This window comes from Hydractinia symbiolongicarpus, chromosome 5 (assembly GCF_029227915.1).
Source record: "Hydractinia symbiolongicarpus strain clone_291-10 chromosome 5, HSymV2.1, whole genome shotgun sequence".
Classification (NCBI taxonomy): domain Eukaryota; kingdom Metazoa; phylum Cnidaria; class Hydrozoa; order Anthoathecata; family Hydractiniidae; genus Hydractinia; species Hydractinia symbiolongicarpus.
The window spans coordinates 21,782,889-21,927,067 of NC_079879.1; the positions used below are offsets into that span (position 1 = coordinate 21,782,889).

The 144,179-nt window shown below is 35.6% G+C and overlaps 9 protein-coding genes across 15 annotated transcripts; 5 read left to right on the top strand and 4 right to left on the bottom strand.

The window, feature by feature from the left end:
* The first annotated feature begins 449 nt into the window (after window positions 1–449).
* LOC130645353 (cilia- and flagella-associated protein 58-like) lies at window positions 450–17,809 on the top strand. Its single transcript, XM_057451322.1, has 19 exons — window positions 450–588; window positions 7,744–7,818; window positions 7,906–8,121; window positions 8,318–8,466; window positions 9,055–9,127; window positions 9,200–9,283; window positions 9,760–9,954; window positions 10,304–10,441; window positions 11,623–11,782; window positions 12,349–12,431; window positions 12,655–12,747; window positions 13,068–13,265; window positions 13,772–13,981; window positions 14,254–14,500; window positions 15,030–15,259; window positions 15,601–15,678; window positions 16,103–16,249; window positions 17,003–17,136; window positions 17,640–17,809. The coding sequence occupies exons 1-19, from the start codon at window positions 583–585 to the stop codon at window positions 17,758–17,760; spliced, it is 2,637 nt and encodes an 878-aa protein (XP_057307305.1). The 5' UTR covers window positions 450–582; the 3' UTR covers window positions 17,761–17,809.
* A 532-nt stretch (window positions 17,810–18,341) lies between these two features.
* Window positions 18,342–50,084, bottom strand: LOC130645350 (uncharacterized). 3 transcript variants are annotated; one of them, XM_057451320.1, is made up of 13 exons: window positions 49,298–50,084; window positions 47,438–47,588; window positions 36,160–36,350; window positions 34,331–34,465; window positions 33,110–33,197; window positions 32,647–32,738; window positions 31,211–31,432; window positions 30,982–31,135; window positions 30,572–30,663; window positions 30,092–30,268; window positions 29,817–30,010; window positions 26,583–26,950; window positions 18,342–26,156 (listed from the first exon to the last, which is right to left on the bottom strand). In XM_057451320.1, exons 2-13 carry the CDS (start codon window positions 47,585–47,587, stop codon window positions 19,296–19,298), a joined length of 8,724 nt encoding a protein of 2,907 aa, XP_057307303.1. In that variant the 5' UTR covers window position 47,588; window positions 49,298–50,084; the 3' UTR covers window positions 18,342–19,295. The 3 variants fall into 3 exon arrangements, with proteins under 3 accessions (XP_057307303.1, XP_057307301.1, XP_057307302.1); XM_057451318.1 differs by having other exon boundaries at window positions 26,583–27,724; XM_057451319.1 differs by lacking the exon at window positions 47,438–47,588 and having other exon boundaries at window positions 26,583–27,724.
* A 66-nt stretch (window positions 50,085–50,150) lies between these two features.
* Window positions 50,151–58,904, bottom strand: LOC130645354 (O-phosphoseryl-tRNA(Sec) selenium transferase-like). The gene is made up of 11 exons (XM_057451323.1): window positions 58,748–58,904; window positions 57,611–57,698; window positions 57,024–57,209; window positions 56,551–56,709; window positions 55,280–55,433; window positions 54,505–54,607; window positions 54,216–54,345; window positions 53,384–53,475; window positions 52,689–52,782; window positions 52,483–52,582; window positions 50,151–51,472 (listed from the first exon to the last, which is right to left on the bottom strand). Exons 1-11 carry the CDS (start codon window positions 58,859–58,861, stop codon window positions 50,872–50,874), a joined length of 1,821 nt encoding a protein of 606 aa, XP_057307306.1. The 5' UTR covers window positions 58,862–58,904; the 3' UTR covers window positions 50,151–50,871.
* Window positions 58,905–59,297: 393 nt separating this feature from the next.
* LOC130645356 (ankyrin repeat and EF-hand domain-containing protein 1-like) lies at window positions 59,298–73,643 on the bottom strand. 4 transcript variants are annotated; one of them, XR_008982697.1, is made up of 8 exons: window positions 73,549–73,642; window positions 67,982–73,331; window positions 67,631–67,770; window positions 66,570–66,899; window positions 66,207–66,342; window positions 65,883–66,090; window positions 63,787–65,746; window positions 62,242–63,667 (listed from the first exon to the last, which is right to left on the bottom strand). XR_008982697.1 is itself a non-coding variant. In XM_057451326.1 (2 exons), the coding sequence occupies exon 2, from the start codon at window positions 61,309–61,311 to the stop codon at window positions 60,304–60,306; it is 1,008 nt and encodes a 335-aa protein (XP_057307309.1). In that variant the 5' UTR covers window positions 61,312–61,322; window positions 73,549–73,635; the 3' UTR covers window positions 59,298–60,303. The 4 variants fall into 4 exon arrangements, 1 of the variants encoding a protein (XP_057307309.1); XR_008982698.1 differs by having other exon boundaries at window positions 62,241–63,667; window positions 66,570–66,895; window positions 67,631–73,331; window positions 73,549–73,643; XR_008982696.1 differs by having other exon boundaries at window positions 67,631–73,331; window positions 73,549–73,643.
* Window positions 73,644–73,812: 169 nt separating this feature from the next.
* Window positions 73,813–85,497, top strand: LOC130645351 (uncharacterized). Its single transcript, XM_057451321.1, has 2 exons — window positions 73,813–74,054; window positions 81,108–85,497. The coding sequence occupies exons 1-2, from the start codon at window positions 73,912–73,914 to the stop codon at window positions 84,580–84,582; spliced, it is 3,618 nt and encodes a 1,205-aa protein (XP_057307304.1). The 5' UTR covers window positions 73,813–73,911; the 3' UTR covers window positions 84,583–85,497.
* Window positions 85,498–86,308: 811 nt separating this feature from the next.
* LOC130645355 (uncharacterized) lies at window positions 86,309–89,771 on the top strand. Its single transcript, XM_057451324.1, has one exon. The coding sequence runs from the start codon at window positions 86,941–86,943 to the stop codon at window positions 88,705–88,707; it is 1,767 nt and encodes a 588-aa protein (XP_057307307.1). The 5' UTR covers window positions 86,309–86,940; the 3' UTR covers window positions 88,708–89,771.
* Window positions 89,772–93,018: 3,247 nt separating this feature from the next.
* Window positions 93,019–97,614, top strand: LOC130645358 (protein FAM151B-like). 2 transcript variants are annotated; one of them, XM_057451328.1, is made up of 4 exons: window positions 93,034–93,172; window positions 93,566–93,681; window positions 94,390–94,472; window positions 95,764–97,614. In XM_057451328.1, the coding sequence occupies exons 2-4, from the start codon at window positions 93,629–93,631 to the stop codon at window positions 96,594–96,596; spliced, it is 969 nt and encodes a 322-aa protein (XP_057307311.1). In that variant the 5' UTR covers window positions 93,034–93,172; window positions 93,566–93,628; the 3' UTR covers window positions 96,597–97,614. The 2 variants fall into 2 exon arrangements, with proteins under 2 accessions (XP_057307312.1, XP_057307311.1); XM_057451329.1 differs by lacking the exon at window positions 93,566–93,681 and having other exon boundaries at window positions 93,019–93,172.
* Window positions 97,615–99,062: 1,448 nt separating this feature from the next.
* On the bottom strand, window positions 99,063–109,624 carry LOC130645359 (lambda-crystallin-like). Its single transcript, XM_057451330.1, has 8 exons — window positions 109,545–109,624; window positions 102,955–102,982; window positions 101,503–101,712; window positions 100,797–100,958; window positions 100,557–100,616; window positions 100,034–100,168; window positions 99,555–99,663; window positions 99,063–99,441 (listed from the first exon to the last, which is right to left on the bottom strand). Exons 1-8 carry the CDS (start codon window positions 109,577–109,579, stop codon window positions 99,230–99,232), a joined length of 951 nt encoding a protein of 316 aa, XP_057307313.1. The 5' UTR covers window positions 109,580–109,624; the 3' UTR covers window positions 99,063–99,229.
* Window positions 109,625–127,746: 18,122 nt separating this feature from the next.
* On the top strand, window positions 127,747–134,085 carry LOC130645360 (tumor necrosis factor alpha-induced protein 3-like). The gene is made up of 4 exons (XM_057451331.1): window positions 127,747–128,224; window positions 128,431–130,535; window positions 131,502–131,814; window positions 131,991–134,085. Exons 1-4 carry the CDS (start codon window positions 127,834–127,836, stop codon window positions 132,209–132,211), a joined length of 3,030 nt encoding a protein of 1,009 aa, XP_057307314.1. The 5' UTR covers window positions 127,747–127,833; the 3' UTR covers window positions 132,212–134,085.
* The last annotated feature ends 10,094 nt before the right edge of the window (window positions 134,086–144,179 follow it).

Consider the following 144,179-nt stretch of genomic DNA (forward strand, 5'->3'; position numbering starts at 1 on the left):
TGACCCCTCTTAGCTGAAAATCTTTTATTTTAGAAAAACGGAAAAAAAGTATCTTAGCATGGCATGGTAAAGCCAAATACCAAAAAAAATAAGAAGCTCTGGTGGTTAAGGGGAAAAGGTTATTTCTTAACTTCGTTGTATTGTAGAGGGAATGCTAAATCTCTTTCTGACAATCTCGTCGTCCGAGATTGTAGTATAAGAAAAAGAGTCCCTTAATAGGCCTTAGTTTAAAGAATGCCACCAATTTGGTAGACACTATTCACGAACGAGCTTCAGGTGCATTTCCACTTAAACACGAAATAGAACGTACGGAATGGGGACAGAAGGGTCAATTGTGATTTTCCGGATCGTTCCTTCGCGAACCACAAGCAGCTTTTCTGTTGCGTTGCCGCACGGAGCTGTTATTTAGTATCTGCAATGGAGAGTTTTTGAATAGAGACCCTCAATCGCACAGTTTGTTTACATTTATGAGGTCGTCATAGGGAATAAAATCAATATGGTGGCCGTCAGCTTCACGATTTAGAATGGTTTTAACTGCTGTTTGATTCAGTATTGGTATTTTAAGGATTTTTTTTATAGAAAATGGAGGTAAGCCACGTGAAGCTATGTTTAGAACATAAAATTAAAAGTTAATAAAACAACTTTAGCATTTTATAAACAGATTTGTTAATAGCTATAGGTGGCTAGCTAAATGTTACTGTTATTTTTTATTTCTTCTAGCTAGTAGATATTTTACCTTTCTGATGCTAATTTCTCTTTAAGAGTTTAGCTCTCTCTATATATAAAATGTAGATTGATTACTTCTGATTTATTTATATCCGTTTAAATCTGATTTATTTATATCCGTTAAAATGATCTTTCCTTGAAAAAATGGTAAAATTAACATCACAATGTCTGTGTGTCTTCACCTTTTTCTCTGCCACCAGAGCAGATATAATACCAGAGTCGAAAGAGCTACCACTGAAAATGTAAACAACAAAATCCATCACAATAGCTAGCTATAGTTATTTTAATTCTTAAAGAAATTTGACACAGGAAACACACTGCAACAAATATTTAAACTATAATAATATAATATAATAATAATATAGTATAAAATAATAAACACCTATTAAAAATCTTAATGATTTTTCTGTGATAAGAAATCTACAGGAACCTCTTTTCGGCAAACTGTAGCATCTTTTTTCTTGCCATGTAGATACGAAAGCTAAAACAGCTTACTGTTTACAGGCTACAAAGTTTTTTTGTTTGAGGAGAACTGTTCCCTTTACCTTATGGTAACTGTGAATGAGTTTTTATCACCACCATCTCTTAAACAGGGTAAGGGTTACTGAAGATATTGGCAATGAAAGTGAAAAACTTATTTTATTCCTTTATGACTGCAAATACATATATATCCTAACAATTTCCCAATTTCTATTACACAAATGACCATTGACTTCTTGTTAAACTTCTGTTCTACTGTAATAGTCCACCATTTTTACATTTGTAAAAGTTTGGCAAAGTGCCTAGCATGCAGTATTTTTCAATAATAAAACCCTGAGCATGAAACAAGTTTAAAGGTCTTGAGGGAAGGGTATCGATAGATATTTTATTTATCAATAGCAGTTATATATATACAATTAAAATTAAAAGAAAATAAATATAAAGAAAAAGAAAATAAATATCATAATTAGTCAGGGTAACAAAATTAAAATATATAATGCTATTGAAGGGAGACCATACCTAATAGCATAAAGCTAAGGCAAAGGGTATGGCCACCCTTGGACAATTACAGTAAACGATACGAGACGCACAAAACAACACACACATAAAAGTGGGTCAAATGATAAACAACCATGCGGGAAACAAATGGCCAAGTCTGACAATTCAGGAAGGATTAGTAAGAGGAAACAAAGTACTTTTTCAGATCACTTCTAAGATTAAAATAATCAAGGGAGACAAATTTTCTAGTCATTAAAGACTGCAATTTATTCCAGGAATTAATGGCATTAAATCTAATTGAGTTTTTACCAAAAGAAATAGTATTAAAGGTAGGGAGATTGATCAAACCAATTTTCTCTGCCCGAGTGCCTTGAGCATGGGTGAAGTCAACCGCAAATGTATTAAGGATAGAAGCAGGCAATTTTTCATGAAATAGTTTATGTAAAAATAGAATATTGTGACATTTGACAATATCAGAGAATTTGAGGAGCTCAAGATTACCATACAGGTGACTGGATGATGCTCTTCGAGATTCAAAAGACATGAGTCTAATAGCAAAATTTTGCAAAACAGTAATACGATTAACATCAAGACTGTTTGGCTGACCCCAAATTTGATTACAATATTGCAAGTGTGAATGAAAAATGGCATAGTAAACTAGAATAAGAACATTTAAAGGCACAAAGTGACGAAGTTTAGCTAAAGCTCCATTGGCCCTCTTGAGCTTGGCAACAGTATCATTGATCTGAGACTTCCAGCTTAAATCAGAATCTAATAGAACACCAAGATATTTAATACAATTACTAGGTATAAGCCTTTTACCATTGATAAAAAGCCTAAAATCGTAATTAAGAGGTTTCCGTGTATGTTTAAAAACAATGTACTCAGTCTTACTAGCATTAAGAGAAATTTTATTGGCATTGAGCCAATGGCAAAGAAGCTTGAGGTCAAAATTCATTTGTTTGGCCAGTTGTTTCAAAGATTTACTGAAGTTTAAGAGATTGGTGTCATCAGCAAAGTGATGCACCAAGGAAAAATTAATTGAACAATGCAGGTCGTTAATATAAATTAAAAATAAAAGAGGTCCTAAAACAGAGCCCTGAGGGACACCATGCCTGATAAGATTACTAGTTGATATATTTCCATTGATGGATACAAACTGTTGACGTCCTGTTAAGTAAGACTTAAATAGTGAGAGTGGGGTACCACGAATTCCATAGTGAAAAAGCTTTTTAAGCAAAATTTCATGATCAACCGTATCAAAAGCCTTTTGAAGATCAATGAACACTCCACATGCATAATTTCCTTTATCAAGAGCATCCATGATTTTTTGAGAGATGTTCAGAAGTGTTTGAGAAGTCGAGTAATTTTTCCTAAAGCCAAATTGATGCTTGTAGAGGGCGTTGTTTGCTTCGAGAAAACCATACACTCGTTTGTATATGATTTTTTCATATATTTTATCAATATTTGAGAGTAAGGATATAGGTCGGTAATTTGTTAATTCTAATTTGGACCCTTTTTTATAAATAGGGATGGTCTTGGCAGTTTTTAGGTTTGTAGGAAAAATACCAGTTGTGAAAGACAAATTAATAAGTTTTGAAAGTGGTATAGATAATTCAGATTTAACAAGAGTTAAAATATGGGCAGGAATACTGAATGGCCCAGAAGATTTACCAGGGTCAAGGGAAGAAATGCAATGCAGAACTTCTAAATCATCAGTTGGTGAAAGAAACATCGAATTAGAAGTAGAATTTTTTAGAAAAGAGGAGAAATGTTTTCGAGTGAACGGGATATTCATTCTGATGTTATCTGCAATTGAAGCAAAGTAATCATTAAAAGAATTAGCAATTGTCACTGGATCAGTTACAACAGAGTTATTAATGTTCATACAGGTGGGAGAAGCAGAAACAGAAGAACGAACAGAAATAATATTTTTAACCCCTTTCCAAATATTGCCAATATTTTTTTGGTTATTGCTAAAATATTTATTGAGGAAATTACTCTTACTCATTCTACATAGAGATACAATTTTGTTGCGGTACTTTTTAAAACTCTCTAGCAAGGAAGACTTTAAAAGTGGATCTTTCTCTCTTAAAAAGCATTTATGCAGATGGTCTCTTTTGATTATTGAGGTAAGGATACCATTAGTAATCCAAGGATTGGATTTTTTTTTTCTTTTTTTGTTGCATGTTTTTTTTAGAGGAGCATGATTGACCAATAGACTGTTGATACAATTGTAAAAATTGTTAAACGATAAGTTGGGATCATCTACATTCAATTGTAGGATATCATCCCAATTTTTATTGTGAAGTTCGGTGAGAAAGTCATTGTGATGAAATTTCTTCCAATCATGAACAAATATATCATCAGAGGTGTGCAAAGGATTGATTGCAGACAAGTTTTTTAAGACTAAGAACTGAGGGAAATGGTCAGATATTGAACTTATAATATTACCAGACACAGTGTCCCACTTGGCTGAACTAAAATAAATATTATCAATAATCGTGCTAGAAACTTCAGTAACTCTTGTGGGAAGAATTATATGCGGGAGTAAGTTAAATTGCGAAGTAATATCGATGTAATCGGACACTTCTTTGACTGTTTCAGACTTTAGAAGGTCAATATTAAAGTCTCCAAGGAGGAAGATAGACTTGTTATCTGAAGACGCTTTCTCAAGAAGAGGCAATAAAAAATGATTGTTGAACTCATCAACAGACATCGAGGGATGTCTGTAGATGCATCCAACAATCATGTTTCTATCTTTGGCCCGTATAATTTCAATGAATTTAGATTCAAGCTCCTTGCTTTTATATGCAAGAGTATCCAGGTCGGGACGTTCAATAAATTGCAAGTGATTAGGGATGTACAAAAGAGCACCACCCTTTTCACCTTCAGTAGGTGTGTGCGTGAAGGAATAACCCGATAGATCGCAGTTAATAGGTGGGATTTTAGTCTGGAATTTGGTCTCAGTGATACCAATAACACTGAAGTCATGCCCAAGTTGACCTAACAGAATCTTTAGTTCATCAATATGTTTAGACAGAGAGGCGATATTCATATGAAAAAGGGAGAATTTATCAGAATTAACTTGAAGGGCAGAGAATTCAATTGGATCGTAATATTTGCAGTTGACACCACCCATGGTTTCAGGATGGGGGACCTCGTTGATTTCAATAGAGTTGAGCTGGGAGAGAAACCTTTTCATTTCCATAGAGGAAAGACTCTTGTCATAAACTAAGGGGGGAGTTGTTGAGCCAAAGGGGAGAATTTTGTTGATACATTTACAACAGAACCAAAGTTCATCAGAGTTTTGGAGAGATATATAATCATCAGCATTGAGACCATTGCATTTAATATGAATCCAGAATTTACAAATATCACACTGAATAGCCTTATGATTTGAATTAACAGACTTTCCACAGACACCACACGGAAAATTTATCATTTTTAAGTGAACACACAGAACATAAAAATATCACACAAAACGCCTTTTTTTGGCGCGAAAAAGACACGTTTAAAAATTTACCTTATTCCAAGGAAACATCGTCATAATAATAATCTAAGTCGCTTACGTGAAAAATTTTAAAAGGTTCATCTGTTATATTTGGTTTAATAAAAACATTACCCTTCCAAGACCAAGATGATGCAATTCTACCTTCGTGATATAATTGACTGCTCATTCCCAACAGGGCTTTATAAGCTGGGCAAAGATTATCTGAAATAACAACTTTACGATGATTTACACTGTCTTTCAACTTTTTACGGTTTTCGAGCGCTTTTTCAGCCTTTTTCCTGTTGACGAACCTAACTATAGTGCGCTTTGGAAATTTCGAGTCTCTTTCCCTCTTTGACTTTGGTAGGCGATGACAAGCCTCAATTTCGTTACAATCACAGTTAACACCGATTTCCTGAAGAATGCTTATTACTTTTGCTTCGAGATTTCGATCAGCGATATCATCTGATATGCCAATGATTTCCAGATTATTTCTTCTGGAGTATTGGTCCTGGGCGTTAATCTTCATTTCAAGGTTAATTTGAGATTCGTAAATTTCGTCGTTTTCCTTTTCAAGTAATCTAATTCTTTTTTTCATATTTTTGTTGTCGTCGAGAATTCGTTTAAGAACATTATTTTTGATTTCATCTACGCTGTCTTTTATTTCTTTCAGCCCAACCTTTTCTTTCACTTCATCCTGAACTTTTATCAAAAATTGAACCAAATCTGGCTTTGTGAATTTATCAATTTGTGATTTAGATTTTCCCACAATGTCACTTAAGTTGGCAAGTGTAAAAGACGAAGCCATTATATCTTTATTTGAAATTAACTATTTATTTATTTAAGTTTATTATTCTAATCACTCCCCGTTGTAGATAGAGAAGTTTTACATCCGCTTATAGCTTATGAACACGTCCGTTCGCTACGATGTCTTGCTATCAACCGAAAGGTAACCGCTACGATGTCTTGAAACCGCTACGATGTCTTGCTATCAACCGAAAGGTTGTAGATAGATAGATGTGCATATTTTACATGGCTAGCCTCACAAATATCGAGGAATATACCCTGTCTATTATTTCCAGGAGGGGCCATGGCGTAGATGGAGAGTCCTAGAGTATTTAATGCTCATTTTGAGCTACGCAGACCCAATTAGAGCCCGCGCTCTACTAGACAACTCCCGGCAACATCCAACGGCCCACACAGTGTGCCATCTTCCCAATTTCCCTCACATGGCTTGGGTTAACCCGGGGCTATGGTAACATTCACTCACCCATGTTGAATCGCCGTCAAGAGGAATCGAACCTCGGTCTCCCGCACAGAGTACGAGAGCTATAACCACTAATCTATGGCGCCATAACGGTGTCATGTCCCTTATCACACTATTGATGTTGGTCATGTAAAATTATCTCAATTACTATTAATAACAAACAGGGCATTGACCTTGCCATAAAATTGAAAAAAAATTACAAATAAATTGTAAAATATATTTGTGACATATTATTACTCTCAGCTAATGAAAAAAATTATTCATGTTATTTTAAGATTAGGGTAATAAAGGGTAATGGAACAATTGTTACCCCCAATTTTGTGACCTGTTTAAAAATGGCATCATGCAGTGATTTATCTATATTCTTCTTCATCCAACATTTTTAGCTGAGACATGTTTCCTTATAAATAAATATGGTGGTCTTTAGCTTTGTATCACGTTTTTGTCCTCTTTATTTTTTTGCATAAATGGATTTTTATTTTAGATTTTAAGTCTAAACTTTTGGGAAAACCTGTAAATAATCAGGAACTGGTTAAGTTAGAGTCATTTACAAATCTCACATCAATTTATATTGAAAAAAAATAGAAATCAAAATTGTATAAGGTTTTTACCCATCTCAGATTTTCTTGAAATTTTCACAAATTTATATCAATCGAAATTTTGAATTATTTAACTTTCTAGTCCCAGCGATTACTAGCATAAAATTACTGTAGGTCTAGGACTCCTTTAATTTCTCATTGTGGTGGATTCTCAAAAAAAGACTAAGTTATGTTTTCAACATGCCATAGCTTGTCTAAAAACTAGCTTGAAAAAAGCACTGAAAATTTATACTTGTAATCTTCACAGTGTAAACAATCACTGACAGGAATAAAATCTTGGGTGTTTTTTAAAAAAAAAGAAAAGGCATGCAGTCTTCTCATATCTTTTATGCCTTGATTACCCATTATGTTATGAGAAAACCTTGTTTATAGGATACTGATAAAATAACCCTGAAAATTTCAGCTTTATTTTAAGATATCATTGTTTAAACTTAGCCCACAAGCAATAAATTCTGAACTTAGGGAAATTAAAAATAAAAAGGATGTTTTATCTTGAAACTTTACTCTTTTTTTAAAAAAAGCTTAAAATTTGCAAAGTAAAAGTACTTCATTGACCGTAAATACCATAATATATAAGTTAATCGTTCTCTCTGGTTTATTAATTTCTTTCAAAGGTAATACGCTGGATTATTTTTGGATTGAGTGAACTTATTATGGTGTGTTACTTCTTGTTTCCATAGGCTGCAAAGGAAAAAGATGGCAAACCTGCCATAGAAGAAAATGCTTTTGAAGCTTTGGAAAGAGATTTTCAAGAGGTTTGTCTTTGATGTTTGTTTTCCTTTTATTATGTTTTCCAAAATGAATGAGCTAAAGCCTTAAAATTAGTGGGGAATATTTTTTAGGTCCTCAATGAGCTGACGGGGGACAAGAGTTTGGAAAAGTTTAGAGTTGAATATGAGAAGCTACATAGAGCTCTAAAAAAGTCTCACGAAAGTGAGAAACGTTTGATGGGAAAATGCCGGGAACTAAATGCAGAGATTGTCGCCAATGCAGCCAAAGTTTCCACAGCTTTGAAATTGTCACAAGAAGATCAAACAACAATATCATCCTTAAAAAAGGTAAAGTATTACTCCCAGTTACAGACACAGATATCGAAGTTTTAAAAAAAGCTAGATAACAGGTTAGGTTCTAAGGGGCAATAAAATTGTTATTTTTTTTGTTGTCGTGCTCTGCTGTACATGAACTGTTGACAATTATGCTGATTAACATGGCTTTTATTTACTTGTTATCTTATCTTTGCTGTGTCTTTTTTAGGAAATTGAAAAAGCTTGGAAAATGGTTGATGCTGCACATGAAAAGGAAACAAGAGCTCGAGAAACTATACAAGCACTCAAACACGAAATAACAAACTTAACAAAATTAGTTGAGCAGGGGGCAGGGCTTAATATGGGACAAGATAACAGGTATCCTCCATATATAGCTTGTACATCAAGTTCCTTCAACTCTATGTAAAATGTGTAAAATTTTCCACGGCCTAATAACTATATATTATAGAGCTTAAAAAGTTCTTAAAAGTGTATACATTTTTTTTGAAAATCTCATTTCGGTTTGCAATCTAATTTTGTGAGTAAACATATAGGACTTATACAAGCTAACCCAGAATATTTCTGAAACAGGTAAGCAATTGTCATTTTAGCAAAAAAAATTATGTTAATCAATTCCCCTTTATAATATCTATGGATTAATAAAGTTTGAATGCACATCCCTTAATGGGTCAAAATTTGCTATTCCTTAAATGCGACTTCATAATTTATGCAGCATAAATAAATTCTGAAATTCTTTAATTGTGCATATCTTAAAAACTAAAAGAGCTTTTTGAAAAATTTAAAAAAGACTTGTTAACCAACTTTTTAAGCTTTATAATAAGTCCAACATCATGTTATACCTCGGGTTCCCTTTAACATGTGTAAGTACATGTTGACAGCATCTATTGTAGTTTAAACCTAAAACTTCAGTCCACTTTAATGCATTTATTTTTAAAATTATCTTAGCGTTCAAGAACTTTTGAGGGCTAAAGAAGAATTAACAAAAGAAAGGGACCAGAAGTTGACGGAAATTGTTAAGGTATAAAAAGTTGTTGTTGTAATATATGAATTTAAAGTAATATTCTTTATCATCTTGTCATATTGATTTCAGTTGCGGAAAGAATTAACAGACGCATCAGAGAGTTTAACAGCTGCTGAAAATGAAAAGACAGAAGCCTTGCTTAAAATATCAGAGGTAAGATTTCACTTCTAGTGTAGTATACATCTTTACTAATTATATTGCTGCTCACAAATTTACCAGTCCCTTGAAGGTTCCTAAAGGTTCTTCTATTGTTTTGGATGGTCAGAGTTTGTCCGGTTACAATTGCCCATATTTAGCAATCGCATTATGTAGGTGGCGACAACTAAAAGCATAAACTACAGAATAAGTTGATCAGTGAGACTTGAGAAAAAAGAAGTGGAATATCCCACAGCCATCTCACAATCAATCCACACACAAACCAGTGCAATATATTTCCAATCTCAAAAGTTATTGCATTTGAGTCTCACTTAAGTAAAGTTTTTTGTTTGATAGTGCTGAAAAATGGGTACTGCTAAGCGAAAGTTTCACTTATCCGCAATTAAACGAAATATTTCTGGTTTAATTCGGTAAGAAAATTCAAGGGAAAGGTTTAAGAACTACCATATATGTATATCTCATGCTAATTTCAGCTGAAAGAAGATATTCAAGTTAAAAATAACGAAGCGCAAAGAGAGATGCGGAAAAAGGAAAAAATGGAGCGAGAATTTAAAGAAAGCAAATCAGAAGCTGAGACAAAATCATTAGAATTGAAATCGAAACAAATACAGCTGCAACGTGCACAGGAAGAAACTTTACGAATCGAACAACAGTTGAAGGAACAAAGGGTACGTGTTTGGTTTTTTATGGTTATACGTTGAAACATCGCGATAACTTATGCATTCAGAAAAATACCATCTTTGTCATGCCGTAAACATTTTTTCGTAATTTTTGCAGCATAATTAAATCTTAAACTTTTAAACTGCGGATTAATTAAATGATATATTTTAGCATGATTTCCCCACCTAGAATCTCTTTAACAAACATTTTACCACATTGAAAACCTGCAAGACCGTTGTGACCTTGAAATTGATGATACAAAAATTACAAAACGGATAAAGCGCTTTTTTACGTTTACAAATTACTATAACGAATGCTCATTTATCTTGCCTATTTTAATGGATATGTTCTATTTAGATATTGAATGAGCGAGCAGTAAAGGACACAGAGCTATTAAACAACAGATTAATTAAGTTGCAACAAGACTTTGATACTCAGTTATCTGCAGCAGAACAACTTGCGCAAGAAAATAACGCAAAGACAATAGAACTGCGGGTATGTTGCTCTTTTACATCTTCCGGTATGTTTATATAGAAAACATCGTCTCGCCTAAGCCAAGATCCTGCTCAGCTTAAACGGGATCCTGCTTAGCCAGGACGGGTCGAAATTGCGCCTTGACAAAAAACGTCCATATAAACACAGGGAAATTTTTAATATAATTTAGTATAATTTTTTAGTATAATTACAAGCTCGTGAGCTTGTATTAAAACGCAAATGTGTCCTACAAGAATGGAAATTTTTGCCTCTCTGAGCACCGACACGGGAGTAGTCGTGTGTTCGAATCTCATCTTGGTAACTATTTTTACTTTTTTTTTCTTTTTACTATCTCGCCCGCGAGGACGTGTTTACAGACTGACCTAACGAAAATTGAAATTTCGAGAAATTTTCTATCAATATTATTGCCTATCCGAATAGCAAAATATGTCGTGTCTAACTTCAGCTTTTTATACACTTTTTTGGCGAGGTTGTTTGCGTATATCATACGTCTTGTTATTAATTAAAACAGGATCCTAGGAAACGTCAGGTACTGCCAACCGTTATCCCCACCTCTTTTGTAAAAAGCCCCTTAAAAAGTTAAAATGTTTGAAATATATTATGATAGTTGTACTGCTTTCAGTGAAAGGTTGGTCCACTTAGAATATCAATTAAATATTAACTCTGTTGAAATACTTAAAACTTTCATCAAAGTGATAGTGACGCTTCTGAAGGAGCAGAAAACCGTTTGCCTTTAAGTTACAACACAAGATCTGTGTAATAAGCGAAAAAGCTTTGATTAAATAATTTGTCACATAATTAGGTCTTTGTCAGGAATTTTTCACTGGAAAAGTCTTGTTTCAAGCAGGTAGAAAAATAAAACTAGTCGATAAGGCCCGTAAAAAAATCCATTTAGGCAGAAGGACAATGGAAAAATAGGTTGTTTTAGATGTTTTGCTGACGTCAGTAGTGCATATCCAAATAGAAATATGGCGAAATTTAGTTTGAGGTTGAAACGCTGATCAAAATAATGTAAACGACCAAATGAATTTGACGAACGTCTAAGAAGATTAGACATACCTTTTTTGTCGACATTAAGGGAAAATGAAGATATTCACTTTGCCTGTTACAGACAGACGGACACAGTCTTTGTATTTTTATAGAGATGTAATGATACCAATACATTTCTTGCCATCTTGTAGGGAAAAGAAGATGAAGTAAACAGCTTGAAGCAAGACAGTGTTCGGTTGACTCGACAACGTGAAGCTATACAAAGAAAACTTCGCACTATTGAAGAACAAAAAGTGGAAACAGAACATCAAAAAGAGACGCTGAAGAATCAGATAAATGCTTTAGAGAAAGGTCGGTTTTTCTTACTCATGCAATTTTTGCGCGAATCAAAACTAAGTTTTTGTAACTAACTTTTAATGACATTTTGTTAATAATTTTGCAACGGATTTTAACTTTAAAAATTGTTTGCGTAACTTAAAAGCGTAACAAGTACACGGAGCTCAACAACAATTCCCGCAAAAGTTTTCATTAGGCGCTTTTTTTATAACAATATCATGTTGGGATTTAAGGTTAAGAACAATAGGTCTATTGTTAAAAACAATAGGGAGATAAGTATAATGACGAGGCTGGTTAGACAGCCACAGCTTTTTACATTGGTCGTCTGCGTGAAATATGCTCGAATTTTATGATACTAAAGATGGCAGCGTTTTCGAAATTGCAAGACCTTTAATACAGGCGCTGCGGCTATGAAATATTTTATGTCAGCTAGTCAGATCGGTGGTGTCAAGAACGCTTTCATGAAAACAGACTTTATGATATTTTACCTTTTCTCAAATAATAACCCTTTAAAAAGATTGACATTGAAATGCTGCGCAAATTAATTTCGTCCTTTGCTAAAGCTTAACATGATTGTTTAGAGGTGGAAGCAACTAAAAAACAACAAGAAGTTGACAAAAAAGCAATTGATGATTTGGTTCGAGAACGAGATATTTTAAACAAGGTAATATATTTATATTCTGAATTTTTTTATTTAATCGCAAAATTAAAATTCGATCGATATTTTTCGCTTATGTTCAAATCTTTTAGAAAGAAAGTCGATTGCACAGCTCAGCAAAAAAATATTTTTATAATTACTTTTGCAGGTTTTGAAATAAAGTTTTTAGGTTTTTGGAAGATTTTCAGAATGAGGATGCCATCACCTTCTCATGATGTTTATATTGTAGAACCTTCTAAAATCGGCTGATGCCACGCAAAAACAACTGGGTCTGGTAAGACTTCATGAACAGGCGAAGAAGAATTTAGAACAGGAAATACAGGTATGATGAAATCAAAATATAAACAAAAAAAAAAAGGTGAACTAAGAAATACTTCTTGCAATTAAATGGATTAAGCAATAGTTGCTAATGGTAATTGGTGGGGTTAAGTTGCCAATCTGTCAAGTTTGCTGCGTCTTCCTCAATTGTGAACGTAAGCTGTTCAGAAACCTTCAAAAGGTTGACTGGCGAACTGGAAATTTTATTAAGGCTGGGAAAACTAAAAATCTTGTGTAGTGGTACTTGGGTGGACTCTTCGGAATCCTTAGACTTTTTGTAATGTTTTGTATGTTTTCTATCTCAGCAGTTCTTTTTTATTTTAGAACTATAAAGATGAGGCACAGAAGCAGCGTAAGATCATCTACCAACTTGAGAAAGAAAGAGACAGATACATCAATGAAGCGAGCGACCTAACGCAAAAAGTGTTACAACACATGGAAGATGTAAAAGTGAGGGAGATGCAGATCTTTGATTATAAAAAGAAAATCGCAGAAGCTGAAACCAAACTCAAGCAGCAACAGGTTTGGCTTTTTTTTTCCTAATTTTTCTCCTTTTTTTTTCTACCCATGTTTAAACTGGTTCGTAGACATTGATAAACCGAAAATCGAAGCCCAGCGTTACTACTGTTAACTTACATTTTTAGTCTGACAATATCGACCTTTTTAAATCAAACGTTTTTCACGTCAGCAAAAAAATGTCGAGTTGGCATGTTATTCTCCTGTCCTCTTTTTTAACACGTTGGTATTCACGTGGAAAATTGCCGTGTGCCAACGTGAATTAAAAAAAGCTAAATGTCGATTTGCTCAAGAAGTTTTTATCAATTTTAGCTTGGCTTAGCCTTTTCCTTGTCCAAGTTGATGTGCTTTCTGAGAAATAAAAAAACAAAAACAATAGTAGATATTTTAATTTAATTCACGAACTATTTTGTTGTCTTCCTCCTCATTCTCGTTACTATTTTTGTAAATGATAGCAAAGCGTGTAGAAGGTGGATGTATTGTGACTTTTTTTCGTCGAAAAAAACTTTTAGAATCTATACGAAGCTGTGCGAAGCGACCGAAATTTATACAGTAAGAACTTGATTGAATGTCAAGATGAGATCACAGAAATGAAGAGAAAGTTGAAAATTATGAATCACCAGATTGATCAACTTAAAGAAGAAATCACCTCCAAAGAAGCTGCTTTAGTGAAAGAACATCTGGAACATCAAAGAGTGGAGAAGGAGAAAGATGCCCTCAAGGTAAAGTGATGTAACTGCATGGGACAATTTTGAATGAATTACTTACTGAGTTAAATTGGTTTCTGGTTATCGGTCCTTGCCTAAATCTTTTGGTTTAGATAACTCGATGTATTTTAAGTCGTAACTGTGTTTCTGTTATGTGCTGTAAATAACTGATGCGTAAAACCTCTTTTACATTTGATAATATTTTGTTTAATTAAAATTATCCTTTAAAAACCATAAAACTATGAGGAATCCTTACTGATGGTAACTCATTCTTTTTTTTTGTATAGGCTGAACTCCAGTTGCTGAAGAAGGAGGCATCAGAAGCAAAAGCTTATATCGATCAACAGCAAACAGAAGAACGGAAATTATTGAAGATAATACAAGAAGCTGACGCTGAGCGTTTGCGGCAGAAGAAGGAGTTAGATCAAGTGATAAGTGAGCGAGACATACTTGGAACTCAGTTAGTCAGACGCAATGATGAACTGGCTCTTTTATATGAGAAGATCAAAATACAGAAAAGCACGCTAGATAAAGGTATGTATCTTTTGTTTATTTTTGTCTGTGTTTAAAAACGATTCAAAAATTATTTTGTTGATATTAAGTTGTTTGTGAAAAGTGCGTGAAAAGTGCGTGAATTCGTGGCAATGCAATACAAGGTACGCAAATCAGAGAGGAAATATTGTTCAATTTAGTGATGAAAAACGCATCTACCTAAATGTTATTTTTTTAACTATTTCATTGGTCAATATTTTAAAGTTCATGCGAAATGCAATGGCAATTATAAAAATGCTAAAACACATATCGAAAAATTATTCCGCTTGAACATTTGAAAATTTATGCGTAAAGTGCCTCTAAAAACGGTACTAGACGAATAATTCAGATTTGCTTGCTTTGTGATCGTTTGGAAAAACTGCTCAAAAATAATTTCTAAATGACAGGCAGTAGAAGTAAAAGTTTTTACTGGAGGTAGATAACTGAATGAAAATGAAAGAAGAAGTTTTGAATATAAATTTGTTTCTGTCACCATGCTGTTACCCACCAAACTAAAATTTGTGTAATTCAGGTGAAATTCAGTATCGACAAAGAGTGGAAGACATTCGCCTGCTTAAACTTGAGATAAAGAAACTGCGTCGCGAGAAACATATTCTCACGAAAAGCGTCGCCAACGTGGAGGAGTTGCGAAAAGAAGTATACAACATGCAGAGAGAATTGTTGCGCGAACGCACTCGATGTAAAGCGCTAGAAGAGGAATTAGAAAATCCGATGAATATACACCGATGGAGAAAATTAGAGGTACTTACTTGGCTATACCTTACGTAAATTATTTTCGCGAGAACTAATTTTTAAAAATGTAGTTTAATTAGAGCTAATTTTCCTGAAATTGACATGTCCTAATATTTAGCGAGAATTGATTTTCGCGAATTCTCTAATAAATTTCTCAGGAGCTAATTATCTGAACAGCGTAAATAAACTCTCACTGCCTGTATTGACGTAAGAGTGTAAAAATAAGCGTCTGTTTAGCACTCGTCTAAGAAAGTGTAAAAGTTCAATGAGTAAGAAGATCGCCCTCGTACTTACAGCATAATGTAAAACCCTCATCTTTCTGATCTAATTTAAAAAACTTTTTATTTTAGGGAAGCGATCCAAGTACATTTGAAATGATTCAAAAGATACAAACATTACAGAAAAGATTGATCCAAAAAACAGAAGAGGTATGTAGTTTTGAGTTGAAAAACGTGTGGAGGGTTTTATGATGTCCTTGACAGAGTCAAGAGTAAATTGAGTTCTTGTTAAAATCCGTAGCCTAGTTAACTAAACTTTCTCAAAGGATATCAAAATTTAGTTTCTTTCATACGAAAGCATAGACTTAAACAAATGTATCAAATTAAATCAACCAATAAGCACAAACCCAGCGTGGTTACATCTTACCCTGTTAAATAGTACGGGAATTAATTTTAGATGTTTGGGTGGGTGAGGCTATTCGCGTTCAAAACAAAGGGTTTCCTGGTGGTTAAAAAAATTATGCATTCTAATTTCCCGGTGTTAAAACTAATTATGCTGAGTCTACTGGCTGTTAAATCCCATGTTTTACATATAAAGAATGTGTGATTACAATTTTTTTTTAAATACTTGTAGGTCGTTGAGCGGGAACTGCTCATTAAAGAAAAAGAAAAATTGTATATAGAACTGAAGCAAATACTTGCACGACAACCTGGGCCCGAAGTTGCTGAACAGTTAAGCGTATATCAACAAAATTTGAAAGAAAAAACAAAACAGATGAAGGTAATGTTGATGTCAGCCATGTTTAAAAAATAAACAAAAAATTCTTCAGTTTGCTCTGCACTGATTCTTTGACTGCACGGTTTTTGGGGAAGTCGTCGGAAAGTAAAAAAAAGGTTGGCAACTATCTTCTAAGAAAATGCTGTTAATCCCTAATTTATACCTATCCTGTTTATTATTATTATTAATGCTATCATATACCCAGGATAGCCTCTGCAGTCCCTATTGGTGCTGTTGCCATTAAGGGTCCTGTGAAAGGGGTCCTAGCGGATTTAAATGGTCCCGTTTTGACGGAAGGTGTCTAAGCACAACAGCCGCACAACTAGACAGACAACCGCCTAAGATATCAATCATATTTCCATGCTGAACGCCAAGCAGAAATGATCGACTCACTCTTTTATAGTCTCTGGCATGGCTCGACCAGGGTTTGAATCCAAGACCTTCTGCACTGGAGGCGAACGCTCTACCACAAGGCCACCAGTGTGTAATAGCTAGCAAAAAAGTATTTAACCTACCACCATTATTAATGGACCTTTGCAAGCTGTACCAACATAATGCAGTTTAAGTTCGACTGTCGCCATAGCTTCTCCTTTTACTTTCTAGATTTAAAATTGTTTTAAAAGAATGCAGAATATTTCACACCCAGGCTAAAAATTTACCTGAATTAATTGTGTCCGCCATGTGATATAAGCCTAAAACAATAGGCCCTGAGGACGAGGATGAATTAAGACAGCTTGGTCACTTTTCTCTTTGCAGGCTATGGCTTCAGAACTGAATATGTACGAAGCTCAAGTGCAAGATTACAAATACGACATCGAAAGATTATCGCGTGAACTTCAAGACGTAAAGAAAAAATATTTCATGCATAAAAGAAGAGAACAACAACAAAGGTGTGAAAATTTTGTGGAATGAAGCAGTTTTGATTTCGCAATCTGTGACAGCCTTTACATGTTTTTCGGTCTGTAGTCTAGTCTTCACAAATGAAATTTCATTTAGTGCACGAAGTATTTATTTAAACTGGATTAATTAAACTCAATTAACGACAAAAGAAAAAATATTGGACGTTCGCAAAGCTATTGATCATGTGTACAGGGTTTGACAAATCGCAAAAAATAATATGTCAACGTGTGTCCAAAGCCATGTGCAGTTTGAACAACCTCGACGTAAAAAATTCCATGCGAGAACAATAAAATTTCTTTGCTGTTTAAAATCTCAAAAATCTATATAAAGGCCTGCCACCTGTCTTAATTAGATTAAATGTCTAAATTAACTTACTTTTGAGGGACGCTAGCAGAACTAAGAAATATGCAATATAATTTTGCTAATACACGACGTTTTCGCTATAAAACTTTTCAATGTATTCCTCTGTTATTTGTACTCTTCTCTTTTGCAGAGATCGTGATAGAACTTTAGCTCAAGCAACGTTACCGCCATTTCAACCTCAACGTACAGATGGACCGAAATTTACCGGCGGGGGATTTAATTTAAAACAGCCTGCCAAAATACCTGTATGATATGACCTGTATATTTGTACAAAATAACCGTAATATATTTTATTTTTAATACTCGTGATTTTTAATTTTGAAGCATTTTATTTTTCTGGAAAAAAGAGCGTGCTCAGTAAAACCATCAGCGGCCCCAATGTCTATTAAGCACAGCACAATCTAAGGTAAAATTAATTTTCGCAAAATTTTAAATCTTCGCGAAACTGTTCTGTTTTTTCTTCTCTAGTTTTTCTCAGTACATTTTATTGTTCAGACGATAAAAATTATTGCCAGCCTCCAAAGGCTCTAAATTTGGCCTAATATAGATTAAAATTGCGAAAAAGTACTGGATTCGTTAATTTTTCGCAAAAAGTCTTAAACGAAAAAGAGAAGCTATCTCGACATGGCTAATTCGCGAAAAACGCCTTTCCTTCAAGGTTACTCCATAGAATTTCAAGTTTTTAAGGTCACTGTTTCATTCCCTAGTTTGACTCATTCCGATAATTGTTAAAAAAAGGCAAAATACGAGCTCTTTTGATGTTGTAGATATATGGCGAACCGATATAGTTTATCTCCCTGAGAACCACGGGACTATTTTGTAAAATTAAAACTGAAAAGAATTAAAACCACAGTTTCAAACTAACACCTACAGATGTAAAAACACAAATATTTACAAAAATTAAGAAATAGAGGATAAAATAAATCGTAATATAAATCTCATCTAACAGATAAATAATCTACAAAGGTGAATTGAACCGATTGCTTTATTAAAAAATTATTGACAAAAAAAGGTAGGCAAAAAGTGACCAAATTTTGGTCCAGTAAATATTTTGTACCGTACGTAAAGAGCACAAACCCCTTTAAAACTCATTACAAACTTGAATGTTTCCAGTTTAGCTTTTTCAGGTGAATTTGTCATAAATTGCTTTGTATATACTTTATATTCTTTAAACTCAACGAGTATTTTCTGAATTAATCGGTTACAAGTTACTAATTTTTGTGCTGTTGAATGACAACTGTTTCAAATTTTTAATGACTCTTTTTTTAAGGTACGGTATATGTGTAAAGATATGGAACAAAATAAAATCGACAATTTTGCTACATTCTTTTAATAACACTTTTTAAAGTATAAAAATTGATATACACGGTAGTTGTTAACTGGAAAGAATCATATCGAATCATATCAAGTATCACAGCTGACAAACATTGCGAAGCAAAACTTTGTCAATGACAACAACAACAACAGCAGCAATAAAAAAGCAACGTCGTTATATAAAAAAGTAAAAGGTTAAAAGAATAATCAAACAAAAGAAGAACCAGATAGAAAAAAGGTTTACGTGAAAATATCTCAAAATGTAATATAAAAAAGGTAAGCTAAAAATATCTTTTCTTGGCAAGAAAAAAAACAAACAAGATCCCTAAACTAACACTTTCGGCTCGACAAAAAAAACAACTGGTTAGTAATACCTATCATTCTGACGGTTATTATAAAGCATGAAATCAGGTTGAAAACGCTTAAACACACCAGCTGGGGGACTGTCATTCTAAATAAATCTGATAACCAATTAGAAATCTTCGTATCTATTGTGTGCATGCCTTCCAGGCGACCCCCTGCCTTCCGGCATGACGCCTCTTTTTGGCTCGCGTGGATAAAAACCAGGATATGGACGATGATGATGTTCCACGTGGTATCGATCAGGAGAAGAGTCGTAATAATAATTTTCATCGTACGAATTATACGAGTCTCTTGGACGGCCACCGTAACGCTCGACATACCGACGTTCGTGATGATCGCTATGGTGGCTACCGTGTTGGTCGTCGTAACAATCGTAGTGATAACGGCTATGAGAATGACGATCTTTGTATCCCCGATCACCTGGATAGCGTCGGCGTTCAGATGTGTTGTAATCATTTTGAGAATAACTTTCTTCTGATAGGCCTCGCTGTTTTGATCTCTCTGTTGAAGTTGTAGAACCACTACCTGGACGCTGCAACATTCGATCATTGATGGGACTGTTGGCATCTCTCTTACCATTGGTATGGTCGGTACCATTCAATTGACTGGCACTATCGTTACTAGAGGACCGAGACCTATCTCCTGGTTTAGCGCTGTCATACAGCATCCTTCCTCTCCCCTTACCTCTCGTTGAAGTTTTAGAATAGGAAGGACTTCTCGAAGAGCTCCGTCGTTCACTCATTCTAGGTTTCAAGTCAGACTCTTCCGGTCGTCCATTAAATCTTTTGTCACAAAATTGTGACCTTCTATCGACAGGATACGATCTGTTATAATACGAATCTTCATAGCAATTTTGGCGATATTCGTGGTCTGGCATCCGGTGGTTAAAGCGTTTGACATAATAGTCATGAGGCATATCTTCATAATCATTGAAGTAGTTTCTTCGATCCATGTGAGGAGGTACCCTTTCTCTCTGCAATCCTCTGGGGTGTCCTCTAAAAACACCTTTAGACCCACCGCCACGAGCATCCCGCAAGAAATCTGTTCCACGAAAAGGTGTAGGCCACTCCCTTGGTTGACTTGCATTAACCGACTCTCTCGACTTGTGTTTGTTAAATATAAACTCAGCCAGCCCTTCGTCCACCAGCTTTTCTGAGATGTCCATTCCTGATTGTGTGTCGTGCATAACCACGCGATTTATAACATCGTGAATTTTGACGAGTTTAAAATTCATAAGCTTTCCTTCCACCATCGACTTGAATCTTTTTATCGCCTCAGTGGAATAGTTCGGAGATGTTCCACTTGGAGTGATGTACTGAAGTTGCATTGTTACTGCTTGAGCAGGTAACGCCTTCATGTCATCCGGTAACGGTCGCAAACATTTGCGGTCAACACGACTTTTAATGCCGTAATCGATGAGCCAAATAACCATTTTTTCATCAACGCGGCATTCCATTAAAAACGCTCTGTACCAAAGGTTATCGTGATACTTGACAACACAAAGTTGTCCGGGCGTAAACACATTATCACATTCTGAAGTTTCTTCATACAGATCTTTCAACTTATCACTTAACGCGTCGACTTCAATGATACGCTCTTCATTGTACAATTGTACGTAGAACAAGCGTGGGCTCACTGCGCAAGTGACAATGGCTTGGAAGGGGCCATCTGTAGGAGCGGGTTGAATAGAAATAACCTTTAAAACTGCACCAAAAGGTACGCCCCTTAAAACTTGTTTCGGTTTAGCGCTTTCCGTGATCTCTTTCGGTATAATCGGTTGAAATACCGTAGCGTATTCTTCAAACAGCTGGTCAACACTTTCGCCAGTTGCTGCCATTTTCATCTTTACATTCATAACAACACCTTCTTTAAATTTCGGCAGCACCTTGATAGTTTCTCCGTCAATAATTCCTTTAAAATAATCAATCGCCTCCTCTGACCATGCACCGGTGCCATCTTTTGGTTTAACTGTCATAAGTTTTAATGGTATTGCTTGGGCGGGAAGTTTCGTAAATTTTCGATTTAGGGGTTTCAATTCTGCCTGAGGAATATTCGAAGTGAAACCATGATCAATGGCGAAGACTGTGCAATTTGTTTCTTCCACGCTTGTAACAATGGCACGGCGCCATTTTAAGTGTTCGTCTTTCACAGAACACAACGAACCAGCTCTGACGACATCCAAATCGCACTCGTTCTCCTCAACAATTTGCTCAGATATTTTCTCGACTTCTTCCAAGCTCTGCGCATCGGCGATAACAGCATATACGAGATGGGGCGACACGACGTGAGTCACGTACAATTGCACGGGTTGAGAGGACAAGTGCGCTACGCCCATTTTCATGCTGACAGAATCTAAAGCGTGTGCACTCACAGGGAGACTGGAAATAACAAAGCGACTTGTCTCAGCATTCGTGCTTTCCTCAGATGTATCGTTAAAAATCTTTGGTAAATCATCTTTAGTCTTGCTATCGACTACTGTACTTTTAACGATTTTGGTAATAGGTTCATATTTCGCTTCAGGAAGAAGCGCAATTTCGTCTTCTACGTCTCCATAACCGTTTATATCGGCTATTTCTTCTTTCTCATTAACGAAAGGTGGATCAACTGATTCGCTCTGAATAGTCACTAGTTTTGTTACAAGGCTTGCGCTTTTGAAATCTTCTTGGGTGAGCAAGAGTTCGTTAGTTTTCACTTCAACTACTTTTTTTTCTTTAGATACTTGTTCCAGTTTATTAACCACGGGCGATTTCTCTTCATTCGTTTGTTTTGTTTCCTGACGTTGATACACGGTTAATTGTGGCTGAGATTGAGCTGCAAACGACTCTGAACTCTCATCCGATTTGTTTGGTTGTTCCGTACTCTGTTGTTCTTCTTGCCGTGATTTCGTTTGAATCTCTTTTTTGTAGGTGTATTCGATGCATTTCGCAATATCCTCGCCACTTTCATCGTCACAAAGTTGTACCTCGTAAGAACTAGAATGCTTGGCGATCAATTTCATCGAAAGCAATTTATTTTCCGTTTTCTCTCGGAAACATTTTATGGCAGTTCCAGTAATCGGGACTGAGTTTGGATTATGTAAAGACAAACAAACTGCTAGTGATGGCATAGTAAGAAAATCTTTCGACACTGGGCGCAACTCGTCGAACTTTAATTCACGGTCGTTTCCGTAATCTATAAAAACAACGACGGCCGACGACTCATCTACTTGTTTGACGAACGCTCGATACCAACAATCTGCATCTAAAGCGCAACACAGCTCGTTTATCGACGGTTTGTACGACTTTAACTCGTGCTCCTCGCAATAAGTGCACATCTGTAAAGTAAGTTCGTATATTTTGGTAGCCATGTCTTGTACGCACAATTGAGCAAAGAAACGATTTACACTTTCTGTATGTGATATTACAATCTTGCATTCGCCTGGAACATTTTGTGCCGGTAGTTTTGTATAACAATCCAACTCCGCCGCAAATGAATCAGAAATATCTATTTCAGACACACCCACAGGCGGCTTTTCATTATGAATCTCGGGCTGAGGACCAACAGCATAACCGCGAGTGATAAATTCCTGATTGACGTCGGAAACAACGTCAGTCGAGAGCGTCACAAAAAAATGATCGGCGGTCCTTTCCTTTACGGTGCAATAACATACCTTGTTTAAGAATGTCTCAGTAAAATACTTCACACATTCACCCGACCATGCGTCATCTGGTGAAGAGCTTGCTATGTTGTATAGACTCATATGCAATGCTTGCTGTTCTAACTTTGCGTACTTCTCCGGAAGACGTCGTATATCCGTCAAGCTAATTACCTCTTCGTTGCCATAATCAATTGAAATGACGTGTATCGTATCACCGTCGATCCGATTAACTTTAACGCGGAAAAACTGATCAAATGAAACAAAAAAACCTGCACAAATTTCCCCGACCACCGGTTCGTATTTCTCTTCTGGGTTGTCATGTTCAAATTCTAATGTGAGTTGATTACAAATATCGTCCAACTGTTGAATGTTTTCCACCTGAGCCAATTGACATTGAAAATTGCTGGGCGAACAAATATTGACAACAAACAAGCTTGTTCTTTCGGATGGTAGATTCAATTTCGGAATATGCTCGTCCATTATGCGTGCAGGTAACACTGGCACGACTACAGCACTTGTTGGTGGCTTCTGAGTGAACGATTGCGGTGTTGAACAACTGGCAAATTTGCTCGAAATAAGAATGTCTCCAACATCTTGTCCGCTCACAGCAGCAGTAATCTCGATAACATCACCACTAGTTGACACCTCGTGGACAGAGATTTTTTGCAAGAGTGTTAGTTCGCTAAACTTTGCGGACGCTTCCGAAGTCCAAACATCTTCATTATTTGGGGCGACGCCATGAAGGCAAAAAGCAACTGCCTGTGTAGGAATGTCTGCTGCAACAGATGGTAGTGGCTGCATGTGGGAGAGAGGCATCTCCATTGACTCACCATAATCAAGCAGAAACACATCTGCAACAGCACTCGATAAAGACACAACAGCAACACGATACCATTCACTATAAAGCTCAGCAAAGCCTGCACATACCTCGTTTAGTTCCGGTGTGTATTCTGCTTTTGACGAATAATCACCCAACTCTGCCAAAGATACGGAAATGGTAGACACAGCAGTGATGTTCTCTTCTTTTACAACCTGTCCGTAAAACAACCACGGGTCTTTAACATAAGTAACTAGAATGTCAAAATCGCTGTCGCTTGGTTTGAAATAAGGTAGATCGGTTACATAATATTTTCTTTGCGTCTCCACCAAAGAACTTGGTTGTGGCTTTTGAATGATAGACTGGGGTGAAGAGCTTCTCGCAAAATTGTTGGAAAGTAGAGAATCGGCAATATTTTCTCCGTTAACAGCAACCTTTATCTTAATAACATCATCATTTGTTGACACTTTGTGAATAGATATCTTTTGTAGCAAAATTTGTTCGCCGAATTTGGTACACGTTGTCGCATCCCACATAACCCCGTTGCTAGGGGCGACGCCATGCAAGCAAAAGGAGACTGCTTGTGTAGGGATATCTGCTACAGCAAGAGGTAGTGGCTGCAGGTGGGAGAGGGGTATCTCCATCGACTCACCATAATCCAATAAAAAAACATCTGCAACAGCACTCGATAAAGACACAACAGCAACACGATACCATTCATTATAAAGCTCAGCAAAGCCTGCACATACCTCGTTTAGTTCCGGTGTGTATTCTGCTTTTGACGAATAATTACCCAACTCTGCCAAAGATACGGAAATGGTAGACACAGCAGTGATGTTCTCTTCTTTTACAACCTGTCCGTAAAACAACCACGGGTCTTTAACATAAGTAACTAGAATGTCAAAATCGCTGTCCCTTGGTTTGAAATAAGGTAGATCGGTTACATAATATTTTCTTTGCGTCTCCACCAAAGAACTTGGTTGTGGCTTTTGAATGATAGACTGGGGTGAGGAGCTTCTCGCAAAATTGTTGGAAAGTAGAGAATCGGCAATATCTTCTCCGTTAACAGCAACCTTTACCTTAATAACATCATCATTTGTTGACACTTTGTGAATAGATATCTTTTGTAGCAAAATTTGTTCGCTGAATTTGGTACACGTTGTCGCATCCCACATAACCCCGTTGCTAGGGGCGACGCCATGCAAGCAAAAGGAGACTGCTTGTGTAGGGATATCTGCTACAGCAAGAGGTAGTGGCTGCAGGTGGGAGAGGGGTATCTCCATCGACTCACCATAATCCAATAAAAAAACATCTGCAACAGCACTCGATAAAGACACAACAGCAACACGATACCATTCATTATAAAGCTCAGCAAAGCCTGCACATACCTCGTTTAGTTCCGGTGTGTATGCTGCTTTTGACGAATAATCACCCAACTCTGCCAAAGATACGGAAATGGTAGACACAGCAGTGATGTTCTCTTCTTTTACAACCTGTCCGTAAAACAACCACGGGTCTTTAACATAAGTAACTAGAATGTCAAGATCGCTGTCCCTTGGCTTGAAATAAGGTAGATCGGTTACATAAAATCTCCTTGTTTGTATTGAATGTACAGCGTCATTTAACTCAAGTAGGCTACCAAACTGGGATGTTAACTGGTCAGCCACATCGTCACCGTCGGTAGTTAGCCATCGTACTGAAAACAAGTCCTTGTTATCATCACCTATGATGCAACAGCCTCGTTGCAATTCAACTTTGTTTTTTAACATGTTTATTGCATCTTTGTTCCAGGAACCGCTTGCACTTTTTAATCCATACAATGACAAAGGTGTCGAGCGAGCAGGTAGTTTAAAACAATCACCAACCGGCAGAGAACATACACAATGCAATTTCACTTCTAGTCTGTTTCCATAATCGATCAGTTGCACGGTAGCAGAAGAAGATTTAATACACAAGACAACTGCGCGATACCATTCCTGATAGTCTTCATGAAAGACGGCACATACCTCATCAACAAGTGGTGAATAGGAAGACGTTGTGTCGGTTTTTTCAGTTAGTTCAAGCGTTATGGCTTGAACCTGTTCAGTTATGGATTTTAAGTCACCAACCCAGGCATGGAAATCATTTGGACTGTTTACGTTGGTCGCAATAGCGTCGTATTGTTTGCCTTCCTCCAAAGGATCTTGCTTCGGTAAATCTGTCAGCATAACACGCTCAACCGTGCTAACCATCATACTCTGAAGCGACTCGACCAGGGACGCACTTCCATGATCTAAAAGCACGTCGCAAACCATTTCATCGTCCTTGACTTTTTTACAGCGAATCGTGGACAGTTTATTCAATAGGGAAGATTTTAAGAAATCAATAACGTTATCCGGCCATGCGTTGTTATTGGATGGTTGGAGGTTAAGACTAAACTTGATAGCATATCTCGGGAAGTTTAACAGTGCTTCGTTGATGCAGCGAAGATTGCTTGTCTCGACTTCGGCCTTGTTGCCATAATCAACGAAGGATACCTGAAACAACCGCAGGATTGACAGGTAAGATGTAATAGAAAAAGCAAGTCGAACATAACTTCGCAGGATTTTTTGCAGTACCTTAATTCATTAATTTTCGCGCATTCAATTTCTGCGCACTCGTTACTGGTTATAAATATAAAAAAAGCTTCATTAGCACATTGATACGTTTCACTTTATAAAAAATTAGGGTTAATAAAAGAGAAAATATTGCTATAATTATGATCTTCTTATTCACTTTTTTTTAATTTCGTGCGATTTACTTTTCGCGTACCTTCTAATTAAAATATTCCGCACCCATTTTTGCGCAGCCAAATGCGCGAAAACTTCTTGAATTAAGATACATTTAAAACTAAATTACTAACACAATAAATAATTAAAATTTTTTGATTACCAACAGTAGTACAAACAAAAAATCCTACTCACTCTAGCAGTGCTCATGTCGGTGTCGTACTGCACAATACTTGCTCTGTACCAACATCCGTCCTCGCTGAACTTTGCGACACAAATCTCGTTGATCTTCGGGGTAAAGGGAGGTGCAGCATCCACATTCACAAAAGTCTCATACAACAGTTCAGTTACTTGCTGTAGTCCTTGCAGCGCTGCATCATGCATCAACTGACCATAAAACAGGTGTGGAGAGACTACTTCTGTAACGCAAAGTTGGAATTCATTCACATCAGGAAATGGTTGAACAGGCAGATCTGGTAACATCATGCCACGGATTGCGTCAGAACAAGAAGGCCGCCGTTTAATTGTACTTAGAGCAGAATGCCCGTTCATTTTGATTGTTTCTATAAAATTAGTTATAATATACTCATTAAGGTTTTCTCCATCGCATTTGAGGATTACAGCAGACGACTCTCCTTCAAAAACTACAGTCAAAGCTTTCCCTTCAACGTAGTCGTTTAAAGTCGCACACACACTATTGTGATATGACAAATCGGCTACACTTTCCAAACCACTTAAGACAAAACAACCTTCTTGTTTCGGTAAAGACAAACAATCTGAAGCTAGATAGGTTAAGTTTTTTATTTGCTCTTGCTTGTCCAGTCCATTGTCAATGAAATGTATATCAACAACAGAGTCGTAACTGAGTTCAGAACTTAGCGGCGTCGACTTAACAACAGCTCGACCCCAATCTTGGTCAGTAAACATTGCTACTATAAGAAGACCAACATTCACATCGTTTAGATCAACATTCCTTCTCATTTCATTACATTGTCTAAACGACGTTTCCATAGCAACTAAAGATTCTGCATAATGCCGTTGGCTCTTACACACTGCTATGCCACTAACAGTCAAGTCAGTGCGAAAGACAGCAAAGAGCAGTTTTACGTCACCGTTGAGGTTTTCTCTTGGTGGAATATCGCAGACGTATGATGCTCTGGTAACTTTCACAGGCGGCATCAACGAACTACTAATCGGCGACATAGTAGCCGTGGAGTCGCAAATTACTTTGTGTGTTGGCCAGTCATTCGATTGACATTCTCGATTACAATAAGGCGAGTGACAGCGAGCACATTTTTTACTCGCTCCTGGAGAGAAACAGTACACGCAAACATCACCTAAACAGAAAAATACTCTCTACTTCATATGTTGAAGGCTGATGAAATCACACACGCTACAACATACACAGCTGTGGTTGCACAAGTAAAACAAAAAAAACTACAACTCAAAACAGCAAAAAACAACAATACAATAAAACCAAAAATCTAATCTTAAAGATTTTCCGTCCTAGTTCAAGGAGGGTTATAGAGGTCGAAATTGGTATCTGACATTAACCCTAACAACAAAGTATCACAAAATAAACAGAGGTAAAGGTGACAAACCTGTCCACATAGCAAAAGAACAGTCAAAAAAATACAGATATATCAAAATAGAACTGTAGTAAGTTAGACTTAAATGGTGATTTTGATTAAAAGATTACAATGAAAAAGTTGACTGGTGGATTTGTCGTAAAGCATTCACCTCCAGTCATGCCAGATAATAAAAAAAGTGTTAATCGATCGTTTCTGCTTAACGTTCAGCACGAGAATAGCATTGGTATCTTAGACGATTGTCTGGTTGAGCGGCTGCTTTAAATGCACTTTGCCTTTTATATCTGAATGGCCAAACGTTAGGTATCAAACTTGAGATATACAATGAAATTTTTAGACAACCATGAAAACCTTATTTACGGTTAATTTGGGGTAGTAGCATAATTTTTCTCAAACATGAAATTAACTGAAATTTGTAAATCATTTGTTCTCAGGTTAAATAGTTTGTCTATAAAAAAGAAACAAATATATTTTAATGTAAAGGAAAAGTGAGAAACCATATTTTTAGCTAATTTTGGGCCGCTTTGCAGTTAGTCGTCTGGCAACAAGATTGTCTCTGGACCATATAAAAATATAAATTGCTTACATTTTAAACCATTTGTAAAAAAAATAATACTCTACAAAAACAATCTATTTATTTATTTCTGGGTCAATTGTTACTTTTTAGCATTCATTAGTAATTAATTTTCTGCAAAAAATCAGAAACGCTAAGAAACGGATCCCAAGCAAGGCTGTGACTAACGTAAGAAAAGAACAAACATACGGACGGACCCTGATTCATACCTCACTTCCTTAACGCGCATGACCAAAAGAACTTGATAAAGTGAACCAGTTTGGCAAATTGATTGACCAAATCCTTTTTTATAGAAAAGGAAAAAGGTATTTCAAAATTAGTTTAAAAAATTTGAAGTTCATTGCATTTTAACAACATCTGCCGCTATCAATATTATAAAGCCCGTGGAAAAATCCAGAGGCAGAATAAAAATGAAAAAGAAGCGTCACTCGAATTTTGATGACGTCAGCAACCCATCACCAAAAAATGAATTAGAACCTTGTTTTCACGTTGTCTCTATTATGTAGAGCTTAAAACGCTTATCAAGAAAATGTATCATGTACTTTTGACAAAGGGTTGCAGAGATATTAGGGTTTAAAGGTTTTTTTGATGACGTCATCAACTCGTCCATTCCAAAACGGATTTGGGGAGCAGGGTTTGGGAAAATACCCAAATTGGTCCTTGGTGGTCACTAGTTACCCACACGGTGAAAAATCATTGACGTCACCACCTCGTTTCCAAGTTATTTGGCCTCAAAGTTTTGAGTGCACTGTAATGGCTTCACTAATCTTAATTAACTATCATTTGACGTCAATACTATTTTACCATTAAAGTTTGATAAATTACAGAACCCTTTTTTGGGCGATGTTATACAGACTTTATCAAAGAAAGTAGTGAAGATAATAATCCACTTTGTAAAAGTCACAGACAGACAGACAGACAGACAGACAGACAGACGGAACTGGCGTATTATTCTAGAGATTATTATTATCAATATTATTATTATGCCATTATGTTATTACCACCACAACTTTCATGCAAAAATATGCCGGGCAGTCCGCACACATCATACAACTTATGTTCATTTAATGAAAGCAATAACTTTATTGACCTTCTATATTCATGTTATCACTACACTGTTCATATTGTTTTTATTTTTATTACTAAATTAGCTAAAATAAAAACCGAAATACTTTAATATATTTACCTTCTATTTTTCACCCTGCTTTTTGTATCTTAACTATTTTTAGTTAACACGATTGAAATCTTGAAATAAAAACTACGTACCGTTTTTAGGTGACAATTCTTTTGATAATGTTACTACATTATTATGTGAGATGTCCTCTGTAGAACCGGCATGTTCATTAACTGCAGTTTTAGTGACTGTAGGTGATTTTTCTGGTGAAATAGTTGGTTTTTCCTGGTGCAGGTTGTAATTTGACAAATCATTATGTCCTTGTGAAAAATGCTTTTGAAACGGACTACAAAAAAATGTTAAAATAAACGTTTACTAAACGATAAATATTTATCACACACACATCTGCATGTTGCTGAACACTTACTTTTCGTTGTACAACTGCTCATAGAATAAATCATCTTCTGTCATTCTAATCTTCCGTCCGTATTCTGCAGCAGATTGGTTGGAATAAGTTACAGAAAGCTGATTTTCCTTGTAAATGTAGTCGTGAAAATAATCCACAGCCTTATCGGCTTCTTTGATTGTCTCATATGAAACAAACCTTACAGTAGAAAATAGAGAAAAATAAAAAAAAAACTTTCAATACAGAGGGGGTTTGTACGAAGAGTCAGGGCTCATTAACTTATTTTTAATTTTTATTTCTAATTTGTATGAAAGCATGTGCTGCCCTTTGTTTTTGCACAATTCTTAAATAATATAAAAACAGTGCCAGTGAACATTCCCTCTAACTTTTGTAATTTTTGTAATGCACAAAAGGCATAAAATCTCACAGCACAGCATGTTTAGCAATGGAAATCAGATCCATACAACCATGACACCAAATTAACAAAATTCTTTTGTTTACCCAAAAGTTGTAGCTTGGTTGTTACTCTTTGCGGGAGTGACTATGCAGTTAAAAGTTGGACCAAATTTGTCAAACAGCCTCTTTAGTTCAATCTAAAGATAAAAATCGTTATATAAAAGACATCTCAAATAATTTTGCCTTTCTTCAAAGTTGTCTGTACAGGGTTCGAATTAGAAATATAAAGTCAGTTCGCAAAAAATTGATAACGGTGGAGAAAAAAACCTTTTCAGCTGTGTTCTACAACAGTAATAGAAATAAGTCATACAAACGATTGATAGAACAATAGGATTCCCATTTTAAATTTTTTTCGTAAAATGATTCGTAAAGACGCCATTTGAAATCTGCTGTATCAAAAAAAAAAAATAATAATAAAAGAAAAAGTAAAATAATAAATAAAAAGTCATATATACATCTGATGTTCCCACTTTTAAACCTTGGACATACAATCTTGGCCTCTTCTTAGGTTCACTAATGACCACACTGTCAAGATGAGATCCTTCTGCTATCTTTTCAACTTTTTTGTCTACATCATTTTTTATATCTGCTACAACTGGCTGATGAGAGCTAAATACATTTTAAATAACAATAAAATATGATTCATACAGTTGAACTTGACTTGTAGTAAAACTTAAATGATACCTTGTTATTGAAATTGATTCATCTGGAATGTCACTGAGATCACTTCTACTGCCATGACCATTGCTACCCCATATCACTTTCTCCTGTTGTACATCGTCAGGAACTTCACTGTTTTTCTGAAAAGCCAGCCGTACCTGCAATTTTTGTTTGCCACCAAATACAAAGCCATTGTATTTTCGAATAGCAGTCTCAGCATCGCGTACACTTTTGTAGGTCACAAAGCTAGAAAAGTGTTAAATGTTTAATTATTACCCAAGCTTTTTTGTTTTTGTTTGGAACATGTTTTTCTTTCACATCTTACTGTAAGATATGTTCAAAGGCACTGCTAAGAGTTTCTTTATTATTTACACATTACTTATTTCACCTAGGCTAATTCAGTCACACTTAGTTACCTTACCATTTCATAGTTGTAATGATTTGCAGACACCCCAAACGTAAGATACCTTTTTAATTAATAGGGATGTGACCATAAAAAGACAGGTAATCAAGACACAAACAGGAAATTCCTTAAAGAAAACAACATGCATGCTACAAATTGCACACATGAATCCATATTAGAGAATTTGCGTGTGTAATTCTCATTGATTTTTTAATTCACTTTATAGGGCCCCTAATGGCGTAAAAGTGTTAAATATATTAACAAGACAGATTACTTTGTCGTAGGAAGTAACATAAATTATATACTGCACGATTACATTAAAACACTAAATGAAGAGAGAGGCTGTGTTGTACCATGTTTTATTTACTGCTATAGTCTACCGTTCTGCTTGAGGTATTGCCCTGCCCCTCAACTTGGCCCCAGACTATCTTTTCACCAGGGGTTGTCTTTTCTCCATAACAATTGTAAAACAAGGGGTCATTTATTTCCTTTTGCAGTCAAAGCCACTTTTCGCACATGTTTTTAAAGTTCCTGATAGTAACCTGTTCGCTAAAGTATTCTACAAAGTTACTAAAAATAGAATAGTTTACAGAACAATTATTAAAACAAGAAAAAATACTTTACTTTAGCTACGAATAAAATCAAAGTGATTTGATTTTATTCCGAATAGTTTAACAAAGTTTGAAAAATGCCGACAACACACCTGCTTTGCACAAATAAAACCTCAGCAAACAAGGCAAAATGTTTTTGCAAATAAGTGTATTTGTAAAGTTGAAAAAAATGATGCCTAATCCAGAAGGTATTTTGGAAAGAATTATTTCGTCCCAAAAATAGGCGATAAACTGAAAGATTCAAGTTTTTGTAATAATAAACTCTGCATCGTAAATACATGTATTATTTAGAGTAATATGTATGTCCAATTTTGATAAAGGGGTATTCCAAAACTCTACTACTTGCTCTATACAACATAAATTTTGTCACAACATAAAGATAAATTATTATGGCACTGCTGGAGAGTCAATGCACACTTGTAATGTTAACATTTCGGTTAACTAACCCGAAAGTGGTGTTACTGGATGTATCTCTAGGTCGGCATCGCTTCACATTTGAGCAGCTTCCAACTGAACCAAATAAATTTTTCATTCCATCCTGAAAAGATTAAGAGGTACACAAGACAGCAAACCGTTGTGACAGTTGCTTACAAAATACAAATACATAAGAGATCATTAACTTTTAAATGACACAATAATATTCCACGTAAAATCGAACCTACAAAAAAGTGTGTTTTAAAAGTTATGTCCAATTCTCATGCTAAAAGTGGCATGTCATTTTAAAAATCAAAATATGAAAAAATTGAAAGATGAAAGAATTTCCTTGTAACTACATATTGTGATTACTGATCAAGATTCAGTTGGAATTTTATTTGACAACTGAAAAAAATTCTAGCTGTCAGAGCTTCTTGCATTAAAGTGTAGAATATTTAGACATCTTATTCATATTTATTAGAAGAAAAGACTCACCTCTGTTAATGACAGTGGTATGTTCGAAATGTACAATCGGACTTCTTCAGATCCAACTTTAGTGGGAGATATCTTATAACCGTCGGGTCTAGAAAATTCACAAGTACAAGTTCCTTTACAAAAATTTTGCAAACTTTATTTTTAAGAGGCAAATGGGATGGAAAAAGTAAGAATTTTAGCAAAAATATATAATACACAAAACACAATTAAAAGCATAGGTAATCAACAAGGGCTTCAACAAATGTGGTTGAAGAAATATTTTCTGATAAATACAGAGAAAACAAGCATGTTCTGCAATGAAGAAACAAATATTTTCAATGCTAAAAAAGGAAAACATTTATACAAAAAAATTTAGTGTACATGTAAACTGAATATTTTTAAATGATTAATTTTAAATCCAAATGATACTGTGAAAAAAGTAAATGCTATACCTTGCATTTAAAAAAAAATCATAAGGCCTAAAAAGTCAGGTTAGGGGTAAGGCTGCGAAAACTTTTGCATTATGCGCAAAAAAAAAAGATTATAAAAAAATTGCTATTTTTCCATTACAACTAAACGTAAAAAAACGACGCTTTGCACCTGCTGTGAATTGGTATAACTCAGACAAAGGAACTTTCGTCACTGAAAGTGCTTTGTTTTAAATTAAAATTTCAAACAAAGTAAATTTTTTAAAAAAAACAATAACAGACTTAAAGAAAGTAGAAGAGATATTGATACGAACTGTAAAAAAAGTAAGTACAATTTTATTTGATGTATATATACGAACTTCTGAAACAAAGTTAATCACAAGCAATTTTAAATTCAAACATTGGTTTTTTATGAAATAGTAAAAGTAAACTAAAAACTAATAGTTCGGAGGGATTTTAAAACAAAATATAGCGTTGTTAAAACTTCATACAATTGCATTGTGATGGCTTTAGAATAAAATATGGTATTGTTTAAGCTCTAAACGATTGCAAGGTGATTGCTTGAGGAATTACAGTGTTGTTCAAGCCAACTTTGTTATTATTATTTATTATATAATATCACAATATAAAAGTGAACTTTGTTAACAAAAAGAATTTTTGATATTATTTTTTTTAATAAAGATATGTGCACTAATAGTGCAATTAATATCACAAAATTTGCTGATGATAAAAATTTGCTAAATTCACAGATTTTTTGATGCAGTCTGAAATTTTCTGTGGATTACCAATATGCTTGTTATTAGAAATTATATACCTTGGCACCGCAACATGTTTTTCCACAAAATTGTCATTATATTTCTGTTGTTGATATGTGTTAAAGTTCTTTTGTTCGAATGATGTTTTCATTGGATCCCAATCCGAGAGTGTGTCGTCTTCTACATCATCCATGCTATAGAAACAAGCCAGAGATACAATTTTTAGCAGCGTGCTGGCATACTGCAGTACACTTGAATTTCATAAACATGATAATTCACAATTACATATTACATTATTACAGAACTAGTTGCCAACCCGTGAAAAAATCCACATGGTCGCCAGCCCTTTATATATTGAATTTCGTGTTTCTGTTAGAGACAAACAGACAGAAGATAGCTATTATTAAATCCAAAAAACCACCACAGACTTAAAGGGGAAGTTTGGTCAAAAATTATTTTTTTATTATCAGGCATAAAAGAAAAAAAATGGATACCATAATTTTTTTCAAGTGAAACCCTCTTTTTTCTGAAATAACCTGTGTTAAAGATAAATTAGGTAGCTATATCATCATTTTAGAGCTTGAATTGCTGCGAATTGGATCCATTGCTTACAAATTGACACTGTATTTTCAAAAAAGTAATTTGTTACAGATTTGAAAGAAAATATAGCTAGAAAAAAGTAGGTTCAAAAAACATGCAGAATGCAGTGGAGCGGATACATAGATAAATTATTTACCTTTATTTATTTTCCATGTTGCGAATAATTTAAATTTCGATTCAACAATGGAATAGATCTGGTTGGAAACCGTGATTTTTCAAATTTGACTTGTTAATAAATTTTCTGCTCTGATCAATTTTGATCCAAAGTGAAAGTTGAAATCATTTCAAATTTTCGGGTGGAAGGAAAAAAAATATAAAGGTAAAAGAATAAATTTAGCTGAACAGTGAACAAATAAAAAGATTATTCTTGTTTTGAGTGAAAATTAACCTCAAGATGGCAGTAACCCTTAAAATACTCATGGTTATTCAGGGACTATATCTATAACACTCCATATTTTTCTGTTAAAACACTTTTGTAGCTATCATACTATTATCTTTTACCAAAAGTATTCACCTTCCACAATTTCTTTTTAAACTAAAATGCTGTGTATAATTAATTATTTTCGCTGAATATAGCTCCATAGTCCTTTTAAATCTATGCAGAAAGATGGTGTATCATAGAACTTTACAACAATCTTTATAATATATATTGCACTGAGTGAATTATAACTGCTGATATCATTTTTGTTTTGAATTTTTAAACATGTTTAGTAAATAAAACACCTTGGTAGGGTGTGTGGAAATGTTTTTACTCTGGATATTTTTAGAGCACAAATCTTTCAAAATATACAAAAGAGTAATGAAAAGTCATAAATTTTCTAAATAGTAAATCTTTCTTGTTTATACATTTTAACGAGAATTTTCTACTGATTCAGCAATTTAAATAATAAGTTAAATCAGATGATTAAGTTCCATAACTTCAAGAAATACCAAAGATAATATGTATACATAAACACCAAGTAAAAAATGCAGTGGAAAACCTTTTTTAGCTGCTCAAACAACAGCTAAAAAAGGGTTTCCACCTAAGTATTTGTTTTCATTACAACTTTTTGTATGTTCGCTGATCTAGAACTTATTTCACAGCTTTTTAAAATTAACGTGTTTAGCCTTCTAGTTTTTCCCCCATCGTGGTAAATATTTTTTTTTGACAATGTGTGCATACAACCGTCAATATATAAATTGTACCTGTAGTATGAGAACATGATTAAATTAAATTAAATATTAGGAGTTATTAATGTCAGATTTTGGAGAAATATTGTTACAATAACCAAAATAAAAATACAGTTACTTTGCAGAAATTGCTTGCAATGTTTCGTCAACTACACTTTCCAAGTCAATGTGGTATGAGGTAGTTTCTTCTTGCTCGTTTTCTGTTGTAACAGGAATAATTTGTTCAGCACCAGTTTCTTCATCAAATTCAAGACCAATTTGTTTGAGTTGCTTTAAAACTTTGTTTGTATACTTAGGTCGATCTTTAGTCTAAATATGCAATGTTTGGTCATTTTGCAAAGTCTAGGCAATACAGTGTAATACACTAGTGTAATACACTGTACGCCACAGTGTATACACTGCACGCCACAGTGTATTACACACTTAAATAATGCTGCTTGTGCAATTTTAAAAATTATATTTTAGAGGTAAAAATAGTAACAAAATTTTTTTGCCCTGTATACTGCACAGAATTGTTATTTTGCTGTTGGAACAAACTTTGTGCGAGTTCCATCAATGTGCACAACCAGGAATTATAACCCATACAAGTCATGAGGGATAAATTATTCAAACGTTACCACTACTCAACATTAAGGTTATTGAAATATTTTTTCCCATTTTAAATGTATTTGGGATAAGAATTTTACAGATTTTGTTCTCCCTTTTATATTAATATTAGTTTTTTGTGTGGCAGATGACCATATTGCGTATTCTTTCAGTCCTGCTTAATTATGACTGACTTTTTTAGCCACAACAGATACCTTTTTGCTGCAAAAGGAAACAAAAGTTCTAGGAATGATTATTTTTTTACAGAAATTTAAATAATTCTGCATGAAGTTCTTTACGAAAGATTTTTAAAGAATTAAAAAATTCTGCAATGTTCTCACATAGCTAAGCAACGAAACAAACAATTAAAGATGCACGATTCTTATTTTAAAAGAATTATATTGGGAGGCAAATAAAAGTTAGCCCTTAGCATTTACATAATAATTTCATAGTAAATGACCAACATATTTTCAAAACATATACCTTAGAGTCAGCAATTATTTGCAGTGGTAAAATCATACATGAGAAGTCCCTAGACATATGCAAAAAAAAAGCTAATGATATAAAAACAACGAAAGCTATTGTTTTATCAGAGCATAGTTCAGTTCTCTGCGGCAATGCACAAAAATTAACAGGAACCTGAGGTATAAAATGATGTTAGACTTATATTATAGAGCTTAAAAAGTTAGCTAACAAGTCTTTTTAAATTTTTTAAAAAGGTCTTTTCGTTCTCAAGATATTCATTCAGATTTAATTATGTTGCAAAAATGTATTTGTTGTCATATAGAACAAAGAGTAAGACAATATCACTGACCCAGTAAATATAGCTAAGAAGGTGCTGGGTTATACAAAAAAAGATTGCATATGAGTATTGCATGAAAGTATTATTGAGCAAGGAAGAATATCAGAAAGCAATAGAAGCTGTTGGATTCCATCAGAAAGATTATAGACTATCAGAACAAAAGATTACTGAGGAAGAAGAATATTAGAAAGTCCTAAAGAAGAAAAAAGGTTAGTAGTTTTAATAATTATCAATCATGTCATATTTAGGGAACAGGAAATTTTGACATTTCTTGTCATCAGTAATTTTAGACCTGTTAAAGGAAACCCAAGGTATAAAATGATCCTGGACTTATATTGTAGAGCTTAAAAATTTAGCTAACAGGTCTTTTTAAAAACTTTTAAAAAGCTCCTTTCGCTCTCAAGATATTCACATTTTAAGAATTCCAGATTTAATTATGCTGCATGAATTATGTTGTCATATTTAATTAATAGCAAATTTGGACATTTTCTTTTATCAGTAATTTTAGGGGGTGTGCATTCTTTAACTTTATTAATGCTTATTATTGATAATAAAAGAGCACATCTAGACGCATTTCATGAACATATCAATAGTTTGCACCCAAAGATTTAATTTACAAATGAACATGAGAACGGTACGCTTCCTTTCTTAGACACACTAGTGTCTCGCAACAGTGGTAAGTTATCAGTATCAGTATACCGCAAACCAACTCATACTGATCAATATCTTAACTACACATCTAATCACCAAATGTCCTGCAAAGAAAGAAAGAGAAAGAAAGTGTAGTGTCATATTACTGGACAGAGCAGTCAAAGAGCCGTACGTAACGCAGATACAGACAAAATGAGATTGCAGACCATAGCTGGAAGAATGATCATGTTATAAACTGGGACAGCCCTCGTAAAAACGGTCGGATATTGGACATTGTCCCACCTAGACGCAAATATGTCCGACAAAAATCAGTTCTGGCCTGTCATTTTGTCCTGCACGTTTTTTTTTAGCTACATTTTCCCTATTATAACTTTAAAAAATAAAAATTAAAACATGGAAAAATAACGAGATAATTTAAATATAATCTGTCTCTTTTAATCAATCTTTGTTCTGCATCACTTTCTGCGTTTTCATCTGCCATGTGCCATTATGGAAGTTTCTTAATCATAATCACACATACCACAAATAATAAATGTGGTTAGGGGCCGTTAAAAAACAAAGTAAGGCTGGCTGCGCATTTTAATAAGCCAATCAAATCGCAAAAAATGCTGTCGCTAAAGAATACTTAAGTTTGTATTTTTATAATTATTTGTAAAGTCATCACTAGCGAATAGGAAAAAATATGCTTAAGTTTATCCACATGGCTTAAATAAAAGTTTAGCTACATTTTAACAAAATTTATACAAAAAAAATACCGCACGTGGGTTTCGTTTTTAAAATTGTTTGAATAGAAATAACACTCGCAGCAAAGAAAAAATCAATTATTTGGGACCTGCTATGGTTTCGAATTGTTTTGTCAAACAAAGAAAACATTTTTCCTTTACCTTCAACACTCCATCGTCTTAAAAAATTATTTAATTCACTTTAATATAAAACATCTCTGAGTGAGATCATTTAAACTGGTAAAAAACGCCTGTCACTTGCGCTTTTATAAGAAATGAAAATGTGTTCATTCTACATTTATCGCATGTAACCTTCAAGTATGAGTGAAATTATTGATTTTCCTTGTTGTTTTTGCGAAAGAAGCACGAGGTATTAGTGCATATCGTGTCAAAAAACATCTTGTAACATATGTTATACTAACAGTACAGTCAATGGGTACAGCGAAGAGGAAAAACGTGTTGGTAGACGTCCTGATTGTTCTGTTGTTATTAATAAGCCGCCGAAAAAAAACCAAAGAAGCATATTTTCAGCCTTTGGAAAAAACCCACCAACATTAGCGAAGCAATCAGCAACAAATATAGTAATTCGTCACTCTGTTATATTTATTATTTTAATTTTCACAATATCTTTTGTGTCTCTTTAATTTTTTTTAATTGTTTATTTGCAGAATACACCGCAGACCAAAGGCAAAACAAATCCGGAACAACACAAGCAAATAACATCAACAAGAACAGTAACACCTGCTACTATTGAGAAGTGGAAAGCTGAGCTGGCACAACACAGCGTTGCTGAATTGCTGCTTTATGATATAAAAGATGGCAAGGTTAAGAACATGCAATGTAAATTTTGTACAACGTATCAGTCCCAGATCAAAACATTGCCAAATTACAGTAACATCTTAGTTGTTGGAACCCAAAACTACAAAAAAAAGTGCAGTAGAAGACCATGCAACAAAGAGTAGACATCACTTAAAAGCCCATAGCCTGTATTTGAAAGCAACAGGAGTTTCTCTGGATGAACGAGCTACAACTTTGTCTGCGACCGATTCTTCCAACGTTTGTCGCTGGTTTGGCCAAGATGGATGAAAAATATATGCAACGAACGAAAAAGAAATTTGAAGTGGCATATTTTTTTGCTAAAAATCGCCCCCTGTTGACAACATATCCGGAGTTGCTGAAGTTACAGAGAAAACATGAAGTTGACATTGGTATAGCGTATAACACTGATTGCGCTTGTGGAACATTTATTGATTATATGGGTAAAGATATGAAGCAGCAACTCAATGATGATCTTGCGAAAGCCAAGTTTTTTAGCGTACTTTGTGATGGTTCTACAGACAACGCAGTTGTTGAAAATGAGGTAATATGTGACAATTCCAGGGATTTTGATTACAACCTATAATTATCGATCACTATTTTGCGATAATTCATGAAAAAAACAACAGAATTATCGATAAATAAAATGGATTAGCGATCAGATCATTAGCGATCAACAATGCTGAGCTATAATTATTGATAATAGTGCAATATGGCCGACGCATAAATTTGTTAGCTTATTAAGCGAAAAGCAAGCTAGACAACATTCTTTTCATGTTTGTCGATTTAATAACTTGCAAAACAGCAAAAATGGTTTACTTGATGTTTTCATAAAGTGTATTAATATTCTTTTTAGAATCATAAATATAATTTGTTTGATCGCTGTAAAGAATAAAAAAATAATTTAGTTAGTCTTTTTTAATTTTTTTTGTTCTGCAAAATATCACACACTGTAAACATGCGGCGCTGTCCAGACCCCCTTTTATTTTTGATTCTTCTTTTGGACGCAATGGCTGCGCTGGAACAAAACATTAAATTAACTTACTACTTTATAATAACAAGTAAGAAACAAGTTTCTTTTTGTATGAAAGTCTACGCCAATAAATTTACAGCTTTTTTAAAACTAAGTCTGAGTTACGGGAGCTAGGTAGCCTCTAACAGTTGCATTGGAATAATTTTAGTTGTGATCGTTTAATTTGCCAAACTTTTAGTCTGAAAAATTATATTATATCTGCAAATAAAATAAGAAAATCTGCTTAAATGCAAATTGATACAGCCAAATTAGGGGGTGTTTTTGTTTGTGCCACTTAAAGCCCTGTTTACACAAACCACGCAACATACAAAACACTACTGGAAAGTCCTGTTTTTAACCATGTTAGATTTTTTTTCACTGCTTGCATCCCAGGAGATTTCTTTATATTACACAAAATTGTAGTACCAAAAATATCATTTTTAGACACTGACACAATAAACCTAGTGTGTGGTCAATCTGTAACTAATTTTTCCCACACACGGTGGAGAAGAGTTCTGTGTGCTTCAGAAATCTTGATGGTTCATATATATAACTCAGAAGTGGACCATGGGGTCCACTTCTGAGTTATATATTTATAGTAATGTATCTTAACCAAAAAATAAATTTAGCCTCTTATTTTTGGTCACGCGATAGTGAAATCAGGGTCTGTTCATACGTCAAAGCTTTTCTCTAGGTCCACTCACCACGATTTTCTGATTTTTTACACAGTTATTTATAAATAAATACTAGGAGGTAACATTTTTGATTATTATTACTTTTTTCTATAAATGGTTTAAAATATTATTGCAGATCATTATCTAGTCCCACATGCGGCCTCTGGTTTCAAATTATTTTCACATTTTCTTGAAATTGATAAAATATAGAGAACAAGATTATTTACCAATTTTTAGTTGATTTAATGCTACCACCCAAAATTAACCGCAAATAAGGTTTTCATGTTTGTCTAAAAATTTCATTATTTATTCTCATCTTTGATAATCGCGTGTGAGCATTAAGATGTAAAGTTGTTTCACTATACAGAAATAATTTTGATATGGTTTACATTATTAGTAAGTAGCACAATTAAATTATAATATATCATGAGGAAAGTATTTACATCCGTAGTTTTTGCATTTTACGTTACAAAATAATATGAAATGGAAATGTTTATGTTTTCATTTTAGTTTTACCTTGTGTTACCAAATTATTTCCTCATGAGGGTGGAATAATTTCTAAAGGAAGAAACTGTTTGCAGGAGAAACTATGCAGCCATCAGGAAAGATCAAATAATTTCAAAAATAAATTTTAGTACTAAAAATGTCAGTGTGTACTTAACTTTTATCTTCAATAAGGAGGAAAGCATTTCTTTTTACCATTAGAAAGTTAAAAGTGTCAGTATTGTGTTCTTTATAAACGTGTTTCTTAAATTAGAAAGACAACTCCCCGTGTCCTTCTTGATATGGTCTTCCATTCTTGAAGATACGCAGAAAAATTCCCTGGCTAAAAACACACTAAGATTTCCATTTGAAATGCTTCTCATGTAAATTGAGAACAAAACCACTTGTATGTATAATCCTCTATTTTTCCCCAAAACACAACGAAATCAATAAAAATACAAAGACCCTCTTTCCCCCAAAATTTGGACGTCCTTTTAAGGATGACTCTATGCATTATGAAAGAAAAATAGCCAATGACCTTTTCCCCAGCCTTGTTACAACATTGGTCTGGGATAGAAAGTGATACATTTTATTTATTTGTAACAAAGAGTACATGAAACACGTTTCCTTGGTTTACTGATTTTGTTACAAACTTTTTTTGAAAGGAAAAAGTGATGCAGTTTCCTAGAGCAAAAACTACATAAAAACGCAATGTTGAAATAAACAAAACACATAACTATCCACATGTTCGTCGGCTATCCTCTTGCTTTATTCTCTAGATTATGATCCTATAAAAATAAAATTTATCCTGACTAAAAATCAAGGTAACTAGCTAAACTTTCTTGGTCAATTTTGAATCTTCTGATTGCTTATCTAGAAAATAATTATCTAAAAAGAAGAAAATAACACAGATCAAACAAAAATAATAATAAAGAATTATTTAGCTTTCAGACACAGTGTTTTTCCCTGCAGCAAGGGATCAAAACTCGGGTTCCTTTAGCTCGCTAGCATTTATCAAGTACCGGTGTCATTATTATTTATTTTAATTTATGCTAATTTAGCCCTAGCAAAAGTAGCGATAAATAAGAAAAGAAAATCCCTTAGCGATATTTTTTGATAATTTTATATTTTTAATCTAAATTATCGATAAAACTTTTTGCTTAGCGATCAGGCGCTATAAGTGATCGATAATGAAAAATTATCACTAAATAGCTTGTTATCAAATTCCCTGGAATCGTCACATATATGCAATACATTTTGACCCCACTCCAGTTAAACTCAAATTGTGTAGAAGTTAAGGTGTCTTTTTTTAGCATGACTCATTTTAAGCATCAATATGCTGTTGGTGTGGCAGCTGCTCTCGCTGAAAGCTACGATGACATGGACACAATAAAAAGTCCCATTGAAAGTGAGTTTAAGTCTATCGGCATAATGCCAGCTAAAAAACTGATGGATTTACTTCTGACGGAGCAAGTGTAAATCGAGGGTATAAAAACAGTGTAAAAATGGTGTTACGAGAGGAATGGGAGTGGCTTGTATTTATTTGGTGCATCGCACATTGGTTGGAATTGGCCTTATCTGATGCGTTGAAAGGTACCGACTTTGATATTGTAGATGAGATACTACTAAGGACATATCAGAAAGCACCAAAGAAACTTTGGGAGTTACGTCAGATGCATGATCTTTACGCTCCTGCGATGGATTACATAGAGGAAGGGGTTAAACCCAAAAAAGCAAACGGCACTCGTTGGATCTCACACAAACTGGCAGCTATGAAAATTTGTTTGGATAAATATGGTCTTTTCGTAAAGCATTTAGAACATCTTAGTCAAGATAAAGCGGTGGAAGGAGAAGATTGTACAAAAATGAGAGGTTATCTAAACAAGTGGAAGCAGTCTAAAGTACCAATAATGCTGGCAATGTTTATAGATTTGCTCAAAATACCATCAGCGCTCTCGCAAGACTTCCAACGTGAACAAATTGACACAGTTTCAGCGATGAGATCACTATCACTTACCAAAGATCGCGTAGCAATGTTTGAGCGCAAAAGTTTTGAAAAATTGCCACACGTGCAAGACCTGCTAAGTAGAATAGAAGACAAAGATGGCATTAAGTACTACCAAAATGTGAAAATGACAAATTTTGTAGCAGCAAAGGAGCATGTCAAGGCAACGAAAAGGAATTTTGCAAAATGTCATTATTGAGAATGTTACATGACGACTTGAAGAAGATGACAGTAGAGATATCCTCAGATACGTTAATCAAACATTCCATTGAAACATGCCGGCTTCAGTGCTTCAACAGCAGATCTGTTAAATCAATTTCACGATCTCCTACGATACTCACACAAATACCTTTCTGTTTCGGCGACACCTTACAGGGTCTGTTGGAGAAGAATTTTTTCATCATCCAGAAATCAATTGTGGAAAGATTTATTAATTCTCGTCGAATTGTTATTTTCGATCCCTGTAAGCAATGCCAAGTTTGAGCGCATGTTTTCCAAACACAAAACTGTCAAAACTATCAATACGGGTTCATTGTCACAAATCCGACTGGAGTCCCTTTTGAGGATTGTCAAAGACGGGCCGTCTATTAAGCAGTATGACCCATCAAATGCTGTAAGAATGTGGATGGAGGAAAAGGGCAGACGACTAAATCAAAGAAAACGGTGTGGATATAAACCACGTACGGGTTCTAAAGGAAACTTTCGTCACTGAGTGATGGCAGCTCAAGTGAAAAGAACCAAGATGTGGATGACAATGTACTTTTAATCGATTTATTTGGCGATGACAACAAATACATAGGTTTTTAAATACTTGTATTTTTCTCTATAGTTTTTCTTTGTCTTCCCAATTTTGTTTTCTTTTGTATTTTCTAAACATTAGCAAGCTTAGCAAACAATAAGTCTCCTTAAAAAATATGGCAGCGATAAAAATTCAAGTGCAAAAACGATGGTGAAAATAAATTAACATGAAAGATCTTTCATCACTAAAATTTACATACCTGAAAGAAATGACTTTTAAAACAGAAAAGGCTTTTTCAAAATATAAAAAGAAAAGAACACAAAATTATCTACAACTAAATCCATGATATAACGTCTGTTCCGCCTGTAAGTGCAGTTTTGCAGATTTGCTTCATCCGTGCTCTGTCAGCGTTTGTGGATTTCTTGTGTAAGACCTGGTTACCAACGACGAAGGGGCCAGCAATGGAGATTCATATCTACATAGTTTTTTTTAACTGAGTCAGGAGTTGGTGAATTAGCTAGGATGGTCAGGTTGGCTATGAATAGGCCTGCTCGTGGATTAGAAAGACCAAGACTATTCAATAATTCTGAGATCTAAACAAATGGAAGTGTCCAACCAAGACCGAAATCTATCGGACGATTTTTCCGACAAAAGTTTAAAACTGGCTACGGCCATGTCCGACCAAACTGGAAATGTGGCGGACATTTTGTCTGACAAGTCTCCAAAAATTATTTCGAGGGCTGATCAAACTTTTAATGCCACTTCCTTCAGTTAAATGCAGAGCCAACTGCAGCCCAAGGACATTTTTTAGACCTGACCTGTTATACTACTTTCTGCTAATCTCAATGCTTTTACTTGATGATACCACAAAGAAAAGTCTTTCTTTTTTTATCCTTCAGCCGCGATGCCATAGTTTTTAAAATTCAGTTAAGACAACTACCACCTGGTATCATGACAAAATTACTGAATAAACACTTTTGCACGTTGACAATATACACTATTGAACCCACCACAGGGTACAAATATATATAGCTAACAACTTTAATATGAAATAAAACAAGATAACAGGCAATTTCATAACATTTTAGGTAAACCCGCATATATGGTGAGCTCGCAATCTTAAAAAACTAAAAATTTTCAAAGGAAAAGGGCAAGAAAATTTTTTTTATTCCTGTACACCGCAAAGGCTCTACTGTTTTGACGTGTGCAACATACCAAGAAGAAGTTCCATCAAAGTTCACAAAACGAAATTTGAACCCATAAAATTGTGAGTAAAATTATTAATTAAACTTTGTAACTAATTGTGGAACAAACAATATTTAAGGAAAATTATATTAGAACTTTGACAGCTGCTAGTAACAATATTTAATTTTACCACTGTAACAACGACAACGGTGGATCATGAAAATCATAGTCCAAAATAATATTCCACTATTGTCAAACAAAAAATTTCTTTTGCTTAATTTCTTTTAGTTTTTTTAAAGTTTTATTTTCTGAAAGACAAGTATAAAAAGAATAAAATGTAACTCTACTTAATGGAACAGAACTATTGCCATATTTTTTTAACAATATTTTTAATAATTAGTCCAACCACTAAATAGGCTTCTGAAAAACAAACAAGAAGCCCTGGGGGCTCTAAGAATTTCCGCGCGCTACCAAAATATTTGATGAAAACCTGCTAATTCGTTGTGTTATTGTGCCAAACATTCGAAGAGGTTTGGTGCATGAACCTCTGAAGATAAAGCACACCAGTGGCATTATATCTTACAACAAACGCAAACAAAACGAAACGTGTCATTAAACTCACATTTTGAAATTGCTAACAAAAAATACAGCCTATTATTCATGGTTGAAAGTCTTGCGTTTGAAACGTTTATGGTCTTAAACGGCATTAGTTGACAAAAAATCAAAATTTTGATGTTACCATCATTTTCAGCATACTTTTTTTATTAACTGTGTCGATTTTTGTCGAAAATAAAGCAGTTTTAATTTTTGGATATATTTTGGCCTGAAATGACATTTAGGTGACAAAAAAACTTTTGTACCATAATCATTTTCAGCATACTTTATTTGTTAACTGTGCCAGATTTAGCCGAAAATGAAATGGTTTTAATTTTTGGACCAATTTTGGCATAAAATGGCATTTAGGTGACAAAAATCAAAATTTTGATGTCACCATTATGTTCAGCATACTTTTTTTGTTAACTTTGTCAATTTTTGTTGAAAATGAAGTAGTTTTAATTTTTGGACCAATTTTGGCCTAAAATGACATTTAAAGTGGCAAAAAACCAAAATTTTGATGTCACCATCATGTTCAGCATACTTTATTTGTTAACTGTGCCAAATTTTGTTGAAAATAAAGTAGTTCTAATTTTTGGACCAATTTTGGCCTAAAATGACATTTAGGTGACAAAAATCAAAATTATTATGTCACCATTATGTTCAGCATACTTTTTTTGTTAACTGTGTCAAATTTTGTCGAAAACAAATACCAATTTTAGCCTGAAACGTCAATACGAGACTTCCCAGTAGTTAAGGAGCTTAGGTACGAAGTTTACATCTGTGACGGAGCAACGTGAAATCCCAGGGTCGATTTTTTCTCAAAAAATGCTCCAAAAGAAAAAAAACAACGGTTTTAAAGAATTTCCTATGCCTTCGGGCGCGGAAATTCAAAAAAGATCTTCTTAAATTGTTCCCTAACTAAATTTCTCAATATTTGCGAGGCTAGCAATGTAGAATATGCACATCTATCTATCTTTATGACAAAAAACATATAGTACAACATGCAGGATAATTAGATGTTTGGATTATGCCCTGCATCATGAAAAACATGGATTGTCATCATGATATGTGAGCAGTTTACACTGGTGGCAGTAAACAAGTATACAAAAAAATAACAATGCAAACCTGACTATAATAATTTATGTTGGGCTTAGTTATCACAGAACTATCAGTAACACAACCATTTGATTCAGTCCAAGGTGAATTGAAAAGTGGATACTCCTGCTCTACTCGACATAAAGGAACATCAAAGAATGATTCCCCATGATTTTCCATTCTAGTAAAAATAAGTAAAATACTGCTTAAGTGTAACACTTATGCAAGTTATGTTATGCAAAAGAAAGTTAAAGCGATTTCACTGTGTGAAAAAAATTAAATCACATAGTTGAAGTAAGATTACGTAGATATAGGATCATGCATGGAGTTATATTAATGTACGCATTTTATCCTGTTGGTAATATTTTCTTCATTAAATGTATAAACTTTAAATTTCACAATAAATGACAGAAAATATAAAACATTACCCGCACCACATTATAACCCGCACTAACAGTGGAAGTCGTAAAAATCAACTTATAACCCGCGGGTTATATACCGGAAAATATGGTATATCTTTTTGCAGATTTTGAAGTAGAAAAATGATCTATAATTTTTTTGGCTTTGTGGTTGCAGGGCACTCCGCCGAGTTAGCCATCTTGTTTTCATTGGAAAGAAAAAGCAACATTGCATAGCATCCAAATTGTGTGGGTAGCTAGAGAGAAGTAAAACATTCTCAGAAAGCAGAAAAAGTGCATTTGGAAAATAATAGTTGTATATAACTTGTTATGCAGAAGCTTTGTCCAATTTCTTACATGGAAGAGGAGATGACACTTTGCTACTTAAAATGCCATTTGGCGATTAGGTTCAGCTTTGTTGCCGTAGTGATGATTGACATTTTGCTTAATTGATGAATCAAACTTATGCTACATTCACCATTTTCAAAAATTTGCAGGGTGAAAACAAACCTAGATCGTACGGGAAAGAATGCTCAAAAATGTGGAAATACAAGAATAATTAGGTAATGAAAGGTAACCACAATAAAAATCTGTCTGGAAAAGATGCTTAGCTATCTAGATTAAGAGGGTGCTGATAAGCCGCAAACACCTGCATATGAAAGGGCAAGTTCGGGTGACTTTTCAAATAAAATTGGTGGGGTGTCCCCAGACACTGCCCACACTTTCCTGAACTCACACGTACCATTCCCGAAATGCAATTCCTTGTAACCTACCATGCAGACGAAAGTTGGGAAGAAGGCGCTTGAAGAGAAAGGAGTTAATAAAGTTTATATGTAAGTTATTTATAAATTAAACGTTATTAAAAACCATCAAAAACAGTTCCTTTAAAAGCTTCACCACCACATAGTATATAAGTTTATTGTAATTTTTATTGTTTTTCGAATCATAGTGTTTCTGTTTTGTTTTTTTTGGGCATTGTTCAGTCCTATGCGGGTGTTTTCGGATGAATACTTGAATTATTCCCAAAACGCTGAACTTGCCCGAAAACGTCTGCATTTTTTACGGCGTATGCAGCTTATCGACACCGTCGTACTAGATTTTGCTCTCAAAAAATTTTCTTTGCTCAAACTTCCTAACATTGCTCTTAAACTCCAAAATGTGTCTAGCTCTGCACTCTCTTCACTTAAAATAGGAAAACTTTTCACCTCCAAAAATTGTTTTGACGTCAAACCGAATTGCTGAATAGCCCTGCAAAATGCAAGATGTTAGGGTGAACATAGCTAGCTCAAAACCATCCTAAAGCTGTTTCCAAGAGCTTAGATCATATTTCCTTATCACACAATATGGTGGTTGTCACTTCCACTTATTATCTTCCTGCAAAAAGGGGAAAGTGAAAGTTGATGCATAACACTTCTGTCTGTTTCAACAGCGCATTTTCATATGGCTACAAAAATTAAAAAGAAAACAGAAAAAAAAATTGTTAAAAAATTACCAAGATTTGGACAACATAAACGATAAAAGTAGTTGCTGTAACTCTTGTATTATGATGCCTTCGTCCTGCTCCTATCCAAAAGTAATCCAGCATGGTCAAAATGTATCCAAATACACTGAAAAAAAAATCCGCTGAATCGATAACCTGGTTTCTATTTGTCAAAATCGGCTTGCGTACCAACAATTGCCCCCGGGGTTTGTTTGTGTTATTTTTTATAAATAAAGGAAGGAAATCAATCTCAAGAATATCCCAAGAACCACAAAATTACATTAAAAAAGAAAAAAATACCAAAAATAACGTCGAAATTATGACACGGCAAGGCACAGTGTTATCGCCGGCTACTGGGTGTTTGCTCGACTTTATGAAATATGAAATCTGACGCGCAAAACTAGTCCGAAGTGTGCCGAACCACCAAAACCCGCTAAAAAGGGAAGTAATGCAGGAAACAACATCCAACAGGGCAGACGAAGCAAGATTGGAAAGCTAGAGGATTTCTGGTCAGAAAGCATTGTTTGGTTTAAAAGTGTCTTTAATCCAATCGCTGGAAGGTGCAGAAATACTAAAAGTTTAAAAGCATGCAAAGCCAATAAGAAAGAAAAGAAACGGCATGATAACAGTTTTTGGAAATAGTGTGTGGCTCTTTCACGCCGATTACGTTCATAACAATGAGAGGAATGAAAAGGTTAGCTAAGCGAGAAACGAATAAGAGAAACGAATATTTATCTTATTTTATTTATTTTATTTAAGATGATCTTTACTCTAATGAAATCAGTAGCCATGAAAGACCCTCCCCTTTTTTAATAAAAATAACCATTTTGGTCTCTTCTATCGATGTAGAAAAAAATCCAGGATATATTGTTCCTGTAGTTAAATATATTTCGAATTCATTTGCAATAATACACTGGTTAAAATTTCAAATAAACAGAATAAAAAAAAATCCATGAAAATTTAAATATTCAGCTATAAATGGCTGCTAATAATTTTTTATTCCCGAAACTTAGTAAGAAACTTGGCGCCCGGAATAAAACTTTTTAGGTCCAGTCAAAACAGCAACTTGCATGTTTCACGATGTGTACGCTAAAGAGACGAAAAAACACAACACAGGCACTTCCTGAACAAAACTTTTAGCGTACGAAATAGGAATCAAAAAACCGTATACGAATTTTCTCAAAGTTACCTGCTGTCTAGTGTATTTCGTCTCCGACCTAAGAACGCTGGAAACGAGGTTGCTAAAACCATGAAAATGAAGGCTGGGTAGTAAGTTCGTTCCAGGTAACCTTTGGATTTACAACTTTGCAGAATTATCTTTTTTTAAAATAGCCTTTAATTCCCGCAACCTCGTTCCCAGACACTTTTGATGATCTTTATAAACATCAATAAAAACTTTGAGCGCACCAAAAGTCTATAAATAAAAGACGTCCTTTCCATAGGGACGTAAACTGTAAGTAATTTTAAAACATGATCAAAAACGTTTTTACGAACAAAAGAACAACGAAAGACAAAACAGGTCATATAATAATAAATATGATTTAGAATCAAAGTCGATGTTGAAACGGAAACAAATTGACTATAATTTAAATATCTACTAAAAACGACATCTTATCTTTACTCTTCTCCTCAGGAAGAACAATCTGACTGGCCAATTCCTGGTCCACGAACTCTCCCGTACCATCAGATGAGCACTGCCCTTGCGCATCGAATACAAATTTTCGATTTGCACTACTTCGAAAACCCTTTTGCGGCGAATCCCGTCGTAACGCTTTCGGCCATGTTCCACTAACATACGATGCTTTGTCTGAATGAGAACGAGCAAGTGCTGCCGAAGTTATGTTTCGCCTGTCGTCATACTCGCCGTTTAAAGACAAAGTCGGAGATAGCGGTACACGTTGCTCCATCGCCGTTTTGTTTAACATGTCGGCAACTTGATTTTGTTCTCCATCATAGTGATTCTTTGTCGTTACAGTACTAGAAAGAAGTATTTCGGGAGTTGAATAGTCCTTTAGGAACTGCTTAAAAGTTTTATCTAATCTTTTCAAAAACAAATCGATGTCTTGTTTGGTAGTACCGATAGCAGCAGCTGCAGTCAAATACGAACATGGATATTTATCGAAATGTGCGCCCCATCCAGTGAATGTATATCCGCCAATTGTTTTTTCATCAAATGGCGTGACCACCCTAAAATAGGAATCTCTGAGTCTTCACAAAACATATCTTGGAGATAATAAATAAGCAATTTATCTTAGTTTGACCACCATGTCGAAAGTATCACAAACCATATGAAGGTTGCTACAGTAAACTTCATATGGTTGGTGTTACTTCCGATAGGAAGGAGTATTAAGTGTGAAATTCAATGCAAATCTCTTTTATACTTAACTTTCCTTATACGAATGCGAAAAAACGACTTTACCCATCCATCCAGGCACTTAAACCTATTTTTAGTGAAGAGCTAGAATGTAATTCTATTCAGGTCCTTTTTGAGGGCTCTTAAGGACCAAGGGGGGTGGGGTCAAAGAAGCCTTCTCCTAAGGTAAACAAAACTTAGCACAAATGTGTTTTTTTTCTTGTGCTATTACTGTTTTAATTAAACAGATTTTTCTAATTCCTTATACACAATAAGATTTAATTAACACGGCTATACTATCTAAACTTCCTTGTGTAATTAGACCTTAGCTTTGTAGCTGTTTTTGTAAGGTAAAAACAGCAATACAAAAATTTTTTTTTTACTAATGTCCTCCATGGGCATGAGAACTGTCAGGATATATTAGCGCAGGACCTAAAAAAAAATCCGTTGTGGGTATCCGCTAATTATATCAGGGTGGCGCCACAGATTTAAGATTTTATAATTTTCACAACATTTTAGGTCTTTTAGAGGTCTTTTAAAGGAAAAAAATATTTTGAGACAAACAACTTTAGGACGAATCAGTATTATTTATTTTCGGAAGAGTCTCATTTTTTAGGTTATTTAAGAAATATAAGGAGTTGTAGCCATCTTTTCAGTTTCGGCAGTGGTTTAGCAAAGACCTAAAAAGATATGTTCACTTAAGTGGAATGTCCTCTAAGCATGTCCCGTATAGATAGGTTTAACTAAAAACACGTTTTTTTCAGCGTTTTAAGTCTGCGACAGGTCTGAGAACTCGTGAATACTATAGCCCCAAATCAAGGAAAATCTCATTAGAAACAACTACCTTGTTCCAGATACTGAACGTTTAAACAAATGTGAACCAAACTCGGTGATACGCTTTTTGTTTCCCAGGTACATCTTGTCTAGTTTTGTCAATGAAACACCTAAAATTATACAAAAGGAAGCTAAAATTAGTAACAACAATTGGGTAAAGAGTAACCCATATACCTTATCAGATCAGATGACATTGACATAAGCAGAATAACATACCAAGAGAGATTTGATTCTGTTTAGAATCTAATACACGTTCCCCATACCTTCCAGCTACATTATTCAGACCATTTTGTAGATACAAGTACAGCTCCTACAAACAAATACGCATATGTTATAGGTGTTAAAAAGTACAGTAAAAGAAAAGGACGGTTTAAGGTTTGTGTTTAGGAAGAATTAAAAAATAGTTTTTCTTGTGTGCTTAGGTAACCAGTTATAGCGATTTCGTTTAAAAATTTTTGCAAACTCACTAATTTTGATCCACAAAAGTTGACTTTGCAGATCTTTTCAAACACCAATTTTTAATAAAGCTTAGCACTTCCTATGTAAAATGGAAACTTTAATTGTATGAAATGCCTACGAAGTTACCTCCTAGAAAATGCCTAGTATTTTTAGCACTTTTTTAGACATCTCAATACAAGGTAAAACAGGGTTTCAAAAACTAAACAAAATAATAAACATTTTTCTAAACGATTCATTTCACAACGACCATTAGAACACTTTGTTGTGGAAAAACACATTATTAACTTCCCCATGAAAATTGTCTATACTGGCTAAATATTGCTCAGTTGATGTTTTTGTCTAATGCGCACACTGATAGGACCACGGGTTATAATGTTTTCACCCCCTCCTTTATTTTCTCGACGATGGAACAGTAAGCCAATCAAAAGTGTGGAATTTATCTTTAGACTTACCTTCCTTTCAGACAGTAGCTTCTTATATCCGTTAGAGCCCAAAGACAACATCGTAATAAAGAAATCAATAACTGGACTCGCAGAAGCACGGCCTAAAAAGGGGGGAAATAAAAATTTCAAAACCCTAAAACTTTTTTTCTAATAAATTTTCAACACTGGCAAGATAGCACTAAAAAAATACCGAATGCATATTTGTGAACAAGAATGCGAGTTTTTAAGAGTTACAATAGGACATCATAAATTCGCAACTTGTAATCGTATCTTTTAAAATATTTTCAATAACAGAGCAATACCCATCATTTAATATCTTAGAAGGAAAATTCAAACCACAAATATAAACAGAAACTTTTCTCTAGGCTTTTTTTAAATTATAACTGAACGTAATCGTTGTAAGAGGCTTCCAGTCAGTAGATAAGACATTTGGAATACCAAATGAGGTTTTATTTAGCGTAAAATGCGTTAAACTCTCCCGGGAAAGCTTATTTACAGGGGGGGTCAGGGGTAAATCAACAGAAATTATTTTTAGGTTGGTGCATATTTGAAGAAAGGGTGCAATTAGGAGGACTTCAAGTACAATAAACGATAGTGTAATCTGTGGAACTTTTAAACTAAATTTCGTTGTTTTTTTGCGATTACGGCGAAAAATAACATACCGAAGTGATATTATAAAGTTTTATACAAGGAGAACAATATTCCCCTAAATGTAGTTATTTAAAGGCAAGTCTCGATTGCCATAGCAAATGCTGCAATTTAAAACTCGTTGCAAAGTTTTTTCTGCAACGAAACATTTAAAAGGTTATTACAGTACATTATATAAGCTTGGGACTTTTACCTGGATACATCTTTCCAATGGATTGCACAAATGATTTATCGAATCCAGCAATAATGGCCCCGCCCACTGGCACCATGAAGTTTTTATCTGTGCTTTGAATAATCGTGTCCAGACGACCACATCGAGATGCCTATGGAGAAGACAAATCAATCAGGTTGACAAAAATAGCAACAACATCTGCAACCGTGTCATAAATTTTGCAATCAACTTTTGCTCGTGTGGATGAAGAAATCACAAAAAAGTAGCTGTGGAAAAGGTCCACCTCAAAATGTCAAACTTTTGTTAATACCTGCTGAATAAGGTGCATACATTTTGTAGCCTGCACACCATATGCGTTGTTAACTATATGAGGGACAGCATATTCTTTGCATACATTTGCTATGTCCTCCAGTCTAGTTAAAAAATTCAGAAATTAATAAATTAATAAAAATAAACTAGGGGAGTTCAGGAAAAAACGTTTCAAGTTTAATTTATATACAGTATAATGTGGGTAACGATGTGTAAAATGGTACTTTTTTCTTCAAGAAATACTAGACATGCTTAATAAGAAACGAACCTTTTCTGAATTCGTTTATGTGTGGCAGGATTCTTTAACTTTTTTCAATAAATGGATGTAATAATACTTCCTTCCCGCCCCTTTTTAAAGCGTAAAGAATTCAGAAACTTTCAGATTCACATTGATTAAAATACTAGTAAAAAAAAACTGCTCTATTTTTTTCAATTTAGACCTCTGCTCAAAAACAAAACACACGAATCAGAAGACTTTGATTGTAACAATAACACTGCAGTATGCTATAATCCTCATTTTTCGCATTAAATTGAAAAGTTATGTATATGTACATGTATATATGTATATGTACACGTACTAGTGTCATGATTCTAAAAGATTAGCACAGCATCATTTTTTAAATCCAAAATATCAACATTCCAATAAAACATGTAATTCAGTTAACTTGTGCAGTTCTTGATTTTTAAATCTTAGATAAAAGATCAAAATGTAATGTGTTTTTAAAATTTTTGCTTCTTTCCATACGGTAACGCATAGGTATACGCAAAGGAAGTACCTGTCTGGAATTCTTGGTGCAAAACAACTTGTAGTGGACATAACACACAAAATCTTTTCATTCCCAACTCTCCCAATAATACGTCTTATGCTGCTGACATCTGTAGTTAGGTGATCACCAGACAGCACGTTTTCGACTATGATAGGTTGGAGACCTAAAAAATAGCAGAAAAGAGTAACAAATTACACACAAAATTGTACATACATTCGTACTCAACTAATCAATCAAGAATGTTTTGTCATTTTGTAACTATAAATCTTGGCCGTTAGCAGAAGTTTAAAGGGGCTACGAACTGGTTAAGATGCTCACATTCCGTATATCCCGCGCACATATTAAAAATCCAGCAAACGCGTTTTGCCCAATGAACAGACCCGCGCACTTTGCTCGCTGGTTCAATATTTTTTTCGAAAAGTATATTACAAAGAAATATTTCAGCAAGACTCATTCTGGATGAAAACATGACCAAGGCTGAAGAAAATATAAATTCTCGATATATCTATATGTTCGAGTCTGTAAATTACATACATGCCGGAAAAATAGCCAGATTGTTTTTCACCGCCATCAGCTCGATTTTCGTGTAAGTCACTAAAGTCGAAAACCAATAGCCGGTTTTAGCCCCTTTAAACAGTGTGTTAAAACTTACTCACAAAAAGAGATTCATATCGTTTCCACAACACTCATAAATTATTATTATAAATATTTATACAGAATAGCCACTTCAATGTTGGGAACACTGTAACCAGTGTGGGTGCTGTGTTCTGTGAGTATATATTAGGTATACACAGTCATTACCTATCCAATTTCCCTCACATGGTATAGCTGTAGCTGTGGTGAAGGCACTTGCTAAACATGCTGCGCTGTGAACTTAACCACAGACCTTGTAATTACAAAGCAAACTCTATAACCATGACGCCATGCGCCATGGAGGATGATATAATTCTACAGTATTCCATATTGTATTTGAAATAAATACTTACTAATATGGAGGTGCATTAAACAAAATTTAAATGCTTTATTAATTTCATTATCAGTTTTGGTGAAAGCTTGCCAACTATTAAATTAATTTCTTTTACGTAGGCAAGAAATTGCTAATGGAAATTCCTATTTGCCTGCCAGGTTTGTTAACATATTGGCACTGGCATCAGGAATTGCCAAGTGCCAACATGAATAAGGCTGTCATAAACATAATGCTAAGTTTACTTCTTGTATTTTACAATTTTTGTGACAAATTTATCATTCTAAGTTCCATTCCCACCACAACAATTACAAACCTGCTGTAAGAATGGATTTGAAACAAGATTTCTGATCAATTCTTGGCCATATTACGTATTTCGCATTTGGTCTTTTTTCCTTTAAAGCCAACATGGTAAGTACTAAAGCCATGCCAGTAGCAACGGGAACAACGAGGCAACTTTTCACATTTGCCACTCCTACAATAAGAAATACATCTAAATCAAATATGAGTATATACCATACCCATATTTGACTACCAACATATCACACCCCAAATGAAATTAATCTTTCTTCCTCTTGGACCTCTTTCCAGGTTTTCTAGTATAAACAAATCTAAATTTTCAGACAACCCGAAATTGTAAAAACTGCAATAAAATGTCAAACATATTATTGCATGTGCATAGTCTAAGTGACAAATACACACAATTCTAAAAATCACTCTGTTGAATTAAAAAAATATTATAACCAACTAGAAGGCATTAAACGTGATAAAAAAAACTATATTGTATACCAGTCAACTTTAAAACATCAAGTGCAAAGGAATTGGCTAGTTTAGCAATAAGAGAAGAGCCAGCAGCTTTAGGTTGAACTTCTGCAATGTCACCCGATCTACCCATGCCATGACCAAGATGAAAATGACGTTCTGCAACTAGTGAGGATGCAATTCGAGCCTCCCTTTCACCAACACCACAATTTTCTAAAACATTAAGTTGCACATTAAATCTTCTCATTTAAAATATTTTATGCCTTTAGCATTTAGTTCATAAAATTAAAACTTATCCAAACTAACAAGTAATAAGGAAATTTAAACTAGGAAACTGTTTAAAAACGTAAATCAGGAATTAAGTCGCGTACATTAAAAAAAAAAATAAGATTTATTGAATAATAAAATGAATAATAACAGGTGCGTGCACATTAAGTACACAATCCAGACCCCGTTCATTTCCATTGATGAGAAAGTGAACCTGAACATTATCTTTAGTCTTGCAAAGATGATGGATCAAGTCTTGCTTTTGTGCTATTATGTATTCACACCAATGGCATAGTACATCAACAAGTCAAGTCTACTTTAATATTATATGCTATCCAAATGCTTACCAGGAAAGTTATTGCTGTCCATTAATGCAACTTCATTTAGCAAGTGCTTGATGGACAGATCATCCCACCCTTCAACTGGAAGTTTTCCCTGAAAAAAAAAACCTTAAACTTTTCAAAAAACCACAAAACAAAAGACGCAGATGAATAAACTATCCGTGCTCATCACTAATATATTGCTGCACGTAGTATAGTGGGTTCGTCTGCGGCTCCCAGTTCTGGAGATCGCGGATCGAATCCCGCTCACTGCCAGGCAGTATGTTAGTGATGAACAAAGTAGTTCTTCCACAATAGGGTAAATTTTCTTGGCCGGGCTTTGTAAAAGAATTGTAGTTGCTTGAAGAACGTGTTTAACAGCTAGATGTATATGTCAGTGATATGAAGACATTGAAAATTATAAAAGTGAGCTTATAAACAAGCTACAGAAAAGATAAAAACTTTATTGCAGCAGGTCAACCATGCAGTCAAAAATTTATTCTCATTTTACTTTTGAAGCCCTTAGAAACAACAGTTTTGTTATGTAAAAAAAAATTTATTTTTTTTTAAATAAAATTTAAGTCTACCACTCCATATCCCAATACAAAGCTTATCTTTGTTAATTAATTCTCCCAAATTTTTGTAAAAAGATGCCTTCCTCTATTTCTAGTGACTGGATAGAAATACCTTTTATTTTCATGGGATTCTGCTGATGCCCATGTGCTTACATGGTTTATGTGCCTATGTGTTCCAGTGCTTTACGTGCCTTATGTGCTTTGCATGCTTATGTGTCTTACGTACTTATGTGCCTTACATGTTCTAGTACATTATGTGTCATAGTGTATTGCTTAACGTGGTTTAGTATTACATGTTCCTTTGTATTTTAGTTATATAAAATAAAAAATACAAACATATAAGAAAAAGTATGCATATATGAAGCAAATATTTTTTGCTTAGTTTAACTTTTCTTACATAATGTGTGTAAAATATCACAGAACAATTTATGGAAACATCATCATCCTGCCAGCTGGCAAGGCGAGACCAACTGTGATCATTAAAACACCTGAGTACCTCTATGTTGTAAACTACTCCTTATAAGAACATTCCTTATTTGTTTTTGTTTTTTGTTTTTAATATTTAGATACAATAAATTTACATGCATACCTGTTCCAGCAGTATTCTGATATTTTTTTCCAATACGCTTCGTGCCTCTTTACCTTGTTGCACATAGCTATGCGGGACATATTTTTCTATTAGATCAAAATTAGCCCCATTCATTACCACTGTTCAAAAATGCTTGTTATTTTATAAATAATTATTTACACAAACATCTATAAACAAAGAATGAGATATTAAAAAAGTTTAGTAAAAAAATGCATGGAGAACACAATACATGGAGAAATAACACTGCATTGAATCAATAGTACAATCGGTAGAGCAATCGCCTGGCAAGTAAGAGGTTGCCTGTTCAAGCTTCAATTATGATAAATGTATGGTCAAAAACATAATAAAAACCAAATTAAAAATAAAAATAAGAAAAAGACAAATGGAAAATGGAAAATAAAACAAGTTTTTTGTATATTTCTAAAAAAATGTCACTCAGAACTTATTTCCATACATGAAAAAATGCAACACATAGGCAACACGAAGAAAATTACTAAGATATTAGGAAAACACAAGTCTTTTAAGAAACTGTATAGAGATATGATTATTATTTTTTTTTTTAAAAATATCACAATTAAAAACTATTTTTTTAATTTAAATTAAAAAAACACAACGTACAAAAATGTAGGTCAAAATAAGTATATATGCAAATATTTTTTTTTATTTCCAAAAAAAAAACATCATATTTATTCCTTATTTTATCTTTACTTTATCCCTTACAGCACTTTAAAGGTTTAGAATCAAAATAAATTCTTAACAATTAATTGTCAGCAAACAATTCACAGGCAATAGATTTGCAGAAAAACTAAATGTATAGCAGAATAAAACTCAAATGCACTTAGAAATTAAACAACAACAAAAGGAAAAAATCATCTTGAAACCAACAGACATATTAACAAACACAACAGACACAAAAGCAGATTAGCTCTGTTAATTACATGCCTGTTTATGACTCAAGCGTATTGACCAGAACACAAGAAAAAAATAAGTTTGTAATGACATTAATTTATATTAATTGACTATTAAGATGCATGACAAGTCTTCGAAAAAAATTAAAAATGTACTCATACAAAGCATTTGTTTGTTTTGTTTACAACAGGATCATGTGTAATAAGAAAAGTAAGAAAAGTAAGTAGTAAAAAAATAAGTAATAAGAAAACATATCATCCTTTCAGCAACACAACAAGACATCTTTGATGTCATTACTTTTTAATATATATATATTATTTCATTTACTTCAAAATATTTTTAAATAGTTTCATTCTTTAAAAAACACAAAATATATAATGGATAATGCCAACACAATATAACAATTAAATTGCTTATAGCATAAAAATAAACATGAGAATAAATTAACCAAATTAATGAATCGTCCCTGTTTTAAATATAGCCAGATTATCCAGATTATCTTCTAACGGAAAAGCCTGAACAATTATTTTAGTAACAACTCATAAAGCATGATAAAACAGCAAAATTGATTCTAATTTTTTTTTACCTGTGTTTATTACGGCCAGTGGTAACCACAACATTTTCAAGTTGTGTTATTTCCGTTTTTATTATTTTGATTTACCTAAGCTTTGACGTATCATTTCTTCTAATGCTCGATTTCTGATATGTAAATTTGAAATTGGATACAAACATTGTGGACATAATTTCATACTTTGCATGTTTTTGCATTTCTCACACATTAAATGGCCTTCTGGACACTGAAATACTTTGGATTGCGGGGTATAGTCAACTAGGCATATAGGACATTCTGACAAAGTTCTTGAGGTATTTGTACAGGTTTTGGAGACATCTGTTTCTTCCAAGTACATTGCTAATTCCTTCCGCAGTTCAATGCAAGCTTTATTATTCTTTGCTAGCTCATCATCAGCAGTGTCCAATTTTTTTCGAAGTGTGTTAACAGTTTTGTGGGCAGATTTCAACTTTTTTTCAGCACACTGCAATTTGTCAAGCTTTTCAAAAATCTCAGTTTCATATTTCTTTCTTTTTCCGCCTTTAGGAAAAGGATTATTCTTTTTCAGACTCATGATTAATCTTTGTATGACATAAAATCCATTTGTCAAAGCTACCTCCTCTGCCGTTAGACCAAACTGATTTTTTGTTGAAGGATCAGCTTTAAATTTAAACAACAACTTAAATACTTCTGGCTCACACTTTTGCTCCACAGCAGCATGCAAGGGTGTTTTCCCTTTACTACAAGTGATATTAGGGTTTGCGCCACTCAGCAACAATAATTTAACAAACTCGGCACCTCTTGGACATGCCAGGTGGAGCAAAGGTATGCTCATACTGTTAGCTACATTAACATTACCACCAGCTTTAACTAATTCTTCGAAAACTTCAAATGACCCATTAGTGCAGGCAAGTAAGAGGGCATCATCTATATGTGCACCAGAATATACTAATTTCTTGACTATGTCTAACTTGCAATTTGATGTGACAGCAACTGCAAGTGGTGGTAGCGGACCAATACTTGCAACATTGACGTTATATCCTTCGTTAAGAGCATTAGTAACAGCTGAAAGACTGTTTGACTTCACAGCCTTTATGATATTCATTTTTCTTTAAACTAAAAGTAAAAAAGATATTGGGTATTAACGCATCTTAATACAATTTCTATATCCAGCATGGATGTAGAAATTGTATTAAGATTTATGGACAGAGAAAACAATTAAAAAAAATTAACAGATACTAAAAACAATCTTCAATTCTGTTAACAATTTTTAAAAAATGACAGTCCTTCGCTATTTCTTGAACTTGCTAAGCAGAATCGTTTATCAAATGTTCTGCTGTATATATATCAAGTTCAATTAGGCAGATATGCAGGCTGGGTAAAGAAAGTATAAAATGCGCTAGTCACAGTTTCTACGATGTCTGAATTATAGAAAAATCAAAGTGACAAACTGCAACAGCAAGAAGATTAAAAATCACTATAGGTAAAATTTGGTAAATATAATAGAATAATAGTTTTGAAAATTATTAATAAGCACATCTATATAAAGTTACAGTGTTTAGTTTGAAATGATGAAATTACAGCCATATGAAGCTTAAAATTCAGTATCATTCTAAAATAATAGTTAAGATTAGTTACAATGGAAAGCAAAAGATATATAAAGTCCATACGTAGACATAAGATGCTACATCACATTATAACGCAGGTTCATACCTAATATTTTTCAGTTTTAAAGCTTATACCTTCAACTTAAAAATTAATTTATATGAAATTTTGTATTACCTTTTTTGTAAAATTTTATACATTTACTTGAATAATGCTTTGTTGGTTTATTTTCTAATGAATTAGAGCAACCATTTTACCTTTCAACCTCTTTCAGATGATTCCGCTCACTTGCAGCAATTGCATACAAGACTGGCATAGTGATAACGAAAGTGAAGTGTTTATGATTGAGAAAAATTATTGAATGAGCAAACAGACGAAAAAATGATTTCTTACAATGTCAGTTAAAATGGAATTACCAATTGGGATTGAGATAAATTTTATATTTACAAGTTATATATTAAATCAATAAGTTGTTAGTTTTACAAAGTAATAAAATTAAATATATTACAAGTTTATGTTCCTAACCTGGACATTCCTTTATGGAATTTGCAGCAGTACTTCATGGTTGCTATACCACAATATTACACATTTTCACATAGTATATTTTTTCACAAACCAATGAATTTTTATGAATTAATTTGCTGTTTAGCTGTTGGCATTGTTGATTGACAGTCTGTGAAAATGGCTGATGTGGAGTGGCAACAAAATGGTGGATATGGAGGAGTTGAAGTTAACAATATATAGGAGTGTTGTTGTTGAAGTGCAATGAAAGTTGTGTACATGGTGACCACTGAAAATTAAAATGTAAATTCCAGGACATTCAGGATTTTCCAGGACAAAATTGTTTGATATTCCAGGACAATTCTGGGAGATATCGTCATAAGCAATTCTTTGAGATGCATGCAATGCAATCTAGAAACATTTGTGTGATCGCTATAAGCCAAATATGTTGCAGGATTTCACGAAACTCGTTTTTAACCCTGGAGTTCTGTGGTTGCATATTGTGCAAGCCTTAAAGTTTGCCCTGATATTTCCGAAGAAGGAATTATTTTCTCATTTGTAAGATATACTGATTTAATAATAAAATCTGATGCTAGGGGACATTAAAAATCATTTGACTGCTTGAGGATGACATTTTGAAAAAAATACACTGAAATAATCAGTGATCTTTGAAACAAAAGGGGCCACATTTCAATAGATTCTGCGCAATAGTTTTTTTTGCTATGTTACCATTAAGCAACAACGTCAAATTTTTAGTTCTAAGAATATAATCGATTTAATCTAAGAATGAGATTACAGTGAGTGAATTGTATAGCTACATTAACTTTACTTAACCCTGGATCTATATTTCTTCACATGATGAAATTGGAGTTGCTGGAACCTTTCATTAATCTCAACAATATTTGAATGCTATAATGGTAATTCTCTGAGAAATTTTAGGACTAAAAGAAAAACTTAGATTCAATAAAAAATTAACATTTTCAATTTCTTGTCAAAATTCCAGGAATTTCCAGGACTGTGGTGTGTAGGAGTGTCGAATTGCACAGGATATGCACATTTAAGTTGTTTGCATTTTGGAGTTAGTGAGCATGCATGTCTAGATTTTAAGGATCTCTTTTTCTTTTTGTTCTGGTAACAGTGGGGGTGTAGTAGCTGTTGCTGGACTGATAGTGGAAGTGAAAATTGTTGTTGCAGTGATTCTGCTGACGCCGGTTGTTGTTTGTGTGATGGTTGTGGTGGAAGAGACTCCTGGTGATATGGTTGCAGATGTCATGTCTTCCTTGCAGGTATGTTTTGTTGGCAGCCTAAAGCTATTGCCAGGTCCCTCTTTATGTGGCTCACTGATAAATAAATTCCTAAAATGAAAGAAACATAGTACAGAGACCTATAATAGCTAAACATAGTTTTAACAAAGCAAGAACTTGTATGGACCTTGATATACTGGACAAGGTAATTTAGAAAAATTCGTGATTACCTGAAGGATATTTGTAATGTCTTCTTACTCAATCACGAGGACAGCTTACAGTGTTTGTTTAACTGTACTACATTTGTGTTCTCCCACTTTTTTACATCATTTTCGTCATTTCTAACATCTATTAACTTTGCCTGAATTTTTGACAGAAAGTGATCAATTATCAATTACTTTTCTGAGCATCACTTCCAAACTCTGGAAACTATAATAATTAATAAAGTCAGAACAACAAATTATAATACCATTCAATCATTTGAAATGCTTATAGCCTCTTTTTCGATTAACCCTGTTAAAATCATTTATAAGAAAAGTATTTTGATCAGAAACAAATAAAAAAAATTAATGATTACTGCTGCTTGCTTTTAATATACTAATTTATATTTTCTCTATATTTCTTTCTGGTGCCTGTTGTTTTGTTTTTATTTTATTTTTATTTTTGTTTTTCTTCTCCTCAGCATATTCTTCTGGGGCTATGTTTTCAAGTTCATCTGTTTCTACTTTGAAGAGTCTTGGATTTTACGATTGAAATATGTTTTTTTTCTCAAAACATATTTTAAGTCTAGAATTTATAACATAAATACTACAATTTAAATAAAGATAACACAGTGTTTTATCATAGAAAAGCTTAGCATCTAAACATATCAATAATTATTGGTAGGTAACATTGGTTCATTTTATTGCAAAAAATAATTTAACATATACGAAGATATTATCTCTACCATTGATTTATTTTGTCAAAATACATGGTATAACACATGAAACTGACAAACAGCCAGGGAAGGAAATCAGGTCTGATATTTAAGACTTAAAGGGATCCCGAGGTATAAATGTTGGGCTTATTATAGAGCTTCAAAAGTTGGTTAACAAGTCTTTTTAATTTTTTTAAAAAGCTTTTTTCATTCAAGATATTCACATTTAAAGTATTTTAGATTTAATTATGTTGCATAAAGTATGATGTCATATTGAAGTAATAACAAATTTTGACATTTTCAGTCATCAGCAATTTAAGACCAGTAAAGGCATGTGCATTCAAACTTTATCAATGGATATTTATTATAAGGCATATTATAAGGTAAATTGATTAACAAGTTTTTTGACAAAATAACACTTGTTTGCTCGTCCCAGGCCTCCTAATTTTTTGCTGACGACCCAATAACTTGGGATCTGTAACTTGGTTTGCAATAAAATTTTCTGGGTAAGCTTGTATAGGCCCCATACTCACAAAATTTAATTGCAAACTGACATGTAGATTAGACTGAACAAGGAAGAAAGAACTTCGGAAGTATGTCGCTGGCTCTTCAGCAAAATGTGGAATCATTTTCAAAGTTTCGGATTGCCCATTACAGGATAATGCTTATATAATCCCGTTCAGAATTTCTCTGAGCAAATGAATTGCATACTCATATAGAGGAATACTTGGTTAACCTTAAAAAAAAACGAATGAGATATGTGAGTCCACAGTTTGGAAATTTCCGTGGTCGTTAAAGTCAATCAAAAAGTCAAAAAATCAACATGGTCTCATTGCCAATGGATTAATAAGCTGATAATTTTCCAGCAACAACTAAAGCTAAGTATTATACTCGTGTTAAAATTACTACTATATACATTCCTCGCTGGCTATCTCAGCTAATACTCTGAATCATTCTTTGATTTGGAGTTCTTTTTTCTGTTTTTTAGTCTCGGGGATATAGCTTTTGCATATTGGTTTTATACTTTCAATTGGTGTTGTTCTATAATGACACACACTTTGATGCTGGTTGTCTCACACTAATATATGTGCTTCTGAAGATATTGAACTCAGAGTGAATGCTCTCCTCGCCTTGTTCACAATACAATCCCAAACCAATCTTCCATTTTGAAATAAAATCTACAACGTGATTTACCAGCATGTGTAGTTTTGGTGTAACAGATTCAACTGGGAAAGTTTTCCTCGAGAAACTCATCAAAGTTTTGATAGACGTGTCTGAAACAAAATCTTGTAAAATTGACAGGAGTATTTACAAAAGATCGAAAACCCAAAGCTGGCAAAAATTATTCCCTGTTCAAAAATTGTTCATAGTAAAAAATTTTCATTTTAAAATAAATAGCATAACACACACCTGATTGTCACAAGACTGATATTTAGGCACCAAGACTCACATGGTGTTTTTCACAGAATTCATCAAGTTGTGACATTTTGAATAGTAATTAAAAAGGAGCTTGAATTGTACATAGCTGAATGGATTCTCAGTGTATATCAGTATCGCGAAATCCCAAATTCACTACCAAGATAGGAATGCTGTTGTATAATTCTAGTATATTTTTCACCTATTGAAAAAATTTCTTAGAATGTATGAACAAGGAGATTGGAATCACGTAAACGTATTTTGCAAAATTAATTTTTTTGTAAAAATTTTGTATAGTCACTCGAAACACCAATTTACCTTTAACATTTTATGTACGTCTTTACCAATAAGGGATTTTGTATGATATGCTTGATTTTCATCGCCTATTTGTTTCAATCTTGTGTCTAATGATTTCCCCAAAATTTTTTTCCTCCAATTCATCAATTTGTGCCAACTGAAATAATGAAGAAAAAAATAATCATCATACTTTATTTGAATTTTCCTCAGTGTGATTTTGTTTAAAATATATTATAATAATTATTACTGACAATGCATGTTTTGTAGTGGCAAACCCCAGAATAGTTTTAAACAGCTTGAAGATTTTTTCCACTGGAAAAATTTGTATAATTACATAATTTAAGTGTAAGATTGAAACCCTGCCCTATGATAGAAGTAAATTACCTTTTCTCTCATTTTATCATTCCAGCGTTTTATTCTTGGATGATAGATGCTTATTATCTCCTCTTCTTTTTCAGGTTTTGTTATTATGTTCGTGGTAATGGCTACGTGAACAAGATTAATTTTGTTGTGGTAATCTGAACAAGATATTCCAAGTCCCGTATTTTAATTTGTGTCGCCACATATGACTGAAAGCTTCCATCTGTCATTGTTTTGTTTTTGATTGCAGCACTGCCTGCTATCTTGAAATCCAAGAGGTGACATTATGTCTTCCAGCATATTAAAAAATTTCAAATATGTTCCCAAAGAAATGTGTATTGTTGGTAGTTCTATCTGGAGAGAAAAAATAAGTAAAAGTTATTTTTGCATTTTAACTTCCTTTAGTCAAATTGAAATTACTAACTTGATCAAGAAGTACCTTATTCCATGAAATTAACGAGTCATGAAATTAATGCGGCAAAATTCACGTTAACTTAATGACTGTTAATTAAATGCAGTTTTAATTTCAAAACTGGTAATTTCATGATTCCTTAATTAAAATACTGTTAATTTAGAACTTTTTTACAATATACGAAAGCCTAAAAAATATAAAAATACAATTTTTTTTAAAAATTTTCCTTCTCATCGGATGTTAGGTCAACGGTGTTCTAGTTTTCAGCAATCTTTTTTAAAATAGCTTTTGTGTAATCATCATACTCTGATTCAAGTGGAAAATTAACTTTTCTTTAAAGTTTTAAATTTTCAACATTGTCTCGAAAACTTTTATTTCGATTTCCAAACTGCCTTGTAGGAGACCGCCTCACAACCCTGGATTCGACTGTTGCCGTAATTTTTGCTTCGTGTGATATTGCATATTCTCAAACTCACGTTAATTAAATACATTTTAAAAACACCCTTGCTCAACCGCATTAATTTAATGCCTTTTTCAAAGTTATTTCATTGAACCGCGTTAATTTCATGACCGTTAATTTAATTTGCGTTAATTTCTTGACTCGTTAATTTCTTGGAATAAGGTATGTTACACATAGCGTTGTCAATAACATTATTGAAGTTTTTTGCATTACTTATGTTGCCACCAGCATTTCGAAATCTTGTTAGGTCACTTTTCAGTGATTCCAAGGTTCGTTTTTTGATTGTTCCTCTTTTTGATAGAGGTGTTTTCATATCCTTTGATGTTATTTCACAAAGAGGCAGCAATGACTACCTGTAAAATATTTAATTGAAATATTGATTAATTGCAACATCATTTAGAATGATATTTTTTTGTTTTTGTTTTTTTGGAAAGTTACATACCACTTACACCAGTTATTCCATATATCACACACAAAAATTTGTAGTCACCAAACATTAATACCCTGATATTCTTTGTCTAAAAAATATTTTTTCTTATTGATACGTACTATTTTGTAACTCACCTGTTTGTAGTAATGTTTGTAGTAAATCTATTTGATCACTGAATCGCAACAAACCTAGTTTCAAGTTTATCCTAAAGTCTTTTGCCCCAAAAATAGTAAACACAACTGTGTTTCCTCTGCTATTTGGATGAAGTGTGTTACAACATTGGTAGGACATTTTAAATGATCTCCCTCCATGGTCGATCGAATTTTGATAGGTGCTTTTTTCAACAAACTAAGAATGTCTAAATGAAATTGTGTTACATATGTGTTACTTGGAATGGTACATTTATACAATTTTTAATGTTGTAAGTTTGTGAATTGAATGTCAGTCTGATAAGGGAGCGTTCACATATTATGTAATCAATTTTTTGCCTATTTTCTACTCCCCCTCCCCCATTTAATCAGTCATCATCATTGCCCCTCCTCCCAAAATTACGTCATCATCTACTTGACCCCCCCCAAAAAAATCCGTAAAGAATTAGTTTATGAATGAAAACAAACACTGTTTGTCTTATCAGACCCTACAAAAGTTTTAAATATTTACAGTTTTATATTTTACTTATATATTTTTTACACTGATAAAATATGCTGCTAATTTTTTTTTATTTGCTTATCCCATCGACCCCTCTCCCATGATCAAGCATAAGCAATTTCGATGAACCCCCTCCCCCCTACTTGATTACGTAATATGTGAACGCTCCCTAATTTGATAAGTTTACCATTTTACAGTTTAATAGCCAAAAGCAACTTCCTACATATTAAAAGTTTCAACTTACTCCAGTGCATCAAGATAATACACAATATGTGTAACAAGATCAATAACATAACTCCATGGTGCATCCTCAAAAGAAAATTTCCCTTTTTGTCCTTTGGAAACTGGAAGTTTATCATTTTAACTGCTATATCTTCACCAGTCCATTTTTTTCGCTATTTTTCGTTATTTTGATTGACAGACAACGTTTATTTTCAATGATTTTAGCCAACTGTAATTTAACACAGAAAAAGAAAACCAAATTTCTTGATAAATTTATATAATATTTTGCATTTTTACCAATGTTTCAGCACCACCACCTGAATTACCAAACAATAGCAAAATTATGTGCTTATTGTATTATAGTTGTATGACTTAAAAGTTTCCAGTTGAAACTTTTGTGGGTACACCTTTTGCTGTATACATGTTATATAAATTCGTTTCTTTAAGTTATGTTTTGTTTTAAGTTAGCTTTATTAACAGTACCGTTAATTTGCAAAAATTAGTCTTTGCAATAATTTACAACTCTGTTTGTGTATGAGTATACAATGTTAACTAACTGAGTAAAATTTTGGTAACCTCTACAGGTTAACAAAATTTAAATAAGCTGAAGTTGGCCTAGGATGGATTTGTTGTGTTTTTGAACAGTTCTTTTACTTAATTCTGTTTTGTTTTTTTTAGCTTTTGGAGTTGATGTCAAGACCAAGGGCTATAACAAAAGTATTATTATATAAATGTAATCGTTTTTAAGATGAACTAATATGTGACGTTCAATTGAAATAATGTTGTTCTTACTCTTGATCCACCAGTTATGAACTTAATGCCAGGATTTGATAATGTTGATTTTGCCATTTTTATTTTGATCACATGGAGAGTAGCTTTTTTAAATTCTTTTGGGATATAATTTTCTTTGTTTATTTTAAAAACATCACTCAATAGTGGTGACTTTTGCCCAATACACGTCTTCGCAATATTCCTCGGGTTTGAAAACTTCACCACATTTTTCACAAGCAGTTTTCAAACTACTTATTTAATGGGATATGGTTTGAGAGCTTGTAATGAATTCTGGAGTCACCAGAGTGGAGCAAACAGGACAATTAGTACTCTCAAGAGGTCGACCCTCCACTGTTGGTATAAAGCATTTGAAGGAAAAGCTAAGTTGACATTTGGTCAAAAGCACAGAATTCTGCATTAAATTTTCACATAACTGGCATATGCATAAATTAAGGTTTTCATTGAATTTTTTTATCAACACGACTGTTTTACCTAACTTTTCATGAATTTTTGATGTCTCAATTCTGGTCCAGTGTAAATTTGTGACACTATAACGTCCTGTGGACATCCATTTTCCAGGCTTTCACCCTTTTTTCATTTAATTTTGTTTTCGCATAAATTGCAATTTTGCTCACTTTGCTCCGTCCATTTGAACAACTCTAAGTTACTTGTGCTTTTTCTATGGTCCAATTGTCCAAGTCTGGAGTAGAACTTCATACAGATTTTGGTTGGGTCGAGGGCCTCAGTGTCATTTTCAATGTTTATGAACAAATGTTGCTGCATTCTCCTACTGACCTTATGGTTTAAGACCTTGAACGTATTGTTCTTCTTTTTCGAGAGAAGAAATCCACATATTCGACATAGTTTGTCTAATTTACAGATGTGTTTGTCTAAACAGTACAGTTAGCGGCTGCACTGCGTTTAGATGAAATAGGAGCTCTATGTTTCTTCTAATATCTAGCTAAAAAAATATGTAAGTAGAATGAAATTTTCACAATGGAAAACTTAAGTAATGTGGCTTTATAGGAATATATACCATGTTGTTGGAAAAACTTTCATACTTTGTAAATTTGACGTGTAAAATGGTTATAGTTTCGCTATTTCCGTAACCACAATAATAGCTATGGCTGCAATTTTTGTTGTTTTTACAAGACTGTGGCCTCACACACCAAAACATATTTTGAGTTTAATACATAGGCCATGGACTTTATTTTGGGCTATTAGAGCAATATTTTAAATGTGCTGACGTTATCATTTTTACGATTATGTTTTCAAATTCTCCTGCATGCACGTTTCTGAAGTTCGCTGCCGCAGGCTCTGTTGAATGAGCGTGTGGGACCCTATATCTTCCTAACAGTGCATTATTAATTGCGTGGTTACCAACATACATGTGGCAAATAACCAATGCCACATCTTATAACATCCAAACATGCATGTCAGCACCTATTAAAATTTACCTCAGTCTGAGAAATTTAATACCCATATTTTTTTCCTAATTCTTTTCTCACAAACTTCAAGAAAAGTTAAGAAAAGTCAGAAAAGTTTAGCACCCAAATACATTAGGAACAAAAGTTATGGCCAGTCAAAGTCAAAATAAATAATAGGGATAAAACGATTTGATAAATTGTATTAATAATAAGTTCTCTAACAAATAAATATCTGTGTCATGCAAGGTTTTAAATTGACTGATGATAGTTGGGTAACTAATAAACTTGATTAGATTGCACACCATCCTGTATTTTATTTATCGTTGTTTCTTTACATTAAATCTACTTAAATAAGAATTTAATTGTAAAATATATGGGCAGGTTATATTATTTGCAGTATGATTTTAAATTTTTTTTGCACTATCAAAGTTTTGGTGAGAATTTCAAATTTTTCTTTTCAAGCTGTGAATCATCAAAGAAAAAATCCAGAAAATAAATTGACCCAAAATTAGCATGATGTTGAGAAGTTGTAAAATTATGTCATGGGGCAAAGCCTGAGGTTTAATAATGATAATGATAAGAATAGCTGTTAAATGGCAGGGTGGTTTTATCCACTTGTTGCGAGTATCCTCCCCCTTTTGCCAAACATTCCTTTGTCAGTCATAGACATTGTCTATTGGTTAGATTTTTGTGAACATTTGATTAACAGAAACGTTTTTTTCAGCAGTAGATATTTGTGGTTATTTCCATAATACGTCAAAAGTTTAATAACGAAGAGAAGCAGTTGTGTCTAATAATAAAGCAAAATTTATATGTTAGATACATAAATTTTACGGCTGAATTTCAATAAATAGCTATAGCCATGTTTTCAAACATGACTGATGATTTTTCGACATTTCACATCAAAAACATTGAATATTGTTGAAAAAGCTTCAGGATTGGTGGGGCCTCTGCCGCAGCATCTTGCGGTATTCCAGACTCTGCCATTAAGATCTTAGGCAGGTGGTCCAGCGACTGTTATCGTCGATATATCCATCTTCCCAATAAAGTGTTAACACAGTGGTGTTCTAAAATGGCCAACCTCAATGACGTGCCTAAGTTGTGGGACATTCGATCCATTTAAATTTACAGAGTGATCTTTGTTATTTATTGTATTATAATTACTAGACTAGGTCCTGTGGTTACATACACAATTCGTGTCGTAATATGGATTTTATATATGTCAAGTATTATGACTTTGTGTTTATTTTGGCCATAGACTGTTATTTGCTTTTTATAGCTATTGTACAGTTTTACGTGTATCTAGGCTCCTTTGTATGTATGTATGTTGTTGACGCATATAAGCCGGTACTCTTAATGACTGACTTTTTCCTCCAATACCCACACTAATTTGGGAAAATTTGGGGATGTCGGGCTTCCTACGTCAGCCATATAACATTTGGACAGATGCGTGTGTGAGGCTTGTGTATCTTATTATTACTTGATATTATTATCACTTATTATCATTACGGTGAGGCACACCCTTTTATGAATCCTGATATTATTATTATGTGGTAACACACGCTGGGCCAATACTGGACCAGCTTGTGCATTCCACCTTTAGCTCATGATTATTGATAACACATGTTTATTGGGTGCAGAAGACACCATATGTGATTATCGGTTTATAGTGAAGTGCAGTGTACCTTCATGATTGAAGTGGAAGAGAAACAATATCCTTCATGCATGAGAATAAATTATTAAATAAGCATATAATTAATAAACTAAATAATTAATCATTAATTACAAGTGACAAGTAAATGTATTATTAGTTGTGAAATGTACCTCGTGAATAGAGGATATGAGTATGTTATTCATGCATGAAGAGATCTGGGTCATGCCTTGGAAACCGTTCACAATATTATGATCCATGAGGACATAAGCTTGTGAGGGGCAACCAAAACGTGCATACTCTTAGGAAATTACCCTCTTTGCCTTGGGCAAGCATTTTGGTGTGATTACCTTGTTATGATTACTAGCAGCATGCGTTATCTGTCCTGCCTTACTTATTTATTTTCTTACCCGGCATCCCAATCCATTCCCCAAATTTACAAATTGCGTTCCATGCGGATGATGTTGTATACCAAAATGTGCCATAATACAATATTCTCGATTAATAAGTGTGTTTTTACTGAGTAACCAAGACAATTAATAATGATAATGATAAGAATAGCTGTTAAATGGCAGGGTGGTTTTATCCACTTGTTGCGAGTATCCTCCCCCTTTTGCCAAACATTCCTTTGTCAGTCATAGACATTGTCTATTGGTTAGATTTTTGTGAACATTTGATTAACAGAAACGTTTTTTTCAGCAGTAGATATTTGTGGTTATTTCCATAATACGTCAAAAGTTTAATAACGAAGAGAAGCAGTTGTGTCTAATAATAAAGCAAAATTTATATGTTAGATACATAAATTTTACGGCTGAATTTCAATAAATAGCTATAGCCATGTTTTCAAACATGACTGATGATTTTTCGACATTTCACATCAAAAACATTGAATATTGTTGAAAAAGCTATGAAAAACTTTCGTTTTATTATCAAAGAATAACAGTACAAAATCTACAAGAAATGCAATGGAACAGTCAGGTACCTGTTGAAATTTAAGCGCTTTAGGTTCCCTTTCTTCCTACTACTTTGGCCAGGCACACATGGAACTGCAGAAAAACAACACTGCAACTTTAAAAATGGCAGAAATACTCCGTCCATTTTCAGTTTAGCACGGCATTGTAATGTTTATCACGTGACACAACTGTGGAGAAAATTTTGAACAAGAATTTCCTAAACATAGCAAGAGGGTTTTTGGTCAACTGAAAACCGAACTACCTACTTGTCAATCATAAGTGTCAATCACACATGTCAATCAAAACTCGGCCTGGCCTGTTAACTGAAAAAACCAAAGCGTTAGGTGAAAAGCTACTTTCGATGTTAGCGAAACCATTTAACCTTAACCAAAATGAAGGATAGACTTAAAATTGGTAACCGCGTAAGTTGCCTTATAGAACAGGTTGCACCTAATTACATCGTTCTATCTTTTCGGACAGCAGGGAATAGCTACAAAGGCGTTTTAATAAACGAAAACTGTTCAACTGTGAGAAGGTAATACATAATATAATTACTTTGAAACAATAATGCTGATAACTTCTTATAGTATATATTTAATTGTTGCATTTACTATTGATGTACTTTGATACTGCTGCAGTTTAAATCTGCATATCTTCCAATTTTATAAAATAAAGTCTGTGAAGTCACAATTTTTCTGACTTTTTTAGGAAACCTAGCTAGATAAATATTTGGGATATAATTGTGTAACATAGTTTATATAGGTTTTTATAGGATATAGTTTTACTGCTATTGGTCTTTAAGCAGTTTAAATTTGAAAATAGGTCCAATTATAGCAACTGCCAAAATACAACTATATTATAAATAGTGTTTCAATATTTTTTTAAAGATAAACAGGTGGTAAATTATAATTTAGTATGTCCCTCAAATTAACAGTGCTAACTTCATATTTAAGGAATTTGTGGTCTTGAGCTACGAAAAGTATGGTAGTTTATATTTGCAACATGCAACAAAATATAATGTGATATTTAGTCCCAATGAAATAGCTCACCAACTTATGAGGTTTAAAATAAATTTTGACCTTTTCTTTAATCTTTTTATTCTACCTTTTTATATACGTCCTTCTGTCTTCAGTTATTATATATAAACAATGTGTTTTTTTTTCTAAACCAGCCATATTTGTAAAGTTGTGCATACCAGTGCTCAGGGTCTCGAGGTTTTATTCTTTTCAGCTTTCTAATACCGTTAAGATTATCTGCTGAAGTTTTCAAAGATGTAAACTTCTTCCCAGTGCTTTTTTCATCTTAATTTTTGTTAAAAAATTCTGTGCAGGGCGATACTTCAGTAGGTCATATTTTGATATCCCATCAAAATAAAACGATTTAAAAAATGATAAAAAATTATTTTGTTTCAAAGGAAACAAGTATCTTATTTTATCTTTATATTTGGGTTACTAAAGCATCAAAGTTATAAAAAACAACATCCAAAAGCATTTTCAAGGATTTTCCAATCCAAAATGGCAGAATTCTGAAAATTTCCTAATATCAGTTTAATTTTTTTTAAAAAAATATGGATGGAATACATAAAATTCTAGTATGATTTTAGCATGCCTTAATTTTGTTTTTATGTCACTAATTGCATGATTTTCTTGTGATTTGCAAAAAAAACCCTGAAAAACGTGTTTGACACTATAGATATAAATCAGTTATCACCCTCAACATTCACTGAACTGTTAATAAAACAGAAGTATTACAGGTATCTTACAAGCTTGTCCTAATGTTTCTGGTTTCCTTATCTGCCAACACGTCCCTTTGAATGTCATAGATGTATCAAAGCTTAAGGGTGTTATATCCAGACATGAAAAATTGAAAAGGTTTTATAATAAATTTCCAGGCTATACATAAAACAAAAATTAAAACGAAAAAATTGTGTTTTTTTTTGCATTAACAAGTATAAAAATAGGAAGCAGCATCGTATTAATTGCAAGACTTTCTAATTCAGACTTTTTTAAGTTGGCAAAAATTGTTGATGTGGTATGTTATTTGCCTGTCTGCTTTGGTTATAACACATTTGTAACGCATTTGCTGTAGCAATTTAAAAAAAAAGAAAAATAGGCAAAAAAAATAGTAAAAATGCTTGAAAATGTATGAAAACAGTTGGTACAAAATTTTAGTTTGTAGAAAATATTAGTTTCTGAGCCATAATTTCGTCAATTTTTACCAACGTTTTTTAACAATAAGGGTTGTCTCTGCTTATTTCCTTGTTTTTTCCCTGTTTCTACTTATTTCTGGCCGTTTCTGTTTCCTGATCTTTTCCGCTAGTTTCTTGCTGGTGTTTGGTCACTTCTGCTTGTTATTTGTTGTTTTCTGTTTTAGTAAGTATGCATTTCTTTTTGTGATATTTATTACTGACTGCCATCACTGTTATTTTAGCTCTTTTAGATTATTTTCAGCATTTTTAACCATTTGTGTCTCAAGAAATAGTATATGAAGTTTTATGTCGCAAAGAAGATTCTAAGTGGCATGAATGGAAAGCGTATTTTTGCTTATTGATTTGCCCCCAAAACAATGCAAGATCCTTTAATAAATGCTTCAAGAAATTTCAGACAATATATATAATTCTAATGATTTAATAAAACTCAGGAATCATTAGCATTTCCTTTCGTCCGTGTTCTGTGCATATCCACAAGCAGGTGTAGGTGCAATTTCTACTTGTAAAGGATTGTATTATATAATAATCAACAACTGTCAAATATTTTTTCCAGTGAAATATTTGCATAATTAAAAATCGTAGATACTAAAAGTAGGAATCAGCAGTAACCACCAGTATTTTGAAGTAACCAGCAGAAAACCAGCAGTTGGTTATTGATTTTATTATTGGCAAGGCAGCAAATCTGCCCAAAAGTGTTGGCACCTAGTATTCGAGGCATTTTCAGATACTTTATGAAACTGCTAACTAACTTGTTTTTGCTAGCCCTAAAAAATTTATTTCACAAAGATTAATTTTCGCCAATCAGTCATGTTGAGATATTTTACAAAGATTTTTTTTCATGAATAATAAACAACTTTAAGATAATTCGTTAAGAATTATTTTGCCAATTTACTTTCATTTTTCCATAACCATTCATTGCTAGACTTATAGCAGTAAATAGACCATGAACTGCAGGGGCGGATCTAGCAAATTTACTTAGTATATAATGATGAAAATTTGAATATACAGCTGGGGGTCTCGGGGGCGTAAGCCCCCCCCCCCAAGCAGAGTTTTGTGCGCCGCCCCAGAAACCTTCGCTAAAACGGGTTTTGCAAAATTTTGCGAAATAAAAAACAGAAAGCCCTGCGGCTTGAAAATTTCCGTCATTAGCCCGGAAGATTCTAAAATTTGAAGTAGACCTTGAAAACGGAGAATAATGGGTAAACAAATCGTTGAGTATCCTAATTCTCAATTATTATTGTAACTAAATACAACTTAAATAAAAAATTAAAAATAATAATTTTTACATATTATTCTATAATAATAGCAAAAACTTTAACTGGACATTTTCAATACTGATCTGGAAAATTCTGGAAATTCCAGGATACAAATCTTGTTATGTATGAACATGACAATTCGAATATAATAACTTTTAAACAAGTTTAATTTTAATGGATTATTATTCAATTAATTCAGCAATAAATACATTATTAGCATTTCAGTTTTCAGGCCTTCAAAATTTACTCTCTTGTTAACGAATTTTGAATATGCTGATGGTGCATAGTTTGATAACAGTCGCTCTAAAAATGAAAGTAGTTTTAAAAATGAGAAACATGAATACAATTACCATAAACTGAATTAACACCAGGTTGTTTAATTATTATCTCTTTAAACTCTCTTTGCCTCTTTGATTTAAAGAGGGAATTTATTAAAAATATACAAATCAATGTCATGTGGTGCACAAGTTATAGTGTATATAATTATATGTATATAAATTTAATCAAGCTGGCTCTTGATATCTTTATTAAACAAGTAACATACTAAGCAGGCAATACATGACTGTAAAACCTGTGGACGATATATGCAGGATGTATTTTGTTGAAATCGATTTTATTCAACAAATTTTATGGTTTAATATCCAAATTCCGAATTTGAATTTCTTTTTAGAGAGTCTGATTAGTTGCAGTTTTTCAATTTGAAGAAAAGAATTAGTCATTGTTTTGTTTGACAAATCCAAAAAGTTGAAATTTCAAATTCACAAATTGAAACAAAAAAAGGTAAACACAGAATTAATAAAATTGTCAAGTTTTTTAAATCGATGTTTGATTATCCTGCATTGGCTAATTATATATTATGTTACAGGCTAATTATCAGTTCACCCTGACTGTTTGGTGCAAGCAACAATAAACTTTTGTCACGCTTTGACAACTTTTCTGCAGAAAATAAAAAAAATCCTGTGACAAATATCTTTTTATCTGATAGAAGTAGCATCACAAAGTGTTGTTTTGAAAGTTATTTTAGCCCCCTTTTTCTAAAAGAACAGGAGTTAGGTGTCCATCCCCTCATGGAAAACCTATGTAAAGCAGGACAAAGTTTTTTTGTTGCTGACAAGTTAAGAAGAAAAAAAGGCACTCTCAGAGCATTACTTTGTGTAGCTAGCTAGCTAGCTTGATAACTGGTAAAAACTCACCAACCAAAGAGATCCAAATCAGCACCAAAAATTGAGATAGCTAGCTAGCTAGCCAGCCAGCACACTTTTCCCACTTATATATAAATTAATTCTTACCTGATAAAATGCATGAATTTAAAAAAATAGTATTTAGCTCCTTAGCTAGCTACATTAATAAAGCTACTACGATATGGTGGTCATAGTAACAAAAACGCATAGCTAGCTATTATAGAAACAACAAAAAATAAACATAAACAACTTACTTCGACGTAATTGCACAACTATCCTTCTCCGATTCCACATAGGCAGGAATTTTTTTGGATAAAACGTAAGTTGTTTTCCAACACTTAGGTAGATGGCAAAACAGAATTACATTTAACCTTCTTAATTAATTCAGCATATATTTGAGGTAGCTCATCAAAATTTTCGTTTTCGAAAACTAACTTTACACGCTCTCTCAAGCTTTTGCAAGCCATGTTAAGAACGGAAAGAATCTTCGGAAAAGTATGCCCTACTGATATTTATACCAAAACGCCTACAAGCCTTATTAATACATGAAACTATTTTGACAGGTTTGTTCAAGACTGTCTGACTAAAAATAGGTCAGGCCTACATAGGTTGATTCTAGTCCACGGTAAAAGCTTCACGGGAAAACCTGGAGCCTAGACTGGCCGACTTTAAAATTTCACGGGCCAAGACTGGCTAACACAGGTCACAACATAGCTTGATCCAAATCGCGTTATGAGATAGATGTCAGTATTTCAAACAGTTAAATTTGAATTCCAACATCAACAGCATTCAATCAATCAGCATCAACTTGCCAACTTCATGAGAATTTAATTTCATATGTAAAAAATTTCTCTCGAAAACTAGTTCTTGCGAAAATTAGATCCCTTATATTTCCCTTAGCCATTTGCAAGAATAAATTCTATTCACAGAATTATATTTTAGCAAATTCTAAAAATTTTCATGAAATCGCGAAATTATATTCTATCAGAAATTTATTCCATCAAGGTAAGTATTTTTGACTTTGAAGTGGTGGTCTACTAATTCTAGTGGTGATGAGGCTATGGATAAAATTCAGGTATTCTTTGGTGCTTAAAAGAGTACATTAATGGTTTGGACATGCTCAAACTTGCAGGAAAAAAGGCAATTTGTTCAAAAAATTGTTGTTTTTTGTTTGCTTTTTTAGCACTTTTTTTATTTTATTATCAGAAAGTTTATTAAAATTTGTCATTTTAAAATTGTCAATATTTTAAGACAATCTGACTTAGCCAGTTTAGGTCAACCTAAAGTACGATACAATGGGCTTACTTTATGGAGTTGTGAAAGGGATTTTAAAGTTTTAGCCAGTTATTTAACAGGGGTTAAATATCTAAAATCCTGGAAAATTTCCATACGCAATGGATAACAACATTAGTTTGTTTGTGTGGTCCTTTTTTATTTGATTGTTTGGAGTTGATTTGAAGTTATTATGTATTTTATGTATTTATTTATATATTCATTTTGTTATAAAAAATTTTCCTATAAAAAATGTGTATTCATTTGTTAAAATCAGAGAGACCTGCAGAATAAGATGAAGAATAAGACAACTTTTGCCCAAATAGCTAAAATTCGAACTGAAATATCATTTGGTTTAATTTTTGCGTGTTTGTCTATTTTTGGTTCTTTCGTAGGATATTTGTTATTGATAGCTAATCTTTTGCTTGTTGTCTTTTTATATATCGCCTGACGTGTTGAAAATTAATTCGTACGAAGCATTTGTTGTCTGTAGGCGGTATGCTATTTCTCTTATTAAATTTCAATTAAAATCCAAATGCTAATTAATTGAACTAATTCATATTCTTAATTATTCAACCAGATTGTAAAACATTTTTTTATTGTGTGAATCGTAGATTTCAGTGGTTATGGTTAATTTTAGATATTTTGTTTTTTAGATTCGATTGATAATTTTTTAATAACATTTTTTTTCTGTCTTTTTCTTTTTTTGTTTAACTGAAAAATAACATAGAAATATGGATTTAAGAATCTGTATTTTAATGCTTTTTAACCCTTAAATCACGAAAGACAGAGGTTTGCGCCAAGAAGAGGCTAAAAATTCGACAGGCTATCTATTAGCCATAGCTTGTGATCACTCAACTTTAAGATATTAAATTGGGTACTTGGGGACACATGGAAGAGAATTAAATTGCCCTTTACAGTTAAGACAGCGAGTGGCCAGAAGTCAATGTTTAGGCAAAATTTCATGAATATAATTTGTTTCATCGTCTAAGGGTTTATCTGGTTTAATCTTTTACCTGGCGGCTGGGAAATATATATTGCCTTTAGCTAAGCGTGTCTAAGCGAATATTCAAATTTATTTATTTATTTATTTATTTATTTATTTATTTATTTGTTTATTTTTTAAAATGCATAAACTTTGGAACACAACATAAACGAAGATAGTTGGGAATAGTAAATCTTTAACTTTTTTTTTAGTTAAGTTTTCAGGAAACTTAATTTCGCAAATTAGCCAATAAAAAGTTTTTGCAAGAATTTACCTTTGCAAACTAACTTATTCCAGGAAACAAATGAGGCACAAAATTAATTAAATGCCTTTTATTAAAATGTAAAGTAAGTATAAATAATTACTAGTAGTTAATTAAATCCGTTTTCTCGCAATTGCAATACAAAGCTCGCACACAATCAAGAGAAACTGGTTATCACTGAACCCATTTTTTTTACAAAAAGATAAACATATTCCCTAAATACCGTTTGTTACCGTTTTTTGTAAAGTCGTTTGAGCTAAATCGCGTTAGGCATTCGTGATAATTTCCTTCGTGTCATTTTCGTGATTGTTGATTGTAGTCAAAAACCTAAAAAAGAAAAATTACTTCAGAGAAAATTTTGTTAATGTTATTTTAGTTGTTGTTTTTATTTATATCTCGTTTATTTATTGATTGTTTTTATAGGAAAATCCCAAAAGGCTTCTTCCCTGTAAAAGGCATTCTTGATCAACAAACAACCGACGATTTCTGCAACGAAATCACCAACCGTGAGTTAGACACAACCTCGAAGTCAACCCGGAGCAAAAAATTAAAACAGTCGTGTATAATTTTAGACGATTATGATTTAACTAAAGGTATTGTCCCAGCTGAACAACCTGTTAACACTGTAGACAGTATTGGTAAGTCGCCAATCGATTCCATTCGTGGACTTGTTGAAAGCATCGATAGCGATTTATCTTTCCCTTCGTCGAAAGCTTTATCACCTAGTAAAGACAAACCGACATGCATACCGTTAAGTACAAAACAAACGTTGGATGTAAAATCAGAATTTGAACAGAAGTTAAAAGACATGCGCAGTGATTTACAAAAACGAATGGCCGGCTTTTCATTTCTTAATGCAAGTTCACGACTTCTTAAGTCTCCTGTTAAAATACTAAACAGAGTCTCTTCATTTCATCCATCGTTTGATGTATTTCCAGCTGAAGAAGCTTTTCCGAGTAGTGAAAAGAAGCCCGATATAACTGGAGGGAAACAGGTGTTTGAAAGTAATCCCGGGTTAAATACGTCATTGAACATAAATTCGAATAAGCCAGTTGAAAATTGTAGTCCAAAGCTATTACCAAGTCGGAATTCGAAGGGTATGGGTAATAATAGCCCTAAAGTTGCTTCAAATAGTAGCCCAAGGGGTAATTCTATACGTAATTTAAAAAAAGTCAAAGAGAAACAGAAAAAGATAACTGGAAAAGTAAACCGGCCCGATGACGGTACTGATACTGTAAAACGCGGTGGTAGAAAACGTAAGTACTTGGAAATAAAAGAACAAGGCGATGGAGTTAATCAGGAGAAGAATTATGATAAGGAATGCTCTCCACCATTGAAAATGCGAATATCGGCGAAAGGTCTAGAAGGGGAAGACGAATTGGACAACAAGGAAAGTTTGTTAAGACGAAAACGAAAGCGAACAAAAACTAAATTTTCGCGAAAAAAACACCCGAGAAAAAATTTGAAAAATTCAGACACTAAAAATCCTGACAGTGCGCCGCCTTGTAATGCTGTTTTGAATAATACTAAACGTATGCCGCAAGTGGTGAAGCCGAAACGAATCGATCCAATCCAACTCGCGCTGAAAAATATAAAAAAATACGATAGGATGCGTAAAAATCGGAATAAGATTAACATGCTTCAAATGGGCAAAATGCAACAGAAAACATCGTTAAGACAAAAAAGAAACAATCGACGAAACGCAAATAAAACTTTATTAGATAAAACAGTCACCGAAGGCGAAACCAAAGAGGCGCGTGCGGATGAAGAACATCAAGACGTTCCTATTAAAACTAAACGCGAAGCTGCTTCAAAAGTCAACAGGTGTAAATTGGCCACGGATGCTCAGAAACCACGAGTGAAAAACGCAGTAGATTCGACGGACAACGTAAAAAGTTTGACGGACGATACAGCAGGCGTAAGGGACGATGATAAACCGTTAAGTCGATACATGCGAAAAAAAATACAGTTGCAGCAACGTAGTTTGCCGAAAAAAGACATCTCGCATTCCACACGCAGTAAAAAAGTAGATCAAGTTAACCATGGTGTTCCAGAAGAGACCAACATCGAGAAATCGGTCTCACTCGAGAAACCAGAGAAACCTTTACGGCGGCACATGTTAAAGAAAACGCAACACGAAACAGAAAGAAAGGAGGCGTTGTCCACACACGCCATGCGAAAAACAAATCGGAATACTTCGCAACCCGAGACATTTAAAGAAGAATTAGATTCTTCTTCTCAACCAGATCGAAATACGAATTTATTAAATGCCATTCAGAACATAGAGGAGGAACTTGTTGAACTGCACGAACAAGAGGGTTCCGCCCATAGATGTAATTCAGCGAAAGCTTCACCACAAAAAATAAGTGAAAACGTTAACGAGACTATGAAACCCAATGATTTGGAAAGACCTTGGAGCCGTTATATGCTCAAAAAAATGCAAAAGCAGAGCGTGAAACATAGTACGGGTGATGACTCGATTCAAACAAAAGATTTAATAAGAGCGTCGCGTCGGTTTAAATCGATGAAAACACAGTTTAAAATGGAAGAAAGTCCCAAAAAATTGGAAGAACTTCATAAAGGAATGATTGCAGGTTTTGATTGTGATTTAGTCGAGGCACCTACTGGGCAAAGTGCGAAAAAAATAGAGTCTGTTAAGAACACCGGTATCAGCATTGTTGGCAACGCCTTAACCGATAATCTTACGGTAAACGATAACCTAACTGAAAGAAATCAGCTGTCAAAATCGTGGGTCACAATAAAAGATTTCGATGGCTTTGATTTCGTTGAAACAAAAAATGACAACTTTGCTTTGCCAAACGATACTGAAAGCAACTCGTCCGCTGTAACGTCTTGTAAAGAAAGCTTATTTCAGACCAGTTACATCGATCTACTCTGTCACGAACGAAGTTTACCAGAAGACAAAAACGTTAAAGTAAACGAAGCCATGTCTGTTTGTAAACCGCGAAAAAACCGGAGAAAACCCATGCAGGTGTTTAAATCTTTGCCAAATCCGGCTGAAGAAGAAAAAAAGCGAAAACAAGAGCAGAACGAGTTACAAGAAAGATATAAGCTTGAGAACAATGCGAACGACACGCATAACGTAGATTGTTACGACCGCCTATTAACCAATCAGAAATCTGTTGTTGAAAGTAAAGGACATAACACTCGATACCGCGGAACTAAGTCTGTGTTACCAGCATTAAATATGTCTCCACGAAAAGTACGTAAACCGAAACAGCAAAAACAGACTAGCGATAATGTAGAAAACGCAAAACGCATAATTAGTGATACCATTATGGATAATCAGCGTCATCAAAGGAATATATTTTCTAAAGATGAAATCGGTACGCCAGAAAGCAGTTTGCCGTCTTCTCCTTTAACTCCTCAATCATCTACAGAAGATTTTAATAGCATATTAGGCGTCAAACTCGGCTCTTCGACCACCTCTTCTGAAGAGAGTTCACTTAAAAACATTAAAAATAGCAAGTCAACATGTAATATTGATAAGTCACGGAACGATCTTCTTGTTAAAAAAAGCAAGAAAAAAAAATCCTCGCTAATGGAAACTTTCAAAACATTGAAACCTCTGACTCGTTGCACGAACGAAATAAGAACTGACGATATTGTGTGGGGAAAATGTCTGGGCTTCGGGTGGTGGCCAGGTCACGTGATCTCGTTAGTTAAGCATAAGGAAGAAACACCTGTGGAGGAGCGTGAAGCGCACGTATCTTGGATGGGCTCTAACACGAGATCAGTAATGCAATTAAAAGACTTGGACTTATTTCTGCCGCAATTTCGAAAGCGTTTCGTCAGTGCTAAAAAGGGCATGTATTTCAAAGCAGTATCGCAGGCTCAAAGCGCGTGCAAGATAAAATATGGTGTTATTAATATTTGAAATCAACGACGTTTTAAGTCGGTTTAATTTTTATATTGTTAAAATATTTTTTTATTGTACGCCTCAATAAGCTTCATACCCTCCACCACATCCGATCTGGGAAGTAAAACGACTAATTCTTGTAATTTTTTTTTTGCATTAAAATACCTTAATTAAATATATAATTAAGAATCTGAAGCTGAAACTGGTTTTACCATCCTGGATATATGAATAAATTTTTTATTAAAGATTTTACGGTGAAATTTCTGAAACTTTAATGGTTAACAAGTTTTACGAACAAAAAATGTCTTTAAAACAGAAGAATAATTAGCTTTTTAACCAACCAATCTGTTGTTCCGTTCTGGTTTGTTCTAAAATCTGACTTTTGAATTTCTTTCAATTATATTCCAGCCTCTGTGGTATAAAATAAATAAACTTTCTTGAAAAATTATGAATTGTTTCTTAGAATTGACAATATCTTGAACATTTCTATCCGGGTTTTGTATGTTATACTCGTACTGTTCAGTTGAATTATCACCGTTAAAGTTTGTGTCGTATGGCAGTGAAAACAATATAATTTTATACCTGTGAAATAAATTTCTCTGTTAAATTGTATTCGATATTGAGTAATTTACCGAATGTTTGAAAGCATCTGTTGACTGTCATCGATACACTGAGTGAGAATTCCTTTTTACCCTAATGTACAGCTCTGTACTATTGAAGAGAACAAATACTATGCATGTTTTCTTGTTCGTGCCATGTTAAGAGCAGAACATGCAATTCTGAATTTATTTTTATTTTAAACATCTTGCTTACTTTGACAGTTTGATTTTTTCATTACGTTTTGACTGTACATATTTTCTTGTTGTTGATGATAAAGAATAAATGTAATATTGAGAAGAGACTCAGCGAATCAAAATAATTTTTGTTTATATCTTGCAGTATCACGTAGCCAGGAGACCCAGAATAATTTTTCATACCACAAGTCGGAATAGTTAAGGCTGAAAAATTTACGCTAGGTTTCAAACGATTTTTCTGCGGTCAGAATTCTCACCGCGCTTTTCGATCGGTTAATTTCATTGTTTTTTTGCTCACGTGGTCAATATCGGAAAAACTTTTGTTTTAAGCGAGAATGGCTTCACTCACCTGGACAAGTATAATTAATTCTTGTATTATTAAAGAGGGTAACATGAGACCACGCGGACTTTGTGCTCATTGGTTGATTAATTCGGGAGGTGGATTTGAAGGGATTTGCAGTAACATTTGTTTACGTCTAAGATTTTGTTTGAGAGAAACTGAATTGTATATCCTCAAAAAAATCTTTGTTAACTAAGCTAAGTATCACGGGGCATAGTCGTGCCGGGTTTATTTGAAAAAACGTAGGGACATAAAGCAGGGCCAGCAACCAAAAATAAGACAAACCCATATGTAAGCGAAGTTTAAAATCGTTTAACAGTGCGTGTAGGTATCTTGTTATTTTTAACAAGGTGCATATATTAACCGACTTTTTTAGATGCCATAACCTAACTTCGTTTTACAGGGCCTTTTGTTTTTTACACACAGCCTTTTGATAACCGTTCTGAGAAGTTAGTTGACTCGCTCTAATAATGTAACAAAGAGTCAGATGAAGACCAGGGGACAATGATGTACGATTGTAAATACTGACTAGCTTTGAAATTGAGATATTAGCTTTCTTGCATTGATAAGGTACTTATTAATATATTACTGTACTCAGTAAAGGCTATAATTTTTAACAAAATTGTCTTGACAGACTACTTTTACAGTCAAGGAAACAACCTAGGTTCATGTCACTTTTAATCATTTAAGACAAAAGGAAATGGGAACGAAGGTCGTCAAATAAATTACAGCCAAAAAAAGATCCTTTATAATACAATGGCTTTTACTTTAAAATGCAGTTATAATGTCAGGATATGTCCATAGCTTAACCTCGTCCGCAGGGCTTTTTATTTTTTTTACATTTGGACGGAACCCGAACAAGGTTTCGTACAATATAAAAACGTACAATTCCTCAGAACGAGGTTGTTCCATATTAAATACACAGGAAAATAGAAAAACGTGCCATTTAAAAACTTTAAAAAACAAACAAAATATGCAAGGTCAGATCTTCCATCAGTTAAAAATTCCTGTTATAGGGATGGAGGGGGCAAAAAATAAAGATTTTGCATTGAATTACAGGGATTTTATCACTCAGACACTCCCCCCTGTTCAAAACATGCATAATTTAAAAATCTGTACGGAGAAGAGTTGTATTGAGTTTATTTGTTTGGCTGGTGTGTATAAAATTCTAAGAATTAAATTCACGAGCGTTGCGTTTTTTTTTGTGTTGTTTTAAAATAATTTGTAGAAAAGAAAAAGAAGATGGCGGAATGGAATTGCGTTGTGTCTCATAAACAAAAGCGAAAGAGCAGACGTATTGACAAGAGTAAAGAAACTGCAGAAAATATTTTAAAATCACATAACCACATCTTGCGAAACTACAAAACAAAACTTTGTAAAAAACCAAAACAAGATCACAACAAACTAACATGCCTCAACGCGCATGACAAGAATGACATCAGAAGAAACCCGTGTATGGGGGAAACAAACAACGTCGCAGTTCGGTATGTCCCTCAATTATGCCCGCAACATCCCTCTTGTTCCCTGGAAGACAAATGCACGTACGCTCACAACCAAACGGAGATTCATTATCACCCTCAGGTATTTAAGACTCAACTTTGTCAAAAAAAGCAATGCCAATTCCCGTACTGTTTTTTCGCGCATGGCGAAGAAGATCTTCGAGTATTGGAGAAATTCTGCGAAGTTGAAAAAAAAGAGAGAGGTGTTTCGCTTTCTGAGTATTTTCCTTCCCCAAAGGAGCCTATCCAGGGTGAAGAAATTATAGAAGTTATTCGTGACTGGTCTGGATGGCAAAAAGAGGTCGGTTCGTTTGCTATGCTCCCTTGTCCTGTAAGTGATGTATTTTCCCGGATGCTTTTTAAATATGTGGACATTCAGCAGAAAGTTCGAGAAATTTGTTTGAATAAAGGCAGCACACCTCTGTTGGACATACACCACAGAGCGTCTAGCAAACCTGTTCTACTTCTTTTAAAAGGCACAGAGGAAAATATTCACGCTGCTATTGAAGAAATACAAAACTATTCTGAAACTTGCAGACAAAGGAATGATGAGACGTACCCGCCGCGTTTTCTACGTTATTTGCAAAACGACTACGAAGGTGACGCGTTGGTGAGAAAGTTCTGCAGAGATAGAAAGGGATTGGATATTTCTATCGATATTTTGAAGAACAGAATTTCGGTTTGGGGTAACAGCAAGAAGATTAGACACAACGTTTTGTACGAGTTAAGAAAGAAGTGTACAACGTTCGCTTTAACAGATGCGAAAGCGATCGCTGATGCCAAACTACACAGCCTGGAACTAGAATTATCAAATATGAAACAACAACTGCAGGAAGCTTTAGCGGAAAAGCAAGATCTTCAAGAAAGTTTAAATGATTCGCAAAACCTCGTCCAAAGAATCAGGAAAGTCGAATTAAGATCAAAAGAACAAAAAACGACCATACCAAAAGAGTGGTCCTCCACTGAGGGATACGAAGAATACATTGTGGAGCGTGATTCTTCAGAATGGGATAGAATTTATACCCAATTTATATCCACACTAACTGCAAGCCACAGGCACGGCCTGCCAAATATTAAGAAAATCACACGAATTGAGAATCACGAAATCTGGACGCATTATGCTCTCATGAAGAAGCATATCTCAAACGAGCTGTTGTTATGGCATGGTTCCACGAAGGAATCTCTTGACTCCATTTGTCAGCAGGGATTCAACCGATCGTACGCTGGTATGCATGCTACTGCCTTCGGAGAAGGAACGTACTTTGCCAGAGATTCTTCCTATTCAATGGGTTATTCAAGCCGTCAAACTGACGGTACTCGACATATGATCCTTGCGAAAGTTCTCGTAGGAAGTTACCTAAGTGGGAAAAGAGGAATGAAGGATCCTAAGGACGAAAGAAGAAGATATGACTCGGCAGTAAATAATATATATAATCCAAGTATATATGTTATATTCAAGGACTATCAATCTTACCCTGCATATGTGGTCACATTTACTACAGATTATTAGAAAAGATTCTAACTAAAGCTCAACCTTGTTCCCGGAATCCTTTGCCTATACTTTTATCGCCGTCTCTATATCAGAAAAGATGCCCTGAGAACGAAGATATGATTAAAACTAAAGTCCTATTATACCTGCACTATCTTTCATTATCCTGAGCTATAGAAAGAAACTCCGATAGTCTTCAAAAGAATCCTTAGTTTAACCAACCTCGTCCCCGGGACTTGTTTGCTTTTTTTGTATTTGTACGGCTGGGCCAGCCCGTCGAAATATAAAAAGCCTATCAATTTCTTTGGACGAGGTTGTATTATTTTTTCTTAGGGGAAATTCTTCAAAACTACGAAACAATTTATTTTAACAATAAAAAACAGAGAATTGTAAATATTAAATTCTTTTTTGATTTTAACTTTATTCTCATGATTATTTTATTATATCGTTTTTACACGAAATATGTTTAAACCTACGATACAAAAGTAACAAAGGTATACATGCGCTGAGGCTTGCATAGTTTCGAGCAACCTCGTCACCAGAGCATCTTGTATCGTTTCTTACACATCGGACAGCGATACGGTTATAGAAAAGAGACAACAGGCGCTGAGAACGAGGTTGGATTTCGACCACTTTTATGACCCACCTACTGAAATACCATCCCCTGTGCTTATCATGTCAAGTAAATTTTGCACCATCATAGTATTTAGGTAATCCGCTTAATCTTGCCACAAAGACTATTGGACAACCATAGTATATCAATTCTTTGTTTACGGTGTTCTTTTTTCTGTTATGTAAAAATCCTAGAGTGACAAAACCAATTTTGGAACCAGTAATTTTTTAACGTTTGCTTTTTCTTCTTTGCAGGATCAATATTTGATCTCATATAATATTTTGAATTTTCCCACTTACAGTTCTAAATTTCTATGTACTCCATCTGGTTTCTAGGTTTATTTATCTATTTTGCTCTGCGCATATCAGGAGGTAAAATGAAGTCCTATTTATGAGCGGGATTACAAGGAAAAAATCAGGCTAGGTGATGGACTTAGGAAATAATCAATAAGAATATACAGCCAAGTTAGTTAGAACTAGTGTGCAGTCTGATATATTTGATATAAATTATTCTACTGACAATGTATGACCAAGTATACATAGGTAAAATTATCTATATAATAATACGCCAGTTCCGTGTCTCTGTGACAGGCACAGTAGATGTGTTCATTTTCCTTTGATCTTACCGAAATTTTCTCTAAAGTAACCGAAAAATGCATGTCTAATATGTTAAATTTTCTGACGTTACGGCGCGACGTCAATAACACTACTTTAACCAACCTCGAACCCAGGGCCTGTAGCGTTTTTTGATATGAGGATGAAACGCGTACGAAAATAACACTACTTTAACGTCAATATCCTATTTTAAATTAATGAAGCCATTACAGTGCACCTAAAACTTTGAGGCCAAATAACTTGGAAACGAGGTGGTGACGTCAATGATTTTTCACCGCGTGGGTAACTAGGGACCAACTAGGACCAATTTGGGTATTTTTCCCAAACCTGGGTCCCCGAATCCGTTTCGGAATGGACGGGTTGATGACGTCATCGAAAAACCTTCAAATCCTAATATCTCTGCAACCGTTTGTCAAAAATACGCGATCCTATACATTTTCTTGATAAGCGTTTCAAGACCTATACAATGAAGGCAGCAGGTACACAAATTTCTCAAAAAAAATTTTTGTCTTTACGGGTCATTCCTGCTGCAGCAAAATTTTTAAACCCTCCTATCTCAATAACCGCTCATCAAAAGCACATGATCATATACATTTTCCTGATCAGCGCTTTAAGCTCTCCACAATAGAGGCAATGTGAAAACAAATTTCTAAATTTTTTTTGTGGATGGATTGCTGACGTCATCTTTCTTGATCAGCGCTTTAAACTCTGCACAATAGAGGCAACGTAAAAACAAGGTTCTAATTTTTTTGCAGATGGGTTGCTGACGTCATCAAAATTCATATGACGCTTATTTTTCAATTTTATCCTGCCTCAGTGGATTTTTTTCACGGGCTTTATCGACTAGTCTCTTATATTGATGTCACCACCTCGACTGTGTCTGTTTGTAACAGGCAAAGTAGATGTCTTCATTTTCCTTTGATGTTGCCGAAAAATGCATGCCTAATATGACATCGTTACGGCGCGACGTCAATAACACTACTTTAACGTGAATATCCTATATTAAATTAATGAAGCCTTTGCAGTGCATATAACATTTTGAGGCCAAATAACTTGGAGACGAGGTGGTGACATCAATGATTTTTCACCGCGTGGGTAACTAGGATCACTTAGGACCAATTTGGGTAAGTTTTCCAAACCTGGGTCCCCAAATCCGTTTCGATGGACGGGTTTATGACGTCATCAAAAAACTTTCAAACCTTAATAACTTTGCAACCGTTTGTCAAAAGTACATAATCCTATACATTTTCTTGATCAGCGTTTCAAGATCTACACGATGAAGGCAATAGGTATACAAATTTCTAAAAATAAATTTCGGTTTTGACGGGGCCATCCATTGCTAACGTTAGCAAAATTTTTAAACCCTTATATCTTCTTAACCGTTCGTCAATAGCACATGATCATATACATTTTCTTGATCAGCGCTTTAAGCTCTACACAATATAGTCAACGTGAAAACAAGGTTCTAATTTATTTTTTGTGGACGGGTTGCTGACGTCATCAAAATTCAAATAACGCTTCTTTTTCATTTTTATCCTGCCTCAGTGGATTTTTCCACGGGCTTTATCGACTAGTCTATATAATAATACGCTAAGTGTGTCTGTGTGTCTGTGGACAGGCAAAGTGGATGTGCTTATTTTACTTTGATGTCGCCGAAAAAGTTATGTCTGAAATGTTAAATTTTATGACGTTACGGTGCGACGTCAAGAACACTACTTTAACGTCAATGTCCTATATTAAATTGATGAAGCCATTACAGTGCACTTAAAAGTTTGAGGCCAAATAACTTGGAAACGAGGTGGTGACGTCAATGTTTTTTCACTGCGCGGGTAACTAGGGACCACCTGGGAACAATTTGGGTAATTTTCCCAAACCTGGGTTACCGAATCCATTTCGGAATGGACGGGTTAATGACGTCATCAAAGAACCTTCAAACCCTAATATCTCTGCAACCGTTTGTCAAAAGTACATGATCCTATACATTTTTTTGATCAGCGTTTTAAGATCTATACAGGTATAAAAATTTCTAAAAAAGATTTTGTGAGTTTTGATGGGCAATTGCTGCCTGCACTGCTGACGTCAGTAAAAAAATTAAAACAACCTTTTTTTTTATTGTCCTTCTGCCTAAGTGGATTTCTCCACGGGCTTTATCGACTAGAGTCTCTTTAATAATAGCCGTATTTTGTCTGTCTGTCCGCGAAAGCCGCGTCCTGTTACGGAAACACGAAATGCGGTATATAAAGGACGGGCGACCCCGTGGATTTTTCCACGGGTTAACGGCTAGTCTATATTATAATACCCGTATACGTCTGTCCGTCTGTCACGCAAAATGGTAGCTTAGCTGCGAAAGTATAAAAAGGACGAGCGAACCCGTGGATTTTTCCACGGGCTAACGACTAGTATTTTTTAAAAATGCTGTCAGATAAAAATATTACAACATTTTTGTGTGTTAGTATTGATGATTTAGCAAAAGTGTCACGCGGTTGTATTTATGATTCCATGCATAAACGTAAAAATCTTTTGGCGCATGTCAATTTTGTTTTGTCTCTCAGTTTTATAGGAAACAAAAAGATAAATACTTTAAAACAGCAAAGTCATAAGCAACAACCAATTTCAAGTAAATTAATATAAAAAAGGAAAGGGACAAAGACAAAAAAACTCTGGTAAACAAATTTTAACGCTGGTGGTTAATCTGTGATTCTTGGCCTTGCGTAGCCCTTTTTGTATGTGCTTTTTGTTTTCGTATTCTCTTTTTGTATGAGCTACTTCAAGTCTTTGGTTTATGCAAGTTGTTTCATTTTAATTTATAATACATTTTAATTTATTCAATTTAAATGTACAGCTTATTTAAACATAAAAAATGGTAGTCCATCGTCCAGACAACAAAGTCGTTAAAAGTGACGAAATTTTTCTTATTGTACTTTTTGACAGGGCTGGCCACGATAAAAAGTGATATGTTTAAAATTCTGATGTTGGGATAATAATACGCTTTTTAAAAATACTCTGTAGTCTCCAACTTTACACCACGATATCTCGCATAGCGATGGGGTATAAGGCCCCTGGAGCAAGGAACGAGGAGCGAGATTGGATCCGCACGACAACAATTTTCTGGTATTATGTGGAATATCATTAAAATGGCGCATATACATCCAAAATGTAAACAAACAAGCAAAGCCAGAATTTTTTTTTCATCAAATACAGTAATAAATAGCTAGTGCCTTGTTGGTGGTAAAGAGATACTGTTTAAAGTGTAGCTAAGGTAAAGCTTCATTTTAGTTTAATTGATTTAATTTTTAGAACAAAAGGTATAGCTAGCTAGTTAGCTATGCGAAAAGAAAATAGATAAAATAGATTTTGTATTTCGTGGGAGCATAATAGCTAGTTATAATGTACTTTTTGTTTCTTTTGCAGGATATTTCTTTCTTTTATGAAATCATTCTGTTATTACATTAAAAACATAAAGAAATACATGAAGAAAAATGGGTTTCAGTGTAACCTTTAAAGACTTACTTCCATGTTACTCTCATGTTTTATGACAAATAATGCAACAAAAACTCTGACCCTGAATGAAATGTCTTAACAAGAGTGAAGAAAGTTTTTCATTTTGTCACTCTAGTTTGCTGTCTTTTTATTAATTTCTCTAATAAAATAGAAACTCGCCTCATCACACATTTAGTCAGGAAAAATCACTAAACATGGAATCTCACGCAATCAAATGTTTGTCAAAATCCCACCATGTAAGTGGTATGCGAGAGCAAAATTTATCAGGTTTGAAGTGAAAGTATTTCAATTTCTGTTACTTTTCAATGTTTCATTCCTTTGAATATTTTTAAGAGTTACCTGAAATAAACCAATAAATCATTTTCTCGACAAGGAGGGGTATGGCAAATTGATATGGATAAAGATAAAAATAAATTTAACTTTTTTGTGATTTTCTGGGCTAGCCACTTATTAGCCAGCTTACTAGCTAGCCAATTATTAACAGTTTTTCTTGGCCAAGATGCCAAAAAGAAGTAAGCTATAAGTTCCAGGATAATAGACATTGCAATTTATAGAAAAGAAATTTTAACAGCTATATACAATTACCACAATTGTGATTATTTGCCTTAAAAAACACCTTGACTTGTGCCACAGTGGTAGGGATAAAAATAACGCCTAAACAACACTTTGTGTGGCAAACTAAACAGATAAAATAATTTTTGTCATAAAAGATATATATATATATATATATATATATATATATATATATATATATATATATATATATATATATATATATATATATATATATATATATATATATATATATATATATATATATATATATATATATATATATATATATATATATATATATATATATATATATATATATATATATATATATATATATATATATATATATATATATATATATATATATATATAAATATATATATATCCTTTTTAAATTAAGTAATTAATTTTCCTTTGTAGAATGACTGGGTTAAGAAGAAAAAGACGATCAAAACTTACTATGGTTACAAGTGTTATTGTTGTTCTTGTCCTTGTCTCTGTTTGTAAGTGCTTATTTTGTTAATATTTATCAGGCTTTGATTTTTTTAATCTTCTTATTAACTAAAGGATTACCACAAAACGTCAATACAAAGCTACAAAACAACTGTATAGTGTGTATACATTCTTTACTTTCATTTTAAAAGAACACATCTCACTACAAGCGTGTATTATGTGAGAGCATAAACAAATCAGTCAAAAGAAAATTTGATGCATAATTTAAAAACAGCTTTATTTCGCTTTTGGCTGTCCTTTTTCTAATAAGTCAAAGTCAAGCATTTTTTTCAGCAAAGATTAAAATTTATAATTTGTATTTAACATTAATCTTAAAAATACTTAATGAGTATAAGCAATCAAGTTATTGGCACAAAAATGTTATTAATAAACTATAAAAAAATTGTGAAGACAAGGGGCACATGGATGGCCCAATCCCCCCCCCCTCACGCGTTATTCATTACAGTGTTTGCTCGATCCAATATTCCCTTAGCGGAATTAATTTTCGCGAGTTTTTAACTTCGGCAGTCTTTATTTCATGTCTCCTGCTCCTACATAAAAGCACTTCAAAAATGAAATAAATTGAGAAACAAAATGTCATTAAATTCTTTTTTCGAGAAATTTGTGAAATATTAGAACTTGCCAACATGGTGAAAATTAGTTCTCGCTAAAATTAAAGCTAACATTAAATTTTATTTTAAAGAGAATTTTCGCGAAAGTTAGTTGAGGGAAGATTTATTTAGTAATTTTAGAGTGATAAGTTTCTTGAATTTTGCATTTTAAAAACAAAGCAGTTTTTGCTGGAAGTCCACTGGATATGATTTTGATTTTCCAAGCTTCAATGCATGCAACCTTGTTCTTTATAGGACCAATTACCTCAAGGAAATTATTTCACGCGAAAATTGTCGTAAATTTCGCAAGTATTTGCCAGATTAGCGAAAATTATTTAGAAACTTTCTATTTACGAAATTCCAGTAAATTATTTGCCACACAAATTTTATTATTTCTCCTTTAAAAACGATGCTCTGTAATTTTCCCCTTTCTCCTTCCTGTATATTACCTGTATATATCGTATATCCTCGGTTAAGCTCCACCCTCCATTAAACTTCCCCTGCATTAATCTACCTCTCGATTAACCTGCCCCCTCGACAACCACCGCTCGAATAAAAGCCTGTTCTGTCGGGTAATAAAATATCAATCATTTTATAATAAATTTGATATACAATTTATTCAACAATATTTTCCAGCGTGAAAAGTTTGAATTATGTAGACTGGTTGTAAAAGATTTATATATAATTGTAGGTGTTGTTATTCCTGTTATTGCTACAATGTCAAATCAGTGCCCTAACAAGCAGGTGGTACCTACCAACGAACATTCTTCTCTGCTTGGTTACTTCAATATAACGGACGGGGTTGATATTATATGGGCACATGCTGTGAATAGTAAAGCTGATCTATCTGGTGCGTTATTGGATGTAAACATTATGATGCTAGAAGCTGATGTAATTTTAGATCCTTCAGACGGCCAACCAATAATGGCTCACCCTCCTGCAACAAGCAGTGATATTACTTTGAAACAATGGCTAACCGAAGCACTTGCAACTCCAAAGAAAGGAATTAAACTTGATTTTAAGCAAACAAAAGCAATATCCCCATCATTAGAAATATTAGAGGACCTTATGGAGAATGTAACTGCTGATGCGATGCCGCCCATACTTTTAAATGCTGATATTATACCTGGCCCTAATAACAATAAAACAACACCTGTTGATGCAAATGTTTTTATAAGGTCTTGTTCTGCGGTTGAAAACGCTGTGTTATCACCCGGTTGGACAACTAAATTTGTTGGTAATGCATCTGAGGGGTATTCGTGGGAACATGTCCAACGTATATACAAACTGTTAAAAAACTTGAAGCAGTTCATCACCTTTCCAATTCGAGCATCGCTGGCTTCACTGTCGAAAGAACAGTTAGTATGGCTTATCAATCAAAATGAACAGAAATTTACACTGACGGTGTGGACGTCAAAAAAAGATCAATTTGACATTAAGGAGTTGAAATTTTTAAGAAATTATAAAAAGCAAGTTTATTACGACTTACCTCAGGAAGACATTGATAGATTGAGGACAATGTGAGAATTTGTTCTACATTGCAAATAAAGGAAATATTAACATGGAAGCCGAGCGTAATGTGAAATTTTATGATATATATTCACCAATATAATGTATCAAATTTGCGATATCTATTTATATGAGCCGTTTCCAAGTTACAAAACTAACTTGGGGTAAATAAGGCAAAGCAGTTGTCATAAAAGAGCAGTAAAATTATTTACAGAAAAACAAATCAAAATTTCGCATTTGACTTTTAGTTTTTCAATATCTTTAGGGCATACATTTGCTTGGACAAAAATGTATTTTGCGACATAAAATTATTGCGGTTTAGTCCTGGTCTAATTACATTTTTGCATGTTTTATGACTGGAATATGGAAATAATTAAAATACATTTTTTTTGGTTAGAATTTGCATGAAATTGAGTTTGTTTCGCAATTTGCGACAGATTATTTCTTGCGATACTTATTTTTTTGCAGTTACTGAACTTTTTGACTAAATCGCAATAATTTATGGCACAATTATTTTTGTCTCCAATAATTTATGACCATAAAAGATTTCTTTTTGTAGTAAATTGACTGACATTCTCTACATGTTCTTTTTTATCTGATAGTACACTTTTTTGCAGTGTTTATTTAGTGGTTTTAAAATATGGTTCAAAAGACTAATTCCTTAAAACATAATTTTTCAAACTTTGGAAAGAAAAAGTGGTTATTTGGAAACAAAACAGGACAGGTCCTTCGTTTACGTCAGCATTTGGGTGGGATAGGTGAAAACATGGTGTAATTTTTGATTTTTGACTTTTAAAATTTTTGCTTTTCTACAACTTTATTTGCGTGTTATTAAAATACCTTCCTATCTCTATTGTGCTTTCTAGTTGCATGAAGCCATATAAACATGCGATCTTAAATAAAGATATTAATGTTTTTAAAAAAGATATTTTATAACGAATTAAAAATTATATGTATACATGTATATGAATTTCTAGTATTGTATCGTTATAAATTTTCGTGAAAAAAGTTAATATTTCGTATGTCAGCTGAACACGTCACATTACGTCAACCAGCTTATCACGTCATGTTATGTTAACTTAATACGTGACACGTCAGCTTATACGTCACATAACGTCAGCTTAACACGTCACGTTACATCAGCTTAATAGGTCACATACGTCAGCTAAACACGTAGTGTGACGTTAGTTTTATTTTCGCAAAACAATTTTACATATATATATATAAATTTCTAGTACTGTAAAAAAATGTGTTAACACATGAAATCGTTAAGTCAGTTTATTTTCGCGAAAAGCAGGCGAGTGGACAAATAAGTAAGGTGAATTATGATACAGATCCCCCCCTGACTACAGTCAAGCGTGAATTTCCCAACTTACTGTTGCATCAGTGTAGCTCAAAATCACTGAAATGGAGGTTAAGTTATAAAATCAGAAAGCTCTTTTAAAACAAAGAAATTTCGGGCGAATGTTTTTCGGATTAGGTAAAAATCCTTCAAATTAACTTTCTGACAAAATACAATTTTTTGACGTCCTTCCTTTTTTGTGCCCCTAAAATTTATTCTCATAAACTAACACCGGCACTAATACTCCTGCCTCGTTTCCAGGACCTCCAGGACCAGACAAGCAAATTAGAAAATTAAAAAAAATTGAAATTTTGGATAATTCTTTCCAATAATTCTGAGTTTTGGATAAAATTATGAAATGCAATCTTAATATTCAGTTTACGTTGATTTGTGGAAACATTGCTATACACCCATTCGGCTCTGAGCTCTGCCGTGATGCAAAGACTCCTGGGACGAGTTTAGTGTAGCGAAAAATACCCCCGTAATAGAAATTTTTAACGTGTTGTCAGAAAAAAGGCTGCCTTTGCAATAATTAAGCTTTGCAACAGGACCTTTTGCATAAAAACAGTATTGACACCAAAACAAGGTGCTCGCTTATTATGGAGGTTAATGAAAAAATGTGCGATCTCAGCGGTTGAGAGGGCATGCAAACAAGTCTATCAGTCAACATATCTGTCCTCGGCCAATATGATAAAATTGAAAATCTTTTTTAAAATTTGAAAGTCTTTTGATTTCTTTTTCCCTGTGCAGAAAGTTCGAGTTATCCAAAGAACTTATCTTCAGGCAGAGGGCAGACTGAAAGCGGTTTCAGAAAAGGTTTAAGTTATCCAATGTCTAATGAGTGGTTTTTATGTGGTATTCATAAGAAAGTAGGGGATGTTAAAAATTCGAGTTAGCCAGTGTCCGAGTTAAGCTGTGCATATCCTTTAAGTACTTGCGATAATAAGGTGAAATTACTCAGTGCTGGTGCATTGTTTTTCACAATTGCTACATAACTGCGATTAACTTCTGCCAACTCCTACCCACTTCCACCTATATTTAACCCGTTTAGAGGGCAACTTACTGCAGTACTTTAAATTATTTCATAATCCAAACCGTCAGACATTTCTTGCTTCTTGGGTTAAGGAAAAAGACAAGTCTTCTAATTTGGGCTATTATATTTTTTCGATTTTAATACTACAAGACGTCGGGAAATAAGCGTCCTCAACATAATTGAGGATTTAACAGTCATCGTCCAGCTTTCTATTCTCGCTATGACCGATACAATTTATGTACGGTGTACCTTTGACGCTCTAATAAAATGTAGTTAACTGTCCTCTTTTGATCTGTGAAGGGCTAACGCAGCCAGCCGTTTATCTCTCAACTCACGGCGTTTTGGTAAAGATTCCACAGGCATGGTTTTACACATAGCTTCGTGTATTCTGTCAACAGTGGTTCCACTCCATGACCTTGTGTCTGATTGTTCTTTAGATATTACTTCGATATTCGCACCATACCTCTCGCAATAATCTTTCACACCTAGAGAATATATAGCAGAAGCTTTCAAAACGCGACGCTAGGTTTTCTTCACAAACTTAAAATCACATGTAAATCCTGCGACACAACAACCATAGAGCGACTCAACAACTAACCTTGCGGAGCGTTTAAATGTATCGTTTCAAATGGACCAATCAGAGAATATCTCAATCCTAAACCCTCCGTCATTGTGGTATCTATATCTTCTGGCGTGCATACACCGTCCTGCAAATAGAAAAAAAGAAAGAAAGGGCGATCAAACAACGTATATTTAATATCAAAGACGGTTGAATGTGAAAAAAGCTTATCATAAACCAAAAATTTAAACTCCACTTATGTAGCTCTTCGATATTTTACATAAGAGTAAATAGCATTGTACAGCAGACATTGTCGGGATCCAGAAAGAAGATCCATCCATAAGATTGTCTGACTGTGAAGTGCGTCCCCACAATGGTTTCAAACATGCTTTCTTATTAATTAGTCCTGTTGTCCTGATGTTTTTTTTTAAATTTTAAAGTAATGTGAACCTTAAGAGTAGTGTCCTTGAATCCACGCAATCTAGCAACTACTCCCTACAAAAATATAAAAATCTTACCTCAACTAGTCTCCAGGCCTCCATCAGCACTGCATACTGCAACCGATTCAGCAAAAACCCATTCACCTCCTTTCTTACCAACACTGGCGCTTGTCCAATATCCTTCATAATGTCCATCGTTTTGTCGATAATTGCCTTGATGAAAAATAAAAGTCCAATTTGTGTCAGACTACAATGAGGTTTAGAGGGAAATTTTGTTTTTAATTTATGCCAGTTCTTGCAAATAAACGCAAAAGTTCAGCTAGCTGGCTAGCAGCTGATTCTATGGTGTTACTTATTTCTTAAGATATTCAGTTAAATATTGATACTGGAAACTTGTGGCAATGTAATTTATTACGATGTACGTTTCATGTACAATTTATGGTAAGGAACTGAAAACCAATTAAAAAGAAACACCAACCATTGTACTAACAAAAAAAACTTACTGGCACTTCTAAATCGTTCAAGGTAGATACTACTAGGATAAAAAAACTTGTGTTATTATCTTATGAGACGAAGTAGAGAGTCAGTTTTAATAACTCACCTTATCCGTATCAGGTGATGGTACAACTTCTACTAATGGAACAAGGTACGGTGGGTTGACCTGTATTAAACAGTAACTTAAATTCGTATTTTCATAAACAAAACACGGAAGCTAAAAAACATTCCCTGCGAAAGGTTTTGCCATATATGTCATACAAACAGTTTGCAGATCACTTCAACAGGTTACTTTAAACAGCCTATGATTATAACAAACATGAAGAATTCAACAATACATACATACCGGGTGTGAAACTATACATTGACTTTTGTGTTTTAAGTTTGTTGTAAACATGGAGGGATACAAACATGATGACGAACTGCTCAGGACAATATCATCTGATGCTAATTCATCCAACTGTTTGAACACTTTCTGCTTTAACTCCAGATTTTCAGGTGTAGACTCCTAACAAAACAAACTATTTTGAAAACATTCCAAAGAAAATGTACACAATTTCCGTCAAGTCTCATTAGACTTCAACCTGCCTTTCCTGAGACAATAAGTTGATAATTAGTTTGCCTTGACCACACAAATATTCAAACATCGCATACAGTAGATACACGCTTTTTTATATAAGAAATGTTTAAATAAGAAACATTTAAATAAACTCAAGCTTAAATTTGGCGAAATTTAAGAAGCATGTAGGAAACATTACCAGACTGAATTGGTTAGGAACATATTTTTAAGAAGCATGGAACTTTCAAGGAACATATTTTTCAACAAAATATTTAAAAATCAATCTAAATATCTGCAAACAAGTCGTTGCCATCATGATGGTTTCTCAAATCGAAAATCCACCTGAAAAAAGAGTTAAGCTCCCAAGATGACTGAAACATTCAAAAAACATTTCAGGCTAAATATACAAAAAATTAGGAAACATTGAGGCTGAACAAGATACGTAAAACAATAACAAACAACACAAAAAGAAAAACCCCAACATAGAACTTACTTGCAGAAATATAGAGTCTTTTACAACTTCAGACAAACTTTCAGTAGTGGAGATAAGTTTAAACGCATCGTTAGCTGTTTTAATTGGTCCACAGAGAAGTTCCTTATTTTCAAACTCATCCAAGGTAGTTTTTATGCTTCCAAGTGCTGCTTCAAGTTGTTTTACATCAGTGTCGTATAAACATACTGAGTATCCAGCTTTACTGAACAACTAAAATATAAAACTGAGGTTATTGGTTGAATTGAAACAGTTGATGGTGACAAAATTAATGTAAAAATTAAAAAAAGATACGAAATAATGTGTTCTCTATTAACTAAAATTTTCATTAATGGGATAAATTTTCGCAAAAATTTCTGTTTTGCGCGAAATGCTTTGACTACTACTGTCATCATTTGATTTTGTCATTCACAAAACTTAAATATTCATAACTTGTTTTGAGCAAATTTTGGGAAAAACAAGTCATTGTGTTTGTTTAAATGAACAATTTTTAACTCCGTCCCCACTTTGCTTATATATCTTATTAACATAAAATCACATTGCCCTAGTTATAGGTGGCTTGCATGAGAACCCTTATGTCAATGACAGAGATGACGATTCTCCTGATGAATCCTATTTGGGCATAGACTTAAAGAAAAACGAAATGCGTTCAACTAATTTGGTGAATAGCAAACTCGTGCTGCACTTTTTTCTTTAAAAAAAAAAAAGATTTATCAGAATATTAGGCTGGAATTTTAGGTAAACAACAAAGTTCTACTAGGTATTTAGAACAATAGAGAAATAAGAAATAAATAAAAACATACATTTTTTGCCCTTGTATGTTTTTTCTGTTATTTAATAAAATATAATTTTAATTTTTGACATTTACACTTATATAATCAAGTTAAAAATTATTTAGTTACTTAACACTGGGTGTTGAGACCCAAAACAAGGTTCAAAAAATGATTTTTTTTATTATTCTTGTTTAAGCTTAATTTTGCTACAACCTTAAAGAAATTAATTTTTGTCAAAACTAATTTTATGAAAAGTCTGAATATTCTTGACACTTAAATTTCGGACATTTTGTTTGTCAATTTGTACTGTTTTTTAAAAATTAATGTAAGGGAAGATTAATTTCCCTTAGGTCTGTTTTTAAAATTTCCTAATTTTCTTGGACATCCTTCAGATATTTCACAGTTTTGATGTTATTCAAATGTTTTGTTTGATTACTCTTTTAAACGATCATCATATCAAATGTTTGAAATTGCAAAAAGGTAAATTGGACAGACAAGGATTTGGCAGGAGGTAATAAGGACAGACTTGATGCAGATGACTTTGAGTTTAGAACTAGCACAGTTGGATCAGAATAAAAGAGAAGGCCACAAATACACCCTTTTCAATGCCATCAGGTAAACAAGGGTAAACAAAAATTTAAGATTAATAATGTACACAAATTTAAAAACGTTTTTTACTTACAACTGCCCAGCTACGACCAATAAGACCGCTATAAAATCAAAAAAAAATAATTAATACTTTGCATAAACAATGTGGCATTTAGTTGATACATGTCACAAAACATTGGCTTACAAGAACAATAACAGTCTTTACAAAGTTGACAAAGTTAAGGTCTATCTTAATTGTCATTTAAAATCAAAAGTATTCAAAACAATTCGCTGAAATAGAAGTTTTTATATATAGGGGAATGTAAATCAATTTAACTATTAAAATTAATTGAAACAAAGTTTCTTCTTTAGATTAATAAAAAGAACATTACTCAAATAGTTTGCTTACGTCTGCCCTGGATTGTTTAATAAGAATGACAAGTGAGTGTTTTTACTCTTCAATATTACAGACAAACAGCACTATATTGGCAAACACCTTTACAAACACAAAAGTTTGTCCTATAATTTTTGTTTATTTACCTACCAAAGTCACCAATATAATATTAAAACTTTTTGATAATAAAATTTCAGCAAATTTCCAAAGTCAGCTTTTTTACGTTTTGTGGCACAGGCCACAAAAAATTGCATGCATGATCGACATTGGACACCAATCCTGTATGTGACATCAAAAATGGGGCCTGAAAAATTGTGCACAAGAAATTTGTAAGAATTTTTAACTTCATTTATCTTTAATATTTACACACAGAGAAAAAACTTTAAAATAGAATTTCTTACACTTCTTGATCTTTTAAAAAATCTTTGTTCAAAATATATTTTCAAAATTGAATTGATTACATAAAATTACATAAAATAAGCAACTTTGTTTTGCACTTGTTTTCATAATGGATTTATTGCGCATACCTTTTTTTCATATGTAGGTTTTTAAATTTCGAATTTAATTATGTCAATATATTTTTTATGTATATGATAGATAAAAATTAGTCTGTGTGAACAAGTTACATGATTACAGTGCCAATTCCAAATATTTTCTCGTTGGCCTGCCCCATCGTAAGCGTACATGATTTTGTACCATTACTTAAATACAGAGCCAGATTTATTGTGTACGATAAAAACAAATCTTTTGTGGCCTGCGTGAGGATTTATTTTCACTTCTTTATTTCACTGCTTTTTTACTGGTTTCAATTTTTTAATTTTATTTTACTTTTTACAAAGAATATGGGAAGAGAAAATTGTGACCAAACAGCGTAAGCACACAAAAGTCTGAGCACATGTGGGAATAGAAGCATAAATCAGAAGAAAATGTGTCAAAAGAAATATATACACTGAACAGTAAGCATTAAAATGTAAATAAGCAGGGAGTGGATCGATCAGAAATTTTTGGATTTGTAAATGCAGCAAGGGAAAGGTTAACTGGCTAACAAATACATATGAGGAAAACTCTCACCAAAGAAATGTAATTCCTGCCTATTATAGGCATCACAACAAAGAAAATGGTATCCGCAGGATAAAACACATATGCTAATACAACTGCAAACAAGATCACTCATACGTACAATTTTATTATTTTTTAGCTTAATCACAATTTCCAACTGTGTTAAAAGGTATTCTAATCTTTGAGATCACATTGATCATATTGAAATGATTTGCTCCTGGTAATAGAGCAGTATAGCAGGTATCATTTCTATATTTCACAACATAGTGCTCATTATTATTTGCCGTCTGATAAAATTGAACAATTAGTCATACATATCCCTTTAGATTTGAAAAAGACACAGTCAAGACGTGGTGAAACATTAACATAAATAAAATAGTTATGAACGAACTTTCATAAAAAGAAGAACTCAAAAAATTCATGCTGCAAAGTGAAATGCCTCATACCACATATGCACAAAACTAATAAGGTAAATTTTGTCTAAATCTCAAAACATTGTTTCACATATAGTTTGTCCCAATAGAGACACCATGTTCGTAAGACAGAACTTAGCATGGAATAATATAAATATTATCATGTCATGAACAAGCGAGTTTATTCTAGTGTACGTTTCAACAGCTACAGCTGTCAATGACGGGTAATGATCGTAATCATCTGTGGCTATTTATTATTTGAAGAGATAATTGATCGAAATTGACCAATCAGATCATAGTAATTAAAGTAATTAACTTTTTCACAGGCCCAGATGGAAGCAATAGATTGATTAAAATCTTTCCTTTTTCTAAAAGTTCGCTTTTTGTTACGTTTATCCCAAACCAGATTTTGCACTTTTTCCTAAATGGTTAGGTGAAGGGTCTCTTCAAGAGACAAGAGAGGAGTTGAATCCTCCACCATACCTTAGTTTAAAAGGGGGGTTGTGGAAGTACCATGAAATGCCACATAGTGATGGTGTCACTTTAAAAAACACCCAATCCGGTCTGTGAATGGTTGGCGCTAGGAAGGACATCCAGCTGTAAAACAGTGCCAAAACTCTGGCTGTAAGAACAGATCAGACAAACTACGTTAACGGGGCTGGAACTCTAAGGAGTGAAGGTGTCACGCACGGTAGGACAGATGTCAGGTGTGAGCATCGTCAGACCGTTCCTTAACTATCACATCACAAGGTAGATAACACTAGGTTGGGGATGGCTAGTGTAAATGTTGGTACTCTGAGAGGTAGAGCAGGTGAAGTAGTTGAAATGTTAGAACGTAGATCTGTTGATATGTGTTGTGTTCAGGAAGTCAGGTGGAGAGGAGCTTCAGTGAGATTTGTGGAAGGAAGGAGGGCAAAGAATAAGCTTTTTTGGATTGGTAATAGTGATGGGTATGGAGGAGTTGGCCTATTCGTTGCAGAGAAGTGGATAGAAAAAATAATAGATGTTATGCGTGTTAATAGTCGTATTATAGTGATAAAGTGTTTGATAGGTAATAGTGACAATCCACTTTTCTGTCAGTTTATGCTGCACAGAGTGGACTCAGTGAGGAAAACAAAGATAAGCTTTATGATGAGTTAATAGCAGTCACTACAAAGTTTGGAGACACTGAACTTGTCATGGTGGGCGGCGACTTTAATGGTCATGTTGGGAAGTCATCTGAAGGTTATAGAGGTGTGCATGGAGGCTATGGATTTGGGAACAGAAATAACGAAGGGGAGAGATTGCTTGACTTTGGAATGGCAACAACATGGTGGTTTACAACACATCATTCAGTAAGAGACAGAGTAGGCTAATAACATATGAGTCAGGTGGCTGTAAGACACAGATAGATTACTTCCTGGTTAGAAAGTCAGACAAGAAAGTGGTGAAGGAGGTGAAAGTTATATCGGGGGAAGAGTGTGTTTCCCAGGCTGCTGGTTTGTGATATTATCTTGAAAAGTCTTAAAGAAGCCAAGGGAAAGTACAGGCCCCGTTGTAAAGTCAGGAAGCTGAAGGAAGAGGTTGTAGCAAGACAATTTAGTGCAAAATTTCAGCAGTTAGCCCACAATGGTCAATGTGATAGTGACAATGTTGAAGTACTTGGGTTACTATAGAGAATTGTCTTCTAGAAGCTTCTGATGATACCTGTGGGTGGACGAAAGGACCAGCTAGACATAGACAGTCCTGGTGGTGGAATAATGAGGTTGACCAGTGTATAAAGGAAAAGAGGAAACTTTGGAAAGAGTGGAAGTCAGGTGGTAGTAAAAATATTTACTTAGAAGCTAAGCATCGTGCTTGTACAGCAGTGTATAAGGCAAAATCAGAAGCAGAGAAAAACAGATTTGCAGATGTGTTAAGAAGGGAAGATCAGCACAATGAGGTATTCAAGATAGCAAAGCAAATGAAGAAGACTAATCAAGATGTTGTAGGTGAGAAGTGAATACATAATGATGAAGGTATTTTGGCTAGCACGAAGGAGGAGAAAAGGGTAGCTTGGAAGAATTATTATCAGAGGTTGCTTAACACTGAGTTTGATTGGGATGAGGATAATTTGTCTGATGGTGAAGTTGTAGAAGGGCTATGCAGATCAAGACAGAATGGGTAGTGGATGCTATTAGGAAATTAAAGATTAGCAAGGCTGCAGGAGTATCAGGTATTGTTGTAGAGATGGTAAAAGCATCTGGATATATTGGAGTTGAGCTTATTACAAGTCTTGCTAATCAGATTATAAAGGATGGTGCTATTCCGAGTGAGTGGCAGTCGAGTGTAATAGTGAATTGTTTCAAGGGCAAGGGTGATGCATTAGAAAGAGGTAACTATAGAGGTTTGAAGTTGGTTGATCAAGTAATGAAAGTTATTGAAAGAGTGATTGATATGTTACTTAGAGAAAGAATTGATATAGATAAGATGCAATTTGGTTTTGTTCCAGGGCGTTGCATTACAGATGCAATATTTTTACTCAGGAAGCTTCAGGAAAAGTATTTATGAAAAAAAAAGAATCTCTATTTTGCCTTTGTAGATTTAGAGAAAGCTTTTGATAGAGTGCCACGTAAAGTTATTTGGTGGGCTATGAGAAAATTAGGTGTGGATGTGTGGCTAGTTACGATGGTACAGTCTATGTACAGCAATGCTAGACGTTGTGTCAGGATTAACGATTCACTTAGTGATGAGTTTAGTGTAAATGTTGGTGTACATCAGGGTTCTGCACTTAGTCCTTTGTTGTTTGTTCTAGTCTTAGAAGCGCTGTCGATGGAGTTCAGAACAGGTTGTCCATGGGAGTTATTGTATGCAGATGATTTGGTTTCATAGCAGAGTCGATGGAAGAATTAGTTGAAAAGTTTGAGAAGGACTAGAAGAGAAAGGGCTGAGGGTGAACACAGCAAAATCTAAAGTCATGATTAGTAACATTGCAGCCAAGTGTGACCTTGTAGTTGGAAAGTGGCCTTGTGGAGTTTGCAGGAAAGGGGTTGGTAGTAACTCAAATTTTTGTCAGACTTGCAAGCATTGGGTACATAAGAAGTGCAGCAGTATTGGTGGAAGGTTAAGAGCTGACATTCAGATTGTATGCTAGCGTTGCAAAGGTGAGATTATAGAGAATGAAGTATTTCCAGCTTTAATGATGTACAACAGTGGCTCGTTAGAGATAGTTGAGAACTTCTGTTACTTAGGTGATATGTTGGGCAGTGAAGGGGGTGTTGGAAGAAGCGTTACTTGCAGGATAGGTTCTGCTTGGAAAATGTTCAGAGAGTTATTTTCTTTGTTGACTAGCAGAGTCTCGTCATTTGAGTTAAAAGGTAGGTATAAACAGCATCACAATCCTTACACGGTATTTCATAGACAATATTACATTGACTCTCTAGACATATTTTGTCTTTCGGATGCGACAGTATATTACGTAGTGTGTTTTTAGATTAAAACACTGGCTTTATTTTATAATCTTTCAATACCCGACAAAGTATGTTACTTGTCCCTGGTATATGGCATACACACTGTAGCTGCTGGTTCATTTTCCGCACCTACCCTGTCACTGCTCTTATCAGCCCTGTTCCTGATTTTCCTCTCAACCTTTTTAATGGTGTCTCGAGTACCTTTTTTCCAGTAAGCGTTTTTTATGAGATAACTCTTTCTTTCGGTCATTCTCTCCACTGACTACATTGACTGCTCTGTCCAGTAATGAGGACACTACACTTTCTTCACAGGACATTTGTAGTTGAGATATTGATCAGTATGAGTTGGTTTGCGGTATACTGATATTAAGTTACCACGTTGCGAGACACTAGAGTGTCTAAGAAAGGAAGCGTACCGTTCTTCTCGTGTTCAATTGTAAATTGAATCTTTGGGTGCAAATTATTGATATGTTCATGAAATGTGTCTAGATGTGCTCTTTTTATTATTAAAAAGACGTCATCCACAAATCTTTTCCAAACTCTTGGAGTGTGATCTAAAGTTGCTAAAGCTGTAGTCTCATGAGCCTGCATATATATTTCAGCTACCACAGAGGATGTTGGGCCACCCATAGCCACATCGTCAGTTTGCGTAAAGAAGTTACCGTCAAATAAATAATATGTTTTTGTAAGCACCACTTGGACCAAGGACATTAGTTTGTCAGTAGGGATGCATGTTTTGTTCTCATACTCATCATCATTTAGCAGTAATTCCCTGATGATATATAATGTGTCCTTTATCGGTACATTTGTGTACAGTGAAGTAACGCCAAATGATACCATACACTCGTCGTCCTCGATCCGTATGTTTCTAATTTTTACAGTGATCACTGTTTGTGTAATTGCTAAGAATGGAAGCTAGGTATTCAATAAATTATACAAAGGCGATCCTGTACATGACATGATTGGGCATATAGGAATTCCAGGTTTATGTATTTTAGGAAGACCATAGAATCGAGGTGGTGGAGTGTCTGTAGGTCAAAGTTTGTAATACAACCTGTCATCAATGCTGTCGTCTTATTTATATGTATCAAGATATTCCTTGTGTCACGCTTGATAGTTTCTGTTGGATGCTACATTCAAATCCTTTACACCGGTTTAAGAATTAAATTGATACAAACAATAGACGTTATTTTCATGTTCATTCCTTTCATTAAAAAGATTAATTTAAGCGAAATATTTGTTTAAAATAAGTGAGAAACTGCCACCAACATGATGGACCTGGTTACCTTGATAGCTAGCTACCTAGCTAGCTTGTTGATAGCCTTTTTTCTTATACATAATTTAGTACCACTTAGGGAGAAATTTGCTTAGCCAGTAACAGGTAAAATACCTTCCAACGACTGCAACCTTTCCTTTCGTTTCCATTTTCAAAAGAACGCACTTGATTCTCAGAATTTCGTTAGGCGCGCCGTTTTGATAAAAAAATAAGGCAATAGTATAAAGTCATGTCGATGTCAAAATCGTATAGTCGCTCATCGTTCAATTAGTCGTTCATCAATTCGATGGTATACTCGTTCATCGTTCAATTAGTCATTCATATAGTCGTTCATTGGTCACTTATTCGTTTAGTAACTCGTTACTCGTACAATTTGTCGTTCATTGACGCGTTTTTATATTCGTTTATCGTCTCTAAGGAGGGTCATCATCGCAATTACAATGCGATGTTTCATATTTGCGACCAAAACACAGCTTTCGGGGCAAATTTTTGCAACGGATTTAAAGTGACACGGACTGTTATTGACCCTCCCGCTTCTCCTATAGTTCTGCTTCCTTGCCTTGCCGGACTTTCTTCTCTGAAGAAAAATTCTACAAAATGACTCCCTCTGGAGCTTCTTAGAATTATTTGGCGCAAATTATATGGCCTATTTACTAAATGACAACTGGACCAAGAATCGACCTCTATATCGGGATGCTCTCGATGTAAAAATAAACAAAAAGGTGATGTTTAGTCGGTCCTAGATTTCTTGAGCACAATGGCCCTTGACATGTCACTCAGTCCTTTCAATATTCCAGTGAGCTATAGGCGCATACTCCAAATGGAGCACCTGGTTTCACCACCTTGCCCATATGTCGAGGTATTATTCTGGTCCGTGCAGAACTGTTGAACTAAAACCCTGGACATTCGAATCTGTTCCAAATCATCTCGAGACTCAGGACATGTGTAGCAGAGCCGTTGAACTACCACCCTGGACATTCGAATATGTCCAAGATCAGTTCATGGCTCAGGACATGTGCAGCAGAGCTGTTGAAGATAACCCCTCGAGGCTAAGTATGTTCCAGATCATCTCAAGACTGAGGACATGTTCAGCAAAGCCGTTGAGGGAATATTCTGCACATTTGAATAATGTCCAAGATCATCTCAGGACTTAGGACGTGTGTAATAGAACTGTTGAACTAGCACCATGGACATTCGAATATGTCCAAGATCAGTTCATGGCTGTTGAAGAAAACCCCTCGAGGCTGAAGTATGTCCCAGATGATCTCAAAACTGAGGACATGTGCAGCAAAGTCGTCGAGGGAATATTCTGCACATTTGAATATGTCCCAGATCATCTCAGGACTGAGGACGTGTGTAATAGAACTGTTGAACTAGCACCATGGACATTCGAATATGTCCCGGACTGGTTTGTTACAACCAAAATTTTGAAGAAAATCGTATATGCTAACTTAACTGATAAGCTCATCAAACGGATTAATGCCTATCACCAGCGGAAAGCACAGAAGTCTAGAATCAAGAACGAGCTGCTCCCATTACAAACGAACAGAGCTATAAACTGGTGCTTCTCATTCGTAATGACACCATACAGGATCTTTTGTTTCTCCAGAACCATAAGATAAAGTGGTGGGACAGTGCGACGAATGTGAACACATACTTGATGAGTATGATAGATTTACGCTGAGACTTGTGGTGGAATGTAAAATTTTGTGTTGGTGTTGCTATCAGGAGCACATCACGTATAATGAAAGAAGTTGTGTATGTCAAGATATCTAAGCACAAAAACGTTTTTTTCCATCAGCTTGCTTGTTGATATACGCGATCAGATTCTTGATCCTGTACAAGCCATTAATAATTTCGGTACGGGTAACATTTTGGTCAGGTCCTTTCTAATACTGAGATCGTTGTTACAGTAAATGTTCAGCCACGTCGGTCGTATACTAATTGACTTTTTACGGCGCATTATGCTACTACGGCGCTAGGGATCCCTGCCAAACATTTAACGGCTTCTCTCCCATTTATCAATTCTATCTTTCGCTTCCATGTCTATTATCATATGCGACGTATACTGGGAAGAATGAAAGTGCCCATGCCGTTTGACGATGCTTTAAACGATACAAGAATCCAAAGCGCGCTAAGGAATAGATAGGAAGGGATGGACATGTTCTGTAGTCTACAAGGACCACAGAAACAATGTGTCGGTATACTCTTATCATTCTTTCACATACTCAGGAGGAAGGTCTACATCCTCAGGAACTAGCATGAGCTCTTTGGCAACAAAATTACAATTTGAACCCCCTTCGATTCAGTACAACACGCGACTGTTTAGTTCTGCTACGACGAGATCTAGCCTGTAGGTCTTTTTGCTCTACCATGCGTCGGTCGCATGTCTTTTCTGATCTCTATGTTCTTTCTCTGGTTGAAGCAGGTAAATGTGAGACCATCTTCTAGTAAAGTCTTTTCCTCAGGAGACTTTGCAGCTTCTCCATTCACTGTCGCGTTTTTGCGCGCATACAAAACACCGAGAGCGATAGCTAACGCTGCGTTACTGCTGACACTGCTGACACTGCCGCTCCTGTAGAGTACAACATTGCGCTGCTGGAACTTGACCTAGGTTCTAAATCACTTGATGAAGTACTTTCGCTCTGATTCTTGCGTAAGTTCCTTGTTCTTGCGGTTCCATTCAGCGAGTGTCTTGCCAGCAGCAACCCGAAATTCGTTTTTCTTTGTGATAACTTGGTGTGGTTCTTACTTATCCTCGCTCATTTAATTCTAAGCGAAGTCTGTGATTTTATGAAGGTAAACCCTCTATAAAACCCACTTCGAACACATGTTTCTATATAGATATTTCAAAGAATTTACACCTAGTTCTAACTTACATACGTGAGATGGAAATCGAGCCGCAGGTGAAGTCAGTACGACCTTTCTATATATATGTATCATGACTGCCCATGACGGTAAAACTTGGCGTAACGTTCGAACGAATCTTAGACTACCATCCGGCGAGGTTTTTATCATATCTTTCGTGTAATCCTTCAGGTACTTCTGATAGACAATTCCCCATCTTTTTCTCGATCTTCTCCATTTGGATCTTCCTTCCTCTTGAACAACTGAGTGTGGTTCAAAGTGTGCGCAGCTACCAGCAAGGGGGCTAGAAATTTACCAAATGCGCAGTACACGAGAATTCCCAAGTCTGCCATACTATCCGTGATGATCGGGTCTTTCTCGATCTCTTGCCTCAGAGTTTGAGCACTGTCGAGACTGTCTAGAGCATTTTCATAGATAGAGATTGCATGCGAAGAGAGAGGTCGAGCCTTTTTTTCTCCTTTCTCATGGATCTCCCTTGAACATACTCGGTTTACTTTTTCATCCGGCGCCTTGTCTACAAAACCTTCAGTACACTTTTTCGATAAGAGATACCCTCTACCTTTTAGCAGAGCATCCTTTAGAGCTTGGCGTTTATCTACCATTTTTTCTCATTGTTGTAAAGCTTCTGCCGGAGTATCTACATCATCGAATATTTTAGTAATCTCGCTCATTCTATTTATTATATATCTGTACAGTAGAAGGCAGAACACGTAAGGTAGAGCGACTGAGAACGCTATAGCAATACTTAGACAAACTTCCATTTATACACTAGACTATTTTTAACGAGCGATAGCTACTTCTGATGCTGCCGCTCCTGCATCACATGCGTGTCCCTCGCTATCCACAAGCCAGTGTTCGAATCTGATCCTCTTGGACAAGCCTCTCATCATCAGCACAATTTAGTGCCAGTTTGTTCCCCTTTTGGGTATAGACTTAATGCTTTTTCTGCTAGATACCGTTACCAAGCATCACTTGTAGTCGTTGAAATTGATAGATTTTTCTGTAATACATTTCTTCGCACATTTCGCTTCTTTATCACCACCCTTTTTTGAAAGACTTTTGTAGGCATAGAATTTTGCTCTCGGTGCTATGGCCTCTGCTATGATTTCCACCTAATTCGTAGTCCTCGGTAGAGATTCCACATATGTTGAGATTGCTGTGGAACGCTTCCTTTGAAGGTAGCTCAATCTCCTTAACCCGTTCCCACCCATCCATGTATTCACAAGGGTAAAATTCTTTACGTCGCATCAGCTTGAATAGTTCTTCCTTCTTGAAAAACCATCAGAGATTTCCGCACTGTTCATCGCTAAGGTTGCTTGATAGTTTGTCTAGACTCGACGGCATAAATCTACAACTATCGAAAATCTGAGCTCTATATTCTTGGATACCTGTTCTCCACTCGAGTTTGTAACACCTACTAGCGGCACCTTGGCTTTAACGTTAAAGCTGATATACTTCTCCGAATTTTCCGCGATGCAACCTATGTCTTTCGTAATGTATTTCTCTTCTAATTCCTTAATGAACAGATGCGCATCGTACCCACTCAATTTGTGGAAGATGATAGGAATGTGTTTTGGAATCTTATACGCCAGATTGCAGTTGTTATGTGCTGCACCTCGATATAGACCTGTATAGTGACAGTGATCTCAAACTTTTCAATTCTGTGCAGGATCGTCGAATGATTTCATATATATGTGGCATCCTGTAGCCTCGTTGTACTCTCTATTTTTCACCTCGTCTTCTAGATGGTCAACGAATCGCCTAACACAACCAACCAAACGGCACCCTACACTGTATCTGACCATCCTGGTATTTCAACCATTTTCCCATCTCCCCTGACATCTTAACCTTGACTGCTTCGTGATCTATGCAGTATTTATAGTGCTTGTCTCTCGATTCGACTCTGTTGAATGCTGTCAGTTTAGACAGAAATGCTGTTGATTAAGTTTTTTACAATTTAATCGATTTAAAAATCTTGATATGTTCTAATGCAGGTGTAGTGCGTCTTCTCACCGTCTTTGATGAGTAGTAGGTTCACCTGTTTACTTCGCGTGATTTTGCAGTATTGCATTAATTCTCTTTTTTGTCACGTAAAGTACGTTAACTGCAATGTCTGGGCTCCTCTTCTCAAATTTAGATACGCTTTTGATACTTGTAGGAAACTCTATGTCCTGCCAGTTGTAGCAATCTTCAAACTCTTCTAGCTTGGATATCCTTTGCACGTCTTTTCTGATCTCTTCATGGTGCAAAGATGCTATGACGCTCCACTTAAAGCACTCTTCATCTTCGTTCTTAGGATTGATGATAGTCTTCTTATATCAAATATCCAGGTAAGTAGCTTTATGTATGAATAACCTCTCGTGAGCTGCAGCTGATGGTAGTCTACGTCTATAGATACAGGATCTGATGGATGGCAAACCCGCTCTGTGGTAGGGTTGGATGCTCTACATGTTTTTTGATCTGCGCGAACATGGTATTCTAACATATCATCTACATTGCTACCCTGAAAAACAGAGGTTATGTTACTATTAAAGACCTTTTCCGTCCAGATGTATAGACCCCTGCTATGGATCGTTCTTCCACATTATCCATATTGACAACTGCACCTTAGCAGACCCCATGTCTTGCACTTGTTTCTCGATCAATGTCTTGACGAGGGGTCTCGTGATACCGTAAAGCTTCGATTAAGCGCCCCCTCAAACAAGCGCCCTCCTTGAATAAGCGCCCACCTCAGACCTGAAATTATTGAATAAGCGCCCCCTCGAATAATCGCCCACCCCTCGATCTTCAGAAACGGGCGCTCTTTCGAATTTTCGACAAAAATGATCTGGAAGGGTTGATTAAGGATTTCAACCATTGATTTTTGGTTTTTAAGTTTTCCCAAATCCTCTTTTTTTGTAATAAGCGCCCCCCTCGAGTAAGCCCCCTCCTCGAATAAGCGCCTGCCTTAGAGGCTCAAAAATTTTATAAGCGCCTGGGCGCTTAATTGAAGCTTTACGGTAGTAACATACCCATCAACGTCAGTTTTGTTAATACTTGGGATTCGCTTGTCTTCTATTAAATTATGGATGCCGTTGACGCTTCATGACGAAGTTGAAGAAGAGGCAGGGGAAGACTTTTTTGCTACGATGCTACTTGTCATAATTCTGCTCCTGAAGCTCTTGTAAGCGTCTTTTACACGCTATTTTATAGGTTTCTGTACAGCTTTGATCAACCATCCATACCTTCCTCGCATCTTGCCTTCCACCACTTTTTTGATTATCAGGAAAGATCGCTGCTACATCCCGGCAATGATTTTGGTCGGCGTTTTATCAGGTCGTCGGTCGTTTCGGCTGACGTTTCGTTGTGTATCCATTGAAGTACGCATTGTATTATCAATAATGTAACGTAGTTATATAGCCAGAGAAAATAAAGACGCGTTAGAATGTATTTACTTCAAACGTTTATTAACTTATTTAGAGATGCTTTGTTCAACTACAGCAATATAAAAGCCTTATAAGCAATAGAAATGCTATCAGTTAGAATTTATTTTTACGTATAGTATAAATTGAAAAAGACGTGTAGCTCAAAACGTGATCTGTCTAATCATCATGTAATCATCATGTACACATTTTTCGATACAAAATCGTACTTTGATTTAAGCCTGTTTCTTATAAAATCTAATCTACATTTTGAACCTTCAATAATTGTTGACAGTGGTTCTTAAATAATTATAGAAAAAAATTGAATGATGCCTTGATTGAAACTTTCAAAAAATAAACGAAGAAAAGAGGCGGAGGAGGAAAGTACGTCGACCTGCTTCGACACTTTTACACCCCTCAAACCCCGCTAAAAACGCTCCCCGACACCCCTCCAAAAATCCCTAAACTCATGTAACCAGCACACGAAATTATGATGACATCATCAAAAATTTTAGCGCATGCGCAGATCACACGGTAGCCGACAAATCTAGCGCATGCGCAATCGAGTAGGGGGAAGTCCCTTACTCGATGACCTTTTTTGATTGAGCCGTACTTATAATAAAACAATATGAGTTGGTTCAGGAACGAAATTAGCAAACTGTATAACACCATATCAGCTCCAGTAGCAGCTACCCGCGACTCTCTTGCCGATCGATTGAAGAGTGTGAGAGATACTGTTACTTTTTATTATAACAACCTCAAGGAGCAAATTTCACCAACGCTTCATGATGTTGTTGAACATGAGGCGCAGATGATAGAATTCCTTGCCCTGACCCGTGAGTACAACGAGGACCCCGAGCTAAAGCGGGAAATGTGCGCCCTACAAAGCTTGTAGAGTTCGAGGGTATTGCCAAGCGATTCAAGATTAACATCAGAGTATATGAAACGAAGACGAACACTGACAAGGCACCATGGCTATGGGCAGAACCAGTACAAAAAAGGGTTAGACACGATCAATCTTGGTATGTTGGATGGCCACTGTTTTTCATCAAGAAGATGGATGTTTTAACGCAACATTGGAAATGCGAGGCGTGTAATCAACGGTTCACGCAAAGCAAAAACCTCACGCAATATAAACAGGACGAATGCGAATGTGCCAAGACTACGATCATTTGCAGGGGTGAGAAAGTCAACCGCAGGCCAAGCAAGTCTGAGAAAGTTTTTTATGACGAAAGCTTTAGCTATGCGGCATGTCAGTGGATAGAAGCGATGGCTGAGCAAACAGGTAGACACATACATCACGCACTCTGCGGACATGGAGGAGAGCGAATGCTGCGAGATGCTCTAAAGCGTAAAGTGTGTAGAATTGACGGTTATGAACCAATTTCGAAGACTGTTTATGAATACAACGGTTGTAAGTGGCATGGATGTCTCTGCCAACCCAATAAAGTCAATGCAGACAAGAATCTGTCCATTGCAACTAAGTGGAAGGAAGACTTCATAGTTGGGTCAGGGTATAACCTTGTCACAGCATGGGAGTGCGAGAACCCACCCAAAATCAAGAGGTGCTTCAAGAAACACTTTCGACCATACCCCCACTATATTGTGTTTGACCTTGAGGCCCTCCTAGCACTATTGAATCAGCGACAAACAGCAAATCTAACATATCTATCCGAGCATACTCCGGTAAGTGTCGCTATTCACGACAGTCTCAACGAAAATCCAACATTCATCGAGCACTACGATCCCAAGATTTTGGTTAAACAGTTCGTTAAGGAGCTGGCGAAAAGGCAGGCCCTCATCGTTGAAGAAGTTGAGAGAGTGTACCCAAGGCCCGACGATTTTGACATGCTGCCATACAGATACCAGGACGCCTGGAACGAGTGGGTTAACCAAGTGGCGGTGATCGGGTTTAACAGCGGACAGTATGAAATCAACATGATCAAGCGGTATTTTGTCGAACAAATTGCGGAGAACGAGAAGATTAAAGTGGTAAAGAAAGATAACGACTACATGTACCTCACGACATCAAAGCTCAAATTTCTCGATATCAAAAACTTTCCGGGATGAGCTGTGACAGTTGGTGCAAGTCTCTGGAATGTAGATTTGAAAAGCTCATGTTCCCTTATGAATGGCTTGTCAGCTATGACAAGTTGAACCATGTTGGCTCAGTCGAACACGAGGCCTTTTACAGTAGTCTTAATGGCAAAAACACGCTAACTCCTGTCCTTGAGCAAAAACCAGACGTTGATAAACGCCAAGCTTTGAATGATGCACGCAAGGGTAAACAGTACTTGCTGCCGAAGAAATGCACGGAGAGTTATATTGACAAAGCCTCACCCGAAGTGACCGACAAGGTGTACTCTGAGTACGTTCAACGTGAGCTCCAGGAAAAGGGTGAGAAGACGGCCAAGGCACTATCCTGTCACGCCATTAGCATGTATACTAAGGATGTCAGCAACGTGGTGCCTCTCGATAGTCCCGAGGCTCTAAGCCAAGATCTCGAAGACGACCCTATTATCAGGGAAAGCATGGCTGACTTGGGGATTCTGGTGTACTCAGCTTTCGGAAAGCCTTTGGCACCTCTGCTTATTGCTGCGCATACCATTAATCACACACAGCTCAAGGTGTCCAAGGAGGGTTCGAAGAAAGATGATGAACAAGAAGAAAAATAATGGGTAATATAGGAACATGAACATATATACAGGTTTACCTTAGGGTCAGCTAGTGGGAAGTGATTTTTGTAAGCCTCACGGCTTACAAGAAATGAGCGAAGAACAGAGAGAAGAAGTAAGAGTCATAACAAAGTCAGTAAAGCATCCAGGGAGAGTCGCGCAAGGTCACAAGTTGGCGGCACTGATGAAGAAGAGGAAGGACGAACTGAAGCAACAAGAAGGTGCTGTAGAATCTACAGTCAAAACCTCTTCTGGGGTGAATTCTGTACAGTTAGATGGTGTATACCTTGGTGGAGACATCGTTGGCATACTTGCCTGCGTGGCTGTTGGTAGTACACGTAAGCAGCCCATAGCGGCTCAGGAGCCTGCAGAGATCCTACGTGCACCAACGGCTGTCAGCAAGAGCAGCAAAAAACCAGCCTACCGAATTCCCAGATTGACATTTTCAAGATGAAATTACCTATAATAAACATGAGTTCTAACGTGACACCTCAACAGAAGGAGATTATAGACATGGTATATGAAACGGTCGTCGACCTGGGCTTTACTTTCGCTTACGCCATGGCTGGGGAGAGATTCCTCAGGATCACGAGTCCTTCAGCCAAGTTGGATACCAGCGACGTTCTCAAAATGATCGCTTACTTTAGCGCTGGGAGAGGAAGCCGTGAAGTGGCTGTGAGTAAGGGCTGGATACCCGCGAGCATCGTACCAAAGCCTAAGTAAGTACATCCAAGGTGCGTGTCTTCCTATTAGGCAGAGACAAATAAATGGCTCTTGATGTTGGCTTACAACCGCATACCGCGATTTTTACAGGGCCTACCTTGTGCGGTAAGACCCAACGAGTGCTCGACCTCTCGGAGAATGAATACAGACACCACTATCACAACATTGTCATCCTATGCCCAACGATACGCTGGAACAAGACTTATCTAGATAGAGCATCGCTATGAGCTGATGATTACGTGTTCCTAATTGATCCTGGAGATCAGTTGTTCAACTGGATCGAAAAACTATCGTCAGCTCTGGCGGGGGAAGAGACGCTGTTTATCGTTGGTGACTTGATAGCTGACGAGACTCTTGAAAAAAGCGTCAATCTTTGCTTGAATTAGCGATTACTGGGCGGCGCCGAAAGCATAGTCTCTGGCTCCTCACGCAGTCGTATACAGCTCACCCAAAGAACCTTAGAAGGCAGAACAAGCAGCTGTTCGTCTGGTACCCTTCGGAGCGATCGGATATGAGAATGATCGATGAAGAGACAAACCAGATAGATAATTGGGAGACTATCAAGGTTCAACTCAAAAAGTCCAAGCATGCGTGCCTTTGGATTAGACTTGAACACCCTCGGACCTGGAGAATTTTGGAGTGACGCGGCACATCAGGTGTATGTATCGAAAAATTACAAGATGAGGTCAGGGAGCAGCGCAAGCTAGTTGAAGACAGGGACGTAGCCATCGAAGAGCAGCGTCAAGCCCTGGTACTCCTTAATGATGATCTAGAAGAAAACAGCTAATGGTGTTGGAAGATGAAGTTGAGAAAAAGGATAGACAGCTCAAAGTACAGAGCTTGGAAAATGCAAGGCTTCGAGAAAGGTTTGTACCACATGCCCAAGATCCAGGGAAGGACAATACGATTATGATATATCGGAAACATACGACGGCTGACGAGGACGAGTACCACCATCTTCCATACTATTGTGCACGTGTTCAAAGGTGCTCCATTCCCACCAAAAGGAGATGGTTCAAAGATCAATTTTCTGAGTCAGAAGAGATTGTGGTGATCGACAACGCCAATAGTGTTCATGCTTGCAATAAATTCGAAGATGAAGGGCACGTAACACGGAAAAGATGTTACTTCAAGCTGATCGACCTTACTCGCGATGACTTATACGACTTCGGTGTTCCAGCACTAGAAGACTAGGGCGTAAGCATGTTTTGTGGTTTATCGAAGCCACAAAAACTACGTCTATAAGTATCAACTGAGCAAGTCCCCCGCTGCGGGGGACTTGCTAAACTGGCCTTCAGACTCGAGAAAAGACGACCTCTGTATCAATGAGGAGGGCATGTACGAGCTGGTGCTTTCGCTCGTTGAGCTCCAAGGTTACAAGAAAATGTCTCCCGCCGTTGATTATTTTCAAGGCAAACAAGTCAGATCCTTTTTCATTCAAGGTAAAGGCCAATGCATCGCGGCCTCCGATGTATGGAGAGCTGCAGGGTATGAACGAAGGGTTGGGGTGCAAGCCATCCAGAGACATGTGCCTGGTAAGTATAAAATGCGACTGAGTGACGCTATTACTAGCCCTAATGATGTACTCAGATCTGAGTATATCCACCCAAACATGATCTTACTGACGGAAGCCGGCCTTTATTGCTTCCTTTTGATGTGTGACCGGCCTGAAGCAGAACCATTCCTGGGATGGGTTGTAGAGGAGGAGTTACCGAGAGAAATGAGGAAACTTGCTAAGACCCTTGAGGAAAAAGAACGACAGCTCCAGGTAGAGATCCTGGAAAATGCAAGGCTCACTGAACGCTTTGTCCTTCACCGATACCCGTACGACAACGTACTCTGGGTTGTCGACAAAAACGATCCTCATGAGGGTGAAAAGATGGGAATGCACAGGTACTACATGATCAGGTGCCAGCGTAGGCAGCTGAGCACATGAATAAATCTTTTATGGCCGACGTACCCTGATATGGTCCCAAAGCCAGAATGTGCGGATCCAAATGCCGTGCATGCGTGGAACCGGTTTGGAGGATATTCTTGGTATTGAGGACTTCTACCGAAACCATTTCACCCTACCTGATGATGAGACACGTGAGCTGTTCGAAGAGCTGTTTGATATTGATATGGCGTAAGCAGCAGCGCCGAGCGGAAGTGTTGTCTTTGTGACTCCCGTGACTCACAAAGACGAGAAATTTAACATTGTTTTACATGCTCCGGAGGTACTTCAACATCCTCTGGTATTAGCATCAACTCCTCTGACCCCCAGCTTTGATCAGGCCCACCTGCTAGATAGTACAGGAGACGTGTACTTGTCACAATACGATCGAGTCTATACGTCTTTTTGTTCCCCCAGGCGTCAGTCGCGCGTCTTTTTTGATCACCCTGCTCTTCTCCAGGCCGCAGTAGGTACAAGTAGAGACTTTCCTCAGGCAGAGGCTTTCCTTATGCTTTTCCTCACCTTGCAGCACCTCCTGCAGAGCCGCTAGGCGAACCTCCTCAAGTTTGATGGCCTTGCTTGGCTTTATACCAATCATCGCGGTCTTGGTGTTGTTCAAACTTTTCTCGATAGTATAGAGGTGTTTGACCCATGTACTACATTGCTCGTCAGTGACCAACTCTTGCGCATTTTAGGGTTTGAACAGTCTCTCCGCGAGCACCTTGTTGTAGGACTCGAAGAAAGCCGTGAAAGTGTGGTAGTATTTGGTAGTTGCACGCTTGATATCAACACCCATGGCCTCTAGAAGCTTTGTCACATCTGACTTGAACTCGGAGCCGTTGTCGCACTGGAAAACCCTCGGATATCGTAAAGGTCCCGCTTTGTAAATGTCATTGAGCATATCAGCGACTTCACTTGCCTTTTTGGTCCTCAATGGTCTCGCTACTTTGTATCGTGTAGCTACATCTATGACCGTGAGGATATACTTGTAGGTGCTACCATAAAGTTTGTCATGGGGCATATAGAGCAAGTCAAATTGGTGCATTTCGTTGGGCTTTGTGATTGTGAAATGTGAGTAATTGATGCGCTTGGGCCCTCGAATATGTCGAAGCCATACGAGTTGTCTCGTCAGCCAGTGAGTAACTCTCTTTTTGGAGAGACCACTCTGCTCGGAGAGTAGTTTAATGGCTTTCCGTCCTGTCCAGAGATGTTCTGGAGAGTAGTAGATTTGACTTAGCTTTTCATCTTCTTCTGCCGAAACGATATGTGTTTTTGACATGTTTATTACTTGTCAAAATACTTGTGCGTCGTTGCCATCAGGCCCCTGCGTTGCTGCTAGGCCCATTTGTATACTGCGAACCCGAGGAGGGCTAGGGATCCTACGATAAACGTCAATTCACCCTCTTGTTGTTGTTTGAAAGGTATATAGTAGTCGGAGAGTTTGGGAGCCTTTTCGATCGTCGCGATATAGTACTCTCTCATACCTTTATCAAGCTCTTTCAAGCTTTCGCCACCTTGGCGCTTAAGCTCTCGCTGCTTGTTGTACCAATCGATTTTCGCTTGTCGATCGCGTACCCACTGTGCTTGGGCCGCTTGGAGCTGTTCGATCGCTTTATTGTGCCGCTTTCGCTCCTCTTCGCCGTGCCCGCCGAGTTTGCTGAAAAGGAAATTAGAACCACTAAATGCCAACGCATTTAAAGCAGCACCTGCTACGAGTACGCCGATTGTAGCCATGTTTATTTTAGTACTCCACACTGTGAAATCTACCATCCAGAATATTCAACTGAGCGTCCTGCAACAAGTACACATAACAACGGATATCCCCACTTGTACCACGGGCTTACTTGCTAATGTGCAGGGTGATGCCGTCTGACAATCTCTGCAAGGGCCTTCCAAAACCGTGCAAGATGTGATCTGGACTTACTCTGAAGTCGATGAACAACGCGTATTTTTCCGTGAAGAACTGCCCAATCGTCACCCCGAGTCGTGGCTCCCAAAGAGTTCAACGACTTGTTCGAGATGGTCCTTCAGTAGCATGGCATGCGAGTACAGCTTATTAGGCTCACCCTCGACAGTGATCGTGATTTTCTCGATCTTGGGGTTGTAGAACTCTTAGTTGGCACCGGCGTAAGCCTTGACTTTCCCCGGATCTACAAAGAGTAGCAAGACACCCTTCAGAGACTTGGCAGGAGTATCGATCTGGAGGTTGTAGCTCGTATCAGTCTTTTTTATCGTGACCACCTTGCTGCGGAGTACCCGTTCGTACGGTAGCGCAAGACGGCTGTAGCAAGACATCATAGCACTCGCGAGACCCTCGTGGTGCGCCTTGTCAAATTCAAGGACGATGTTGGTTATTTTGTACGCGCTATTAGCTGGATTAGCTGCGGTAGACCCTGAGGCTGCCGTGCCAGAGTTTTTAATCACGTCGCTGTGCCGTGCAAAGTGTAGTACGAACTGCAACCTGTTATATAGCCCTGCTTGATAGAAGGGCAGGTCTCGTGTCAACTCGAACATCTTGCCGAGGGGGATGCAAAAGGTGTTCTCATAGGCTGCCACGATCGCCTTTTCTTCATCAATGCCTACATGATCACTCGCTTTTACCTGTAGGGCGCTAATGGTGCCATCATTGGGATTGATCCCCTCTAGAATCAGGTTGTTCTCGCGATCAAACTTTGGCAGCCACAGGTCCCGGTAGACTGCCAGGGTGTTGTAGTCTGAGATGTTCTGCACCTCGTGGCCGTTCAACGAGATCCGAAGATTCTGCACCCGGGCCTTGCCGATGTTGCTGACGATGGTGCGCTTGCTGTTAGTACCTGTGAACTCCAGGTCAAAAAGGAGTTTGAGAGAGCTGGGGAAAATAACATTATTCTGTCCCATGTTTGGTACGTCAACATACAAGTCTTCGTTCTGGTTGATCGTACTGGGAATGTGACTCACCTTAACACGCGGCTTCTTGCCTTTTATTGCCAGCATAATCTTGACTTCCTTGTGCGGATCTAACTTGGTTCCAAAACTCATGTTTATTAGTAGAGTTATGAGGGTTGAATAAATGTCTGAAAATCCAGGATACGATAACGAAGACTTTACACCAGAGGAAGACATCCCAGATTAGGACGAGGTGTTTAGTAGCGAGAGCGGAATCCCTCAACAAGGGGACATTCCAGGAACAATCACTCTTTCACCTGAAGAGCAGCAGGCTCAGCAGCAGGCTCAGGAGGAGGAAGATGCACTTGATAGAATGATGAAAACTAAACTAAAAAAAGAAGTAAGTGATTTCTACACACATCTTAAAAATAACTGGAACCTGGGACCTCTGGATGAAACCAAGGTAGATATAAACGTGATCAAGGACAAGCTTGAGGATGGGCAGCTTCTTTACGATGGAATAAAGCTCAAGACGGAGAAAGGTAAACTGAGAGTAATTGGCCTGAAGTTTCTGAAGGAAATAGGTAAGGGCCGCCTACAAGCCATGGGTTTTAATGACTTTACGATCGCTAACCTTGCCACACCCGTCGATAAATTCAGTACAGTGATCCGGAAGATTGGGAACGTTCTCGGCAAATGGAAGCAGCGCGGAGCAAGGAGCGGTGATCTCGAGATGTCATTGATTGAGAATGTCGCTGATGACACGGAGAATCTTATACAAGAGACTCCCCTCGAAGTCTTTGCCCCTACTGAAAGAAGAGAGTTCAACCTCGAGGTTCAAAAACTACGGGGTAACATGAAGATGCTGAAAAGCAAGATGATCTTCTACGATGATCAGATCATCAAAGCGGAAGCCAAGGTGAAAGAGCTCGAGAGAAAAAAAGCCACGCCTGGACTATCGGAGGAACAGATAAGTGTAAGTGGATTATCAAGGTTCTATGTTGTTCTTCAACATAGAAGCAAACATGAACTGAAAAAAGAAGCGAAGGCACTGAAGATACTACTCTACTACAAGCTACTACACTCTACTAAAAGATACTACACTCTACTACAGGCTACTACAGGGCTTGCTACACTCGACAACAGACATACATGAGCCTCACTACAATGTGCTTCATGGAGAATAGCACATCATTATCTCCACAAGGCTTGGGAACGTAGATAGGTCTAACGCATGTTGAATGCTATATCTCCTTCATATTCAGGAAGTAATACGTGGACGATTTACCGTGTCGGGTGTCGGGGGTGTCGGGGGTGTCGGGGGAGCGTTTTTAGCGGGGTTTGAGGGGTGTAAAAGTGTCGAAGCAGGTCGACGTACTTATATTCATTCCCCTATACTACTTATGTATAACAAAACACTGCTATATTATTTTTTATGCCGTTGAGTATTTTATAAATTTTCAAAAAAAGGTATCTGTGACGATCGAGTCCGCATTCGTAATTTGAATTTTTTACAAAAACGTGTGTAGTACATCTCTATCCTTTTACTAACTTTTTGACAGCTACTCATTTTCTTGGGTTGTATGCAGCATACTCGTGGCAAGCAGACAGTAGATGTTTAGTGCAATCCTATAGTCACAACATTTTTGCTTCGTTGGTTTTATTCTATGATGTGATTGCAATATTTGCCGTTTTCTTCCTCTGGTTTTCGTGGCAATCTCTTTTCAAAAAAAATCTGTAAATTATTGGTAACGTTTGCCTTGGGCGTTCACACCCCAGGGCGCCGAGTTTGCACGTCTCGCGGTTTTTTGCTGTGCTGGCCTGATAAACTAAAATTTAATTAAAAACTCATTGAAGAAGAATCCGGGTGTCAACTTTCAGAAAGGCACAAAAAGTAAAAGAGAAAGTGAGGAAGAACAACGAAAAATTGATAACATTTACCATTAATTGATTTAATTTTGTGGTATCCAACAAAATATAAATTTCTACTTCAGTGTAGCTATATATTATTTATTCACAAGGCGGTAATGTAAAGTTTTTTCCCCATAACTATGCAGGAATTTCCCTTTCTGGTGAAAGTAGCTAGATTGTTGTGGCATTATCATTTTTTATAGCTAAAAGAACTTTTGGTGTATTTCATGTTTATATATTTTAAACTAAATCTCATTGTCTGTGGAGCTTCACTAAATCTTCAGGTATTATTTATCTTCCCAACAACCAACAAGGTATTTTTGAATCCAGAGGTTTTGGCATCATCAAATTTTAAAAGAGGAATCAAAAACCTTTTTGGAAAATGAGTAGCATATTTGGATTTATCACCAAAAATTATGTAAGATAGTAAATTTTGAATATATACCATATGTTTATTAGAACAGAATATATTGTAATTTAAAGTATAAATTTCTTCATAAACACCAATTGTTTGGCTACAAATAAAGGCAGTTGTACTTGTTTTAAATTTTGATGCTGAATTTAACATGTTGTTCATTTTTTCGAAAATAATTAAGAAAATTTCAAGCAAGTTAACTCAGATCTGAGAATAACTTTCTAGCTATAGGTATATTTTTTGGCTGTTACTAGAAAAAAGTTTGTTGTTATTATTGTGTAGTTAACGCAAATCGAATTAACCTAGTAGAGAGTACTAAGTCAGGATATTACCTAACAATTAAGCCAAGAAAAAGATGTAGCCGTAGTAGAGAACCTGTGATTCTATTTTTAACTAGCTACTATAATGCAATGGGTTTTCCATGCATACACACCTGTTTTTAAGATTAAAAAGCGAAACGTGGGCATTGAACACATCAACATTATTGTAGGGAATACACCCGCAAGGTTTTTGCTGAGAATTCAAATGTATTTATATATATAAGCTTGCTATGTAATAATAAAATAACTATTATGCAATACCATGCTTTTTGTGTGATCAATAACAGTTTTGATGTGGGTTTATTTCTCTGACTTTTTTTAGCAACAGATTTTAAATGCACAGACTTTGAAATGCAATCTTTAACTTTTTAAAAAAAACCTAGTGTGTGCAATTATATATAGTTTAGTAATAAAAAGGGAAGCTTCCCTTGATTAGGAATGTAATAAATATAAAGGCATAACTTTTGCTTTTAAGAAACACCAGATTGCTTTAGTAATTGGATTTTATGATTTCTTTTTAAGGTTTGTTTATTTTCATAGCAACTATCTTCCCCTCTGTAAATACTCCTTTATTTGGTTATGAATGTAAAGTTTCAGTTATTATTTTTGTAATTTGGGAAGGTTTTATTTCAACTTTCAGTTTGTTTCAACAACAATATATATATAAGGAACTTGCAACAGGTTTAAGTTTTAAAAATAGAGACTTTTTTAATTGAATTTACAAAGGGCATTTTAGAAGGTTTGAGTTATTTACTTTCTGTGGACCTAAAGTTCTCGAAGATACGAAAGTTCACTATAAACACAACTTACTCATACTTAAACTTAATTCCTTTACTCATCTGATTGAAGGGGAATAACTTATGAGAGTGCACACCCTCAATGACTAATTTATACTAATGTTTTTTTATAAATAAGTTTAGAAGCTGATCTATTATACTAAGTGATGTAAAATAGCTCAAAGTATATATTTACCACGAGTGTATGTAAAAATATAATAGTTAGCATAATTCTTGTTTAACTTAGACTCTGGGCATGTTTTATTATGCTTGTGTATGTAAACATTTTCAAGAAATGAGTCAAAACTTAGATGTTTTTTTATATCCAAAGCTTTAAAATAGAATTGTGCAATAAAGCAGTTTTTTTATAATTGTATCATTTGATTTGCACATGCAAGATATTTGTACTTTGATCATACCAAACTTTCTTCGTAGTTATTATTTAGAATTTGATGTGTTGTTTAGGGATCCATATTTTATTAAAAAAAATTATAAAAAATTGATTTGAAAAAAAAAATGGCTCCTTATGTATTAAAGCGAACATTATCGTCTGCAAATGAAAAAGCAGCCAAGTGCATTTACAAATACAAGTATGAACAATATCTTGCACAAATCGATAAAGTGCCAGTTTTAAACAAGGATGTCATTAAGTCATCAATGGTTATTCCATTGCAATATGGCATTTGGCAGTTATTGATATGTACTGATGAAGAACGACTGAGCTATATGCAGATGGAAAGATCTATAAATTGGTGTGAATCAGCTCGATATCTTGTTCCTCTAATCACAGACATGGATGGAAACTGTATGTTACATTCAATTTCTACGTATATCTTTGGCGTACAGGATAAAGATCAAGTGTTTCAAAAACTTCTTTATCAAAGGTTGTTCATGGAAAAAGAAGAAGGTGAGATTGTGTTATAAGTTTTATCTTTAATTAGCCTTTTTTAGTGTTTTTATCATAAAATCTAGACCATTGTTTAATTGCCAACACAATGACTGTATATATATAATTGTTTAAAAACTAAAAATATTTTATTGACCTATGAGAATTTTCCATTCTTGGACATTAACTTTTTTCAAATAAAATAAGTAAAATGGTCATTTTTTTAGGACCACTTATTCTACGTTGGAGGCGAAATACAGAACTTTTTATGAAAAAAATTGTGCATATAAACATGCGATACTATAGGATTGAAAGCCGTACAACTTGGCGAGATGTATTAGATTGCTGCTCACCAAAGCCAGTTCTAACAAAAAGTCTGCAAGAGCAAAGCACATTAACTGATATCCATATATTTGCAATTTCAAACATAATCGGGAGAGCAGTTATTGTACTATGTGACCACTTTAACCAAATTGATGAAAACGAAACAGTATCAGCTTTAAAAGTAGGTGGTATATACTTGCCATTGTTACGACAGCCAAAGGAATGTGAGAAATCACCTATTGTCATTGGCTTTAAAAATAATCATTTTGTTCCCCTGATAAGCTTGGAAAATTTAGAGTTACCTTTATCAAAGAAACAACCAAATGACACAGCTCAGCATTGCATCCCTTTAGTTAATTTTGAATTGTCTAAGTTGCCAATCAGATTTTTACTTGAGCAAGAAGAAACTGAAGCTTGCAGAAATAATCTTTTAGCAAGTTATCTTGAAACTTGTTTGATTCCATTTCGTGACAGGGATGTAGAAGCAGCTTTGCTAAAATTTAAACCCCCACCAGCTTGGTCAATTGAATTGTTATGGTCATTATTTACACTATCTGAATCAATAGCTGAAACATCTGAGCCTGGAGCTCATCTTCAAAAACACACATACGATGCATTAATACCCTGTGCAAGAAAGAAAGTAGGATGCAGAAACATGGCTTCTAACAACAAGGAACATATGTGCATAGGTTGCTATGAAGAGTACATAGCAAAAAAAAAGGCTATTCCAAAAAGAGCAGGTATAAGAAAAGTAGTCGTTCAGCATCAAGCCAATGATCTTACCATGGAAACTTTTGATGGCAAATGTATAAGTTTTGGTTGCACAAATCTTGGGTTAAGTGATTTACGTAACATGTGCAGAGAGTGTTACATCAAACAGATTCAATCTTCATCGCTTTTCGGTAGTATAACTGATCAGCAATCATCACCAAAAGACAAATCTTTTGGCAATGTTCTTTTTGAGCTTGATGATAATCCTGGACAAAATAAAGCTTACATTGGATCTGCTTCCACAAATGTTTCTTCTGCAAATGAGAATATAGGGGGTTACCATAGTTATCATTATGATAGTCAATTACATGCTTCAAGTGGCTCAATGGCTTCAAGTTCTGCAGGTGAAAGGGCTAATCCTAGGTTGCCTGAATTTACCAAATCCAAGGTATTATGTGGCGTTCCTGGTTGCGAGAATAACATTAAAAACTACACTACCCTTTGTGACTATCACCATGACCATAATGGCCCAAGAGAAGAATGTATTATTAGTGGGTGCAATAATACTGCTGATCTCAATGACCATAACTTATGCATGATGTGTTTCCAAAGCAACAAACATCTTGTAAAAGAACTGGAACTAAAAGGAATAGAAAGACAAGGAGATGTAAACCGTCACATAGGCCGTGGAAGTGTTCCACGATTTGAACGACCTCGAGATGATGATGGATTCGACCTTGCTGGTCTAGCTGAAAGCTTACCCCCATTGCCCTCTACTTCACAACCGGACATTCCACCTTTTAAAACGCAATTTTACCAGGCTGATATGGGGTTGAGCAGGCATAGTGATGTTTCATCTGACCCAGTTATGTTTCATGCGCCACAGCTCTACGAGGGTTTCACACCTGGGGGCAGGTCAATCAACTTTGGTAAACAGGATGGTGCTTTAAATTGGCAAAAAGAATGTGTGGCTAGTGGAAAAAATGCAAATGGAAAGCAGAATAAATGTAATTATTGTGAAAACCATGCAAACCCAAATAAGAATGGGCTCTGTAACCAATGCTACAATCTCAAAATGGGGACACAAAAACAGGGTAGTTCAGCAAATCTTTTAAGAAAATGCATCAACGATGGGTGTCGTGAACCTGGACAAGAAAAATACAACTTTTTATGTGAAAAGTGTTACCAAGAGCAAATGAGAGAGTTGCAACCTGTCAGTCAATTTGCACAGCCACCAAGGCGTCATTTTGACCCACCTGGCAATATGAGTAGAATTGAAGCACCACCCATTCCACAGGTATAAATTTTTTTTGTTATTTTTATTGGTCTGTTTTTTGGTGGATTTCCCTGTCATATACCATAACCTTTTTAACTATATATTTGGTAATATAACTTGTCTACCAATAATTGTTTATTGTTCAGCCCCTGTGTAAAATATGGCAGACCCTTTGACGTTATTAGGTTCTTTTATGTTGAAAGAAAGTGTTGTATGAAAACTAATTTGCTCGTATGTTAAACAATATGGCATTTTGCATTGTAAAAAAGAAAATTATATAATTTTGTGAGCGAAATAGCTGAGAAACTAGGTTTGAGAAATATTTTCTAGCCCGTACCAGCACCAGTTCAGTTAAGAACTCTAGTTAACCAGTGAACTTGAATTTCTGAAAACTATTTTTTTTATGAGGGGGGGTACAAAAAGAGGGAGTTCAATTTACAAGAGTTTTTCTTATATAGTCACTTAAATGAAACTTTACAATTTTGGACTTTATAACTGTAAAAAAAAATCGTGAATGAACGAATGTTTTCAGTGATTTTTCAGTTCTTTTCCGAATTGCCTGGACTCATTGTTTACAAATTTATTGTTCTCATCAATCACTCGTTATATGTGTTGTTGCTTTTTTTAACCAATGTGATATTGTGCTTTTGGGCGACACCATACTTTCTAGCAGTTAAAATACAGCTTTGAACTTCTTCAATCTCTTTTAAGGCGTTGTATTTCTCAAGCAAACTTTTAAATGAATCTTTCTGTTCCGTGTAATTTGGTTTAAGGGACCAAGGTAGTGGTTCCACTTAGCAAATGTTACTTATCCGAGGTTCCAAAGAAACTAAGAGAGTTTGATTATCCAAATCAGTGAGACTGGGGAAAATTGTTCAAATAATTGATTAACAAATATGACATACAACAAATTTACACACGAAAATTAACGTATTATATTATAAGAGAATGATTGGTGTTTTCATTGTTCTTTTTGGGTTTACATAGATTGGAAGACCACCCAATCATGGTGCACCTACGAACCCCTGCATCACGAAAGGTTGCGTTAATTTTGCTTTTTTACCTTCTCGAATCTGTACAAGATGTCAACAGGACCCGCCCCCGTACAGCAGATTCATTGGCGAGAACAGACGGACTGAAGACGTCGCTACGTTTCCAAGCGCAACAAGTCAAGGTTTCGGTGTTCGCCAACAATGCAAAGCACTAGATTGTGAATATTTCGGAGATGCAGAGTATGGGGGTTACTGTTCATCTTGTTTTATGGACATAACGAAGCAAGAGTCTGCTGTTAAAAGGCAAAGTGAGTTTCTTTAAACTCGTCTTATTAGGTTTTCGGTCTGCATGTTAATAAGCAAATGATGCGCAGGTAAGGTGAGCTTATGGACTAATGTTCTTTAATGATTACGCAATCAGGAGTAACAGTTCTATCTATGGAATTCTTAACTTGGAACTCAGTTTTATTGATCTTAATTTTAGGCGGTATTAGGACGTTTGCGCCCCCTGATGTGCACGCTTTTTCAACAGGCATCCAGAATAACGTTGGACCCAGGCTGGATCCAAATCCGCTGCCATTTGTGCAGGGGGTTGCAGCACCAGAACCTTGTCAGTCGCAAGGATGCGATATGTATGGTCGACCAGAATGGCAGGGGTATTGCAGCAAATGTTACAAGAATCGTGTTGAGCGTGATGTGGCGTGATTATGCGTAAAACCCTCTGTTTCAGTCTTGTATGACACATTTCAGGTCTTGGTGCGATTAGGAGTTCATGTGGTGTGAACGCACTATGAAAAACGAAGGACAGGAATAACAAGGAAGTGAAAAGGTGCCTGTCGATGACAATAGCCTGAAATCGACGCCTGGACGCTTTTTAGTGACCTTTCTTTTATGCAAAAAATAAAGAAAAAACTTGCGCAGTCTATATTTGTTTTTGTACTTATTTTTATAAAAAAATTTCATTTATTGTCCATGCTCTGTGAAGCTCAACTGCGCCATTGACTGGATACACATCCCTTTCAAGTGAAAATAGCGAAGTTCCGGTTGGCCAGCAGACTGAACGTGTGTACTAGATATCAATTTATATAATGATTAATACAGTAGTCGCAAGTTTCTTAATATTTGAGAAAAATAGTTTATAAATTTTATGCATTAAATGCACTGCAATGCTTAGATAAGGAAAAACTTTTTTTTGTTGGTTGAATATTTGTTTCAATGGACATATGGTCATGGTTCTCAGTAGTGTTTTTATCTATTCTTTATGTCCACGGATATAATGCACTTATCTGATCAAGTATACTCCCTTAAACTTGCGAGAGCCCTGACGATGTGTTTTTCTAGTAAAAGGAAATTGTCTACACGAACATTGCTCACTTTTCTCCAACTAACTGCAATCATTGAGTTATAAGCGTGATAAAGGCAGAACCTTAAAAGCTAAGCATTTGCGCTCTTTTTAAAGAAGCCGTTAAAAAACAGGATAAAAGTTTTTTATATTGATGCGCGCATTACAATGATTGCATGCATTAATTTTAAAAAAGATTGGGATTAGATGCTTTGAAATATATATAAGCATATTGAATCTGTACCGTGAAGCTGAAAGAATATTAAATTTTTAAATAATTTTTTGTATATAGACATTTTTTATATCCAAACAACTTGTTTACTTCGCTCTAGGCATTGTGAAGTTCATTAGTCGGTAGTAATTGTTCATAGGTGAATTGTTTATTTTTTTATTGTGACACTTGCTCCAGGTTGTTTACCAAATGTTAAAAATTTAGCAATTGTACGGTTGGTTATTTAAATTTATGATTGCTTTGTTTCATGTATGTTAACTGGATGGCACAGTAATTCAATTTTGCCTATTTAGATTGTTAGGAAACGGTTTAATACTGAATTCCTAGCATCACTTTTTTTAACGAAACTTTAGTGAATAAATCAGACCTATTTAAATTTTATTGCCAATAATTTATTAATTTGGATTTTTCGCGCACATTTGTTAACAAAAAACCGGAAACATTCGAAATAAGAAATAAATAAAGTGAACGAATTGACTTATTTCTTTGTCTTACGCAAGTGCCGGAAAAGTGTCAAGCCGGTTTTTCATGCAACCGTAATTTTACACAACTAGGTACAGCAATAATACTAAAATTCAACGTTTGGTTATTGTTGTTCAAACATCTGACATAGACTTCCGTTTCCTGTCCGGGGGTAAATTTAAAACGATCTTGTGTTTTTTATACAGAATAGTTAACGGAAAATCTTAACAAAATAGAAGTCATGCCTTCATAATTCTTCGTTTTGTTTTGTGAAAATGTCAGATAACGGGAAAGTAAGCTTAATCTCTTTTTTCGTGAGGAAAGTAACATTACCATGCCAGTGATTTGTAGTTGTTTTTTTTGGAAAGCATTGCAGATGCGTGACGTTTGTGTATATATACTTAAATGGCTTACTTGTTATTTTGATTGTGTTTTTATTTTGATTGTGTTTTTATTGATGAGTGATTTTGTTTATTTCTTTAGGTTTGATTATTGTAGAAATGTAAATAGTTTTTCCTTGCATTTTACTAGAATTAGCCAAAATATGTTACAAGTTTAACCCCCCTATTTCCATAATGCACAGGGAAAGCGGCAAAAACTGTAAAAAATGAAACGAACGAACCTTATCTAGGGGAAACTTGTGAATTTCACTTCAAAAACATTTAGTATAAGCATATTTTGCTTTCACTTTCGTATTAAATAAGAAAAAACTTCTGGGGAAAAAACAGAAATTTGAATAATTTACGGTGGGTAAATTTTTATAACAAATACAGCTGGTAGCTGATCAACCTGAACAAGCATTTTATCAAAACAAAATTCAAAAACCCTGGGGATGAAGTTGGTATCAATGTTATTATTAACATAGAAAGCTCGCCAACGCATGCACGTGGGTTCATTTACAAATTCCCTTTTTCGGAATCAACACATTATATCAATACATAGAAACTTGAAAAATAAATTAAAATACTTCCGTGGTAATTGATTACGTTCTATCAAATGCTAGCCAACAGAAACTGCAAGTATGTCATTAAAAACCTCATCAATAGAAAGCCTGTATGAAACTGATGATGAAACTCACATGATTGTAAACAAAGCAAGCTCGTGAAACGAGACCTAAACATGATTATATCATTCTCCTTCTCCTGAAGTTCTTTAAAGGACTCTGGGAACGAGAATGTGAGTAAATATAACAAAATAACTAGTAGACTAAAGGTTACGTTTTGAAAAGAAAGATAAATTTTATCCATGCAAAAAAGCACACTGTAAATCTAACGCCCTGTTAGATTGGCATCCCACTGAATTATCCTCCTCTTGCCTTCACGCTTGGTGCTGCGACAGCAGTTGTTATAATGTGCTATAACTGAAAGTATTGAGTAGCGTAATTTCAAGGTTTTAAAGATCTCATTTTAGTGTGGAACGTTCGACGACAAGCTTTATTAGACTGAATATTTTTTATGAATTAAAGGATACCCACGTCTTCACGGTCCTTTTTTTAAAGACAGTTTATCCCGCATAATAACACTCTGGGCGCGAAGAAGTTCTCCATGTAGAAAAAGTTAAAAATGGACCCCTCTCGGAACGAGGTTGATATTCCCTATGTACCCATGCCAAAAAATGCTTTCTAATGATCGATTAAGGAAACATTTGGCAATGAGGTAAGTTAGACATATTTGAGCTAAGCGGCTATTTTTTTTCCCCACATAATCCTGACATAAATATTTGCTACCTGTGATCAAAACTACTTGGTTTGTTTTCTCTTGTCGACTTTTTTTGAGAGATTAAAACCTACGCTTTCTCTTCCCCAGAGCTCTTTGAGATTAAAACCTCATCTCTGGACAAAAGTCGTTCTGTTATTACTTTTTAGTTAACTTTTCTTGTAATTTTTAGAATGATTGGATCGAAAAGATATAGTGGAAAAAGATATAAACTGTCAATAAAACATAATCAAACAATGATGCCATATGAGACATGGCAATAGGTGGACATCGCATTCTTCTCCAATCTCAGAGAGCTCCGGGCTGGAGAATGTGTTCATCTCAAAGAGCTCTGGGGTCGAGAGTTAGCTATCTTCATTTTGCTCGTTATTGTCTTCAAAATTCAAGAAAGGCTATAAATATTTCTTTAAAATATTTGGATTTGGATTCTCCATACTAATTTTAGTTGCCTGTTTATGCCATAATTATATGGTTGATCTCTTTAATAATTTAGCCGTCATCTGTCTGTCTCTTCGCAAAATGGTAACCGCAGTAGCGTGATTGGCAAACCGACGGGCCACCGACTAGTACATCATAACAACATAATTATTTTGTGAATTACCTTGATCTCCACTGTTGACATCTAACACATCACTACCCGGTTCTCCCTCAGCAACGTTATCGGAATCAAACTCATCCTTATCACTACTGATGTCCTCATCATTGACCGCGATATATATAAAGTAATTCTCAGTGCGACTCTACAAAGGTTGGGAAAAGTCACAAAATGTTATCCGAGAGGGTTTAAACAACAACTGGATGTAGGATTCTTTAACAAACAAACAACCATACGACAAGATACAAAGAGTAAGGACAAGCCATACAGCGAATGATAACGAGTGACAACCAGCCAAACACGATTGATATTAAGTGGAAACGAGTGACATCGAGTGACAACAAACGACATTGAGTGACAACAAGCGACATCATGTGACAACAAGCGACATTGAGTGAAGACAAGTAAAAACGAGCGAGAATGGGTGTCACCAAGTGACAACAAGTAAACAACCCAGTAACAAAATAATGAGAAATCTAAAAAAGATGCATCAAATAATGGGGTAATCACCAGCTCATAACTGTACGACGACATACTTGATATCGGTGCGAATAGTATGACAGAGGTATCCTTTGCTGCGGTTCATGACCTCGTTTTCTTTATTACAGAGGCGGATTTACACATTGGAGAATTTGGCGCTTGCCTAAGGAGAAATTTAAACGCGCAACACACTTTCTTAAATCTCTAAAGTTTGGGGGAGACGTTGGTGAGGAGAATATTGTTTTCACTGAGCAGATTCAGGACGTCACTCGTCATCTGACCAGTAAAGACGTCCATGAAAACTAAAGCTCGTTGATAAGCTGCCATATCATGTGATAAGCGCTTAGACTCGATGTAGGGAATAATTATATCGTTGAAGAACTTCAATGACTCCTAGGTGTTAGAATAATGTTTTTCTTTGATGCTTAGCGAAAAACATTCAGGGACTTTGTACCATGGGAAGCTCTGTTGCGTTTTCCCTCCATAAATCAGCTACATCGGGAGAAATTCACCAGACAAAGTAACTGCAAACGTTTTGGTTATTTTGTCGTTGCAACCAGTTATTGTTACATTTGAGCTACCTTTTGCCGCCATGGTAAACTTTCTGCCTGGAATTATTTTAGATGGCGTTTGATCCAAATGGATGATCAGCGATTCGGGAATCTTAAACCTCTCAACCTTTGATACAATGTCATAATGTAACTGATACTCGATTTCTCTTCGTGCCTTTTCGGTAATATCAACTTTGGCTGAAGTGCTCTTCCTTTGTGTATAGCCCATTCGTATAAATAGACTTTTGGCCCAGGCAGAGTTATGTATATAAATATTGCCCACAACATTCGGGTACTTCGCTAAAAGAGCTTTTGCTGCAGAAGTAGCACTAGCCCTTTGGAATAACAGCTCCTCTATTACTTGCTGCAAGAATATACTTTTGCACCATTGAGTCAAGGCTACCTAGTATAAGTGGCCGCCCTTTTTTGTTGTGTATCTTGACAGTGATTTACTTGGAGCTGTTTTGTTAGATGTTGCTTTTTTCAAAATGTCTTCGACTCTTTTTCGAAACGTTCAAGCGGTGCTCTAATTCAATTTTAGGAAGCGAGTTTTGAACGTTTTCACGGTAGTAAGGACAGAGATAGAGAAATGTATGTTCTGGCGCAGCGCACATCGCGCACGCGCGCACTCCCAGTCAAACGCACGGTCAAACCCAACAAATTCACTATCATCCAATACATGTCCCTATCATACCTTAAATGAGTAAAAACATTTCTGGCGCACATCAAGGTAAATTCCCATCATGCTGTGCTTACTCATGCATAGTCCCTCTGTGCTTAGTCCTGCAAAGTCCCTCTGTGCTTAGTCATGCACATCAAATCAATGCGGCAAACGAGTAAAAAAATTTCTAGCGCACAGTAAATTCCCCCACACACTGCTAACATCAATCAACGCATGCGCAGTAAAGATGTGAACAACTGTGTTAGTTTTGAGCACAACATGAAATTCGCTGACAATCGAATTTCATACAATAAAGATGAACAAGCACACTGTAAAAGAATTACGAGATATTGCGAAAAGTCGTGGGTTAACCGGGTATTACAGGCTACGCAAGGCTGAACTGATTGCTCTATTGGAGGATGTATCACAGAGGCCACCTAGAAGGACTGGACAACGAAAAACAGTCAGGCCTGTGACTATAGTACCAACACCGAAGGCTATGGATATCTTTAAAAAACAAGAAATGTCGAAAAATCGTTGGATCGTAAAAACCAAGATGCATGGATGGTACAACTGGATAGTGGACGCTGTTCCAAAGCCAATAAAAGAGGGAGTCAAGAGAACCTATGCAGCATTCAAGCGCAAGGTGATAAATCTCTATGATAGTGCGACTAACATCATCGCGAAACCTTCTACGCTTTATAATAAAGTGGAAAAAGAGGCCGAAGAAGACTATATTACACCTCAGGAACATGAGCACGCGTTACACAAAACATTTAAAAGTTTTCGCATTCCTGTTATAGGAGGAACCGACGTCGACGAGTATATAGGAATGGTGAGACCCAACATGAAAACGGTGATCGAGGACCTATGTATCATATGGAAGAAGAAAATACTACCAAACTCGGAGGAGGCTAACGACGAGTACATCAAGGTGAAGAAGGCCTTTAACAGCAAGATGACAGGAATTTTCCAAGGTAGCGACGTAGACGACGTGCTGGATAGGATGTTTGCTCATATCAAGACACACGTGGAACATCCTGCACTGCCCCAGAGTGAATTCATCATTGGTCGGATTCTACACCTAGATGTAAACTTTCATAAGCTGAGGCTAACAAGGGGTTCATCTTTATAGAACTACCTAAATGGATAGCCTCAAAAAAGGCTATCATCAACCCAAGAATTGAGGATGAAGCATGTTTCAAGTGGGGCGTCACTACACCATATTGAAAAAGACATGCAAAGGATATCTAAGCTGAGGCCCTATGTAGATCTCTACAATTAACAGGATATAGAGTTCCCAACAACTATCAAGGATATATCCAAGTTTGAAAAGAATAACACAGACAATGCGGTAAACGTCTTATACGTAATGGGGAAAAAGATCAGCATCGTGCGGCGATCCGAGCATAATATTAAGCGTAACAGGCAGATTAATCTGTTGCTTATCACGGTTGGTTCAAAGACTCACTACACAGCCGTCAAGAGTCTATCGCAAGAGTCTAGGTAGTGAGACTTCAAAGAACAAAAAATCAATGCATTTTTGCCTGAACTGCCTTCAAGCCTTCAACACAGTTGAATCGAGGGACAAGCATTATGGCTACTGCAGGGATCATGAAGCAGTCAAGGCCACGATGCCAAGAGAGTCTGAAAAATAGTTACAATATAGGGAAGGTCAGATGCAGTTCAGGGTACCTTTTGCTGTATATGCCGATTTTGAGAGCCTACTCGTCCCAGTAGAAGATGTAAGGGGAACGAAAACCAAAAAGCTGAACAAACATGTACCCTCCACATGGTGTACATACTTAAAATTCGCCTATTGTGATGTACCTGATCCCCCTAACAGTCTACAGAGGTGAGGATTGCGTCAAGCGATTCGTGGACCACTAGGAGGACGAGTTGAAGCGGTTATATAAGATCTACCCCCCAACAACCAATGCTGGAACTGACAGAGGTGTTAAAAAGGGAACATGATGAGGCCACCGAATGTCATATATGCATGAAACTGTTTAACGATGAGAATAACAGTAAAGTTCGGGACCATTACCACTACACCGGTTTGTACAGAGGCGCGGCGCATAACAATTGTAACCTCAAAAACAAGATACCTAACCATATACCTGTCATCTTCCACAACCTAAGTGGCTACGATGCGCATCTCTTCATCCGGGAATTGGCGAAAAATACGACACCCAGGACATTGGTTAAATAGCAGATAATACTGAAAAATATATCAGTTTCAATGTTAAAATCAAGGTAGCACTTGCAGGTATGGGTTATGGAGAAATGTATAAGAAGATAGAGATAAGGTTCATCGATAGCTGCTGATAAATGCCATCAGGCCTGAATAGATTAGCAAGCAATCTCAATGATGAACAGTGTAAAAATCTCCATTGGTTTTCCAATAAGGATGATACATTTCGACTCTTATGAGTACATGGATGATTGGCAACGATTTGAAGAGTTGGAGCTACCACCTAGGGATGCCTTTTACAGCAAGCTGAACATGAATGAGATTAGTGATGATGATTATGAACATGCAAAAAGAGTATGGAATTGTATCACCCCAGAGGATAATGTAGTCGCCATGGGGGACTACCACGATGTGTATCTTAAGACAGACGTCCTGCTATTAGCCGATGTTTTCGAAACATTTCGAGACATGTGCTTAACAAACTACAAGCTCGACCCTGCGCACTTTTACTCCGCACCAAAGCTCGTTAGGGACAGTAAACATGGGTACATTTTGGAGAGGTTGCATGACAAACATAATGGGTTACCATTTTTACCCGAACGTATGATGATTAACAAAGTCGAGAAACTGGTACCTAATTTGAAAAACAAGCGTGGGTACGTGGTACATATTAGAGCCCTCCACGAAGCCATAAAGCATGGGCTTGAGTTGAAGAAAGTACATAGAGTCATTCAATTCAATCAAAAGCCATGGCTTAAAGGGTACATCGATCACAACACGAGGCTGGAGACTGCTGCCAAAAATGAGTTTGAGAAGGATTTTTATAAGCTCATGAACCTCTCGGTGTTTGGGAAGACTATGGAGAATATGCAGAACCACTGCAACATTCAGCTGGTTACCAACGAGGACAAGTATATGAAGCTTGTTATGAAGCCCAACTTTAAAGGTGGAAGGATGAACAAGCCGGTGGTGGAAGGATGAACAAGCCGGTGTACATAGGCCAGGCAATCCCAGACATGTCAAAAATTGTGATGTATGAGTTCCAGTACGACTATATGCAACCATATTTTGCTTGCAAGTTGCAACTCTGCTACATGGACACAGACTCGTTCGTTTATCACATTCGAACCCACGACTTTTACAGGGATATCAAGGACGATGTTGAAGATCGATTTGACACAAATGCCTGCAGTGCGGAAGATAATAGACCTCTTCCTATAGGTAAGAACAAAAAAAGGGTGGGCCTGATGAAGGATGAATTAGGTGGGAAAATCATGACGGAGTTCATAACACTAAGGGCAAAGTTATATGCCTATGAGAGCCTTAAAAAAAAAAGGGCGGTGACAGAAAAGCGAAGGGCGTAAAGAGATGCGTCACCAAAAAGTCCATCACTTTTGACGACTATCGGCGATGTGTGGAGGAGGGCGTTGACGTATACAAAAATCAAGTGTTGATTCAAAACAAGAACCATCAAATATATACCCAAGAAGTTAACATATTAGCACTTAACAGGAAAGATGACAAAAGGTTCGTACAACAGGATCAAATTTTAACACTAGCCCATGGACATTACCGCCGGGTGTCTGCCCGAGTATAAAAACCATAGATATATGCCTACTAATCGCTATACTTCTACCTTATGCCCTGATCGCGTTTTGTTTTTTACGATATCATCGTACAATAAAGAGATTATCAGAGCTTGCACAAGTATTCGACTCCCTAGAATGTTTTGAAGACATTGAAAAACCTACCGATAAACGCCAGGTCCTGAAAGAGATCCTGAGGAAAGGTAAAGGACATCTACGGAAGAAATGTACAGAAGGCTTTGTTGACAAGGCCCCTGATGAGGCGGTAGAAAGATACATGCCGAGTGCGTATAACGGGAAATACAGGAGAAGGGGGAAAAGACGGCAAAGGCGTTGACTACTCACGTGGTCAGCCTGTGTGCAAACCTGATTGGAAATGTCGTGGATATCGACAATGTCGATGATTTACGTAGGGACATTGAAGAGGATCTTATTATACGAGATGCCAAGACAGATCTCGGGATCCTTGTGTACTGCACAATTGGTAGATGTCTAGCTCCAATTGTGGTTGCGGGGCATACAGCTAGACAAATGAGTAAAAAAGAGGATGAGGCGGAGGGGAAGGAGAAAGATCTTTGAGGATGTAAAATTTATCTTATAGCCCTTTATAGCTATAAGATAAATGAGTGAAGAACAGAAACAAGAAGAGAGAGTCATTACAAAGCCAAAACATCCGGGGCGTGTGGCCCAGGGACACAAGTTGGCTGCAATTATGGAGAAAAGAAAGGAAGAAATAAAACAACAAGAGGGTACTGTAGAACCTACAGTCAAAACCCCTTCTGGGCCAGTTCCGTACAGTCAATGTACATGTACGGTGTAGGGACTTTGGCCGTGCTTGCGATAGGGGTTGTGTATGGTACAAGTTTGGAAACAAGCCCGCGATTCATCCCGAACCTCAACAAAAAGGCGAAACCCAGCCTCAGATTGATATATTTCGAATGCACTATTTTTTTCAAAAATGGTATTAAATAAATGACTACAAGTAAAGCTCACATGGATAGTAACGTAACTCCAAAAGAAAAGGAAATTTTGGATATGTTGTACGAGACTGTCGTAGATTTATCTTTCACCTTTGCCTATGCCCTAGCAGGTAGGAAATTCTTGGGTATAACAAGGCCACCTACCAAGATGGATACAAACGATGTTCTCTAGATGGTGGCCTATTTTGCTGCATGCAGGGCGAGTCGCGAAATGGCTGTGAAGAAAGGGTGGATCCCTGCAAGTATAGTCCTGAAGCCTTAATAGACCGTCCGATAAAATTTCTGTTTGTCGTAAAGACAAATAGAAATTAACATGGAGGAGGCTAAGAAATGTTCAAAATGTAAACATTTTTTATCTATGGACAGTTTCAAGATTAAGCGTAATGGTCAAACGATAAAACAGTGCATAAAATGCTTGAATGCTAACAAGGCGTCACGGATCGCACAAGGTGCCCGTATCAAAGGCAAAGATACCAGTGCAAGGATTGTAAGGGAAGTAATCTCGCTTGCGTTATAAACAATCGACCCCGCAAGGCTCTACATGAAAACAAGGAGCTCATAGCTATGCTGCGGGCCCATATCGAAGCTCAGTTTTCTGAGGGAATGACCTGGGAAAATTACGAGTGGTTACACATTGATCACAAGGTACCATTAAAATATCAGGAAAATGACAATGCTCCGACGCTTGCTGAGGTTGCTAGGAGATTACACCAACACTCAACCTATGTGGTTGAGTGAGAACATGTCAAAGGGCAATCCATACATTACGGAATAGGCTTGTAAAAAATAAATGGATCTAGACCCCATCAGAATAGATAGAGAACTTAAAGGGTTTCAACGGGATGAAAATTACTTGCGTCTCTATACCCTATTTTCCCATGATATTGTGCCTGGGTATATTGAGCTGTTAAAAAGACCCATCAAGATGCCTGTTTTTAACCTCGCACCCTGCTTTGTCAGCCAGGAGAAGGCCCCGGTCGACAAGAGGTACCGCAAGGTACTGCGACACCTAGATGGCAAGCTATCGTTTGACCCACTACCTCCCGAATACCATACACAAAGGACCAAGTTTTGCCCTGCCTGCAGGAGGTCTCTTGTTAGTAACCATGGGGGCGTGTGGATTTGTTCTACTTGTGCTGCGACGTACCCAAAAGTCCATTACAAAAAATGGTCCTACCAATAAATGTTAGATGTTGTAAAAGACCCCCATACGGCTATCTTTACGGGTCCGACAAGCCGTAGTAAGACAAAACGTGTTTTGCACCTGCTGGAAAACGAATACAAACACCACTATCACAGCATAGTAATACTGTGTCCTACCCTGCAATGGAATAAGACATACCTTGAGAGGGCCTCGCTCTGGAGGGACGAATATGTGTTCCTGATAGACCCTAAAGATCAACTGTTTGAATGGATAGCAAGATTATCATTGTTATTAGCAGGTGAGGAGACTTTGTTTGTCGTGGACAACATCATAGCCGACGAGAGCCTTGACAAGCGGCGACAGTCCCTACTTGAATTAGGTATTTCAGGTAGACACCGCAAGCATAGTCTTTGGCTACTCACGCAGTCGTACACTGCTTTACCTAAAAATCTAAGACGATAAAAAAGGCCCTGTTCCTCTGGTACCTCCATGAGAGGAGTGATATGAAAATGATCGACGAAGAGACTAATATGATCCGATTGGGATGATATAAAGGCTGAGTTGAAAAAATCCAAGCATGCATGCCTGTACGTGGCTTGAACATCCTAAAATTTGGAAAATTTTGGGGTGAAATCTTCTGGCTTACGTTGATACATTAGAAATGTCTGCGCAACTTTCTTTCTTCACTACAATAACTGCAGGTGCCATCGAAACTCTGTTCGATGAACAAA

Coding starts and splice junctions, on each gene's coding strand:
- LOC130645356 (XM_057451326.1), bottom strand. CDS start 61,311: ATGAATATCATAAAGGCTGTGAAGTCAAACAGTCTTTCAGCTGTTACT.
- LOC130645359 (XM_057451330.1), bottom strand. CDS start 109,579: ATGGAAACGAAAGGAAAGGTTGCAGTCGTTGGAAG. Junction 100,169..100,556: donor CATCACCTGATACGGATAAG/GTGAGTTATTAA, acceptor TTTTTCATCAAG/GCAATTATCGACAAAACGAT. Junction 99,442..99,554: donor ACATTTAAACGCTCCGCAAG/GTTAGTTGTTGA, acceptor TATATTCTCTAG/GTGTGAAAGATTATTGCGAG.
- LOC130645353 (XM_057451322.1), top strand. Junction 9,128..9,199: donor AGTTGACGGAAATTGTTAAG/GTATAAAAAGTT, acceptor TATTGATTTCAG/TTGCGGAAAGAATTAACAGA. Junction 9,284..9,759: donor CCTTGCTTAAAATATCAGAG/GTAAGATTTCAC, acceptor TGCTAATTTCAG/CTGAAAGAAGATATTCAAGT.
- LOC130645350 (XM_057451318.1), bottom strand. CDS start 47,587: ATGGAAAATCATGGGGAATCATTCTTTGATGTTCCTTTATGTCGAGTA. Junction 30,664..30,981: donor TAAAAGTGGGAACATCAGAT/GTATATATGACT, acceptor TTTTATCTTTAG/ATTGAACTAAAGAGGCTGTT. Junction 26,157..26,582: donor CCGACATGAGCACTGCTAGA/GTGAGTAGGATT, acceptor CGGTTGTTTCAG/GTATCCTTCGTTGATTATGG.
- LOC130645360 (XM_057451331.1), top strand. CDS start 127,834: ATGGCTCCTTATGTATTAAAGCGAACATTATCGTCTGCAAATGAAAAA. Junction 130,536..131,501: donor AAGCACCACCCATTCCACAG/GTATAAATTTTT, acceptor GGGTTTACATAG/ATTGGAAGACCACCCAATCA. Junction 131,815..131,990: donor GTCTGCTGTTAAAAGGCAAA/GTGAGTTTCTTT, acceptor TCTTAATTTTAG/GCGGTATTAGGACGTTTGCG.
- LOC130645355 (XM_057451324.1), top strand. CDS start 86,941: ATGGCGGAATGGAATTGCGTTGTGTCTCATAAACAAAAGCGAAAGAGC.
- LOC130645354 (XM_057451323.1), bottom strand. CDS start 58,861: ATGAATGGGGCTAATTTTGATCTAATAGAAAAATATGTCCCGCATAGC. Junction 54,608..55,279: donor GCACCAAGAATTCCAGACAG/GTACTTCCTTTG, acceptor TTTTTTAACTAG/ACTGGAGGACATAGCAAATG. Junction 54,346..54,504: donor GTATGCACCTTATTCAGCAG/GTATTAACAAAA, acceptor TCTTCTCCATAG/GCATCTCGATGTGGTCGTCT.
- LOC130645358 (XM_057451328.1), top strand. CDS start 93,629: ATGTTTGTCAAAATCCCACCATGTAAGTGGTATGCGAGAGCAAAATTT. Junction 93,682..94,389: donor GCGAGAGCAAAATTTATCAG/GTTTGAAGTGAA, acceptor TTTCCTTTGTAG/AATGACTGGGTTAAGAAGAA. Junction 94,473..95,763: donor TCTTGTCCTTGTCTCTGTTT/GTAAGTGCTTAT, acceptor ATATAATTGTAG/GTGTTGTTATTCCTGTTATT.
- LOC130645351 (XM_057451321.1), top strand. CDS start 73,912: ATGAAGGATAGACTTAAAATTGGTAACCGCGTAAGTTGCCTTATAGAA. Junction 74,055..81,107: donor AACTGTTCAACTGTGAGAAG/GTAATACATAAT, acceptor TTGTTTTTATAG/GAAAATCCCAAAAGGCTTCT.